Consider the following 144179-nt stretch of genomic DNA (forward strand, 5'->3'; position numbering starts at 1 on the left):
AGTCTGTTTCCATTTTGTTTGTTCATTTAATTTGTTCTTTAGATTCCACACATAAGAGAAATCATATGGTACTTGTCCTTCTCTGTCTGCTTAATTCACTCAGCATAACACCCTCCAGGTCCACCCATACTGCACTGAAGCATTATTTACAAAACCAAGACATGGAAGCAACCCAAGTGCCCACCAATAAACGAGTAGATAAAACCGTAGTGGTATTCCATATATACAATGGAATCTTACTCCACCATAAAAAAAGAATAGAGTGATCTTGATTGACCCATTCAAATCACAGGCTCACCCTACGTTCTGATCTCTGTGGATCAGGCCATGATTGGCAGCTAACTCTTGTGGCCTAGTGTCATGTGACTGGCCATCCCCGTCAGAGCCATATGGAATATGGGCAGGCCTATGTCTCATGAGAGAGAGAGGAGGCTGTTATTGAAAAAAGAGAAGGAAGGGCTCAAAGCAGAAAATATCTATCATATGTCCATGAACCTGCGTTTTGGGTCGAACCTGCCTTAAATTTCCAGAAGCATGTGTCCTTCTCCTTTTCCTTGATTTCCAAAACATTTAGTTCTCTTCCAAGTTTGTAGTTGCTCCCTATAATCTATATTAATATTATCTTCTTATAACCGATGTTAAAATACTGATGTGCAAACTGCCTAGTTCCTTATAGTTTGGTTAGTGGCAGTGATGATGATGAAAGTGATCACAGATACACTTACTGAGCACCTACAGCGTGGTTATGAATTTGGACCCTGAAGTCATAGAGCTGGTTTCAAACCGAAACTCACCACTTGTAAGTTGTGGGATATTGTCACTAAACTTCGGTGTCCTCATTTGTAATATGGTGGAAGGGATGACCACAGCATTTATCTAGAGCACTTTAGTGAGGTTTAATTAGAAATACGCCTATAAAGTGTTGGGCAAAATGCTTGATGCATACTAAATATACCAGAAATTGCAGCTACTATTGTATGTCCCAGCCACTGTTCCAGACACTACCTGTTCTCAACAACTGAGTAAAGGGGAAGGTATTGCCCCGATTTCTTTCACAGGTGAGAAATTAGAGGCTTGGGGAGAGTTGAATAATCTACTCAAACACTCATAGTTGGTCAGTGGCAGTCTGGGGTTTGGAAATATCTCTTAGATTCACAGCCCGAAGCATTTGATTACCAAAGGGTCTCTGTCACTTTTGAACAAAAGGTAGGTCATAATCTGGTAATGGATAAAACGTTTGAAATGGTCCTCCACCTGAATATCCAAGGAGCACAGTGGCCAAGATGGAGAATAGAAGTCTCTATAGTTCTGTTCACGGCTCTATTTCGATCTCAACATCCCTCTTCCCTCAGTGTTCCATTTATCATCTCACAATCTATGGGGTGGTTTCAGAACTGCCGCCTTGGTTTTGCTGCCCAAAGCTCCTGGGAAGCAACAAAGTTGCTTTCTGGTGTTGTTATCTCTTTAACACAGTGAGCATTTTGCAGGATGAGTGAATTGAGACTAGGGCCCATGCCAGAGGCCTGTGCTAAAGTAGCCTGTTATAAAGTGGCTTCTCCAGGCTGCCCAGCTGAGGGTAATGATGCTGTTGAAAATAATTTCTGTTTCGTGAAGGCCTGAGAATGGTCCAGGCTGCCTTTATCTTCCTTCTGTTGCTCCAACGTATGTCTAACTCCAGGATGTGTTCCCATCTGTGTTATTCTATTAACTGAAAAGGAAGGAATTAGCACATGAACTTGTCACATCTTGTGACCTGCTGCACACTGAGATGGGAGGTGGTGGCGGAATAAACAACATTCTTTCTCTGAGTGCCTTTCAGACTTGCTGAGGAAAATAGAGCAGTTCCGACTACATGAAACACACCAGCATCATCCCTAAAATCAGCCAGGGCCTCTCCAAGCTGCACCTATGGAGAGCTGAAGGGAAAAGGGGTGGCAGAACCTCAAAGGAAATTTCCCCTCTCTGCCAAGCTCCAGATGGAAGACCTTCCCACAGAAATGCTTGCTGGAGACGCTTTGCTGACACAGAGTGCTGCCAAGGAAAAGTGCCTCTGGTGGTGCTGCTCTTGCCCTTTCTCCCAGGAGAACACAGGCTCTGAAGGTGGCAGAGGACCTCAAAGGATGCCTTGGTGGAAGGGCCCTATGGGAGGGCCCTGCATTTAGAGTCTGGGGGAGGTTCTGCCTTCAAGCTGGTGATTGTGGCTGGTGGTTGTGGCTGGCTTCTTGCACATGGATTTTGAATGCGACATGACAACACATGAAGGTGTCTTTGATCCATGTTTCCTTTTTACAAGGCTTTTACAGGAATCCACGCTTCGCTAAGTGTTGGATACAGATTTAGAGCAAGAATCCACTTGGGTATAAAGTGTTCAAGGGAACTGGGCTCCATCTCGAGCTTTCCTGATGGTGTTGGTTTGTACCAGTTTGCCTTGGCAGAAACTCAGGAAATGAGAGAAAGAGAAAAAAATAGAAAAGAAAAAAATTCTTCTTTTTCAGTCCAGCTGAATTGTAGCCCCTGTAGTTGGCAGACACCAAGGGTCAGAACAAATCACAGGCTCTCTCTTGAAGGAGAGGAGGACAGAAGCCCCATCTCATGGGTGAGTTGGTCAAGGCTAAGACTAGGTTCTGTAGGCCCCAAAGAAGTTCTGCCCAGAAGAAGGGGATCTCTGCCAACTGGGACTGCCACCAAGAGGCACTGTCTACTTCCTACTTCCCATGTCCTCTCAGCAAAGGAACACTCTGCTACATGAAGACAAACACCGATTCCAGGATCTCACAGACCCAGCCTATGTCATGACCTCTAGAAATAATTTCCATCAGCAAGAATATAAAGGTTTTTTCCTTCTTGATTTCCTCTGTTTTTAGAATTTTATGGCACATAAAGGGAGCCACTGTTGAAGTAGTTCCAAGCCGGCTGTTCTCTCCCTCACCCCTCACTAATAAGTCATGAATCCGTAAGTCAGGGTTGAGGTCAAGGAATTTCATTTCCAATAAGCATCTGACCCATGGGACTGTGATTCAGATGATACAGGTAGTGTGTGGGCACCTCTTAGACACACTTTGCACTGTGGATTCCATCTAACCCTGAATCCTCAGGTAACATGCAATTCATCTAAACCCTCTGCACTCCAACTTGAACCCTGTTGAAAGGATATATGAGATCCCAACATTACTGATGACATGCAACAAGACAGAAGAGCATGCCAGTCACACTTCTACGCCCTTTTTGCATACAATGTCTCCAGTAATGAAGAGATTTCCTACGTGTTAGATAAGCAGGAATTCTAGCAAGATTAATTCAAAGAAAATTTTTATCAAACACACTTTTTATAAAACACTGTGATTGCCATTGGTAGTACACAGATGATGACAATGGATGATAGTCTAAAAGGAGTTACAGCCTTACAATAAACAAATATATTCAATTGAATATAATAGAGATAGTAGATAATATCTGTTAAGCCCTTACTATGACTCAGAGGCTATAAATATATTAAAGCATTTAATTGACCGCACAAAATAGGTACTACGATTATCTACATGTTACCGATGAGAAAACTGAAGCTCCCAGAGGCAGGCTAATTTGGTCACAAGTGTTCTACTGGTGACGCTGCTCATGATGCTCAACCAGAAGGTCCAGCTCCGGAGCGTGTGCCCTTTGAATGTTACTGCAGTCCTCCCGGGGAACTAGTGAGCACAAATAAATCTGACTGGGGCAGGAAGAGTGAATAATGACCAGTGTTTCACACACTTGCATATGCCTCGATTTAGTACTTGGTCTCCACATAGCCAAGACCCCATCTCTAATCGTCTTGCTTGAGCTCAACGTTTTCATGTCCCTTTCCTTTTAGACTTCCTGGTCAAGTACAAGACCTGGTTTTCTCTTTGAGAAGGAAAATAGAAGCTGCTAAATGAGGCCTGTCTCTGACCTAAAATGAATAGCTCATGGGCTGGCATGTCAGAAAACAACATGAACCTTCTTTCAACAGAGATAAGTTTCAAGTTACAAGTAAAATAAAATAAGCCCCCATTTATTTATTTATTTCATGTCTGTTTTGCCAACTGGCTCCTTGGGGGCAGAGACTAAGCCTCAGGTATCGCTCTAAACCACGGTATCTATTGCAATACCTTTAAATGCTTAATAAATATTGTTAGATGAATAAATGAATCCCTGCTTCCTCCCCTGTTTTCTGTACATTGGATGCTGTACATAATATTTACTAATTTTTTATACTGTTGATGTAACACCTACTATGTGCCAGGTATTTTCTAGGTTTTGTTGTTGACCAAGACAACTTACCTTTAAGAAGCTTATAGTTTAGGAAAGCCAAAGCATTTTTTTTTTTAAATCTTAGATCAAGTGTCTCCTCTGGTTGAAACTCTCCAATGTAAGAGTGACAGATGAGTTCCTACATGGCCTGCCAGAGTCTCCCTGACCTGGTCCGTGCTTTCCACCTCATGCCGCCTTCCTCGTTGTTGAATATCTACAAGCTGCACTGGCCTCTTCATCTCTCTCTGCCTTCAACTTGTTAAGCTCATCTCCCACTTTTAGCCTTTGCTTCTCCTGCTCTTCACCTGCCTGCATCCTTTGGTCATTCATTTCTCATCCTGAATGACTGGCTCTTAGAGATATTTTTCTAGATAATCCAACTAAAGGGGTCCCCTATTTTGTCATACCACCCTATGTCAGTTCTTTGTAGAGAGCTTTTAGTGATCTAATAACATATTCTTATTTAATTATTGGTTTATCTTCTGTTTCCCCTGTTAAATGTAATCTATAATAAAAGTCACACTTTCAGACTTGTTTGCCATTGTATTCCATTATAAGAGCAGGACCAGATACATTGTTGATGTTCAATAAATAAGAGATGAAGAACTGAATTATTGAATAAATAAACCTCCCATTGCGGTATTGGACACAGCCCTCCCTTCTCTTCCCATTCTACAGCAGGTTAAAGAAGTAAGTTTTGTTTGTTGGTTTTAATTTTAAAAAATCTATTTGATGCTTTCTAATCTATCCATCACTTTTTTGGTTTTGTTGCATTGTGTTCTGAGCCATTTGTTGAAGCACTGTTTATGTTGTTCAGAAACTAGAGGAACATTTTTTTATCAATAAAGATGGGATAAATAATTTCATTACCTCCACAAAATAAAGAACTCTATCATCATTAAAAGGCTTGTGTGTGCCTTTACATATTGATATGGAAAAGCTGTCATACCTGTGATTGATTAATAAATTTATAAAATAGTATCAATCAATGTATTGAAATTGTATGTGTACATTCTGAGAGATGTTTAGAAGAGTGTTAGTGGAAATTTCCTAAAGGTAATGGAATTTTAGGTAATTTAAAAATATTATTTATAATTTTTCTATAGATTAATGTTTGTAATGATTACACAATATTTCACCCATGGAAAGAACATTTTAAAAAGATTTTTGTTAAAAATAAAGGAAATTTAAAAAAACAATCAAATAAACAAAAAACAGAAACAAACAATAACATGAGTTATTGTGCTTAAAATCCTTTTATGGGTCCCTCTTACCCCTAGAATGAAGCTCTGAAGGCCCTCCTCCACACCGTCATCTTTTTGTCGAGGCACACATTATAGCAATGCACCCCATTAAGACTCTAAGTCCAGGCATGCCACTCATTCTGCCGTTCTCTAAGACCGCCATGGCTGGTCACATTCTCACTATTTTCACAGTAGTTCCCTTTGTTGACAACACCCTTCTGCACCTCACCTATCAGGGACACACCTATGCATCTTTAAGGAGTCAACTCTCCCACCTGTCATAGCACGAGGCACACTGTGGGCCTTTGTGGAGAGGATATGGAATGGCTACTGCTACCAAGGCATAAACTCCCTCCTGGAAGTCCCATCTAAATACAAGAAACAGACCTCAACACATGTATCTGCACCTTCTGTGGTTCAAGTTATCCAGCCTGTATTATAATTTTTTTTTCTGACGTATCTCCTTGGGAAAGGGAAACAAAAGAAAAAATTAAACAAATGGTACTATATCAAACTAAAAAGTTTTGCACAGCAAAGGAAACCATCAACAAAATGAAAAGACAACCCACTGAAAAGGAGGACATATTCACCAATACATCTGATAAGAACTTAATGTCCAAAGATTATAAAGAACTTATAAAACTCAACACCAAAACAAACAAAAAACCTAATCCAATTAAAAATGGGCAAAGGACCTAAATAGACACTTCTCCAAAGATATCATACAGATGGCCAATAGACATATGAAAAGATGCTCAATGTCACTAATCATCAGAGAGATGCACATTAAAACCACAATGAAATACCACCTCACACCTGTCAGAATGGCTATTATCAATAAATCAACAAACAATGAGTGCCGGAGAGGATGTGGACAAAGGGAAACCCTTCTGCACTGTTGGTGGGAATGCAGATGGGTATAGTTGCTGTGGAAAGTAGTATAGAGATACCTCAAAAAATTAAAAATGGCACTGCCTTATTACCCAGCGATTCCACTCCTGGGAATTTATTTGAAGAAACCCTAAACACTAATGAAACAATCATTGCAGCATTATTTACAATAGCCAAGATTTGAAAGTAGCCCTAGTGCCCATCAGTAGATGAGTGGATAAAACAGCTATGGGACATGTACACAATGGAATACTACTCAGCTGTAAAAATAAGAAGAAACTTTTACTCATGGACATGGACTACGGTGTGCTGATTAATGGGGGGAGGGGAGTGTAAGGGGATTAAATGGTAATGGGAAAAATACAATAAAGACTAAATTTTTAAAAAAAAAGAAAATTTTACCCTTGGCAACAGCATAGATGGACTCGGAGAGCATTAAGCTAAGTGAAATAAGACAATCAGAGAAAGACAAATACCATATGATTTCACTCGTATTTGGAATCTAATGAACAAGCTGAACTAACAAGCAAAATAGAGACAGAATCATAGAGAGCAGGCTGACAGCTATGGAGCAGGGGGTTGGTGAGCGGAGGGATTGAGCAAAAAAGAAGAACTCATGGACATGGACAACAGTGTGGTGATTGCTCGGCAGCTGGGTGGAGGTGGAAGAGGGGATGAGGGAGATAAATAGTAATAGAAAAAATACAGTGAAAAAATAAAGCAAAATTTTTTTCTCTGAAGCAAAGCCTTTTGAAAATACACCTTTGATAATACATCTCTTGGTGGGAGGCCCAGTGATGACATCCTGTTTCCATTTGACATTTTAATTAGTACCTTAGAAGTATATGAAGGTACAGTACAGTTTATTACTAGAAATTTAAAAATACAATCAGTAATCAATAATACAGAATGCTGTTTATTCAGTAGAATGCAGTATATAATCTCGTGGAACGCTGGACTCTAAATTCTCCTTTCACTTCTTTGGTTCCTTTGCAAACTGCTTTTCTTTTCTGCGTCTCCCTTGCCCTGTAAAATGGGCATGCTAATAGTATCTGCCCACAGTGCTATTTTTAGGATGTAATGAATTACTTGTAAAATGCTTGGTATAGTCTGAACATACATGCTCAGTCAAGCATCAAATGCAAAAATTAGCTACTGTTGTCACTACTTTCCACTCCAGGGACCATATCGCATTGGGAGGAGTAGAGGCCAGGTAAGACACTCAAAAGGTTGAAGCCCTCCTGAAAAAAACAATGAAATTTCCGTAGCAACCTCCCACGGACATATCTTATAAGATTAGCAAATCCTTTACCTGCTAATATTTACCTCTTCTTAGATTAAAATTTCCCTGTATTTTTTATCCTGACAGGGTCATTGCCACTCCCCCCGCCCCGCCCCCCATTAACACACTTCTGTAATTCTAGCTTAGCAAAAACCCCAGCTCCTAAAGGTGAGTGGTGGGCAGGTAAGCACTCAGTCCCAGAAAATGGATAAGGGGATGGGGGTGAAATCTCTATTCTGTCACATATAAAACATTGTCTTTTTCTACCCTCTTTTGGTCCACAATACCAACCACGAGGCGTCTGGCAATGTTCCCAGTCTAACAGGGTCCTACACTGGGAGCCCAAGATGTGTACATCCTGAGCATTCAGACGTGTCCGGGAATGCCTGGAGGATAAGCCAGGCTAGTGGGACATTAGCCAAGGAGCCTCATAGGTGGGATTCCAACCTATGCTTCTTTCCTCTATGTGGCCCATGGCCTTGTTACAGCAACTATACTAGTCTGTTGCAGGTCTTAATTTGCCTGTTGGTTCTTCCCTAAATGCTAAATTTCCTGAGGTCTTCAAGGATACCTACTTCATTAGCATTTATCCAGCACCCACCCAAATAGAGGGCCTGACCCATAGAGCACATGCAATCAATATGTATGGCATCAGTGAATGAGTAAATGAATGACAAAGAGCTAAAAGTTCACAAGTTTGACACAAGGAAAGTAGTTTTCTTTATAAAAGAGAGGTCATTTCTTTTTTTTAAAGTTTTTTTTATTATTTTTTTCCCCATTACTGAAGAACAGAAGTAAGGAGAAGCTGCGAACGTATTGTGGAAGATGTCAAAGAGGCGGACATCCCAGAAATGACTTGAGAACCCCATGTAACGAGAGATTAATCGGAATCCACATGTAGGGTCACTGGAGAACAGAGGGGATGTTTAATATTCCTTTTTAAGAGATATTAAAAGTACTAGCTCTGCTATGTACTTGCACTGTGGCCTTGGACATGAGACTCGGTTAATCCATCAGTAAAGTGGAAATGTTAACGGTATCCACCTTGAACATTATTGTAAGATTAAGTTACATAACGCGTGCAAAGTGTTCTGCACGGCTGACAATTTATAGTAAACATGAGGAGGAGGAAGAGGAAGAAGAGGATGATAATGATAGGAAGAGGAGAACATGGTGCAAAACTTATCTGAAATACTCCATTCTGACCAGGGTAGGAAAATCTTGAGTAGATTTATCCCAATTCTGGCATGTGGATAAGTAGCCAGAGAAGAGCTGTTTTGTAACTATACTTATAGCCAAAGGTATTTTAAGACTATGGTGACCATGACAAAAAAAACAGAATGATAATTTTGAAGACTTAGTCAGATGTACTCAACAAGCACCCATTGGACCATGAGCCAGTACTAGTCCTGATCTTAGAGCCCATTGGCCATTTGTGAGCAATGCAAAGGCACTGAGAGGACCCTGGACAACACAGCTGTGTACCCTCGTGTGTCACTTCTAGTGTGACTGATGTGAATGAGTTCCTCTAAAAGCCTGTGCGGGAGTTAAATCTTGGAAAGATGTTTAATAGGACAAGCAAGAAAAGGCAGGCTTCCTAGAGATTTCTGTAAAGGTCATTAAACTAATATTCCCAAGAGTTTACTTATGAAATAGGTACTTAGAGAGTCTACAAGTCTCTCGAGAGCTCATGCTTATTCATAGAGAAGGAGTTGGGCATCTTTCTAGGAAAGGCTGGGTACTAGCATGTGGGACCATATCTACAGAACTGAGCTCAGAATATCATCAGAGAAGTACGACCATATGGTAGGACAAAGTGGAGAAATAACTTCATGTTCTTATGGAAACCACATCCTAAAGACAATTAAAATTGGTCCTAGGAAGAGTTTACTGAACTTCAGAGAGGGAAAATCTGAAACATGGCTGGCCAGATGAGTATTCATCCTCTAGGTGTAATGTACAAGTTTGGTATATATTCTTATTATATTAATACAGCCTTATCTATCCCAATTTATTTAGTCTCTATGATAAGTCAAGTTGAGAGAAATATATATATATGTATTCCAAACAAAAATTTTCCTTTGCATTTCTAAGAGATTAATTTACATATTTATTTAATACACTGTTACTGAGAAGAGCAAAGTATATTATAGTTACTTCTTCATAATGGAATATAACCCCAAGTAAATTAACTCCTGTTCCATTTTTATATTTTTTCAACCTAAGATTCTACTCTATCTGATATTAATACTGACATATCTATGTTGTTCTTATTTGCATTTTCCTGATACACATTTTCCAAACACTTTATATGTTTAAACATTCTGAGACACTTAAAAAGCTGTATCTTCCAGGAGGTTCATTTTTGTTTCTCACCTGAACTGAGGGCTGTAAATACTGTAGTTTTACAATCATTTACATTTATTGTCCTAAGAGATAAATTTGTACTTCCTACCATGACCTTATTTTACGTTTTCTGTATTTCATGCTTTCCTACCATTTCCCATATTTCCTGTCTTTTGCTGGTTGAACTCTGCTTTGATTTCTTTAATCTCCTGCAGTAATTTGGGAGGAATCATCCTGTTTTTGTTTCTGCTTCATTTTGCAAAATAACACACTCGATCTGATATTCCTCTAATTATCAAGGTCAAGAAAAAACAATAGCTTTTGACTTTATCCTATTTCAACCGAGAAATTTAGCACATTTTATTTTTCACTCCTTCTCCCACTTCCCAGGAATTCTTGGGGTACTGTGTTGTTTTAGACAACGGTTATTATTGCTAAGGTATTTTATATTTCGAGTTATATTAAAATTTAGAAAACCCCTCCCTCTTGTATCTTTTAGGAAATTTCATGCCCTTGTGCTTATTAACTTCCACTTGACATGTTCTTGTTCAATTTTTAGTTTTCATTGTCTTTTCAGGGTCTTTTTATGTGGCGGTGGCAGTTCCTCCAGTGCTGATGTACCTGGGTGTCTGTTCCAGGCCCCTTTGCCTTCCCAAACTTAGTCTCTCTTTTTTTTTAGTTTTTTCTTTCTTTCTTTTTTTAAATTTGTATTGTTATTCAGTTACAGTTGTCTGCATTAGTCTCTTAAGTACTCTCAGGCACCTGGCCATCACCTCAGTTCTTGTAACTATTGAATCTCTGTTCTGAACAGATTTCTGCCCTGACATCGAGATTAACCCAGTAAGCATTATAACCAACTGCTTGATTGGGCATCTTCTTCCCGTTTTGAAGGAGTAGTCTCCTATAGGAAATAAAACCGTTTCGCTTTGCCCTAGCTCTTGGTGGTCTCGCCAACCTTTGTGATTGTCCAAGCAGCTCATTTCATGTTTAACAGCTCCCAGAAGATGAGGCTAGGCCAAGACTTGATCGACAGTGTCCCTGAGTGGGGGGCTCTCAGTCAGCAATTAGATTCACCCTAACTGGAGGCCAGACCCCCAGGGAGCAGCTTTTAAAGTCTGTGAACATGAGAAGTCCCCAGGGAGCACAGGTGTAAGCCCTGCTGGCCACCAGACCAGGCGGCGATCTGGTGGTGTTCCCTGAGCCACAGTCACAAAAATCAGGGCTCCAGACAAGTGAGAGAAGCTCCTGTCTGGGAGGTTGGGAGGTGCTGGTGAGAGGTAGTCAAAACGAGGCAGAGGGAGAGCAGGAACAAGACACCTACGGGCGGGGCGGGGGCGGTGAACCTGTGCCCCGCGGAGAAAAACAGAGAAAGAAAAAGAGAGATGGAAAAAAGTGAGAAAAAAGAACTCCGAAAAAGGCAACCAGCCTGCTTTAGCAAGATAGAGAAAAATCCTGAAAATGACTCTCCCAGCACTTCCATCCTGGAGATTATGCCCCCAGGCCTCTTCCCCCGATTCTAACGCAGTAAGATCAGCAAATGAATCCCAGCAGGTCCAGGTGCTTGTCCAACGCTGTTTCTGCCCTGGCCTGGAGGGGACTCAATCCCAAGCCAGCGAGACCTTTAAGAGCCGCCTCCCAGTTCCCACTGGCCTGTGGGTACCCTGGGAGCCAGCGCCATTGGTTTTTAAAGCCAGATGTTTTGGGGGGCTCATCTTGGGATTGCAGGTCTTAAATGTGGGGATTCAAACCCTTCACTCCCCCGGAAGGAGCACCAGCCAAGGAGCTCCAGCTCACCAGCTCCAGCCCCGCAGGGCGAGTCCCCTCCCCACTGAGGGTCAGTGCGGTTGGGATGGGGAAGGTCATGGCAAGATTGTCTCAGCCTCTCCTACCTGCTTCCACGTGGCTCCTATCCTGTTTGCCCGATGAGAAGGAGCTGCTCAGGCAGTAGCGGGGCCTTTTTCAGAGGAGCTGTTCCACCTGTAGGTGTGGAACTGGTGTGTCGCAGGGGGCGAGGTCTCCACCCCCCTCCGCCACCGCCGTCTTAACGGGTTCCCAGATGTCTTACATTTCAGAGATGCGCACAGCCTTTCTTTCGACAAGAACCCTTCCGGAAACACAGACTTTAACGTTACGTTACTCTTCACCTGAGCACGGGAGTGTGGGGTGGAGAAAGAGCCAGGAATGAGGACCTGTTATATGTCTGGTACCTGAGGCCCATTGTAACACTGGTCTAAGGTCTGTAGGCCTAAGGAACTGTTCCAACCTGTAGAGAACTTGTGTGAGTTTCTTTGAGCGAAACTGACCCAATTGCGGGGAAGCAAAACCCCAAGGGACTGAGAAAACGCTTTAGTTAATGGCAGTCTTATCACTTACACATCAGAATCAAAGGAGAAGATGTAAGGAGGTTAGATGAAATCCACTGGTGATAGATTAGGGAGGTGGGGGGAATCCGAGCAGGGAAATCTCTGAGACAGATAAAAAGTAAAATGGGTAGACACTGGTGGGTATGAGACAGTTAATAATTAACAATGAGGGCACACAGACATGGTGTCTGGGAGAACAATGCAACCATGAGGGGTTCTGTGGTCTCATGCTCTGGTGCAGGTTGTGCCCTGAGGGGTCTGGGAAAAGGGGGTTACTCTGACATTCCAAAGGCATAGTATAATAAGATACTACACAGGCCCAAGTAAGGTAAAGATTGACCTTTGTCGGGGAAGATACTGGCTTGGAACAGGACTACTTGTCATGACTCTTTAGGTCAGGAAGTGTTAATGGCAGACCACCCTATGTGGTGACTTCAGGTCTCTGAGTTTGGAAGGCCCTCCATGCAGGCCTCCCCTGAGCTTGTCAGGTTTAGTGTGTGGCCCCTTTTTTGTCCACAGGTCTTAGGTGGCCGGTTCTCAAAGCTGGAAAACTGAGTTCAGGCAGGCTTGGACACCTACCAGAGACTCTCGGTTTTAAACCCTTGAATGGTCTATTTTGCTCACATCACAATTACTGTATTTTTTTTTTCTTCTGATTCCATCCTGTTTGCTGTATTGTTTTTTCTGGCTCCATTTATCTTCGCGACATGATGTCCTTTCCCTAAAGAAGTAGATCTTGGCTTTCTCATTTAGACACCGCCCTTTGGGTTCTCTATGCCTTTCTGAAGCTATTTCCAGGTTTGAGTCAACTTAAAGAAACTATGAAGGAGGGATGTTTCCATCTCCTACAGTTGGTCAGGAGACCAGCTCTAGTCTTGGTGGGGATAAGGGCTGTCCTAGAGCCCAGTCCCTATGACTCTAGTGGAACAGTCTCTGGCCAGGACCTTGATCTTGAGGTGAATGGGACCAGCCATGGGGATGGTATCCTATGGGATTCTGCCTAAGAGATTCATTGACATTCAGAACTATTTTTCTTCTAGCTCTTCCTATTTTACTTAAGAAGGTGGGTGGAACCAGAGTAGTCCAGAGTTTTGTGAGAATGGGTTGCTGTTTGAAGTGCCCTGTGGAAGTTTCTGGTTTAGTATTAATCCGAGTGGGTTCTTCCACTGACTCTGTTTGCTCACCATCAGGTTTATTGTCTCTGACACTTGAGGCCAACCCAAAAGATGACAGCACATTCCCATTATCAAGCTAACAGAACCCTCGGGTTTCCACGTACAGGGAATGGAAGGGTGGGACTCTCCTCTACCTGCATTTTGGGTGGCACAGAACGCCCACATTCCTGTAGTCCTGCTTCTGCAGACCAAGGCAAACAGATTGTCCTTTGAATGTCTCAAAAGCTCTTTTTTTTCTTTTAATGCCAAATGCAATATTTGTTTGAAAAGACTACACCAGAAGTTTCCCAGCTGAGAAAACAGGCTTGTGAAAAATGGTCTCAGAAAATGAAATAAACCATGCAAAAGTTGCTCAGGGTGTGTTTGAAATGAACATCTGGATACGAACTGCTAAATTACCTCCTTCCTCCGCCTCCTTTTTCTCACAGCTGTTTGAAAGAGTCCTGAGGGCAGGGAAACAGGTCACTGGACCAAATTGCACCTTCTGCCCTGCTCCTAATCCCTTTTCCACCTAAGCAAGAAATCCAGCTCACATGTGGGTTCCATAAGTGGGCACAAATGCAAGAAAAAATTATCTTAATTCCTGTTGACTCTCTGCAGCAATACCAAAGGAAAATAAACTCTGAATTTAAAATTTTTTCAAACAAAACTTATGGTTCTAATAAAATATTCCTTTAAAGTTGACTTTTTTTTTATATATCAAGAACTGAACAAACCACTTATTTCTCTTCGTTTCTTAAGAAAGAAGGAATGAAGGATTATTACATCACACTTTCCCCAAAGTTCAGGAAATCCAGTTCCAGAGGCTCTGTCTTTTAACTTATAATTGAGAAACATGGACAGTTCCGTCTGTTCTTCCTGAACTTCCCCTTGCATCTGTGTATTACACATCCCCTCTGTAACCACCACTTCAACACACACATCTGAAGAAGGCATCTCCTGGTTAAGTACATTTGGAAAGAACAAGCTGACATTTTATAAATCTTCATGAGATTATCAGTGGCCACAACTAATGCAGAAAATATGAAATAATTGCCTCATATCAAAAGAACGTGTAGCCAAATCTTTGGGGAGACATGATAGATGTTTTCACATAAAAAGAGGCTGACTGGTCAATTTTGCTCTATCAGAGGCCAAAACGGGCCTGATGAGAAGAGGAGACTCAGTACTTAAATACGTTTTATCCTCTGTTTCAAGCCTCTGTCTCCTCTATTAGTCTCCCATATTTTCTAGGATAGGAAAAGAGCCTCGTCCCTCCTTGGATCCTGGTACTGTGCTATCCAAAGTACACAGTACGTCACGTGCTCATTGGATAGATGAATCGATGACTGATTGAATGCAATTCGTAGCACAGATTTTTCAATAGCAGGAGAAACTCTCTTGTGAAGAAAGGGCTGATCACATGCAAGGAAAGTTTGAGAAGTGCAGGGAGAAGATTTCTTATATTAGATGGACTCCAAGGCTCCCCCCATCTTTAGAAATCTGGAATTCTAAGTCCTCCTTCTAGATTGCTTGGGAGGAGATTCCCAGTCCTGTGCCAGGATTTTGTTAGAGATCCTTCTTCCTCACTCACCCTCCCCTCCCCGTTGCTATCCACATAGACATTCCACTAGTTCTTACTAAGACTACTGTAGAAACAGTCTTTGGACTTGAACCCTTTCTCAAAGCTGCAAGTCTCCAATCTATGTATGTCTTTCGAGCTGATTTTATGTTGTTTCTTTTTACTTCTGAGCTTTTATTCTGCTCCAAGCACTGTGGATAGCAATGGATATATGTATGCTAAGGAGCTATTGAACTGCCTGGGAGACAGAAATTGCCTGGCCCGGGCTCTCAGAGAAGGCTTCCTTGAAGAAGCAATGTCTGAGGTCAACAACACTAAAGTAGATGAAGAAAGTATCCAGGAAAAGGCATTCCAGTGTGAAAGAAAATCATGAACAAAATTATTACATTGAGATAACATAACAGAATGAGAGATATAAAAAGCTGTGGATGGAGAGGGGGATACAGGGAGAGAATTGTGTAATGGGAAGCAGAGAGCAGAAACCATGGTGGGAAGTCCATATAAGTCATGTTAAGGCCTTTGAACTTTATAACAGCAGTCCAGCCCAAATGGATTACCTGAGGACCCAGACTCACCATTTAGTCCTCAGGCCAATGCCATTTTCCAGGCTATTCCCTTTGCCAGGCATAGTCTTCTTCTAGTTTCTATCTCTTTAACATGTTCTCACCCTTCAGAAATAGCCCCTAATTCTTTCCTACGCCTTTGGTCATTCCTTTGAACGGGCACATGTCTCTCCATAGGCATTTGTACCCTCTCAGACCACACTTGTATTCTGCCTCGTATCTGTGCTCATTGAACTTGGACATTCCACCCTGGGCACTGTCAGATTCAGGACAGCAGAAACCATCACCTACTCCCTTTCCTGCTCCATTCAACTCTGTAAACATTCGGTGACGAGCTGTGCACACTGTCCTGCTCAAAACAGAGCATTAGTCAGGAGAAGCATGTCAGCTTTTCTGGGCTAGAGTTGGGACACTATCACTCGCTCAGTGTAGAATTTTGGGCAAGTTGCCTTGTCTCTTCCAATGTCATTTTCTTCACCTGCGAAATGATGATAGTGGCAATATCTATCATACAGGATTTCCACGAGTATTAAAAATAATAGTTGCACTTAACCAAATGCTCAGACATGTTAGTAGTTATTATAAAATCCTGAGGCAAGATTAGAGAGACTAAATTGTTAAGCCTGATTCACACTAATTTTTTTTCCTGCTAAGGTAAAATCTTGAGAGGATTTTGTATATCTTATATCTCACGCTAGTGTATTAGTCCTTAGCTATATTATATTAAGGAACCTTGGGAAAGAAACAAAGAAATAAAGAATTACCATAATTTTTTGAGATATAATTAACAGGTAACATTGTATCATTTTTAGATGTACAACATAATTGGTCTATATTTGTACATATTGCAAAATGATCACCACACTAACAGCTGTCACCAGTTAAAAGTTTTTTTCTTGTGATGAGAACTTTTAGGATCTACTTTCTTAGCAACGTGCAAGTATGTAACCCACTATTATTAACTATAGTCACCTACTGCCCTGTGACTTATTTACTTTATGACTGGAAGTTTGTACCTTTTGATGATCTCACTTATAGGTGGAATCTTAAAAGCAACAGCCTCGTAGATACAGAGACCATACATTTTTGGTTTTTGTGTTCTCACAGGGACATACATATATGCAAAAGTTGCACTGAAGGAACAAGCTGTATGGAATTTGGAAGCACTAATGCTTGAGGAATGGTTTGGAAGTTGTTCCTCCCTGAGGCCGTTCTGCGTCTTGCTCTGTAATCCCATCACCATCTGACAGTGGGCCTCCCTCAGGGCCTGTTTTGCCCCCAGTTAGATCGAGGCCCATCCCGTCTTTTTCTTTGTGCTTGTAACTAGGTGTGTAAGTTGCACAGTGACTGTGTAATTTATTGTCCAAACCAGGACACTTTGGGGAAGGAAAGCGTGCTCTGTTGAACGTAACACTGAGACCACAGATATAAACTGGACAGTCACTGGCAACTCAAGCTGCGTGGTCATCCAAGTGAGAACCAGCAATCTTGCTGATTTGGGTCACGCAGCACGCAGCATCTCTCAACTTCCTTCAGCTCTCCGCCAAAGAAGAGTACAGGCTATCACAGGCTCTTTCTGATCCAATTTGTTTTTAATTGTATCAGACCATTTTCAACTCAGTGTTGCACACAGGCTTCCTGGAAGGCCATGTCAATATATTGTGAAACATCTGGATCTTTGGGTATTAGGATGTTGGAACATAATGAGCACTTTTCATCCCAAATCTTTAGAGTCATGTAGATAAACTGATTGGTTTCGACTCAGGGAACTTAACTGCCAGCATCAATTAGCCAGGCTCCTTTAATATATTCCTTTTCTAACATAGTAGGCAACTTCAATAAATTATTATTTATAGAGTACTTATTAAAATGCTATGGGGAAATCATTCCTGGAAACCTCTCACTATATAACTGTAAATGATCAGGCCCTTGCTTGCTGATTGAGTGTTTGAGGATGGAAGTCAGATCACAGGATCACAGAGAGTCATGTCAGAAGGAAACCTCAGAAGGCACCCACGCCAACACCACTTTCGATCCCTGAACCCTGCTACAACACCACGGCCACCCAGGTCCCCAGGATGTATTTGATTTACCTGTGATGGAGGGACTCATTTCTGCCCACAGGACCCTCTTCCTTTGCTGGATGGCTTTGCCAGATGAAAACTGGTTCCTGGTTACAGGTGGAAATCTGTTTCCCAAGCATCCATGCGTTGAGCCCCATTCTCTGATATGAGCTCCTTTCCTGACAAAAGTAATCCCTTTTCATGCCTGTCTGCTCTCGCCTCATGTCAGGGAGTGAAGACCTGCATTGTCCAAGCAGTGAGAAACAAGCACAGCCCATGAAGTGACAGACAGCACAGCCAAGTGGTTTATCCCAGGGACAAGAGCCAACGTGCTTCAGTTTGAATTCTCACTTCACCCGTAATAAGGCAAGGCATTTCCCTGCAGGGTCTTACTTTTTCCATCTCTACAATGGGGAATGTTAGTAGAGATCTACTTCAGGCATTCTTGAAAGATTATAGGAGGCAGTGTATGTAAAGAGCTTGGGGTAGTGTCTCCTGGCACCTGATAAACCCTGCGTGCCTGTCTGTCAGCACATAGAATCCCAGCAGAGAGAGTCTGCAAATCATCCTGCAGCTGTCAGATCAGTGCTCAGTGGGTCAAACATTAGTATTGGGCACACTTGACCTTAGATGCGGCCTCCTCAAAACACCCCATCAGGCATTCCTAGTTCTTTGGATTGAATGCTGAATTCCTTTTTGGAAGAAATAAATCCCAGTAATTAAGAACCAGGGTCTAGGGAATCATAGTCAATACTAGATATACATTGATTAGATGGATTTTTTTAAACAGCAATGAAAGCAGAATTTTTGAGGGTTAAGAGAAGGATATTTTCTGAAAGGCCCTCAAAACTTTTAATGGGCAGGTAGATTAAGAACAATCTATATGAAGTAGGACTTTATGGGTCAGAATCTGGTCTCTTTCAGTTACCGGCTGCACACATTTGGGAAAGTTTCTTAATCTCTTCAGGTCCCATTTTCCACATCTATAAAATAGAGAAGAAATTTTTAAAAGTTCCTTCCTCATTAAGCTGCAATGATGTTTAAGTGAAAAAGCACATGTGGAGAGAGCAGAGTACTCATTAGGTATTGGTTCTAGATATCTCCGTTTAGCAAGTATCTTCTAATCTTACCCAGGTTTCAGAGTCCTGAGCATTGTCTCGGCCATGGTGCAACCTAAGGTTCCAGACAGTGGGATCAGTCAAGAAACCATTTCCTAACCTGGATGCACTTCGGGTTGATGGTGGCCCCGTTTGCTTTTCTGATGATTAAGACTGACTTGCATTTACAGAGCAGTGGAGCAGACAGGAGTCCCCAGTGGCAGAGCAAATAGGAGAGATGACAGCATACTGATTAGCCTGGGCTATGGCTTATGCCGGCATTGGAATTATCAGACAGTATCAGTCACTTAAGGATCTGTTCCAAGACTGGTGGAAGCGCTCTACCAGCAGCCTTGCATGGGAACCATCTGTGAACTTGTTAGAACTACAAAATCACTGGTCTTACCTTAGACCCACCGAATTAGTGAATAGTAACAAAATCCCCAGATCATGTGTGTGCACATTAAGATTGGGAAGCATTGCTCTTCATGAATATTAAAAGGAGTCTATACCCAGGTTCATGAAAATTTGTAGGAACAACCTTCTGTTTGCCACCCACCCAGCTGGGTTAATGCCTACATAAGGTTCGTACCCTTGAATCAAGGCCCTCAAAATTATCGGTTTCTCTCCATCTCTATACAATCCTGTACATCTGGTTTAGCCTATGTACCAATAAATGTCTTCTTTGAGTCGTTTTCTGGTTTGGAGTTTCTACCTGGTTCTTGGCCTTTGTTGAGAAATATCACCTGATATTTGGCTTAACAGGGGCCCAAGATCATTCTCTATTCAATTCACAGAAGCTATTCCATTTTCTCTCACTGGCTAATAACCCCTCCCAGGAGGGGTTATTAATAACCCAGGAGGATTTTCTCCTCCAGGGACCTGCTATCTTTAGGGAGTTAGGGAGCTTTGGAGCCTGAATTCAAATAGAAACAAAGAGAAGCCTGCCCTTGGGTAATATGTGCTGAAGGCTTTCACTGAATAAAAATCCCCATAGCAAAGTTAAAGAAGAGTTTGCCCCAATTTATCATTCAGCTTTACCTTGTCATCGATACAGGATGGAATCCTTGATTTCACTGGGTTTCAGACAGCTGGGGAGAAGTGGAGGAAGTTCAGTGAATTAAAACCTGGGGTGCAAGAGGCTGTTATGTCTACACACACAGTCACAGACACACATGTGCACACACATATTGAGCATTTAAGATTAAGCTGGACAGCGTAGATCCAAAGGAGGACAAAAACAGGTTATGTCTTCCCCTCTCCTCCCTGGCCCTTGTGGGAAGCTTACATCTTAAAGGGAGACAAATATGAATCAAATAACCACAAAATATATGTTATAACAGTGGTAAATGTTCATGAACAAGAGGTGTAAGTGCCATGAGAACATTAAAAAAAAGGAGATGGATCTTTCTGGAAGGTTTCTCTGAAGAACAACAAAACTAAGGGATGGGTAGGGTTAACCAGACCCAGGTGGGGATGACAAGAGAGGGGTGGCCCAGCTGCTGCTAAAGTCCTGTGACCGGGGGAATTAATACCCTTGGAGGAACTGAAACAAGCTGGAGTGAGTGGAGCCCGGAGAAGGGAGGAGGGGAAGGAGGAATGACAAGCTGAGGCTGGAGCGATGGTGGGAGTACTTTGGTCTTCATTCTAACAGCACTTGGAAGCAATGAAAGGCTTCTTGCAGGTGGCACAGGGACACATTTGTGCTCCTAAAAGAGCCGTCTTTCTGCCAACGTGGAGAACAGATTGGGGGGCGGGGGGTGGGGAGTTGGGAAGAGAGGATGTGAGAAGCAGACCAGGCAGGATTGCACTGTGTTCTCCAAGGTAGGGAACATTGTTGGGCAGGGGAGGGGAGTGCAGAGGGGAAATGGGCTATTCCAAGAGATAGTGAAGTGGTAAAAACGAAAGGACTCATTGCCGCCCAGCAGACAGGATCGAGGAAAGGAAGGTTCTGTCAAGGATGACATAGTTTGCAGAACTCCCTGGATGCTGCTCCCTGGACTGAAGCAGGGAGCACTGCACAAATAGCAGATTGGGAGGTGGGGTGTGATCTCGAGGTACATTTTGAACGTTTTGAGTTAGAAGCCTTCCCTGATGATGAGAGTACTAGGCTGGAGGAATATATTTTGCAATAATTATTTGAAAAGTAGAAATAACAAATGTTATCATTTATTGAATATTTACTTTGTGCCAACACTAGTTATGTATTATCTAATTTAACCCATAAAAGACTCTGAAAGTCTGATCATCCCCATGTTACAGATGAGGAAAAGGAGGCCCACAGCCAGCAAGTGGCCCAAGCTCCAAACCACTGTGTCACACTGCCCCCTGCTGAGCACCTACTAAGTGCAAGGCTCTTGGAAAGAAGTGTTTAAGGCTTTCCAAGGAGCTTGCAAGGTAAGTTCATGGATTTTTGTGTCTCCCACAGCAAAGCAAAGGTGGAGAAGCCACAAGGTGGGAATTTCTACTATTTGTCAGTTATACTTCCACTCGTCTGCAGGCTGCACCCAGCTCGTATTCACACACAAAAGTGCATGGCACACCTACCTGTGCACGACTTTCTCAAGTTTTCCTTCTAAACTTTTTCAACTAGGACATTCTTTTTTCTCTGTTGTTCCCCGGTTTTAGGTTGCTCACGGGCAGGTAGGTTAAAAGAAGAGGTTCATTGTGCATCCACCAGGCACCCCACTCCATCAGCCTTCAATTTCAAGGTCTCAGACACACGGGAGGGGAGGGGAGCATGGCACCGCTGCCCTTTTGAGGGGTAGACTAAGCTTCTCATGTGCTGTAAGCATCTCCCTCTATTACCTTTCTGGGCACATCTCTGGTGACTGCAGAGGGACACTCCAGAAACTAGCTATGAAGTGGGGACAGACTTAGCACAGCAGCTAATGAAACAAGAATATTTATACAAAATGATCCCTTCGAGCAGGTTCTACTTTTTCCAAGACACTGAACATAAACACAGAAGAATTTCACTGCTCCCGTTACCCAGAAGGGCTTGAAATTTGAAATGGGAAAAATTTTCCATAGTTCACATGGAATGGAACATACACATCAGAACTGAAAATGAATAATTCTCATACCCTCATTTCTTATTATTTTTGTGCCTCCTTTTATTTTTCTGTGTGTGTACAGAAAAATAAATACAGTTTCAAGGATCCACTTTGGATTTAACTAAAATTCAAATGTATTCATTGTCAAGTGTGTTTCTGCTGTTTGAAATAATGTTAATCTCTTAATTAAAAGACAGTATGAGACCAGTGTGAGTACTGATGGCAGCGAAGGTTATCACGAAGTGAGGAGTCGCGAACAACTGAGAATGTTGCTGTGTCTCACTCCTTTAGATACTATAAAACTTTTCCTCCTTGTACACAGTTACGCTTTTCACATGTTATAATAGTTCTTAAACTTGTGTCTCACAACATAAAAGAAATGGTATTTGGATTATCCACTGCTAGACAATTCAGAGCAATGCTGTTTTTGAGCAGATAATCAACACGGTCCTCAAAAGACGCCGAGAGGACTGGCCCTCAGCAAACAACTGAGAATATATAGGCCCAGCCCCAAAGAGGAGCGTATCATATGAACAGAGTTTTCCAGAAATATTATGATGATTTATTTTCACTCAAAGAGTAAAATACATTCATTATAAATCATCTGTCAGGGGTTAATAGAAAATTGTCCTGTTGGAAGGAAGGGGTGTGGGGAGGTATCTGTGAGCTGCTTTTCCCCACAGTTGCCTTGATGGCATCCCAAAGCAGAGTTCAGTATAACTCGTGCAACAAAAAATCCTACAGTTGCCCACACGTAGGTGTGTGTACAAGGATGGTAATTCTATCCAACCCAGACTCAAAGCAGTTCTAAGAGGTTCTGTATTTCTACTTGAGGCATTTCCTTTACCTGTGCCCTGGGCATCATTCATTTCTGTTTTTTTCAATAACTTGGACCTGTCTGTACTGTGGATCCTCTGGAATATCATCTGCTCAACTCTCTCCATTTTAAGGAAAAAAGCGTTTTTTATTTTACTCCTCCCTTAACTCTTTTGCTGTGTGCCCTCTTTAAATAGCAACCTTGTCTACACAACTGTGTTCATTTTCTAAAATTGTACTAACTTCTCCAAACATGCCTAATTTGGCTTTCACTCCTCTCACTCCAGGAAATAGTCTCTTTTCAATACCACGAGAGGCTACCATGTCACTAAATAAAATGGACACTTCCAGTCTATTTTTTCATTCATTCATTCATTCACTCATTCATTCATTCATTCATTAACGTGTTTATTGAATGCCTGCTATGTACCCAAGTTCTGTTCTAGGTACTGGGGATACAGCGGTGAACAAAACTGACAGGAGCCCCTGTTTGTTAGGAGTTTTCCATTCCAGGGAAGAGTCACAGGTAATAAATTTCAAAAGTGAAGTCCTATATTCTATCTCATTGAGGGATCACGAAACAGAGTTCAACTAACTCTGATGATGCCCTGTTTGGGATAATCTTGGCTTCTATAATCCTCCTTTTCCTTCTTTCTTTTTTTTCAAATTTTTATTGTTATTCAATTACAGTTGTCTGCATTTTCTCCCCATCCCTACCTCCTTTTCTGTGTCCCTCTCTGAATGCCTTTTTTGGGTGTGTGTCCTTTGTCATCTCTTTCTTCCTTTTATTCTTGGTTACTCACACTGCAGCCCCTGAGGCTTTTGCTTTAATTTGCTCTTCTTTGTATTCTTTTTTAAAAAATTTCTTTGGTCCTCATTTTTGGGTATTCTGTTTTGTTCCTAGGTAATTAAAAATGTATATTTTCCACTGTGTTAGCCACCACCAGATCCCAACGATGATAGAACTGACGAATCAAACCCAGAGAGAGGTTTGTTGCAAAGCTATAAGAGTTTGCTATAGTTACGACAAAATGCTTTTCATGGACCTCTGTGAGTTTCTAGGAATTACAGAATGTTCCAGGTGTGGAGGGAAACCAGTCAAAACCAGGCAGATTTTGATGTAAGCATCCCTGGTAAGCTGCCTGAAGAAATCTCAAGGAAAGAAACTGGATCTTCAGGAGCCCAATAATATGTTATGACTTACTTTCTGACATAAATGTTACTTTTTATACCCTAGTTTGTACTTGAAATTCTGTTTATTTTTTCTAAAAGGAGGTCCCTCAAATTGCATGATCTTTCTGTCTAGAATTCTCTTATAAGTTCTTCTCAGTGTCAAAGTCTTTTTAAATTTCCACCGATTCCATCACTAGTCCCTAATTCATACTCAAGAATTCCCTCCTTTCTACCTGGATTATTGTAATATCTGTCTAACCGGTCTTTTCAATCACAGTGAAGTTCTACTCTCTGTCAGCCAAATACACTCTTTGCAGTAGAGCCAGTGTGAATTTTTACAAACACAAATCACATCTCAGAACCCGTCAGCAGCTTTCCATTGTACTTAGAATTGAGGGCTTATATTAAATCCAATATTTTTAACACTGCACGCACATGCTACAGGATCACCATTTTTTGCTCCCATTTCCCACTCTGTGAACCAATAGGCTTTTTTCTTATTTCTTCCCTAAGAGTGCCCTCGGCTTGTCCACCAGGGTTGTGCTGCATGCTTCTTTTCACCGGTTGCACTTTTCTTACCACCGTTTACTCCTGGCTAACTCTTAAGGCCTTGGCTTACACATGTGTTACATCTAAAGCAGGATCAGGTTGCCACTGTCACAGGAAGCTGGACAAAGCCAAGGTAGAAAGACTGAAATAAACTGGTGCAGATGGCTGTGCATGTGTCACACCCCATTTCTTCTTCTTCCCAGACACGTTGCGCTGTGACTGAGTTCTCATCGGTGAAATGTGGTGGTTCAGGAATGGTCCCATGCAATCCTCCTCTTCCCCCTGTCTTCCGGCATGGTGCTGAGGTTCTCAGGTAGGACTCTGAGGCCCTGGAGCTGGAAGGAAGACTACCTTCTAAAGAACCACTTGACTTTTTGGCGAGCAAGGAATAAATGCCATTGGATTAAGCTTCTGACATGTGGGAGTTACTTGTGCTGCTGCTAGTAGTATTACTTAGGCTAAAACTTTATACATCAAATTAAGAAATAAGCACCTGTATTATCTGCTTAGCACTTCTTTGAAAGGGTATTGAAGAACTACAAATCAATAGGCAGCCTAGTCACCCATCACTCTAAATAATCTCAACTCTATTTTTTATTTTCCAAGATGTTCTCATGGGAGATTGTAAACTTAGTCCATGAGAGCTCAGTCGCTTAGAAGACTTTCTTCACCAACGCTTGGGTCAAGATGGTACTCTTGACATTTATCAAAGCTGTTTTGTCAAATAGCCATTTAAAGAAACACTTCTGCCTTGTTTTAACACTGTTATAAGGGCACTTTCCATTGGAGTTTATTATTTCTCTCTAGGAATCAATCAATCCCCTCCTTTTTGATAGACTTTTCTTTTAAGCCTGACCATCAAGAAGCTCAAATATATTAATCATAGCAACATCATTACTCTTTTTAAAAATTACTTATGAATTGATTTTAGAAAAAGAGAGGAAGACAGAAAGAGAGAGAGAGAGAGAGAAACATCAATTTGTTGTTCCACTTATTTCTGCATTCATTGGTTGATTCTTATACATGCCCTGACTGGGGATCAAACCCGCTACCTTGGCCTATTGGGATGACTCAAATGAACTGAGCTATCCAGCATGGGCACAACTACATTACTCTTAGGTTTAGCATAATTACTTAATTCCTCAAAGATTCTGAATCCTTATGATTATACATCTAATGCTCTTTCTTATAGGTCTTATGTTTTAGCCACCTCAAGTCCATTTGAAAATGTATTGTGCATAAGCAAATAGACCTTTTCTAATGCTTAGCAACAGTCTAGAACCAAATGTTCTCAAACATTTGTCAAATCTAGACCAGAAGCCATCTCCTAAGGGCCTCGACTGAAACCCTGAAATTTGTTTTATGGTCTTTCAGCCTTGGCTTTGGAAAAGCCATCAGGTTGCTAACTGCTTTAGGGATCATAATACCAACTTTGTTCCTAAAGAGAAGAAAAGGCTCTAAGAAAGAGAAACTTAATGCACAGAACGTGGAGTAAGAAAAGGCCCCCGAGAAGCTTTGCTGGCATGAGGCCCAAGCTCATGTTACCAGGAATATTTACATTAAAAATATATCTCCAGATTGACCAACAGCTCTGAGGTCAAGCTCAAAATCCTGCCTGGGAGTTCTTCAGTTTTATTACCGTTTGTCAGTTCGAGCTTTGGCTATGATTTCTCTGCCTTCTGAGGCATAAAGGCAAATAGAGCAGAGTGAGGGGGCTGGAAGCCACAGCTCTGATGGAGTGAGGTGGGGATGAGGGGGTTCTGAGTTGTTTCAGCAGAAAAAGTCTGGTTGAAGTCCTGGTGATCGAGACTTTTTCTCACACATAGCAGCCTCTTTAAAGAAAAGGAAGTGCCCACTAGGAGTTAAGTAGCATTGTATCTTGCCTTATCTTCTGAGATGTACTTCTGGAGACACTTATTTCGTCCATCCCCTTTCCCCACCCACTCGGAGCCCCTTGAGAGCCCTTGCCAGCTGTAGAAGTGAAGGAGGGAGAGATTTATGGAGTTTCCATTGAAATTATAGTGACTCAGCCTTAAATATTGTATCCTAAGCCTGACTAAACACCTGTCAGGAAAGCATGTAAAATGTAATTTCATTATTATTATTATGTTGTTTTAAAACAATTTACAGATTTATGTTCAAAGAAAAAAACAAGTGAATAAATATTTTAAATTTTATTCTCTCTCAGGAGCAACATCAGTCAAGGTAATTCTGTAAGACACCACATAGTACAGAAAAAAAGCTCATGGTCACACAGAATGAGGGTTCAGGAATGTCGTTACTATACATTAAATATAAATAAAACAGAAGCTCTCACTCACATTCCCAGTCCCAGTTCTGAACACCTTGGTGCAAACCACGCCTCATATTTTGCTTAGTGCCGTTCTCAGGCTTCTTAGTAGATTGCTTTTTCAGCCCAGTTGGCCACGGTTTGCAATTTGGACTAGACATTGGGCGCCAATCACCTTTCTATCTCTCAGTGTCGCATTCAGACCTGTTTTCCAGTTCACAGATTCTCTCTTCAGTTGTGCCTATTCTAGTATTTAATTTGTTCATTAAGGCTTTTTTTCTATTTATTTTCTTTACTCTTTTCTTGAATTATTACTTGGTTCTTTCAAAAATATGTTTCTTATACCTTTTATTATATCATTTAATCTTTAATCACATTTAACATAACTTTATTTTATAGACATTTCCAGATTGTCCTGTTTCCTTCGGTTCTTAGAGTTGTGTGTGTGTGTGTGTGTGTGTGTGTGTGTGTTATTGACTCACTGACTTTTTCTTATGGATTTTTAGTTGACTTCTGGTTCGGCTTCCCCTCTGGCCAGTCCCATAGGAGGAACACACCCCTTCTGGGTAGTAATAAGGAAAGAGAAAGAGATAGATGTACAGGCAGAAAACTTCCTAGATACTTCCAGTTCCAGGCTAATCTTTCATGGAAAACAAGGATTTTTTAAAATTTTATTACATCGTAATTCCTTCTGTTCAATTATGTGAATGAGTTGAATAGAGATAGACTGAGGATATGCAGCTTCATGATTAATTACCCATATCTTTTTGAACCAGTAAGATAAACAACAAATAAAAAGTACCTAGACCTCTTTTGAGTATATAGATTTAAGTTAATTCTTATAAACTGAAGTTATGATCTCATCCCTTTGCACCATAGGCTCTTCCCAAGTACATCCCCTAGGTGGCGCTCAACAGACTACAAGTGCCTCTTTCCATCATTCCCATGAGAAGGGAGGCTTATCCATCAGGAAGTGAGACATGTTGTGTTATAGTCTCTGTTGGTCCCTCTCTTACACTTGATTAAGCTTCAGGGGTGATCTCTGCTCATGCCACTCTTGCAGGTGCAGGAATAAATACATTAAGTAGTTCTGTTCATTTTGACTTTTTATCTTGAAGATTGGGCAGCCTCCAGTAACAACCCCATCTCCAAACATCAGGCAAGAATGAAATAATTTTTCAAGGTTACACAAGTGAGTAGATGAGCTAGAATTTGAACCTTGTCCTCTCTGATTCCAAAGTCAGTGTTTATTTTCTTGGCAGTTCACGTCAGAAGGGAGTGGACGCATATGCCTACTGGATAAGAGGCCTTCCCAAAAATGCATAATTAAGGAACGTTTGCTTTCATTCTATCCTAAAAGTTAGTATGAATTTTACATTATAATGTATAATATTTTTCATCAGTGTTAAAATGAAAATGAGATCGTTTCTAATTCTGAATTAAATTACCTAGTTTTAATTTTAATCCCTTTGTCTTTGTAGGTGTTTTTCTCCTTTTCATTGAGGCCTTGTCTAGTTGCCCATCAAGAATCCAGGCTCCCTCAGCTTAATAGTGTTGTTGTGGGAATGTAGCTACCCAATCAAGAACCTGATTTCTTGGCCTCCTTTGGGTAATACTGTAACAGCTGTGGACAGAGGCCCAGAACTTGGGGTACAGGCTGAGAAGCACCCAAATCCCCACTATCATGGCTAGGGGAAAGGGAAGGGAGCAGGGCCATTGGGAGTTACTTTGCATATCTAAAGAACTTAGCCAGTGTTTTTGTAATGCTAACAGCTGTGCCTGCTGGGAGCCAGGGAGATGTGCATGACTCTTACCCTTGATGCAGCCCGGAGGTGGTCCCCCAGTTGCTGCATCTGCAGGAAGGCAGTTCTACACAACAGGGCCAAGCCTTCCCAGACTAACAATGGCAGCAGAGAAAGGCAGAAGAGACCAGAGTGCAGGTGGGTGTAGCCGGTTGTGGGAGGAGTTGGAAATGGGGTTACGGAGGAAGACCCATGCCGGGATTTAAACCCCAGTGTGGGCAGCCATGCTCTCTTGACTATGCAGTTTGAAAGAATGCAGATGATCCCCACCAGCCTACTTGAGGAGGTGCCATGCAGTTTGGATTAAGAGTGGGAGCCTAGCCAAACATGGATGACTGGGAGAAGCTGGAATGTTAAAATGGGAATCTGCCCAGCTAAGCTACAGACTTCAATTTCTTTTCCTGGGAGATGGTACCTCTGACTGGCCTAGTTTGGCAAGGGGAGGAACGACTGTGCATGTTTATGGGTGTTTAGTTTTAAGGGACTTGGGACGTAAAACCAAATTCTACCATTATTCTCAACCTATATAACTTTTGAATAAATACTTCCTTGCCTTTCCATAAGACTCTGGCATTGGGAGTCGTGGTGTTTTTGGCAGCGGGCACTAGAACCCAGAGGAGTTCCTGTTACAATATGACTAAGTTACACTCGTTGGGATATGGGTAGAGTGATGTACACATTTATAAGCTTGACGTGTAAAAACCCTCCAGCTGAAATTTTCCTCTCTCCATCTGACACCTGGATGTGCTCAAGGAAACCTTAGAAATCATGTCTTAAAGATGGCTGAGCTTCCATCAATGAAGTCCTTCTCATGAAAGACACTCTACCCTCACTTTTGCCACCAACCAGATTTTATAAGAGCAATATATAAATGTTTGATATGTTGCAGCATTATGATTTCATATTTATCTCTTACAACAGCTGGCTTTACTTTACTGTAACTTGCCCCTTGTCCCAGCCCTTCTCCTGGTCTGGCCAGCTTGCCCCAAGCAAGCCCCAGCCTCTGCTCCAAGGAAAAATGCATGTCAGCGTTGCTCCCTGTACTCATTTCCCAGGCTGTCATGTACATCGCCACAAACCGGACGGCTTAAACAACAGAAATGCATTCCCTAACAGTTCTGGAGGCCAGAAGTTCAACCTCAGTTTCAATGGGACCAAATCAAGGTGTTTAGAGGGCCACACTCTCTCTGGAGGCTCTTATGAAGAATCTATTCCTCACCTTTTCTGGCTTCCAGTGGCTTGTAGCCTTGCCTGGCTTACAGCCTCATCACTCAAACCCTGCCTCCATCTTCACATTGCCCGCTCCTCTTTGTTTGCCAAGTCTCCTCTACTTCCCTCTTATAAAGACATGTGATTAGATTTAGGACCCATGGGGATAGTACAAAGTGTTTCCCCAAAGTTAGGATCCTTAACTTAATTATATGCAAAAACGCTTTTTCCTTATAATTAAAGGTTCCAGGCATGAGGACCTGATATTTTGGGGGGCTGTTATTCATCCTGCTCCACCACCAAAAATGGCTTGAGTTGAGATCCAGAGATAAAGACTATAGGAGGAAAGAGCTCTTAAAAGGTGGAGGATGATGCCCTGGCGGGGTGGATCCCTTGGGTGGAGCATCATCCCGGCTGCGGGTAAGATTCCCGGTCAAGGTGTGTATGGTAGGCAACTGATCAATGTTTCTCACATTGATGTTTCCATCTCTGTCTCCCCCTTTCTCTCTCTCTAAAATCAATAAACATATCCTTGGGTGATGATTTAAGAAAAATGGGGAGGAGGATGGTAAGTTGGGAGATACTAAGATCTTTCATTATCTTCTTTAATGGGGATAAGAAAATATTTTTGATACACACACCAGCACGCACACAAAGTGAGGCGAGGAGAGGGGCTCATGAATTCGGAGGGGAGTCTCAGGACACACAGGGAGCTGCGCATCACCTGGCTTGCACCCTGCAGCCGTGCAGACCACTGTCGCAGGGACGGCCTGCCTCTATTTCCTCCTTTTTACATCGTCAACAAATATTACTCAGAACTGACTGGGAAGCAGACAGTGCTCTATATGCTGGGCTACATCAATGGGGAAGATGAAAACAAAGGTCCTTTCCTTGTGGGGCTTACATTCCAGCAGGGATAGCCAGTTAACAGTTCGCTTAATAACTAAATTACGTATAAATAAAATCATTCCATGGGCCCAGTTTCCAATCTTCTGGCATTTCTCCTGTTTCCTGGACTCCCTAAAGATTAGAAGTAGAAACCAATAAATCACAGCTGGGCATTCTATCATCCTGGGTTGCACTCAGATCTTCTCTCAACAAATATTTTCAATTCCTTTTTATTGGGGATAGGGTTTTTAAACTTGTTTGTTTGTTTTTAGCACATAGTAGGTTGTTGCATGACTTCCTATTGATTTGCACCTTAGAAAGCACTTACCCAGGGCAAAAATGCACTTTGCCCAGACAGCGCCCACTGCACCACCTCGTATTTTACTATTTATATTTTTGTTCATCTTTCCTTTCATCACTCTATTTCCTCTGCACTCCCCCTTCTCTGTTTCTCCCATTTAAGCTCACACTGGGCTGTACAGGCAGCCAGGAGACAGTCAGACAACCCATCACGGCCCCACCGACACCCCAGCCACTCCTGTCTGGCCCTGCTCTCGGCACAGTCTGATGAAAAGATGTCAGTGCAGACAAGCGTTTAACCTCCTCACCTCTCCCCTTTGCCCTCTGCCTTGTCTGAGCAGCAGTGGGGGAAGGTGGGAGTGAGAGAAAAGATTAAATCAGGTGGTTGAAAGCTAATACCATCTCTAAGCAACCCTCAAAGTGAGCCCAGGAATTTAAGCTGTAATATTATCCCCCAGGAAAAGGAGCAAGAAGATGAGAAAGTCAGTGCCTTGCTGGGCTCAGTGTTGGGGTGCCCAGGCAAGGGTGGCGACAAGGAGGGGACAGCAGCCTGGCCTTAGCTGAGCTGCATCTGGGAGCAGAAAGAAAAGTGGGGCTCCCACAGCATCCATGTGGGAGCAATCAGGAACATGCCTGCCCAGGCTCCAGTGCTCTGGGGGGACATTCAGAACCTCCACACGAGTGCATGGAAAAGATATAGTTTGTTTTCTTCCCACCCTCACCCCCACTCCCACTAAGAAATGCTTCCCATTGTGTTTCCATGGGAGGCTTTTGTGGCTAATTTTGAAAAATGAAGTGAGCAGGTAAACTGGAGCTAATGGCCTCAACCCCAGGGCAGACATCTGGGGCGATGTTGACTTTGTTGCCAGAGAGCCAGCTGGCCTTTGCACCACTCCCCCCGGCAGCCCCACTCCCTGCAGGCCTCCAGAGGGGCTCCAGGTTCTAATAAACCAACTGCGGAGTCCCTGATGCTGTGGCTGCCACTGCCCAGGCCTCTTACTGAAGCTCCTTGAGTGTTTGTTTTAGGAATGAGCTTGCCCTAGGCACACCTCGAGAACGGCTTCTCCCTCATCCTGAGATGCAACAGCTTCCCAGCAGCCCTTCCTTTGCCAGGGAAAACGATTCTCCGATGCAAGGAGAGGGAGACTGCTGAACTTGTGACAGGAGCATCCCTCATGAGTTTGTCCTAATGACCACGATGGTAGGGAGAAAACTAACCTCCTCTACACCAGGTGCTGTGCAAGCAGGTGCTCTGCACACCCCGTCCTGACGATCACGGGACATGAGATCGTTGTTTCTCATTTTATCGATGGGAAAACTGCAGTTTAGTGCAGGTAACAGACCGAAAACCACAGCGACTAGTGCTGATGTCAGATGTAGGTGCAGGTATGATTATTTAGTGCCCGGCTTAACAGTGTTGTTCCTGAGGTGCTCGCCCAGATGCAGTCCCGGCTCTGCCGCTGACTTGCTGGGAACCCCAGGCGAGTAAAGTTAGCTCTCTGGGCCTTCCTTATTGCTCAATGTATTCAAGAAAAAGAGTAACAGTTTCTGCTTCTTGGATTGCTGTCCCCATACAACTAGGTGCTCGAAAGCTATTTGCCGTTGATACTGCAACTTCAGTGATCTTTCCACTGAACTGCAGTTGGTTTCCAGAGAGGAGAGAGATGTGTGGTATCTAAGCATACAGGAAAACCCAAAGACATGCTCAGATGGCCCAGCTTGGCTGCAGGTGCTCTGATTTAGATGGTCCCCATTGGGTGGGATGAAGTGGCTTTCTCCATTCCAAAGCAGGGTCTGCTTCCCACCACTGAGTGTGTGTGTGTGTGTGTGTGTGTGTGTGTAAGGCAGGATGAGGGGTGTCAGAGAAGGACTTGCCACACCTGGGCCAAGGAATGAGGTCTGGCTTCCCTACATCCCCCTGTGCTGGGGGCTAATCCATTTTTGGTGGCAGAAGGTCACCTCCCCAGAACTGGTGGGAATCAGCCCCATGAACAACTGGGATCTGTAAGGTCACCCGAGAGTGAAGCTCTACAGCTTCGTCCCCATCCTTTGCCTCGGTCTGGTGCCATGTAAAGAAAAGAGAAAGGAAAGTTGGTAGGACCCTTCTCCCTGCAAAATGGCCCTGATTTTTTATTGTTCCTTCATTCATTCATTCATTCATTCAACACATTTTCTCAGTATTCGCCACATACCAGGCATGGTACTAAGTGCTTCACAAGACCAGAGAGGGAAAAGGCATGTACAGTTACACATGGGTGTACATTTTCTCCATTAAAGTGCCCCTCCCACCCTTCACTGTAAGTCAGAAGTTCGGAGGGAGGCACAGAAGCCAGGATGCATGCACACACAAAACACAGAGTAGGGGGCATTCCGCTGATGGGGATCGCATTCACCGTTCCATGACAGCCACACACAAAACCCTTGTATCTGTTTGCATCCTTCCACTCCTGCCCATGTGCCCCCACCCCAGCACTCCACTGCTCTGCTTCCCCACACGGTCACATTCCCCTGACTCCACGTCTGAGTTTACAAGGAGGGACTGTCCAGCAGGGGTTCAGAGTGAGCCCCATACCTTCACAAAGAGCAAGTCTGCATTTCCTTCATGCAGAACATCAAACGGAATGCCTCCCCTGGGCCCCTGATATCCATGTTGCCACCTCATTAATGACTATCTGGGGCAAGGTTTTACGAGGTATCAGGGCAGATGGAACAGATACGGGAGAAAGACGTCTTCTAGGCTGAGTCACCACGGGGATAAAAGCAATGCTGACCTTTTTGTGTATCTTCCCAAGTCACGAGCATGAATTTACTGGGTTTTTACTCCATGCCCACCAGTTGCTCGCAAGTCTGGGAACACCCAGGAAAGCACAGTTGCTTTGCTGGAGGAGTTTGAAGGCTCAGCTTCAGAGCAAACTAGAAATGCATGGGAGGACTTGGTTCCAGACCTTCCTGCTCTCTCGGTGGCGGCAGTGGAAAATCACAGTGTCTCAGTATCCAGAAAGACAGTCATGGATACCTCCGTTTCCAGGTAGTGTTATCTGGTGGCTGTGGAGAGGGTACCTAGCACAAAGTGGATCCTCAATAAACAAATGCAATTGAAGAGATGACTCAAAAACTAAATGAATAAGAGACAGGAGGGAGGTAGCAGCTGCTACGTCCAGACAGTGGTGATGTGTGTAGCGCTGTCGGGAGAGAAGAGGTCTGGGGGCTGAGGCGATGCCCAGCAAAAGCTAAACTAAGTGCTTTAAGATTCTGCAAGGAAAAAAGGGCTTCAGACGTTTAACCATTGTAGGAAAACTGAGACACAAGCCCAGTCATCAGCGCTGGGTGCAAATGTCTGGTGTGATAAAAAATAATAATAATAATGGCCACAATATATTGAGCTCCTACTATATGTCAAGAACTTTCTAAATGCCTTACATTTACTTTTCTTAACCAGACACATAGACACTATATGTATTCCAAATTTGCAGAAAAATGAAAAAAGAAGACAGGTTCAAAACCTCTTCCACTCCCTTACTGCTGTGATTCAAATCCAAGTAGTCTGATTCTGGACTTGCATTCCTAAGACAACTCTTGAGGCAGAGGAATAACTCAATTGATTGGTGGGTGTCTGGGGCTCCTCCCACACAAAAGGGCAAGATCATGTCCAGACTCCAGCTCTGGGGGGGACTAAATCAGTCCTACAGGGTTGACTGAGGAACTGGAGGAGGTGTGACTGTGGGAAGCATCTTCCTTGAGTGGGCAGGGAACAAGCTGCGTCGGGCTGCAGGTGTAGACAATGGTGAACAGTGGTGCCCATGTCTTTGACCTTCTCTGTTCTTTATCCCGGGTCTCTAAATCGCCACTGTTACACACTCACAGAGCTTCTGATCTCAACTCCATGCTGGTGGATCCTGAATTTACATCTCCTCTCCTATTTCTCTTCCAGGCTTCCATCGCACATTCCAAAACGCTTCCTGGTCTGTGCCTCAGATGCCCAGCCAGCAGCTCAAAGTCGACTCAAAGCCATAACTAACGTCTTTCTTCCCAACTCAATCTGCTCCAATGTCTTTTCTTTCTTCTGTCTGCCCACGACATAGTCATTCTCTCAGTTTCCAGGTGTCCAAGCCTCGGAGCCTCCAGATCTGTCTCTTCCTTTCCACAACACGAAATCAGTTATGAACCCTTGCTAATTTTCCTCTTTTGACTTTTAAAAAATGAATTATAGTTAAAGAAAGTTGTGTTAATCTACCTCTGCAGCTACGTTTTCATCAGCACCGCCATTCCTGCCGCTCATCCCTGCATTCCATTGCTTCTGGCTTGAAATCCTGCATGGAGTCTAGGTTGATTTTTGCCTCCAGTTTTTCTCTCCTTGGTTCCATCCCCCACATGCTGCCAAACCAATCTCTCGAAAGTGCACTTCTGAACATGTCACTCCCCCGAGCAACAAGCTTCGACGGCTCCCCATTGTCTGCCAAATGTCCAGATTCCTAATCATGGCTTTTCACATCCACTTAGATCTGGTCTCAACTCAGTGCACATTTATTGAGTCCTACTTAGTCCTAGGCCCTGCGCTAGAGGTTGTCAATGAACCCAGGATGCTTCCTGCCCTTTGGGGGGAAAAAGAAGATAAGCTGGTCCCCAAATCTCTAGCCAGTGCTTCTTCCCACTCACACCCACAGCTGGAGGGGTGAAGTTGGGTTTTGCTGTTCTCTGGAACTCCTTAGCAGTTTTTTTGATTCTGTGTTCAGGAACTTCCCCACATTAATCTTCAACCAAACGTCTCCTGCTTTAATATTTCTCCATGAAGATGACCGTGAGTGTCCCCATCAAAGACGGATGCTCCTTAGTACTCACCTTTACACATCTGTCATGATGGGTTACGATCCTCTGTACATTACAGGCTGTAGCTACCTGTTATCACTCTCAAACCTTCATTCCCCAAACTGATGTGCAACAGGAAGCTCTTCCCCAGAGTGTGAATTTATGTGTGTTCTTAGAAGAAAAAGTCAGTGACCTCTGGTAGTGCTGGCATTCAACACAATATGACAGGTTGCTCTCCTGCATGCCTTTCAGAGAACTTACCAATTGTATTTCTGTACTAAGAATCTCCAAGAAAATTGTGTCATATGCAATATTTTTAAAACACATGAAAATATGAGATATTTTCCTCATATTTATTTTTTATAAAACCAATCCACATCTCCTAGACATAGCATATCAGAAAAACACAGTTCAGGAAACAGTGCCCATTACTCAGTAGGACCACTGAGTAATGGCGAGAACAGTAACCGTAAGAAAAAGGGTTGTTTTATGTGGATTTGCTCTGGGGTTGCCACTACACCAAGAGATTTTACATCCAGGTTTTTACTTAATTTTCACAAAAATCCAACGCATGGGTGCAAATCTTAACCCATTTTACAGATTTGGAAACAAAGGCTCAGAGCTGTTAACTAACATTCCCAAGGTCATTATCATCAAGGAAACAGTTAAAATACAACATGAAGCCGATCTCTCCTGGAGTCTGTACACTTGCAGGGAGGGAGCCTCTTTTTAAAACCTCTGCTTTCCCTTTACCCTCCACCCAAATCCATGATGGGCTGTGGCCCTTGAACACTTGGGGCTTTGGTTCTGCGGTCCAATTTTGCACTGGTGCTTTCATGCTCTGCGATAGAGAGAGTAGAAAGAACACCGCCACACAGCCTCTGGGCTCCAGAGACCTGAGTGTACGACCCCAAATCTGCCTCTAATTAACCACGTGTCATTAGGCAAAGAACTTTTTCCCTCTGGGGCCCAGTTTCCTCAGCTGTAAAATAACAGTGAGGTGGGACTCGTTGATATCTGAGGTCCTTTAACCTCGTTTGACCACGCTCTTCTCTTTGCCAAGTTTCTGTGATTAACAGAATTAGATGAGTCAAGCCCATTGTGTCTGACACCAAAGGAGCTGGAACTGTCCCTCCGAGGAATTGAGGACATGGCCGACTCACTGTGTGGACTCTGAGGCCACCTCAGTGACCCAAAGTCACTGCAGCGTGAGGAGCCGAAGCATTGCCTTTTACCAAATATGTTCTTCCAGTATTTTTGTTAATGTGCAACACCAAGTAAATTTAAAATCTTTATTTGGATGATAAAAAAAAGTATAAATCAATTATTAAATGAAACAACCCAGATGGGATACATTTCCTTTGCAATATACGTGTGATTAAAAATTGAGGAGAAAAATGTTTGTAGAAAATATGTTTTGTATTTCCGAACCAAGAGCTCTTGCAGAGTAGTGTGGGACTTCCGGAGCACCGACATGCAGCTTTTTTAGCCATCCTTCAGTGAACCATCAAACCCCAGTTGTCTTGGAGACCCACCTGCATCCTGGGATGTGTTCTCCATTGAGCAGCTAAAAGGGCTTGAAGTCTTCCAGGGCAACAAACTTCAACTGTAGTTCACCTCTTGGGAAACTTCATCCACACAAGATGTCTATCTCTTGACCCCAGAGCCTTACGTGGCACCAAGGAAAGAAATAAAGGAACAATCGAGGTTAATGGGAGTTTGGGGTTTTCCTGAAGCAAAGTACAGAATTTCAGAGATGGAAATTTTAGTCTCAAAATGATTCCCATTTAATTATTCCTATCCAGAGAATGAGAAATTAAGGGTTAGCCAAAGCAGCTTTAAGAGCTGGAGGAAGGAGGATAACTAAAAAGAAACCTTAAGATTCTCTTACTAATTAAAAAGCTCTGAGAATTGGACTCAAAAGACTTAGATTTTAATATGAGTTCTGCACTAGTTATGACAGTACTAATGCTGCCATTTTCATTATGAGACTAGCATTTACTGAGCACTTACTATGTGCAAAATCCTTAAATGGATCATTTTATTTACCTTGTTAACATGTATAGCATATTCCTTTGGTGCCTGACCCTGTCACCGTGGTTTACTTCAGAAGTCACCAGCTGACAGTCTCTTTCAATGCCAAAGGGAACACCCTGCCTCAGGGAACACCCTGTCTCTCTGCCACAGGGTGTCCTGTGGCCAAAGAAGAACCTTGGCCCACTGCACTGGACAGCCTGAAAAACCAAGGTGTTCATAGCTCTTAGACTAACCCCAAATATTCAGGGATAGAAATTGGTGCACCAATATCCTAATTCCCTTGACCCATAGCAAGACAATTCTGAGATGTATTCTACACATGTTCTCAGGGAGTCCCCGGTGCAATGGCATGTTCCGAGAACACTCAGCTATCCATGGAGTAGGGGGAACACCCATGAGTCAGTCTTTGGGGAGAAGCCTAGAAGGGTTTGAAGCACCCTGACCTGGTTACCACCCAAACTGGACATTCACAGAGCTAAGAACAGCCACTGCTCCAACTTGGTTGATGCTCCCTGTAGGGCTATGTGCCATAAAGATATCTTGGAGAAGAGCCTCGGGACCTCTGCCAAAGGATTAGCAAGGTTGGGGTTCGGTAAATGTTACCTTCAAGAACCACATTTTTGGTTTTCTCAAAAGGATTATAACCTAATATTTTCATTGTTTTGACAAATAGTATTCATTTCATCTTCTTATTATAAAACAAAACATGATTACTAAGGAAAATAACTATATATATAACTTCTCTATCCACAGATGAGTACTGGCAAGTAATGCTTTTTGAATGGATTTCCTTATTCATAAAATTGGGGATGATAAAAGAACATACTTCCTTGAGTTGTTATGAGAAATAAATGATTTAATGCTTGTATTTTGCTTAAATCAGTGCCTGACACAGAGTAAGTGATCAATAAAGATTAGCTACTATTATGATTTTCAAAATATTCCATACATTTTCCTGGTGCGATTTACATGACATCTCATTATGTCTTCAAACATGCACATGGAATCCATGTGAGGCGTTTACCAGTTTACCTGTGTTTACAACACAGTTGAATGAATAATCTCAGAATAAATTGTCTTTCTATTTCACAGCTAAGATATGGCAAAGCCAGGACCTAAACTCATGTGTGCCATCCTATAAATGTTTATGGTCCCATATCTTGAATCTCTGTGGCTTTCATATGTTTGTCATCCCTGTTCCTTCCTCATAACTTCTCTCTAGTTAATAATTAGTAGTAAAACCACTAAAAAATGACCAATATTCTTCTCATTCTTGGTCCAATACACAGGAGGACAGAGGCTCCAGTTCTGGGTCACTGGTGCCTGTGACCACAGGGGGCTTGCTTTAACAATTACCCACTCATTTGCCTTCTCAATTTATCTTCCATGGCACCATCTCTCAGCCTCTAAATATAGTCAAGAATTCCTCACAGTAAGAAGAAAACCTTCTCTTAATTTCTACATCTGATATTTTAGTTGGACTAGGCAACTAAAGAACTCCAAGATCTCAGTGGCTTGATACAAGAAAGCTTGCTTCTGGCTTGTATCAGAGTACAGTGGAGGTTTATGTGAAGGGTCTCTGCACCATGCAGTCATTCAGGCATCCAGGTTCCTTTCATCTCCTGGTTCTGCTCTGCTCAGCTCAGAGTCCCTGCCTTCCTCTCCATTCTGCTGCAGTGTGGAGGAAGATAAAATGGGTAACACTCAATGAACAGTTTTATGTCCCAGGACGGTATAAGTGATGCACATCACTTCTACTCACAGTGCATTGGGCAGTAATAACTACTTTGTGCCACTTCTGCAAGAAGGATGAGGTATGCAGTCAAGTTGAATGCCAAGGGGTAGAGGGAACCCAGACATTATGAGCATCAGCAGTCTCAGTCATAATGCTTCAAGCAACACCTCATCTCTTTAAATGCTTCCCCTTCTATCATTCTTGAAAAGAAAGTAAAAGTTACTAACTTCTGTACCACGTATTACATTTAACATACTCTCATCCTCCTTAACATTTTATATATTGTGGTAGCTCTACTGCCCTGATTTATTGCTCTCAAAGACAGCAACACCAACTCCATCTATGTCAAAATCTAGAGCCCAAAACAGAATCTGAAACACAGTACATGGGTACTTGACTTTTATTGAATGAGTGAACAAAATACTTAGCTTTGGTGATATTCAGTGTCTTTGTACAAAAAAGGCATTGGTCTCCTTATACATGTCCAGTATTTGCTTTAGATTCTGAGGGCCACTGACCTAGCCCTCCACAAGCAGATGCTGAGACACAATTTGTCATATGATGTTTTATTAGGGATGACGACTTTTGGAAGGGAGGAGCAAGAAGTAAGATTAGGTAGACGCAGAAGTCACCTGGTGGTGGAGGCCTGACCAAGACTTATCGACCATGTGGGAAGCTTTGGAGTATGTAAGATTTATCAGAGTTGTTCCACATTGGGCTTGATTATGTCATTGTCCTGTTCAAAAAGCCTCAGAATTTCCCTGATCCCTTCACGCAACAGTCTTTTTATCAAGAGTCAGAGGCAAGTTAAGAACCTCCCGCTTGTCACTATGGCAATATTCTACAAGGTCCCGGAATAAGGACTCTTTAATACCATCTGATCAATAAAAGATGTTCTCAGCTCCTCAGACCTATTATTCACACGAGCAACTTCTCTAAACTGGGAACTATTCATGTTTCATGATTTTCTTTGCAACTACAGACTTAGTAGGTGCCCAGTAGGTGCTTTGTAAATGTTTATTGATGAATAAATAAGTGAAGACTTGAATAAACAAATTGATAACATTCAATAATACGATTCCTCATCCTTCTACTCAAAGTGCTCCGCCACAATATTGTCACTCCCTTTCTCTGCCTACCGGCCATGACGTCATGATTTGTAATCTACAATCCAGCCGAACACAACGGCTGACTGTGCTCTGAAATGTCCATGTTCCAGGCATTTGCCCATGCCAGGCCCTCCCTTTCAAAGTCCTGGTTTTACACTTTTCCTTGTCATATTCACACCCATCCTATCATGTCATAGTTTTACAACTTTGTTATTGCTGATTTTTCACCAGATGTTAATTCTCCATCCCTGGAAATACTACAGCACAAAGATGTGTGCGCTTATCATATTCTTTCTGGTAACATGACTGTCACCACACAGGTAATGAGGCCCCATCTGCACATCGAACACGAGAATGCCAGTGTGACATCCCAGCGGAGGTCACCTGAGTTTCCATCTGAGCACAGACCCCGTGGGCTGCAGAGAAGATGATGCTGGTGATACTGGTGCTGATGCTGGTGATACTGGTGCTGCTGCTGCTGCTGCTGCTGATAGAGAATTCAATTCCCAGTTTTCAGTTATTCCTGAAGCCAGCTAAGTCTGCGCCTGACTTGAAGTTTGTTTCAGCCATTCTTTTATTACATGCTAGAATTCTACATAGAAAAATATATTCCACCTTTTGCCCGAGTAGTGTGAACTGGGTTTCTGTCATGTGAACACAAAAGAGCGTTCTGACTAATAACACTCAGACGGGACAATGTTGTTCCTCACATAGGCTTCTGAACAAACCTTAGCCAACCTCCATACTTCCCTCCCGCCTCCCTACCTCCCTTTTCCCTCCCTTCTCTCTCCCTTCGTCTTTCCCTCCCTCCTTTCCTTTCTTCGTCCCTCTTTCATCCCTGTATTCTTCTTCTTCTCTCTCTCTCCCCTCTCCTCTCCTCCCTATTCCCCCTCTTTCTTCTTTTGACATTTCTTAAGACTATTCTCAAAGCAATTCTGAGGTTTTGAGCAAACACTCTAGTACTAGAGCTTGGGACTCACTCTATTGCCAAGTTCCCTGTGAAAGGACTGTGGGAAACTAAAGGAACCATAACTTAGGTAAATGAGTCTAGGATCTGAATTCTAATTCTGCCCCTTGCTGTCTGTGTGACCTCAAAATATTAACCAACACCCTGTAAGTTCCAGTTTATTTTTTTAGAGGTTTGTACACTGTGAATATCCCACCCCCACAACAGGGCAGGGTTGGGACTAGGATGAGGCCAGTGGGGCACCTGGGGTGCCCCGTTTAAGGGGGGGCTTTCTCTTCACAGCCCTGACAGTGAGCACCTCTTTGCATGTTGTCCCCAGGAGCCCCTCTCACCTCATCTTAGTTCAGGCGGAACGACAGAATGAGTTTTTATGTATACAAAGGGTTCACGATAGGAACTGGTACATAGCAAGTGTTCCATGAACACTGGGTATAGTTGTTTTGTTTGGGGTTCTTTTGTAATTCCTATAACTGCCTTTGTTGGTATTATTATTACCACGACCATCTCTACTACCATCCCTACCGCTATCTCAGCCATTTCTGCTACCACCACTGTGAGGAGCAGTAATACATTGCTGCTCATTGGCTGTTATGATAACATTATTTTAACTTCTCTGCAGGGACAGTCTTTCCTATGCTTCAAGCTTTTTGGAACAAAATGGTAGCCAAACACATGCCCTGGAATGAGATAGCTTTAGAAGACAAAGAATAACCAGAGCAAAACTTGGAAGAGTTTTATTGGTGCAACAAGCACACAGAGCAGAGACTGAGCCCAGCTGACTTTTGGAAAGACGTTTTCTGGAAAGGGGATAAACTGGGAGACAAGTAACTCCCAAAAGGCAAAGTGACATGCCGGCGAAGTACTGGGGCTTTGGGTGCAAGAACTGGGCATCCAAAGAGGATTCACCTCTTTCTGACAGTGTGACCTTGGGCAAGTCAGTTCCTTTCTCTAAGATCCATTCTCATCTGTAATAACAGTCTCTAGTTCAGCTGGCTGTGTGTCAATGAAATAGGATGATGCCTGTGGCAAACCTACCACTACTAGCATATCTTAAGAGCACCACTTAAAGGAGCTAGCTTATCTTCCATTCTTTCTGTTTCTGTTGTTAATATTGTTGCAGTCCCTTGTCCCTTTTCTCCAATCCCCAGCCTAAGATCACCCTCTCCCGGCTAGCGCGGCATGGGAGATTATGAAACCGAAATCTCTTGTCTTTGATGAAGCACTGTTCCCTCCCAGGCAGGGCCAGCGGGTGACCTCTCCACCACCTTCCACCAGGCCCAACACGTCGCCGGCAGCCAGCAGCGCACGTTGGATTTTGGAACCCAAGCTCCTCAATTGAGAGAGAGCAGCACAGTCACTCTAGTATTTCCTCTTCTCAGCCTGTCCCAAGTCCTTCTCTCTCTGTTTTCTGGGACTCTAGCAGCCCTGTTCATTAGGTAGTTGACATCCTGATGATAACTTTCTACAGCTGCCCGTCTCCTTCTGAGTCAGGATGATGCAGTTTCCCACAGGCTTTCCATGCAAACTACGTGTTTACAACGGGCCCCTGGGGGAAGATGTCTTGACTCTGAGCTATAACTAAGATGTTCATGTATTTCCAGATTCAAATTGGGTAGAATGGAGGACTGCTGATGATCATTGGATAGGATTGGATGAGACGTGGGATGGGACTGTCTCTAACAAACAAGGGCGTATGGTTCCCCTGGCCATTAGACATAACCCCTTCCGCGGTTGCTTTGGGGAACACCTATTACAGTGTTTTGTAGTAGATACATAATTGGGCTCATTTCTTGAAAGATGTCCCAGACACTGAAGTCTATGTCATCAGAAGAAGCAGGCAGTGGCATATACTTAATGGAAGGGGGAAATGTGGTCTCAGAACCATTGCCTCTGAACTTTCAGTCTGGAATAGTCTTGCTCCTTGAGAGCAACAAAGGAGGTGGCTGCTCTAGCGGGAAGACGGTGCAACACCAGGCCTCTTGGCTGAAATTCCATGTACACGAGGGTGTTCCTTCCCTCCCACATTGCTTAGGGAACCCACACAGAGGAACATCTGGCCAGATGCAATCTACAAAACAGACTGTGAAACATATTAGCTCCCTCAGGCCAATGAGAGCCCACCTAGTGAATGAGCAAGAAAAGGCCCCACAGTGAATTCTGGAAGCTGAGATCCATCTCACGCAGGACCTGTCTTTCTGTAAAGCGTGAAGTCTAAGCCAACAATTTGTACTGAGGTCTGACAGCATCTGGGAAGCTGTCTTAGGAGTCAGGGCCATTAACATAAGGGATCAGTCAGGACCTGGAGCCACTGTCTGTCAGTTTGTCAGGACAGAGAGGAGCCAGGAGAATGGGGAAGTCCTGAATTGTCAACAGCAAAGCATCCACAAGGAGCTAGCCTTTACTCAGCCATTGTTATGTCTCCAAGTGCTAAGTGCTTCAGATGCAGAATTTCATTGGATTTTCACAGAAACCTGAAGGTCTGTGTTTCATTCCAATTTTGTGGTTCGGGCATGTGAGGCAGGAGAAGATACAAAACTTCTTCAAGGGCACAGAGCTGGAGAGTGTGGAGCCAGGCAGAACACTCAAGCCGGCCTGCCTCTCAAGCCTGTGTTTGTAGCCATGCTGGAAGTGTCCATTTTCTGCCTCAGACAGCTTCTCCAGCTTCCTGCCACAGCATGGAATCCTCTAGATTAGGGGAGACTTGAGGTTATGTCACCAGCTTTCTCATCGCTGAGAAAGTGCATTTACCTTTTCTTGGGTGACCATAAGTACTGCTTCAGGCTAAAGGTGAACACCTGACTGCAGAAAGGGCGCTTTCCTCACTGTTCATTGCTCAGGTGCGAAGGTGAAAAGGGGGAGGACAACAGAGGAGTCACACATAATTAACAATTTAAGAGGTTCCAAACTTCTGATTCCAGTCACTTCTGAACTCAGTTCTGGTCCTGTTTGCTGACTCCCATCCTGATGGACCCAAGCCCCCCAACTTGTGTGGGGTGTGTTTCTGGCAATGTTCACGGGATCCTGATGAAGAATATTGGATTCATAACCAGGGCTGTTGTGCAGGACAATAAGCCAGTGATTTCGGGGAAAGAGATCAGACTCGGGGAAGCTGACACAGGGCCAGCGCCTCGATTGCTTTCGAGCACAGAACATTGGAGAACAAACAGATGACTCAGACCTGAAGCCCGAGCTCTGAATCAACAACACCCACAAATAACCACCTGTCCATTTGGACTCCTCTCTCCCACTTAACTGCTGCATTGTCAACATCCTACTTTTCCTATCTCTTATTACCTCCCATTTACCCAAGCTGATGGAAAGCGAGTGAATGCTCAGAGGAGACTCCACTGGACACTTTCTCTCTGAACTTCTCCAGATTTACAAAGTGAATCGGGCCACAGGATTTGCTATTAGAATGGCCTGTATGAAATCCTTGCTGTGCCTTTTTCCACCTATGTACCTTGAAAATGATACTTTAACTCTCCAATCTCTAATCCTCCATTTCCTTATCTCTGTAACAGGGGTAATAACTGCACCTACCTCATAGAGGTATTTGGAAGGACTGCCCCTTTAGTTCAGTGAACTGACCATGAGGGATCCAGATGCACTGTAGTAAAAAATCACTGTCCCCATAACCTTTGATGCCTTTGGCACATCTTTCACAATCAATAACTTCCATCTACATTTCTTTCTCTAAATTATTGACCATGGCCATTCCAACAGGTGTGAAGTGTTAGCTCATTGTGGTTTTAATTTGCATTTCGCTGATGATTAGTGATGTTGAGCATCTTTTCATATGTCTATTGGCCATCTATCTGTATGTCTTCTTTGGAGAAGCGTCTATTCAGGTCTTTTGCCTATTTTTTAATTGGATTGTTGGGGGGGTTGGTGTTGAGTTTTATAAGTTCTTTATAATTTAGGAGATTGACCCCTTATCAGATACACAATTAGTGAATGTGTTCTCCCATTCAGCAGGTTACCTTTTCATTTTGTTGATGGTTTCCTTTGCTGTGCAAGACCTTTTTAGTTTGATGTAGTCCCATTTGTTTATATTTTCTTTTGTTTCCCTTGCTCGAGGAGATATATCGGAAAAAATGTTGCTACTAGAAATGTCCAAGATTTTACTACCTGTGTTTTCTTCTAGAATTTTTATGATTTCAAGTGTAACATGTAAGTCTTTAATCAATTTTGAGTTTATTCTTGTGTATGGTGTAAGAAGTTAGTCTAGTTTCTTTTTTTTTTTTTGCACATATCTGTACAATTTTTCAAACACCATTTATTGAATAAACTATCTTTACCCTACTGTGTGTTTTTGTCTCCTTTATCAAATATTAATTGATCATAAAGGTGTGGGTTTATTTCTGGGCTCTCTATTCAGTTCCATTGATCTATATGTCTGTTTTTATGCCAGTACCATGTTGTTTTGATTACTGTGGCCTTATAGTATAGTTTGATATCAACTGGCATGATTCCTCCAACTTTGTTCTTCTTACTCAAGATTGCTGTGGCTCTTTGGGGTCTTTTTTGGTTCCATATAAATTTTTGGAATATTTGTTTTAGTTCCGTGAAATATGCCATTGGTATCTTAATAGGAATTGCATTGAATATACAGATTGCTTTGGATGGTAAGGACATTTTAATGATATTAATTCTTCCTACCCATGAACACGGTATATGCTTCCACTTATTTGTATCTTCTTCAATTTCTTTCTTCAGTGTTTTTAATTTTCCAGGTACAGGTGCTTTACATCCTTGGTTAAATTTACTCCTAGGTATTTAATTTTATTTTTTTGATGTAACTGCAAATGAAATTATTTTCTTAGGTTCTCTTTCTGATAGCTCATTATTGGTGTATAAAAAATGCAACTAATATCTGGATATTCATTTTATATCCTGCTACTTTACTGAATTCATTTCTCAGTTTTAGTAGTGTTTTGATGGAATTTTTAGGGTTTTTGATATACAGCATCATGTCATCTGCAAATAATGACAGCTTTGCTTCTTCCTTTCCAATTTGGATGCCTTTTATTTCTTCTCCTTGTCTGATTGCTGTGGCTAAGACTTCCAGTGCTGAATAAGAGTTGTGAAAGCAGGCATCCCTGTCTTGTTCCTGATCCTAAGGAGAACACTTGTGGGTTTTGTCCATTGAGTATGACATTGGCAGTGGGTTTGTCACATGTAGCCTTTATTACATTGAGGTATGTTTCTTCTATTCCCACTTTGCTGAGATTTTTAATCATAAATGGGTGATGGATGGAATCAAATGTTTTTTTCTGCATCTTTTAATATGATCATGTGGTTTTCACCCTTCATTTTGTTTATGTGGTGTATTACATTTATTCATTTGCAGATATTGTACCAACCTTGCATCCGTGCCTCAGAATAAATCCCACTCGATCATAGTGCATGATCTTTTTCATGTATTACTGCACCCAGTTTGCTAATACTTTTGTGGTGGACTTTAGCATCTATGTTCATCAGGGATGTTGGCCTATAATTTTCTTGCTTTGTAGTGTCCTTTTCTGGTTTTGGAATTAGGATATTGTGGCCTCATAAAATGAGCTTTGGAGTCTTCCTTTCCCTTGAATTTTTTGTAATAGTTTGAGAAGGATAGGTGTTAGTTCTTATTTGAATGGTTGGTGAAATCCACCTGTGAAGCCATCTGGTCCAGAACTTTTGTTTGTTGGGAGTTTTTTGATTACTGCTTTAATTCAGACAGACAAGTGTTGATGAAGATGCAGAGAAAAGAGAACACTCATGCACTGTTGGTGGAAATGCAGATTGGTGTAGCCACTGTAGAAAACATTATGGAATTACCTCATACTGTTGGAAATAACCCATCAAGCGACATTTAAAAATTAAAAAATGGAACTGTCTTACCTGCCAGCAATTCCACTTCTGGGGACACATCTGAAGAAACAAAAAATACTAATTTGAAAGAATATGTGCACCCCTATGTTCATTATAGCACTATATACAATAGCTAAGATTCAGAAGCAGCCCAAGTGCTCGTTAGTAGATAAGTATATAAAAAGCTGTGGTACACCCATACAATGGAATACTACTCACCCATAGAAAAGAAGAAAATCTCACCTTTTGCAACAGAATGGATAGACCTGGAGAGTATTATACTAAGTGAAATAAGCCAGTCAGAGAAAGAGAAATACCATGTGATTTCAATTATATGTGGAATGTAATGAACAAAATAAACTAACAAACAAAATAGAAACAGACACATAGATACAGAGAACAGACTGACAGCTGTCAGAGAGGAAGGGCTTATGGGGCTAGACGAAAAAGTCGAAGGGATCAAACAAAGCAAAAAAAGATTCAATAGACATAGACAACAGTATGGTGGTTGCCAGAGGGAAAAGGGGTGGGGGAGGTAAAAGAGGGTAAAAGGGGAATAAATGGTGATGGAAGGAGACTTGACTTGGTGTGTTGAATACACAACACAATATAGAGATGTTATATAGTAGAAATGTAAAACTGAAACCTATATAATTTTATTAACCAATGTCACCCCAATAATGTTCAATAAATGTTTTTAAAGATTACATAGATTATCACATATGCAGATATGATGATGACTTCATTACTAAGGCTGATTGGTGATTAATTTTTTGATTGTGATCAATCACGCCTCAGGAATTGTAATAAAACATTCAGGGCAATCGGCAAGTTGCTAATAATGCAGTTTTCCTTCAAACCTTGTAAAGACCCCAAGCTAGTCAGAATAAGCTCTTTGCTGAAATCTTCATTTTGGAAAAAAATTATGTGAAGAATACAGTTTATAGGGTGGAAAAATCAATATAACTATGAAAATGATTAATTTTACTCATAAAAAATGCAGTATAAAAGGAGTAAAGATTTTAACCCATCCAAGTGACATTTAAACATTAATAATAATGCCTAATATGAAAGCGGGTTTCAAGGATTAGACCTACTAATAAACTCTGGTGCAATGGTTTTGAAGAGAACTTATCAAGTTTGTCCAAATTCAAATTTTACTTACTCTTTGACTCAACTACACCATTTCTAGGAATTTTTCCTAGAGAATTTTTATTCTATTTATCTATCTACCTATCCATCAATCTATCTACCTAGCTGTCTGTATATCACACATACATATAACATAAGGCTTTGTATTTTATCTTTGCTTATGATACTAAAGAAACTTGGAAACAAACACTGATGTGGAATTGTCCAATAAAGTGTGGGATATGCAGGGATGGGCAACCGTTTATAGTTACAATACAAATAAATAGTACAATAATTAGTAATAAATAATAGTACAAGAATGAACTCTGTGATTTGCTTTCTCACAACTGTAAGCCTACTGTTGCCCACCCTGTACACAGGACAAAGCCATGGTGGCAGTTTAAAGACACGCACAGTTGTCCAAGGTCTACTGAGTGAAAGAAGCAGCTGCAGGGTGACATGGAGTCAAACTTCATTATACTTCAGAATATCTGAAGGCTTTGTTAGAACACAGGTTGCTGGACCCACCTTAGAATTTCTGATTCAATTGATTGGGGCAAAACCTGACATTTCACATTTCTAACAAAGTTCTCAGGTGATGCTGATGCACTGGACTACGCTTTGGAATCCACCGATGCCGGGTATGATATACCATTGTATGTCTAAAGAAAATGGTAATGTTGGTTTGGGGCCATAGGACTGGGGAATGGAGGAGATTCTAGTTTTTACTTTATAATATTTACACTGTTTGAATTTGTACCACTAACATATATGACTCTAACCATATTGATAATAATTTTTATTTTTAAAAAATAACCCCTGTCAGTCACATAGTTTCTGAGGTTTAAGAGTCCAGGAGCAGCTTACCTGGGTGATTCTGGCTCTTAGTAAGATCTCAGTCAAGCAGTCAGTCAGCTGCAAGTACTGTCTTCTCAGACTTAGAACCAGGGCTGAAGAATCCACTTTCTGATTTACTTATGTAGCTGTTGGCAGAGGGCCTTAATCCCTCACCAAATAAGTCATGTAATCTTTAATTATGATCCACACTTCCAAGTACCTTGATAATGAGAATAGAATGTCTCATCACTAAGATAGAAGTATTTCTTATTCGTACAACCAATCTATTTTTTCATTATAAATTAATAAATTATCATTCCAGTAGCTAAGAAGAAAAGGAAGAACTAAAAATGAAAGAGAGAAGGAAAAAGAAAGAAGGCAGGTAGGAAAGGGAAAGAGGTATGGAGGAAAAAGGAATAAAGAATGGGAGCCAGGAATACAGAGGGAGGCGGGACCCTTGTTTTTGAGATCAGGACTCCTGCTACACTTCAGACAGTAGAATATCAGGTGATATATTAATGATTAATTCAGGATTGGAATTAATTCATTTCTAACATTCACTGAGCAGCTGTTAAGTCCTAGGCCTTACCTTGGGAGCTAGGGCAATGTAAAAGACAAGGGTCTACCCTCAATAACTCTCATGGAAGACTGACCTACAGGCAACAAGAACCAAGAAAGCAAGCAAAAAGTAGCCAGTGTTTATTTAGCACTGGTATGCTGTGTTACATAGCTTGCTTGCACGATTTCATTTAATTCTTACAATAGCTCTGTAAAGATGTACTTTGATTACTCCTGTTTTGTACAGGAAGAAGTGAGGTACCGTAGGTTAGGAATTGAGTTAAGCCTAGCGCTGCTTGCCCTCAGAGCCTGAGTGCTCAATCACATTAGCAGGAACCTCAGGTACTTACAATATAGCTTTGAGAAGAAGTCCTATGAGATTAAGTCCCTATTTTGAGATGAATGAGGGAGTGGGGAATGTATACAAAGAAAGAGGAGACTGATTCTTTCTAAGGGCATTAGAAAGAAGGACCTCTGGCATTGAAACTGGGTCTTTAAGGATGACTTGAGAGAAAAGAAGGTGAGGAATGTCTTCACCAGAAGGAAAACGTATTACAGAGGAAATCACAGGAGGCCATTATATAGTTGTGGGATTCTGATTGGTATATATTACACAGAGGGAAAGTAATAGAGGTGCATGAAGGGAGATTTGGGACGGGTGTGAAGGACTTTGTATGCCGAGCAAAGGGTTTGAACTATGCGCTATGGGAAGTGAAAACCAGTAAGTTCTTTAAACAGAACCAGTTACTAGGATTTATCTCTGAGATGATCCCTCTGGACCGAAGCTGGGGAATGATCACCGAGGAGAAATTACTGGCAGGGAGCTAAGCTGGGGGTGATGTCAATCATGAAGTTAGAGGTGAGGAAAACAAAGTTAGCTGGTTATTTTATAGATAATAAGAAGAATGGGCCAGGTTAGAGATACAATTGGATTCTGGCTATGGGCTGGAGAGGAAGGAGAAAGGGAAGAAAGACGTCCCTGTTATGTCTTGGCCAAGTGGAGTAAGATGGTGCCTTTCACTGAAGTTGGAGACCAGAAGGAGAGCCATGTGTGAGAAAGAAATTATCATTCATAAACCTAATTACACTAATAACAATAGTGAATATTATGGAGTGCTTACTATATAGCACACACTATGCGAAGTTTAGTACTTTACAAAATCTCTTTCATGTTTTATCCTAAAAACAAGATAGGCACTAATCTTGTCCTACTTTTGCAGAATGAGGAAACTGAGGCACAGAAGTTCATGTACTTACTTGTTCACATACCACTCGTAACTACTAAAGCCCCAATCCCCACTTTAAATCCTGTGCTTGTACCTTCACCACTATGTACCACAGATGTATTATTTCATCTTGGTTTGAACAAAAATCTCCTTGGAGGAAAGGGGTTAGGATGGCAGACTCAAGTTCCAAGGAGGTGTCTAGTTCCATTATATATTCTCTGCATAAAAGATGATGATGCTGTTCAGAGGTGACAGATCCAGTGTGGCCTGCTCTTAGTATAGAGTTGTCCTTCCCTCCCATCTCACACCAATAGTGAAGATGCATTTGCTCTAAACTATTAACGCTCTCCAGCTGGGTTGCTCTGGTGACCAATGGCATTTGCGAGGCAGCTGGCTAAGGTCAGGGGTCAGGCTCTAGCTATAGAAAACACACCCCGGGCCTTTGTCTCCTCAATAACTGAGCTGGTCTCACCAACTGAGAGGGCTAATTGCCCTGTCCCTTTGAAAGAGGACCCAGCATAGCTGGGAGTTAATAAAATGTATCTAGAACAGCAATTTTCAACCTTTTTCATCTCAAGTCAAACATAAACTAATTACTAAAACTCTGCAGCACACCAAAAATATATTTTTGCCAATGATTCACACACACACAAAAAATAGTAGTAATTACCCACGCTTTTTGCTCCAAAGTGACTTTTATAAAAATCAAGTGCCTATACTAGTATATAAGAATTTCTGGTGCCAAGAACTAACCAATCAGATGCAACCTTATTACGTGATGCGACCACTAAGATGCAGCTCCATTCTATATTTATGGTTCAGGACAGGGCTTTCACACCGGAGGGCTGTGGTTGTGCTGGCTGTGGTCATTTCTTTTTATTTGACAATCTGAGGGAAAAGAGATCAGTGCCCCTGACTAAATAGTCACGTATTGCATGTTTTAAAAATTCTTGTGGCACACCAGTTGAAAATTTCTGATCTAGAAGGTACCCATCAGAGTCACCAGTACGAACATGGGGACAGAGAGATCCTGAGTCCCAACCCAGACCTGATGAATCAGAAGCTCTTTAAGGGGATCCCAGGAATCTGCATTTTTTAAAGTCTAGTTTATTTTTATGAATGGGGTTCCAGCGTCCAAGCTGAGAGAAATGGAAGGAGAACAGGTGTACACCCTATCTCAAGTTTATCACTCTGGAGTGCTTGTAACTGACTAAACAGATGGTGATAATAGGGGCAGTGGCACAGGTGTAAAAAGGTGACTTCGTAGAAAAGAAGGAGCTGCTGATGCTGGATTCCCCCAAGACCTAAATGGCAAGTGCAGAGAGTACAGTAATGTTTACGTATGCAGGAGACACCTCTAACGGAGATGCGTTGCTGTACCTCAGGTTCCTGAGGAAGGACCCCATGTGATGGAGGCAGTGGTATCTGTAGCTCTTGGGGATTCTCTGGGAGCCCTGTGTTACAGCAAAAGAAGGTAGCAGCTCATGGCTGGCTCTGTTGGGTGGGAGTGCCACCCTTGACTCTGGACCACCCTATTTATTTCCCAAGCCGCAAAGGGCCATCTGTGCGGGTAACCGGTAGCAGAGACTGGCGTCCATTTAGTCTTTGCCCTGAGTTCCATAGGCAGGCAGCAAAGACGAAGCCCCAGCCTCAGGATCACTATCTCTCTGGAGACCATGTTTTCCCTTAACATTTTCGGATAGTGGGATTCATAGTTCTGTGATTGTCCCTTTCTAAGCTTGGGTTCATAGCAGGACTGGCAGGCTGGCTCCATTCTGGCCTCTCCAAAAGCATTAATCTTTGGTACTGTCTACCAAGAGGCTACATCCAGCATCTCTTTGAGGCCTTTCTATGTGCTGCTGGTAACTTCTTCTGCAGGGACCAGACTGGAAACTCAGCTCTTATCCTGAGGTATGTTCCTTGCCCTGGAATCTGAGCAGATGGTGGTGGGCATGACCAACAGGACGTGGCAGAAGTGGTACAGAGCCAGGGTCCAGGCCCAGGCTGTAAGAAGCCAGCAGCTTCCACTTCCTATCTCCAGATGCACTCCCTCTCGGATCCCTGAACAATTAATTACACCAGGAGTTTCATACTTGCTGGAAAGACCCCTGGAGAGTCCCTAAGAAAACAGGAAAAGGGGAGAGGAGCTCAGGTGAGCCTGGGCAGCTTGCTAAGAGAACCTGTCTTCTCCAGACGTATGAGCAAAGAAAGCCATCTTGAATTTTCAGACCAAGCCACTCATGGGCTGAATACCACATACAGATCCCAGGCAATGCCACCAGGGGCCGAAGAGTAGCCCCACTGAGCCCTGTTTGAATTCCTGACCCACGGAATCATGAGGTGTAAGTCAGTTGTTGTTTAAACCCACTAAGTTTTGGGGTACTTTGTTAGGCAGTGATAGACGACTGGAACAGGGTCTCAAAAATGGACACCCTCCTGAAAGGGTGGCTGGTTACATTCCTATGAACAGTATCTCAAGAGCTACAATGTTGACCACACTTCACCAGACAGACAGAGTCAGCGCCTTCTGGGAGCAAAGAGTCCATCAGCATCCTTGTTATGAAAACGATCCTATACACACAAGAGACCAAATGGAGCCACCTAGTCCATAAAACTGCCCTTTCAACACACACATCTCCTTCCTTCTCAGCAGGGCATGAGCCTTTAAGGAAAAGCTGTCAAACACTTTACTTAAAAGAGTTATCCCGATTTAAAAGGTTTTCTGTTGAAATGGGGTCAAAATAAAGGAAAGTCCCTGGGAGTCCAAGAGGGGTGACTTGGAAAAGTGTGATATAAAGCAGCGACTTCATTACGATGACTCAGCTGACTTGATCCCATCCTCTGGAGTAGACTGGGTCTGGGGGAATGGACCCCAGGATCCCGTCCCTGCAGGTAGAGAAGAGTTCAGTCAGAACCGTTATTACTAAACCCAGCCTGCAGCACCAATGGCTCCCAGGAAAAAAGTGCTCGTGATTTTTCAGCCCAAACTTTTCCCCTTCCTCTCTCTCCCTCTCCCTCTCCCCTGTTCTTGTTAGAGAAGCCAGGAGCACCCAGACCCCCTGAAACCTCAGCCCCAGAAAAAGACAAAGACAAACCCCCCGTCGTCATGTCCAGGGAAAACCAGGTCTCTACACGCACAAAGGAAGTGCCCAGGCAAGGGCCCTGCTAAGATTACAGGCTGTTAATAAGGAGAGACAGAAGCCAGGAGGCTTGATGTACAACTCGACAAGCAGAGGTTAAGGGGAGAGCCGGGGCAGGCTCATTTGCAAACTTGGTCCTGTTTCATTAAGTGAGAGCAGAGACAGCCTGTCTCAGTCCAGCAGAGAAGGACCCCATTATCCACGTAGGGAGCAAGAGATAAGAATCTTTTAATAATTGCTGGGAATTTTTTTTATTATGATGTGGAATGCCAATTTAGGCCTCTCCTCACAGGCTGGATACAAACAGCCTCTTTGGGAGTTAAAACCGCTCCCCCCTGGCCGTGGTCATTAAGGACAAAGAAGAGAGAGACGGATGTTTGCTCTGGAGAAAGGCCACTACTCAGGGGGCCCCCCCAGTGGCCTCCAGGAGCCAGGTCTCCACCAGACAGCTCCTGGCCTGGCTGTCCCGTTTCTGGAACCTTCCCAGAGCCCTCAGAGGCTGGCTGCTGAGGCTTGTCGTCCTGGGTACCCCGTTTCCTTCCCTCCCATTAGCTGATCCTGAAGGTCATGGAGACACTCCGAGCATCGGCGGAGGGCTGAGCTGTTACTGCCTTTCACGTGTCAGAGATGGAAGTACCAGGATTTAAACAGAAACTTTCCATCGCTACTGGAGAGAGACAATGAATACCTCCTGTTTGCAGCAGTAAGGTTGTAAAGATAAGTACGATGAACACTTGACAAGTTTATTACGTTTTACCTAGACACCTTTGCCTGCCAGAAATTGGGCTTTCTTTGTTTAAAAGTGAGTTTAGGAAGAGGGTAGGTGTTACAGACACTCTGGAATTCATCTGATGCATTTTCCTTCATGTAATCTGAGGGACGGAAAGAGAATTCAAAAGGAAATGACTTTTCTTCTGGGTGTGATTCCAACGTCATGATTTGGGGTGTATCCAGATTTATAGTCCTGCTATCTGGGCGCCTGCTATCCAAAAATGCTGTGCAGGCCCATCGGAGCCCTGTGTCCTCAGGCAGCATTTCCTCTGGCAGTGGAGGCCGCTTACCCTCAAAGGCCGAGAAGAAGGCAGATCAAGGCCTAACAAGGCCTGCAAGCGCTGATCCTCTGGCCCTGGGCTGTGCTGGGGGCTCCCTTTGATCCTGCACAGCTGGGCTTTTAGCCCAACCCTCCAAAGGATTCCCACAAGTGGGCCCTTAATTCTTTCCACCAGCCTCTTTCCCTGGCTCCGCCCTCACTCCGCAGGCCCCTTCCCTTTTCTCTCCCCCTCTCTTCCTATGTCAGGCCCCCAAGGGTAGATGCTGAATGACAGTGATGGTGGGTTTTAAGTCCCAGGTGTCAGGAGCAATGAGGCGTCTTCAACTCAGACGGGCCTCCCGTTTGCGTCTCCACAAGCAAGGGCACCATGCCCAGGGCCGGAGGCTCAGGGAGCTGCAGAAGCGCTCGCTCAGCGCCTGCTCCTTGGCTGGGTTTCAGAGAGGCCTGAGGAAGCACGGGGTGTTGCTTGTTCCCTGGTGGAATCTGTGCTGACAGCTCGAAGACTTCGGAGGGTCCCTGGTGCACAAGTCAACGGCAGCTCCCCGGCAGACCTGGCCGAGCAAGTAGCATGGTGGCCTCAATCACCTCCCCTCTGCTGCACTTCTGATGTTGCTCCAGAGCAACAACTGTATTGTTATTAACACTAATAATTATCTAACAATCACAAGCGCTGGGGGCAATGGAATGTGTTGTTAAGAGCAGGAAGCCCCAGGGTTTGCTGCTTCCTAGCAGTAACCTTGGAGCAGTTGTTTACAAGTGTGAGCCTCAGTTTGCTTATCTGTAAAGGTGGGATAACCACAGCCCTGCCCTGTGTTGAGATTCAAAGTGTCCCAGAGGCAAAGCTGGCTGGGACCTGGACAAGTGCAGGCAATAAGGTGGGGCAGGATGCAGGGTAGGAAAGGATGGAGCTGGGTGTATGTAGCTTTTTACGCCTGTGGAACTCGAGTTCAGACTCTGCTTCCACCGCCTCTCAGCTAACCCCTGAGTGTCAGTTTACTTACCTAGGAAATGGGAATAATGACGCTCCCCAAGACGGTTGAGAGTACTGGGAGAGCTGTGAAATCTCCCGTGGGGAGCATGGGGGGCCAGTCCGGTCTGCACCAAGGAGAGAAGACGGGAGGGCAGTGCAGGATGAAAGTGCTCAGACTTAGCTTTCAAAGACCCTTAATCGTTGGCCTCCTTCTAACGTCATGCCCCGAAATTCTCTCTGGCACGGATTGTACTGCTCTGGCTGGTCTCTCCGTGCGCACACACCAGATGATACACACTTCCAAAACTGAGGAGCTTATTTCTTCAGTCTGAAATGTGCATCTTTCTCCTTTTCACCAACCGTTACTGTATCCCTCCTGATGTCACCTCCTCCGAGAGACTTCCCTGACTGCCTCTGAGCCATGCTGCGCCATCCCAAGAGATCAAGATTTCATAGGAGGTAGAATGCCTCTCTTTCTAAGTTGTTAAAAAAAAAAGTGGTGACCCTCCTGCTGGGGAAGCTGCTCTGGTTCATTAAAGGCCTGAGACAGACGCCCTGGTTACTGTCGTTTGGCTTCGGAGTTAGCATCTGAATCCTTTTCTGTCTTCGGTGTCTTTGAACCAAAGACACTCTCCAGTGGTGTTTTCTCAACTTCCATGAAACCTGAGATAAAATAGAATGCTGTGATAGAAGAGACTTAAATCACGTAGTTAGAGATTGAGGAGGAGAGCAAGGGAGCACTTTTCCTGGCTCACTTGATACGCATGCGCACTGTGGTATTAAAAAAGAGTACGTTTCAGAGACCACCTTGCCTCTGTCCTGATATCACACACCCTCACACAGACACGAGCTCCTGAACTCTGCGGCTGCTCAGCCAGTCTTCTGACTCCCTGTGCCTGCAACCCGCCTTTCTGCCTCCCTCAAATGCCCCGCTTCTTCTCTTATAGAACACTTCCTCCAGGAAGGCTGCCCACAACCACTCTATTTAAATTTGTGCAACCCCCATTATCTTTTCTCCCTGAGTCCTCTTAAGTTCTTTGATACTACTTGAAACAATGTAAAATTATTTTATGTTTATATTATTTACTTGGTTATTTTTTGGTCTCTCATTGTATGAATAATATGGTCTTAAGAGCCTTCTTCTTGTTTACCACCATAGCCCAGTGCCCGGGACAGGGTCTGGCATATTCCATGTTAATGAGTGTTTGTTGAATGAATACGTGAAGGTCCGAAGGATCTCTGAGTGGAATAGGGACCAGGACTTTTGATTTGAAGAGCTTCCTAAGGCAAAGGAATCCATACTCTGTCCCTGGATCCTTGGTGACATCATCCCTTTTGTTCCCTTTGCCCTCACCCCCTTCTTTCAACCACAAATAATTGCCCCTAAGTCAAAGCCAGGGCAAAATTAAGGCTCTATGATGATTGTCAATTAGTAAAGATTAGCTTGGTGTCTGAAAGCTCTATGCAGGGAAAGAAAGGACCTGACCTGGATGGTGAGCTTGGTTAAGTATGATTCGGAGTTCTAAACAAAGTACTGGGCTACGTCACATCAGTGCCCCAACGCTTTGTTTTCATGTTAAGTGCTTTGAACTACCAGCATCCCAGAGCGGCAAGTCTGTAAACTCCGTTGGAGGCTGACACTCTGCAGACTCTGCTGCAGTTGCCTCCCTTACGTCCTCCCCAATCACTGCAAATCCAGCCTTGGAGCTGGTCATAGACAAGCCAATGGACTAACATATCCCACAACGACAGGTGTGTTTCTGTAGTGGCCGAGAGCTCCTGTGTTAAATTGGACGGAGTGGACTTTTAAGTCTGACGTCCACACCACAAGTGACCGGTCAGACCTTGGGCAATTCAATTAATCTCTCTAAGTAAGCCTCAGTTTGGCATCCGCAAATTAGGAATAAAAGTACCTCCTTTGTGGGTTTATGTGAAGAGTAAGCAAGTCAATGATTGAGAAAAAAAAACCTTGCTAATATTATTATAATGTGTTTTGGGATTTTCCCCACTGCGGTTGCAGCTCACTGGGTCATTTTACCCTCTGTTCATCAGATTTGCCCAAATCTCCCAGGACACCGCATCCAACAATACCAGTTGCCCAGTGACCACAATATAAACTAGCCCCTACCCTCAAAGAGCTGATGAACGAGTGTAAGAGAACACCACACACAGAATATTGGAAAACAACTTGCAAAATGAGAAATAAAGGTGTGAAAATATCTGAGCTACCTGTAGGTATGAGCAATCACATAGCCTGGGCTACTCATGGAAAGCTTCGTGGAGAAAGTGACTCTTGAGCTGGATGCTGGGTCATGGAAATGACAGAAGAGAGGGCGTGTGTGAAGGCACAGACGTATATGAGGGGCCAGCAGCCTTCCAGGGAACTGAGGACTCAGGCTGGACTGCAGAGCATCTCAGGGTGGAGTGGTGGCAGGTGCAAGGTGAGTTGCACAGACTTGGTTGTAATTTCTTCAGTGGCTTTGGAGAGTCAGAGAAGTCAGGTTTGGGGGAGCATTTGCCCAGGTTTGCATTGGAAACAGGGCAAGAATGACAGCAGGTAGCACATAGAGGAGGCTGGAGCATTCACCCATTCCAGGGAAAATAAGGACACCTCTCACCAGGGAATTCAGGGCAGAGGGAGAAAGGCTGGAGGAACATTTGGAAGTCTGGATGCAAAGACTTAGTAAACTCACTGCATAGCAGACATCTGCTCATCAGAGGCTTCTCGGAGCAACAACCAAGCTTAGTGAAGCTCATCAGAGTGGACCTGTGCTTCTATCCCTGTCAGCTGTTTGTCAGCCCCAGGAGGAGCTAGGAAGCTGGGACAAACCCTTCCCGTTGCAGCAACACTTGGAAGACAGGGCCAGCTTATGACTTGAACTATGAGTTCCAAGGATGTTGGCAGCTCAGACTGAAGGGACTGTCCACAGCCTGCCAGACCATCTTCCCAGAGAATATTGTCTTTGGAATATGTCCATTCCCACCTTTTCCCTGTGCTCATTAATTTGGCCATGACATCTCCTTTGAGGTGGGGATAGTGAAGCCTCAGAACTCAGCAGTTACAGGAACTGCCCAGCACCGGAAACAACCTCTCCCTGCTGACCTCTCCCTGGAGCTCTGGGCCACCTGCAGGTCAGCCCGGCCATCCGGAGGGTCAGGGAGCAGCGAGGAGAATGGGCAGGAAGGAGATCTATAGATAAGGAGACCAGGTGGCTTTGCATTTGGGCCCAAGCCTACCAGCACATTCTGCACTTTGGAATGTGTGTCTCCAGTCATTGGCGCCAATACACAGGGACTGGTGATGTTCCCAAGGCTGGGCTGATTCTCTGAAGATCCAGCAGCACTGGCGCCGAAAGGAGGGGGCACAGCATGCTCTCAGGGGAGGACAGAAGGATGGAAAGGGGTGCTGCACATGCCACAGGGGCAAAGGAGAGAGAGACAAGTAAGGGAGAGTTAGTAAGAATGAAGTAAGGATAGATAACATTCACTGTGGTCTTACCTGGTAACAGACAATGTACCAGTGACAACCGAATGAGGCAGGACTATTACCATCCTCATCGCCTTTGCCCTGGATAACCGCGGGGAGCTTGTAAGAGGTCCCCACTTTAACCTCCTGTAACTGGCCACAGCTGCCTCTCAGACTGAAAATCACATTGTGGAGATGCCCTTTTCAGCTACCCTGATGACTTCCCATCTTCTTTGGAATAATATCTGAAGTCCTTGCCATGGTTGCCAAGGCCACCTACCTGCTCTGGCTTTGACCCCTCTCTTGCTTGCTCACCACCGCAGTCCTTCTCACCACCCTAATTCTCCTCATGTCAAAAGCCTCAGGCCCTTTGCACGTGTGTTTCCTCTGTTTGGAACGTTGTGTAGCTTTGTCTCTCACATTGCTCGTGTCTCTGCTCCAATGTCTGCTCCTCAGGCAGGCTGTCTCAGGCTGCTCTCGCTGAAGGAGCGCTCCCCAGGACCGTGTGCTGCCTCATCGTATTTTATCTCTTCTTCGTAACACGCACCACCCGACACATCCCGTGTTCTTTTGTCTACTCTTGACCATCTGCCTCCCCAACTAAAACATTAAGTTCCCTAAAGGCAGAGGTTTGTTGTTGTCATTGTTCTCCATTGTGTTCTGGGCACTAAAATCAGTGGCTGGCTCCTAGAGGGTGCACAATAATTGCTTCCTGAATATAAGAATGAGTGGAGAGATTATTATGGTCCAGGCTAAATGCTGGTAAGCTATTAAATAGCTCCCTCGCCTCGTGATGCAAGTTTCATTGTTACTCCTATTTTACAACGGAGGAAATGGAAGTTTTCAGACGTTGGATAACTTGCACGGGGTAGCACAGCTAGTCAGCAGCAGAGCAGGGGTTGGCACCCAGACAGCCCGATTCTGATCCACAAGGGGAGGTGATCTATGCAAAACACCTGGGAAAAAGAGATGAATGAAGGCCTCCTACCCCTGTATAACCCAGGGAAGGGAGAGTTTCATACCAGGTATTTGTGGTCTGGGCTGTGCACAGAGTGAATCCCTTTGGGAAAATCATAAAAATGCTGCTGCCCCGTAACCCAGGGAAGGCAGGAGCTGCAGGAAGCATTGCCAGAAAAGAGAGATGGTAGCTTCTCCGTGTAATCTCAGCCCTGCATCCCTGCCTCACCTGGGAGCTCAGCCCCACCTCAGCCTCAAAGGCAACACTAGCATAAAGCAAATGATAACTTCACAACTTGGCAGTGGGCATTGGGTCTGCATTAGTTTCGATGCCACTGAAATCTCGCGACTGCGTCTGGTGCTGCCCTGGGGAGACCCTCACTTTTTGTCCATGCTCAGCATCCGTGGTTTTCCAGAACTAATCCAGCCCAGCCCCGGCCAATGGCAGTGCCAAGACACCTTTTTATTTCTATGAACTGGCACCTTTTGTTTGCTTCCAGATTTCTCAATACCAACTTGCTACCTGACCTTTTTAAAGGCTACCTGGTTGTAGCTTCCCAGATGCCCTGTTGTCCCACTCTTTACCTCATGCCCTGTGACCTCCTTCTTCGGGTATTTCTAATTTCTTCTGTCTCTGGATTCCATCCAACACACAGACCCTGATGCTGCCTCAGTCCCCATTTTGATATTTTAATAGAAATTCAAAAACCAATATTTAGATACTGGAAATGTGGTGCCATTAACAGAAATTGCAGAGCCCAAGATATGGAGGAGTGGGTTACTAAGGAGGGGCTAATTTAAATTTTAAATTATTTGCACACTTCGAGCGAGCACATATATCTTGGTATTGATTGAAGCTCTTTGGAAGCTATTTACGTTTTCAGCACACCTATAAGGCTGAGATTTATGCTGCATTTGGTGTTTAACTAGCCTCTTAATGCATCCTGTCGAGCCATCGTATTGGTGGGGGTATTGTAAATTTCAGCCTTGGCAATGAATTGATTTGCTTAGTGGAGTTGAATTTAGGCCATTAAAATAAATAAATAAAATGAATAAGAGGGACTTCCAGGCCCTCATGTTATATTAAAATCAACCAAAGGCAAAGAGACACAACCTCTAGAGTTGTGATTAGGTATTATGTGCCAGACTCGGGGCGTGGAAGATTCCTTTCGATATAACCTCACACAGACAATAGCAGCAGTGTGGAATTAAGGGAGAGACCAGGGTTCAGCGTGTGTACAGGCTGATTTGAAGTTAACAAGACCTTCATTCACACCCTGACTTTCCTACACACCCATAGCTGGATCTTCTTTTTCCCCAGTTTCCAAGACAGTGGCCTGGTCCAGAGATTAGACAGAGTTCTAGACTTCCAGGGATCTCGTTCCACTGTAGTTAACCTTGTCACATTCTGAGACGTGCCGAGCCCTTGAGTTGGAACAAGAGAATAGCTCTCACCACCTAGGCCTTGTTTTACTGACTTCAGAATCACAGGGGGTCTTGGTTATGTCAACATACTAGTGAATCTAATGGTTTCAGTGTGTCTCAGGCTACCAGGATCCAAGCTGCTTGGAACAGAGGCCAGATAGTTTCCAAAACATTCACTCCAGATAAAAGGCTTCATTTGTGTTCTAGAAATAGGTTTTTAAAGAGTCCTGAAAATAGCAGACGGTTTACAGCCTGTTGCTGTCCTCCTGGTTCTCTGGAAAAACCCCCAGCATTTTCCTTTGCAGTGGGTACAGAAATGTTGATCATCTGAGCTGGCTCCAGTCCTGGTGGCCTCCGAAGCAGATCTGTGGGAATGAAAACACCAGCAGCCCTGCCTCTCCCCTAAGCTGGGTCAGGCAAGGTCCTCATCCCTCTCTTTCAGCCTGGGTCTCCTGATTAGCCATTTCAGAATTTCCCAAGGGAGCACAAAAGCACAATTCCCTCTTTACACGCCATGGGCCACTGTCTCTGAGAATGCCCTGCCCTGAAATGAGAAGAAAACTTGGCTTATCCATGCTTTTAATGTCTCCCCTTCTAATATGAGTTGGGTACTCAGGGATCCCAGAAGTTATATATTTTTGAAAATGTAGCAATCATGGAAAAGCAGAGGATGAAAGGAGAGAACATAAACAGGTGTTCATAATCCCTTTATTTTTTTTCAGGGGAGAAATACTCATTGGACATCTTGTCAATGGGGTGAGTGGGTCTCTGGCAGGTAGACAGAAGGCCCTGGTGATTCCCTCTAGCTAGAATTTAGGATGCTGGGGGCGCAGGATGTGAGGTTAGCAGAAGTGTTTGGGAGGAAACTATGAAGCCCAGTTAAGGAGATTGGACATTATTCTGTAGGACACTGGCTTATAATAAAAGGATTTGGAGCAAAAAAGTGCTGTATACAACTTATATATTAGATTTTGCTGGTGACATCTTTGGGTAGATTGGCACAGGTGAACTTCGAGGCACAGGGGTTAATTAAGGGACAATTGCTCTGGGTGAGAGGTGATGGGGCCCTGAAATGATGAGCAAATTGTGATGCCATTTACACATGAGATGACCTAAGAAGTCATTTCCTGCAGTTTATAATCACTCCATTACCACACTAAACACACACACACACACCCTTGCCTCACACCATGCTGCCACACCAGAGCGACTTTGCTCGTTCGTTTCTGAAATATCTTTTTAAAAAATTCACATTAAAAGCAATAGACATCTCCATGATACTCTTCAATTTTTCTTAGAATATGATCTCTCCAGATCCTGGAAATACTGCTCACTCCACAGTTTTCTAGCCTCCCTCACTTCAGCCCACTGTGAAGGTTTAGCTTCCCTTTTCTGCAAGTACGTGTGCCGAGCAGGGGGAAAGTTGCCACAAGCCTCGTTTATGAAACTTGGGCCCTCTTCAAAGCAGTAATACTGTTTCAGTAAAATGCCTATGCAAGAGCTCGCCCCATGGTAGAAATCCATTTAAACAGGCTCTGGTTTATTTACTGTAACCAGAGCAGAGTGTACTGGAGCTGGGATAATTAAGCTTTAATCCTTCCACACTTTGGGGAGCAGAACATCTGGACTGAAGAACTTCAAAATGGGATGAGTGAGCTAGACTGGGGCAGCTGGCCTTGGCTCAGTTCTGAGGAGGGGCAAACGTGTTTCTGAGTTGCACAGTGACATTGAACTACACAGGCTGTGGAGTGACCCAATCCAAATGCCAATTACTCCAGGTTTCACCTGCCATTATGCCCTCATCTCAATTCAGGACACTGGGGTCCAGCTCGGGCCAGTAGAATAGCCTACTCCCTTGGAGGCTTCTAGGTGTTCTTCATAGGCTGATGAAGGGAAGAGCCGATGTTGGAAAAGCACTGAGCATTTTTTCGTGTGTGCCTGGAACTGTGCTCTAAAATTAAAAATAAAATTGAGCTCTAGGTTCCATACCAAGTCCAGTCTTCCAAATAGGGATGAAATGAAATTTGTTCCCAGCCTACTCTTCACACCCATTTCCTACCAGTGCCTCTGATGCTATCATCAGCTCCCTAGTTACTCACAAATAGCAACAATTTTTGAAGAAAACAAGACTTGCTGTCCTTTGTACATGCTGTTCCCTCAGCCCTTCCCTGCATCATTCAAATAAGTGTTTAGATCTCTCCCAAGCATTTTTTTCCAAGTGACTCTCCCAGAAAGAATTATGTCTTCCCCTCTCTGCTCACTGTGATTTCTACTCATTGATTTATGGATTCATTCATTCAATCCACAGATATTTATCCATGTGTTTCATTGCACCACACACACAGTCCTAGATGCCAGAGTTACAGCAGTGGACCAAGTGTCGTTTCTGCCCTCGTGGAGATTACATTCTAGAGAGAAAGAAAATGGCGGGAAAGTACAATATTTCATCAGAGCAGAGAGAAAATGAAGGATAAGGCGAACAGAGCATGAGAGCGGGTGTCATTTTATATAGAACGGTCGGAGGAGATGTCTATGACAGAGTGACTTTTGAGTAGACTTGAGGAATGTCAGGAAATAGGTTTTGCAGATACTGGCAGCAAGAGTTTAAGGGCAGAAGGAACAGCAAGTGCAAAGGCCCTGAACCAGCACTGTGAGTGGCATATTCCAAAAAAAAAGTCACTCTTATCTCTTGTTTCTAACATTCATGTATGTAATGGTCATATAATGTACCACCCTGCTGGAATTTTCCATTGCTTCTCCCCTAGAATGTGGCCCCCGGAGATCAGGGATTATATTGTATTCATATCCATATCCCCAGGGCCCAACACTGCCCTTGGAATATAGTCAATGCTTATTATAAACACTTATCAAAAGAAAGAATAAGTAATCTCATCAATCCTCATAACAATCACATGAAAGGATATACCGTTACAGGTTGATAAACGAGGGAACAGACCAGAGAGATTGAGTAATGTTCATGTTTACACAGCTAATTAATAAGCAGTGTCTAGATTCTGACCTATGTCTGTAAGGCCCCGAGCAAAAGTACTTTTCAGCAGTCTTACCTGTGGAGTCAGAACGGGTCCTCCTGGAAGCCCAGGGCCAGGTGACTGCGAGGTGGAATGAGTGTGGCATCGTCCCTGAACTGAGCTGACTGCCCACCTACATGCCCACCTTTCTGACGACCTTCCATTGCGTCCTTGGGAGAAACAAATGCTGCATTTGTGGCATTCGGTTTGCTCTGCAGCCCATGAGAGTGTGGTGTGAGCGGAGCAGAGCTTGGGCAGAAAGCAACTTGAGTTGGGTCCATCTCCATGGCTGGGTGATGGAAGGAAGAAGAAAACACTATGAAATCCTGTAGTAGAGGAAAGGGCGCCAAGCAGAATAGAGTAGAGGGAGGGAGAGCAGAGTAGAGGGTGCCAAGAATAGAACAGGTCCAGGGAGGGAGGATGGAGAGATTCTCTGTGAACATGCTTGACTCCAACCAGCAGGGCTGTCCCTGGGGCCCAGGCTGGAAGTGAGAAAGAGGGAACAATGGCACCACTCCTGGGCTGGGCAGGTGACAGGGCTGGACTTCTGGGAGCAGGGGCAGTTGGGCAGTGGCTGCTCTGTCTGCAGTGGGCAGGTGTGGGCACCAGCAGGCACAGGGTGCTCTGCAGTCTGGTGGGAGGCCCAGGCCCCTGGCTCTGGTGGCTTTACCCTGGGCCTGGATGTTTGCCTTGGCAGCCCTGGAGCGTTAGCCTTGGCCTCGGCATGATTCCCCAATGGCCAGAAAACCAGGCCAGCACACCTGAAAGTCATTAGCTTGGGTCCCATTTTGTTCTCATATTTCCAAGCAGTGACCTGCAGCCATGTGTGACGGGGCAGGCACTTTATCAACTTGCTTTCCCCAGCCCACCCCACCCACTTACCGTCCCCTCTCCATCAGTCCCTGCCCAAGACCCACCAATCCCCCAAATCCAGAGCTGACAAGGGCCCTTTTCTTCCCTCTTTAATAAATATTTATAAGATGTGAGTATTATTTTTATAACCCATTTAAGTCAGTCTTCATCACTTTTCCATTAGTGAGGACTCGGGCCCAGTACAGTCAAGTGACTTGCCCAGAATCACACAGCTAATCAAGTACAGAGTCTGGGCAGGAGCCGAGGCCTGTGTGACTCAGACTGCCGAAGGGCAGGCATCACACAACCGTGTGCTGGGCCCAGCCCCTCTAGCCAGTCTGCCCTGCTGCTTCCCATCCGGGACATCTGAGCCCATCTTTTCTCCTAATGGTGACCCAATGCTCAATTTGCCCACCAGCACTTCACCTAAAAACGAATTCTCTTTCGGTGTCCTTGATGCCACCTGGGCATCTTATTAATTTTACCTTCTTTTAAAAGCATTTCCTCTAGAGATAGAGTTTTCTAGCTTATGTCTGTATTTCTCTAAGCAGTGGTTCTCATTCAGGGACGTTTTGCCCCCTAGGGGACGTTTGGCAGTATCTGGAGACACTGGAGCAGGAGGGCAGTTCCTGGTGTCTGTCTAGTGGGTCAGGGGTTCTGTTACACCTCCTGTAATGCACAAGACAGCCCTCCACAATGAAAAATAACTCAGCCGTTAGGTCAATAACAGCAAGGTTGAGAAACTACTCTAAAACCATCAACATATGTACATAAAGACACTTCATTCAGACTATTATAATTATAGAAGTAAATCCTTAAGACAGCACAATGAAACATCGATGTGGCATGTTCTGCCCAGCTTCTACCAGCTCCTTGCAGCTTCCCATGTGTATCTCTTCCCCACCCCATATTCAAAGACAATGCTAGTAGCTTGAAATTGGCCACCGTGGGGATATTTACACCATGGAAATTGGCAAAAAAACAATTGGGTTTTTTTTTTCCCCCTCTGGAGAGCTTGTTGATCAGCACACCATCCAGAACTTTCTATGTGACATGGACTGTACATTGTCTTTTTTAAATCTTCACAGCACTATGATATCCAGTATCATTATCCTGATTTCATATTTGGAAATAAGGCATAGGGCGTTAAAGCAACCTGTACAAAATGTCATTTTTAAGTGGCGGGGACAGGTGTTGGAACCAGGCAGCCACACTCCAGAGCCTGCACTGTGAGCACCACCCCGCCTGGCCACGCGTCAATTAGCAACGACTCTAGGGCACCGTGCACTCCTGAGTCGGTCAGTTTGAGATTGAAATGGGGAATTTACATTAAGTGAATCATTTTACAACGTCATTTTACAAATTTGATGTTTTTATAATGACAGGCTTTGTATGAAGTACTCTCTTTGATGTGAAGGTATACTTTTTTAAGTGAATAAAGATTAAACAAACTCACTGAAGACTTCTTAAAATCCTGAAAGTAGTTCTTCTTTATTACTTAAATATCACCCTTTCAGTATTGTTCCTTAAATGTCACCTAATGGATATTTTAGAATTGCTACCCAATTACCTCCCCAGGGGCACATGCTACCCCCTCCTTCCTGATTTTCTCCATAACACAAATTCTTATAAATGTCTATTTTTTCCACTTGAACTCCTCCAACACCTAGAACAGCAGGTGGTACATAATACACTCAAAAAAAAATGTTGAATGAATAAATAAATGACAAACACAGAGGCTTCCCCAAGAATAGAAAATAATCCCATCACTCATGAAAAGTTTCCACGTTTGATACATATTTATGAGAAATGCAAAGTAAGGTGGGATGTGCCTTTTGACAAATTTGTTAAACATCTTTCCAATAACCAAAAATGGAAAAAATAAATTGGACACCTAAAACAATTAAGCTGGTTGAGCTGAACGGATGCTGCTCTTTTGAAATAGATGGAGTTTCTCCCCTGAGTCACCCTAGAGCACTGAGCATTTGCTTCCATGGTCTTCGGGGGGCGGGGGGGAACTTGGAGCCCAGAGAACATCCAGCCTTAGGTATTAAATTAAAATGTACAAAATGATCAATGCTAAGCCTTGCAGGAGGCCATTCTATTAAAGAGGGTCATTATCGTCCCGAGTCACTCACAGAAACAAATGTTCTCTTAGGAAAGAGCATGGTCTTGGTTAGTTCTTCAGCCTGCCTGGTGTTAGGCAAATGTGGGGAGTAGCAATCAAAAATACAGGTCATCTAGTTAAATCTGAAGTTCAGAACATATATTTATATAGACTAAAAAGGCAGTTGTTGTTTACTGTTCATCTGCAATTCAAATCTAACTGGATAGTCTACACTTTATCTGGAAACCCTCATGGAGAGCTCAGGCTAGACTTGAGCGTTGCCTGGTTACTGCCAGGGACTGTCACACAGAGTGCTGAGGAGGCAAGGGTGGACACTGGGGACCGGAAGCGGGTCCAGGACACAATCAGTCAACAACTCTGGGCACAGGCAGTCCTCCCTTCTGCTCCAAAGAACCACAATATTTGAAAATCAGACAGCCCCATTCCTGGAATTCATCTAAAGCTCTTGTTTTTGTTGCTGGGTTTTGTTTTCGTTTCCACCTGCATCCAGTGATTTCCTTCTCAATAAGAGTTGTTCTAAGGTGTGGCTGATGCACAGAATACAAATGACACTCTTAAAACTGCAGATTTTCCAGGTCTCACCTAATAAATGATTAGACCTGAGAGTCTGTTTTGAAAAATCTTTCAGGGAAGATTTTGATGATTAGGTATAGAAAGTTATGTGTTCGAGGCCTGTGTCTGAATACCTCAGTTCTCCCAGAGACTCTACACCGTCACAGAATCTTGGAACTCAGTTTCACGGGGACAGAGATCAAGGCTGGAATGAAACTGGGCCACCCATGCAATGGGAGCAAGATTGGGGGGCACAGGGCTCAGGATGCTGTGGAAGAAAGAATCAAAAGCCAGTGCATAAAGGTTCATACAACAGCAGGTTGTGGGGAAAACAGGCCTAGATCATGCTAGGGAAACTGGGATGATGTGAGAGGGGGATCTAAGATGAAGTAAGGTGGCTGCTGCCATGAGGAACCTGGTTCACAAGCCCAAAGTCCACAGAGCAAAGCAATTGGCAAGAAGGAGGAGGTGCCCTGGGCTGGTTGGCAGCCCAAAATCAAGTGGTCCAAAAAAATCAACCCAACTCTCTAAGCTGAGTACCTTTCTTATGTAAAATGAAAATTCATTAATTTTTTCATTCATTTATGGAACAGGAGTGTACACCAAGGTATAAAATATGTAAGCTACCTGCCTTGACAAAGCTTACAGGCTATCAGGGAAGGCAAACAGTAAGCAAGGAAAAGGGAACCAATATTTGTTACTATAACTAGTTATAGCTAGTTATTGCTAGTATCTCTAGTTAATGCTATAACGGGAATGAATAGTTATAGTAGAGGATGCTGTCAATAAATTAGACGCACACACACACTGAACCATGGAAGTATGGATGTGAAGGATGAGGATGAGGAGGGTGAAACCAGGAAGTAAATCACATGCCAGGAATTTCAACAGAGAGAAGTTAATGTAGGGAATTAGTTTCCGGGTACAAGAAAAGCTAAAACGGCAAAGCAAAGATGAGACAATCCAGAGATTAGCAAGTGTAGAAAGCCACTGTTTCATCGAGGTCTGGAGGGGCAAAGAAGGCAGGAGTTTTGCAGGGGCTCTGGAGCCCTGTGGAAGCTGGAACAGTGGCGGGCCTGCTGGGATTATTAAGGGATAGGCTGTCCGGGAGCCAGAGCCACAGCAGAAACAAAACTGCTGCCCAAGATGCCACCCCAGCTCGTGTGAGGGACACATTACCCGGGCTTTTCCCTGTGCTGTCTCCTGCCAAGTCCTTCCCTCGACGGCGCATAGACAGCAGCTGGCAGTCAATGGAGCCCGGCCACGGAATTCCTGTAATAATACAAAGCAGCTCGAGAGAAGGGTAGGGACTGCGCCTGAGTGCAGACAGACAAATGACCTGCACAGGCAGCAGGTGATAGATTGGAGAGGTGAGACAGTGATGGTGCCAGTCTCGTTGGGCTGTATAATGGTACAAAAGAGCCTGTGTGAACTGCTTAGCACAGTGCATGGTGCGTGGTATGCACTCAATTTATATTAGTCTGAAGACCTATTATTGACTCCAGGAAGTTCCAGCAACTGTATTTGTGCATGGGGCTGGGATATCAGGCTGGGAATGATGTGAAGCCCAAGAAAGGCATGCATAAGAGCAAGTTAAGGACCCAGACTTCAGAGAGAGTTGTGGTGCCAGATGAACGGGATAGGGACTAGAAGAGGGACTTAGCAGGTGCCTAGTTTCATTACAGGTCCCACAGGATAGACTGTCTTTGACACTGAAGCTGAGCAGAGACTATAACATTCAGGACTTCCTGGATGTCCTGATGAGGTGAGCATAATGGAACTATCACATAGAAAAGTGTTTCCCCCATACAAGGAATTAGGCTACCAGGTTTCCTATAGACTAATGCAAACTAACATATCACTGGATAGATGCACTTGGTACATAATATAGGGTGCTGCTGGTTATACACAAGGCACACTCAAAAAAGGGTGAGCTGGAGATAGATTAATGGAAGCACTATTCACAGAGGTGTGGACTGAGGGTTGGTGAGACGTCCAGCTACAAGGGAAGCCAAGAGGAGGGAGCTGACGCCGGTCCACCGTGGGACAACAGCTGCCGAAGAGAAGTCATATGAGGCTAATGTCAGAACTGCAGTGAGGCAGAGTGAGTAGGTGTCCATACATACTCTATACCCCCATTCACCAATCTTCTTCTGCTTTCACATTTCTTGCTAAGAGTCTCTTTTTTGGCTGAGTTCAACAAAAAAACAAGAGGTCAAAGGAGTGTGTATAATGCAGTCCTCAGGTGTCAGCCTCGGGGCACACAGGACCCCCAGGGGCAGGCAGTGGACCAGGGGTCAGGACAGTGGCAAACAGAGGAACACACAGGAGAAGTCTCAGACTCTGATCACGTCAACATAGTTGCTCCGCGCTCCAGGCTCTGCAGCCCAAATCCTGACCCAGGTGTCACTGATGAGTGTCGCCTGAAGACCTTCCTGGTGTGGACCTAGGACAGAGATCTGTGTGGAGTCCACAAAGGAAGAATGTAGTCCCGAGGGAACCTCTTACCACGGTGTGATGGAGCCAGCCTGCACGAGGTCATCAGGGCGGGCTGTTAAACTTTCAACATTTCACGTGCCAGTTGTTAGACATAGCCATTATTTAAAAAAAAATTAATTAATAAACTCACAATTAAATAAGTTGCATAAAAAACAAAGGGAATAAATACTCAAAATTCACTGCTTTCCAATTCTTTACTAATTTTACTACTGTTGATGCTTGTGAGGTTATTCACATCTATTGTATTCATGCAGTGGAAATACTGTATAAGTGTGAGCTTCTATCCATTTACTCCCAGTGTCCACATTCAGTGGCTTCACGTTGCTAGTGTGAAGTTGGCCATAGTGGGAGCACAGACACCTTGGGATTTCGCATGTGCTACAGGTCAAGGTTTGCTCATTTATTTTCTTCTGAGACAGCCAGTTGTTGAACATTTACCAGCGCAATGCTGAAGCCTCCCCTCCCCACTGAATCTTGACTAGATGGGAACAATGAAGAAGAAAAAATAATGATGTTGCAAATTTTTAAATGCTCTTACCTTTTTGTTGAACAGAATCACTTAAGGGAAACACAGGCACTACTTCCTGAAACGTTGGCTTTCTTTTTACTTGCCGAAAAAATTTTTAAAAAAAGACACAGGGGTGTCCAACCTCTTGGCGTCTCTGTGCCACACTGGAGGAAAAGTTGTCTTGGGCCACACATTACATGCATTGCAACACATAATCACACACACAAAAAATCTCATGTTTTAAGTAAATTTACAACTTTGTGTTGGGCCACATTCACAGCCATGCTGGGCTGCATGTGGCCTGTGACTAGCAGGTTGGACACCCTTAGAAAAAAACATCCTTTTTCCTGCTAAGACATCAGTTAAAACAGGCTTGAGCCTGACATACCCGGCACTAAGAGTAAATTGGAGAGGGGACAAGAGAGTATGGAAAGATGAGAACTAGGGTTAGGCAGTATCTGGGGTTTATTATACAACTTGTTGGTACATACATAGAAAATACGTACTTCTAAAAGATTTACATACATGAGCAACAGATCTTTATGTATCCGTATCTCCCTTTTATCAGAAGATTGTACTGGGAAAGAGTAAGCTTAGAAGTTAGGCCTGGATTTGAATTTCTTAGCAATGCGATATTGGAGAAAGTTTCTCGTTGTTTCCTTGTCCACAAGTTGGAGATAATAATATACACCTCATAAAGACAAGGGGAAATACCGAGCGCTGACATATATGAAAGAAACTGGCACAATTCACTCATTAACTGACTCACTTAGAGGATATTATCTCACTCTGATGAAAGAACATACTGAAAAAATGAATCCATCTGCCCTCCGGAGATCACGGGTTCACGGGGAGGCATACATTAGCCAGTGCGCCTAAATTTCACCTTGATACCGATGAACCTGCCTGAGGAGTATGTGTGTCAATTACAACACACTGAAGAATCAGGACACAGGAGGGTCCGAGTTGTCTTCCTCTGCTCCATCTTTCGCTCCTGCAGCAGACAGTATCAGTCAGTGCCTGTCCTGAGTTGTCGGGCCACAGCGCTTCGATTTGCTTGGAATATGTACCAGTGTCCAGAAATCTGCTTTTCTCCAGAGTGGAGGAAGGCGGCAGTGCCCTCCTGCAGGCAGACAGGAAGTGCTAGAAAAAACTCCCCTGGGCCCCCCTACCCCCGAGGTGGGATCCTCTGTGTCTTTCGGAGTCTGCCAGCGTTTCCTCAGTGGAACTGACTCCAGGTGCCCACAGTGTGGTATGCTGGCACACCTTTTTCTGGCTGCTGTCCTTTTTCTCACTTCTCCGTCCCCCTACAGGTGTTTTCTGCACCTCCCAAATAAACTACAGTTGACCCTTGAACGACACAGGTATGAACTGCTTGGGTCCACTTATACACGGAGTTTCTTCAATTACCCATGCAGTTCCAACCGCGTTGCTCAAGGGTCAACTGGCGTTAGGAATCCGCGTACGTGGAGAGCCAACGTAAATCATACGCGCTTCTTCGAAGGCGCGGGCGGTTCGCGTTCCTAAGGCCCACACTGTTCGAGGGTCAACTGTACATGCCCCCAATTCTTGGACTCAGGTCTGGAAAGCTTTGCCCCCTCCAATGGGATGTCCCGGCCAGAGTCCTGGGGGCTGACCAGTGGGCTCTGAGCACTCCTCAGGAGAAGGCGGCGCGGATACTTAGCTCATCTGTCAGAATCCGGGGCCTCTTATTCCCAGAGCCAGCAGAAAAGCAGCACGCTGCACACAAGGGAAGCACATTTCGACTCAGAGCACTCACACAAACTCGCAGTTTTTAGGAGAAAAACAACACAGATTTGTCAACGTCTGTCACCTCCTTTGGGCAGCTGCAGCTTTTTAAGAGCCAAGGGGTCCCCAGTGGATGGGGCTCACAACCAGCGCAGAAGGAATGATTGACTCCCAGAGCTTTGCTGAAATTGACTGCTAATGTTGGAATGGTACTTAGCTGGATGCATTTCCTGTGCACGGGGGCTGCTGTGGGTGTGCTGGGGGCAGGGAGAAGGGATTCCCAATGAAGGAAGTTTCTATGCAAACACTGCAGCCCGTACAGATCAGGTTTCAGCTTAGCTTTGCTAATTCCCCTTGCGTTCCACCGCCCCCTCCCAAACATTTAAACTTAGATAGCTATATAAGTTCAAATGTTCTTTTATAGAGTGAAATAAACAGCTTTTATAGCCTGAAAGCAGCGGGCTTAGAGATCAACCGTTCCCCACTGAAGCAGGCATGTTTAAGCTGAAGAAATAGATAGCATTCTCGTCCTTATTGTTAGCTATATTTTCCCCCCAAACTAATAGGAGGTAGTCTGTAAATTAGTTCCTTCTACGTTACCAGGGAAAGAAGTTAATGCAGCCTCCCAGCATTTTGCTACAAGGCTGCCCCCGTCTGGCTCCCACCACTATGTGATTTGTGGAGAAATTAAGCATGTTTAAGAAAGAGCAGCTCAAAATGGGGGCAAGTCAAGGTCAAGGTCCCAGCTGCTAGTCACTAGCCACCCTCTAGTTACCACTGCTAGCTTCTCAACACATCTTACACTTTTCTCCAAAGGCCAAAATACATAACTGAGTTTAGGGTGAACTTTGGCAACCCTTGGTTCCAAACTACTCATGATGAGTGGGTAAGGTTGAAAGGCAGAGGAGCCTGAGGGAGACAGAGCAAATGGGCCCCATACCATTTTTCTGCTAGCGCTGGCCTTTCTATTCCAGGAATAATTGGAGCACCCTGTGTTTCGGGTTCATCCTTCTTTTGGGGATTAAGAAGCAACTGGAATATTCAGGCAGGAGACTACCTAGCAGAGACCCATGCTGGATACACCAAGGAACCTAAGTCTTATTTGCACCTAAGTAGCCAATCCTGATCTATTCGGTTTCTGAATACCCGTGTTAATACCAAGCATACTGCAGGCACATCACAGCCCTCTTGCTATTCCCAGTGCCTTGACTGATCCCTCCCTTTTCACCAGCTTTTATAATAAAATGTTGCAACCTCAGAAAGCATCCCCTCACAACAACCCACCCCACCCAGTCTCCTCTACAGCCATACTCCTTACCATTCTCTGGCATTCATTCATTCACTTCACAGCCACGAGGCATCTTGTCATAGTTGCAAAAGTTAATTTCCTTCAGGCAACTGAGTCCCTATTCCAGCTCCTCAGCCTGCATGTCCTTTCTTTCTTTGCATCTTTAGAACCTATACAATACTGTAACTATATTAGTTTAGCAGGGCTGCCGTAACAATGCCGCAAATTGGGTGGCTTAAACAACAGAAATGTATTCTCTCACAGTTCTGGAGGCAGGGCTGTTCCTTCCAAAGGTTAAAGAAGAATCTGATCCCTGCCTTTCCCGGAGTTTTAGTGGGTTGCTGGCCATCGGTGGCATTCTTTGGCTTTTGGAAACGCCACCCCATCTCTACTTCATCTTCATACGGCATTCTCCCGGTGTGCATGTCTCTGTCCAAATTTCCCCTTTCTATAAGAACAGCAGTCCCGTTGGATGAGAGCCCACCCTAATAACCTCCTCTTAACTGATTATACCTGCAATGACGCTGTTTCCAAATCGGTTACATTCTGAGGCCCAGACAGTTAGAAATTCAACATGTGAATTTGGGGGGTGGAGGGCGGGGCACATTACTCAATGCCCTTAACAATACCCATTCCGTAAGTCAGTACAACAGAGCCGAGAGCTTCCTCTGCCTCCCTGGGCACACATTTAATTTTTTTCATGCCCATACCGTAGCGATGATCTCACTCAACTTCAATTCTTTGTTTCACCACCTCCCGCACTGGTCTGCACATTGCACAAAATCGTAACCCCATTTATTCCCTTTGGCCCATGGACGCCAGCGAAGGTTTCTTGAATAAATAATAACCCATTCAGAACTGCCTCCTGTTTGCTGAGGCCTAGAGGGGAAGCATGAAGAGCAAAGTCAGAGGGATCCCTAGAGCCACTTTTACAGAGAGGCTAGAAGGGAGGAGCGAGTTCCCTGGGCTCGCAGATCACTTCTTCTCCTGGCTTTTCCCCTGATAAAGTCACCATCCGCCCACTCATTACTTCTGCTGCTTCGGATTTATTTGTATTACTTTTTAAAATTCCCAACCTCCCTTCCCCTCCGCTGCCCCCAAGACACTTACCGCATGTGCCCCTGACGTGCGCTGAGCCGCAGCAGCTATTGTCATGGGGTTGAAGGAGGTGCAGAAAACTGGAAGTTTATCGAAGTCTTCCTAATACAATTCACAGGCTGTCAGCGGTTGTTTATGCCTTCAGAGTAATCCCGGGATTTATATTTATTTTATTCTGATGATATAATAAGATGTATAATTGCTTTTGAGAGTCTGGAATTGCTTTTGTAGAAATATGGGGCCTGAGTCATGAACCCTAATGCCTTGCTGCCAGCAGGCTTTTGTCCTGCTGGGGAGGGCAGTTCGTGCCTCTTCTGGTTCAGAAGGGCAGCTTTCACACCCCGGTGAGTCAATAAAAATGGAGAGACTGTGCGATCTTGATCTTGCAACAGGCTTTCTGGGGAGCTCTTAGTTGGGGTTCCATGTACTAGCTTCTCCCAGTTCATGCTAAAGAAGAAGCCAGGGCCCCCGTGTTTGTCCTGGGTGACCCTGCTTCTTGGTCTTACCTGAAAATCTCATGGACAGGTACCCGACTCAGGTGGAGCCAATCAGCTTCACTCTTGAGAATATGAACTAAGCCTCATAAATGGGCTGTGAGATTGGAATTGGCTCTTGATCAATAAAGTCATATAAGGCTCGAGCCTTATCTGGCATATGGTTGCTACCACACACCATACGCCAATCACAGTTATGGAGAAAAGGAAACCTGCAGTCTGACAAAGGAAGTGGCCTGAACCGAGGACAGTATAGTCTGCGTGCAGGGAAGAGCAAAGATACAGAGCTAGGACTGACAAGTATTTAATATCCAGGTGGCCTAATGACACACTTCCCTTTAATGTGCCACTTTGGGAGGGCGTCAATTTGTCACAGCAGTGCTGTCCACGATAAAGATTGCTTGGTTTGGAAGCTTCAGCCAGACAGAAAGAGCATAGAACTATTCTGATTTAGAGTTCACAGCAGAGATAACTTTGGTGGTCTATCGATATATTAGTTACCTATGTGGCATAACAAACTACCCTAAAACTTGCATTTCAAACAACAAACACTTGTTATCTCACATAGTTTCCATGAGTTCAGAATCCAGGAGCAGCTTTGCTGGGTGGTTCTGGCTCCCAAAGTAACAATTGGGCTATTGGGTTATTGGCCAAGTTTGCCTCTATCTGAAGACTTGGCTGGGCTGGAAAATTCACTTCCAAGGTACCCACTTACCTGCCTGGTAAGTTAGTGCTGGTTATCGGGAGGAGGCCCCAGCCCCTTGCCACACGGGTCTCTCCATAAGGCTGGTCGAGCATCCTTGTGGATGGCAGTTGGCTTTGCCACAGCTAGTGAGCCAAGAGACAGCAAAGTAGAAACAATATTTTATGAACTACCCATGGAAAGACCACTTTAATTTTGACAACATTCCTTTGGTTACATAAGTCAGCCCTATGCTGTGGAGAGAGGACTACACAAGGCCAAGAAAACCAGGAGGAAGAGATCATGGAAGGTCATCTCAGACTCTAGAGCCTGCATATGACAGTCTGTGATGGAGAAAGCACTAATCTAATTTGTAAGAGAGAGCAAAGCGAGGCAGCATCTTTCTCTAAGCCTTTACCCAGATGTGACCCACCTACAGACACCTGTCTATCTGCCAGAGAGACACACCTTGTCTCCATGTGTTCATGTCGTTCTCGAGTTTTCAATGCGATTCCTTCCCTCTATTCCTTGAATGTCCTACTCATACCCATCCTTCGTGGCCCTATTCACATGCTCCCTCTTCTCTATTTGGCTCTCCCTGGACAAAATACATTGCGCCCATTGCGGTTTTTCATGGTACTCTCTGAACAGCTCTCTGATTGCATTTATTCTATTTTGTGGCTGTGTCTGGAAATAGGAACTGGGCTAACTATTGAAGAAAGGAAATAAAGTAGGGATTGGTTACATGGTGTTGGCAGATCTGAGTGGCCAACAGGCACGGTCTGAACCCCGACGAACCCTCAACTGGCATGTGAATCCCTGGCCTTGAGTTGCAGCCTCTTGTTTAATCTCAAGACTCCCCGAGAACAGCCAGCCCCAGCTCAGACAGGACGATCTGCTCAACGCTGACATGAGCAATGCTCGGTAATTCCAAACCAGCACTGGGAACATCTTAGACTATGTGTTGTTTCCCCACGCCTTCAAATTACTAAATTGTTCTCATCTGTCACTTCATGGTGAATGAATCCGGAGTGATTCCCTGGAAAGGCTGAACTGGAGCCTATGTGATATTGGGCTGGTGGCCACAGGTCTCCCCTTGCCTTCTTCACTCAGCCTCGCAGAAGGAAAAATTGATCAGAACATTCTCCTCCAGGGAATAAGGGAAGAAATGCGTTGGGTAGCGGTGTGTGTGTGTGTGTGTGTGTCCCTCATAAAGGAGAAGCCTCTACGAGGCCCTGGGGACCAGATGACATGGTTCTGGTGAAGATGTATAATATTTAATAAAGTCTTAATGCAACTTTTTATTGGCTTCTCTCCATCCCTGAGAATTAATCCTATTAATTGCCATTTACTGCTGCTTATATGCACCAGCCACCATGGTAACCTCTTTATACATATAATTTTACTTCAAACATATAATATCTTGTAAGGGAGGTGTCATCGTTACTGTTCCCATTTTACATGTGGATAAACTGAGGCTCACAGAGGTGAAACGGCGTGCTCAGAGTAAACAGTGGTGGCAAGATCAAGTCAAGGCCTACACCCTAAACAGAACACTGTATTGCCTCAGTACAGAGGCCCCAGAATATTCTTGACTCTTCAGTTCTGTCATTGGCTCACCTCTTAAATGACAAGATAAGAGTGCACGGTTCTTAACACCCATAACACATCAATAAGTCAGTCAGCTACCACCTCCCTAAGGGCAGAGAGGTATGGGCAAAGCCACCATTCACCCCAGTTTACCCAGTTAAGTCTAGTTGTCTCAATATTCCAGTGGGTTGAGAATTTATCCCACTCCCTATTATTCTTAAAGCCCCAGTTTAGATGACACATCATATGATCACTCTCTGTAGAGGCCCTGTTGGCTGCAGTGCCTGGAACCCAGTAACTTCCTGCCAAATATCCGTTGAATCGAAAGACATTTAGTTCTCTGGGGAGCACCGTGATGCCCAGGCTGAGGTGGTACCACCTACACACAGTCTCTACCTCTTGGAGGAGGCAAGTGAGGTCCTCACAACCAGAAACGCCCCCCAATTCAATGCTCCCTGCCTCAGTGCCCTGACACTCCCTCCTTTAGGAACAGCAGTGGAGCGGAAGTTCAAGTGCCCATGGTTTAACCTGACGCCTCTGAGCCTGCGGGACCCACACCTTTCCCCCTGGGTCCCTGGCACCGCGATGTAGCCTGCTGTCTTTTCCTCCCACTTTCCTTCTTTCCTTTCACTCTCTGCACACGTGCCCTCTTCCCTCCCCTGGGTCTGGTCACTAATAATGCTCACTTTTAATGAAAAGCTCCAGCTCTGTGGGAACCACACTGCGAAGGAATGTCGGCATCTGCCAGGCCTGGGTCATGCCGGTGTCAGGGGCCTCAGCCTCTCTGTGGTCACTGTTGGCCAGGGTTAAAAGGCGTTAGTCAGTCCCAGCCACACCCCCATCCCTGGGGGCCCACACCTTTGATCCTTTGCAGGCCTCTCTGCGTGACCACATCCCGGCTCTTGTAAGCTGTAAACTGCCACGTCTGCCCTCTTTGGATGCCAGTGGTATTTGTGCTTCTCTTCCTTCCATTTCACATTGGAAGACGATCTACATGCTGGCCGAGATGCCTGGACACTTCTTCCTAAAGACCTCAGCCTGGCCGGCCCTTTCTCACACTTCCTATCTCAACTGACAAGCCATCCATTCCGGAAGGCCTGCCATGACCACTCTCCATCGAAGCACCTCCAAAGCACACAGTTTAATTCAAGTTAAATCACTCTGTTTAACTTATTGTTTGTGTCTCCACTGGAATATAAGGCCCCCAGGCCAGGCCCAATGACTGACTTTCTAGCACTGTCTCCCCAGGTCTGGCATGGGCTGGACCACCCAAGGTGAGATAGGATATATTTGTTTTGCACTGTGCTCTACCCCCCAGGACTGTGGCTATTCATATTCCTCCAAAAAGAGCCACTTTGCACTTGGTTGGAGAGTGATTCAACTGTCTGTATTTTCTGTCTGACATCTTCTTAACTTATGAATTCTCTAAAGTTGAGGATTATAGCTCATGTTTGTAAGCGGTTATTGATTATCTTAAGGTAGGTTGTTGATTGTGGTAACTGGTGGGGATTGGATAAAAGTAGGGTTATGGGAATTACTGTTTTTTGAGGGCCACTCTGTGCCATGAACTGGGCAAGGAACATCACGAACATCACTGTAACTGTCCTGGACTGTTCAGGCTGTTACAACAAAGTGATGTAAACTGGGTGGCTTTTAAACAACAGAAATGTAGTTTTCACAGTTCTGGAGGTCGGGAAGTCCAAGGTCAACGTGCTGGCAGATTTTGTGTCTAGTGAGAGCCTACTTTTCGGTTTGTAGGTGGTGCCTTCTCATGTGTCTTTCTGTGGTAGAAGGGGGTAGAAAGTTCTGTAGGATCCTGTATAAGGTCACGGATCCTGTATAAGATCACTATTCCTGTTTACGAAGGGTCCACCTCATGACCTACTCACCTCCCTAATTCCTCACCTCCTAGTACCATCACCTGGGGGGTTAGCTGTTAACATATGAATTTTGACGGGACACAACTATTTAATCTATAGAAACAACAAATGAAATATATGGGAAATTGCTTTGCTAACAGTGATTTGATATGCGGAAAGCTGTCTAGAAATGCCAATTTCCATGGTTTGGTATTCCCTGCAGCATTAATTGACCATATCTTGCTTTTCATGGTTACAATTAAGATAAACCTGAACTCAAACAAGCTCGAACGATAAGGGGAATTCAATGGCTCATGTAATGAAACACTTCACAGTTCACTCAGGTGCAGTGAGATCCAAGATTTGAATATTAGAAGAAAGACTGGGCTTCTGTCTAGTTATTTCTTGTCTGTGCTTATTCATTTTGGGCCACATTTTCTGCAACGCTCTCTTCTAGGTCTGAAGGGAGCTACCAACAGCTTCTGAGGCTTATACCCTTCCTCTTTTACTTCCAGTATGTGTGTGCATGTGTGGGAGCAGGGGAGGCTTCTTATTTCACCCTCTCAAGAAAGAGATCATCTTCTCCTTGAAACCTCAGGAAATACTTATCACAAGTTCTCAAAGTAGGCTTTCAATGGCACCAATTGAAATTCATGTGAAGTACATAAGGAAGAATATGAACAGAAATGTATGTACGAGGATGTATATTTTAACATAGTTTATTATAGGAAAACATTTCTTTCTTTTCACTTTGTTTGTTTGTTTATCTAGTTATTTATTACTGATCATGCTATTGCAGTTGTCCCATTTTTTCCTCCCTTTTATCCCCCTCCACCCTGCACTCCCCCTCCCTCCAGCATTCCCCCACTTAGTTCATGCCCATGGGCCGCACATATAAGTTCTTTGGCTTCTCCATTTCCTATACCATTCTTAACCTCCCCCTGTTTATTTTGTACCTAGCTATTATGCTTCTTATTCCCTGTACCTTTTTCCTCATTCTTCCCCTTCCCCCTTAAAACATTCCTATAAGAGGAAATTAATCTAATGTTTGGTAACAGGTAAAATTAAGTCAGGGATATCTATACAGTATAATATTGTTCAGTCAACTACAGCTGATATTGTTGATAAGTATCAATTGACATAGAAGGATAGACACTGTACAGTTTAAAAACATATAAGCATGGCTTAAAATATTTTATACAACATCAATTTTGCTAAAATGTAGTAAATTCATATATTTAAATTATATGCATAAATTTCCATTTATAAAATAAATCTCACATAGTCTTATGATAAAAGAGCTGCGGCTCCCACATGCAAACACCAGGGTGTTTATTGGCTTTCAGTAGTTATGTCTAAGTGGTAAAAGCGTGGACTTTCTTTTTCATTATTTTGTGTATTTGTATTGTCTTTCTTTCAACCATTTGTTCATTCTTGTTTTCTTTCATTCTTTCTTTTAAATATTAAATGTATAGTAGGAATGAAGATATCCAAGTTTATCTAAGTTATTAGTTATTAGACTTAAACGCAGCGAATGTGATGGTCAGGTGAGGAGAGTTTGGATGAGGAGGAGGGAGAAAATAGATGGAGAAATGAGGAGTGGAATGAGAGCCCCGGAGGCCTGGGGTCAGGCAACGGGGCCAGGGCTGAACAGTAGTCACAGGAGCTCTGATTGACCATGCAGGAGCAGGGGGTGGAGCACACGAGGGTGGAGCTTACTAAAGTCTTTGAGAACATTAAATGAGTGGAAAACTTTTTCTGCGAAGTGGAGATGATAGTCATTTCCCATTTTCAAGAGTTTTTGTAAGGATCCAACCCTATGCTGCTTGCATGCTTTAATCAGACCTGAGGGCTCACTAGTGTCCACTGGCCTGAAATTCTGAGGGCTCTCTTGGGAGTGATTAAGGGGTCCAGGGTGGAAGCCCTCTGTAGAGGAAGGTCCCTGCCAAACAGGGGCTTACTTCTTCACCCATGCCCCACCGCAGGCTCTCACATAATAAGGCCCAGCTTGGTTCTGAGCAGGTGACAAGTGCTAACACTCACACACACTCACACACACACTGAGCACAGTGAAGGCATGTGATGAAGACCTCATGGCTATTAGGGAGCAGGACAAGGTTTTAAATGACTCAGTGCTTTAACCACTGTAACTCCATGTTGTGTGCCTAGAGCAAAATGAGACGGGACAGGTGGATGGAAGACAGACACGAGGTTTAGGTAGGAGGAAAGATCATGAAGCTCTGCACTGCGTGGGTGACAGGCAATATCGAGGGGACATTTTTTTAAAAGGATCAATCCCTGCCATATAACCCACCAAACATTTGTCTGATCCCTTCTATAGCAAGGAACAGGGCCCTAGGGTGTTAAGCAGAATAAGCAACTCTCGCCTCTGTTTCCAAGGAGTTAATGAGGAGAAGCAGTTTCCAGCAGCCAAGTTCACTCCAATAATCAAAGAAGATTCTGTTTAAAGAATATTTTCTCTGTCATAAATTCACCAATGATTCTGTCTTTCTAGCTTAGAAATGTGGGACTTGACCTTGCCAGGAGGGAGAGGTGCCCCTCCAGGCCTGAGATACCACTGAAGGCAGGGCCTGGCCTGCCCAAAGAAACTTTCCTCCATAGAAGCCGTAGACGTGAATCCTGGGGTCCGAGGGTCCCCAGCCCAGATGTCTATTCTTGTCACATTCCCCTGGGTGCTGAAGGATTCTTCACTCTGTGAATTTACCCGCAGTATAGGCCATTCTGCCTCGCTGCTGCCAGAAGGCTGGCTTCCAGTCTGGGACAAGAAGGGTGGGACTTGTTTTAGGGGATGTTAAGAAAAAGTTGGTTGGTTGTATGTGCGAAACCTCCCCTATGTCCCGGTCAACTATGTCTTAGAAATTACTGACACTTGCGCTTCTACATTCGTGTTTAGTGTATTCCTAAAAAATGTGTACAGAATTCAAATATTTAGCAATTGAGTAATTGACTTCCATATCCTGGGTTTCCCCAAAGTCAAAGCATATTCTAAAACTCCAAATACTTTTTAATGTTCCCAATATTTCATACACACTCATATTTGAACATCATGGCGAGCCAATGAGGAGCATCTAATTAGAGGTAATGACAATTGCTAATGTTCATATAACACTGACTGTGCTCTGGGCTTGGTCTGTGTCTTTCAGGTGTTTGATGGCCTTACACGACAAAGCTGTGGGCTATCACTACCACCATGGTAATTTCTATGTTGTCTATTTGGGGATGAGAGCACAGAAAGTGTGATTGTCCATCAGCTCATAGCTGGCAATGAGCAGCACTAGGATTCAAACCCAAGCATACAGGCTCTAAAATGTATTCGTTTAACCCTGCTTCCTCTGTTTAAATAGTCAGCTCTTTCCGAGATCCACAATTGCCCCCCTTACCTCAACCGTATCGCATGTAGTAGGAAAGTCTCATTCTTCAACACTAGCATCGGTGGTTGGATTTGCCTGTTTTCTATTTATTTTGAAAAAATATTATGAGCAAACTGCAATAAAAAAACTATTTTCCAAATGTGTTTTAGTAGCAGAATTCAATCTTTCAAATAAAATTTTACTCTGAATCCCAAGATAAATAAAAAGAGGAGCTCTTCCAGCTGAAGTGAGAGGGGAGGTGGCGGCCCTGGGAGGATGAGGAGTTGCAGGAGGAAGAGGAGGTGAGGATCTCGGCAGCTGCTGGAACCCTCGGCGACACCTAAATTTCCTCCCAGGGAAACGGTGGGTCAAGAATTCCATAATAGTCTCAAAAATAGTAAACAAAAACAAAATTAGCAGAATGATTGGCTAGCAGGCAGCACCAGATACAGCCATTTTGCAACCGGTTTTTGTAGGTAATTCGAAGTGACCCAGATCCGACTGGAAAATAGCATTGTATGGTATCACTGTATAATGTGAGAAAAGATGAATTATTAAAACTTCGAATGCAGTCCGTCAACCCAAGGACCATGCCCACTGTAGGATATAAAGAACAATTTTGCATCAAAATTCCCCAGGCCTCAAGTCTTCAAATAAAAAGCATTTAGTCCTTAAAGGAATATTCCCAGAATGGGATGTTATTTGCTTAGCCAGGTGTGGACACCCCCTTGACCTCCCTGTGGTGATCCAGGCTGGAAAAATCTGTGCTTTCGAACCTGACGGACTGCCCATCCCGACCCAGCTTTTCTGTGTCAATATTGTTTTTAGCTTTTGATTTCCTTCAATTCAAAAATGAATACATGTACGTGGTAAAAAAAAAAAAGTAATTAAAACAAAAACTTCAAATGGCAAAGAGCATCATGAAAGTAAATTTTCTTCCCATACTTCAATGCCAGATGTAACCGCTACAGTTGTTTATCCTTCCCCAAATTTTCTTTGTGAGACCGACGTGCGTGTCCTTTGCGTCTTATTCGATACACTCTCCTAAATCACGTCGTTGTTTTCCTTTGCTTGTTCTTCATTTTTACTTGCAAACAGGGTGTGTGCAGTTTGAAGAGACTCACCTCATTCTCTGTAAAGACTGGGCACTTTCCCACATACTGAAGACAATTACTCAACTAGTTTCCTTCGACGGGTATTTAGGTTGCTACTCATACTTCATTATTGGAAGTGAAGCTCCCATAAGCCTCCTCGATGTTTTGTGACAGGCAGGTTTAGGATAAATTCCTGAACATATAATTGTTGGAGCAAAGTTTACGTGCATTTAAAAACTGGCTATTTGTTGGCCAATTTCCCTTCAATTTACATGCCAAAAAGTTTATGAGGAGACCGCTTCCCTGTGCCCCCCACCCAGCACTGAGCACCATCAATTCCAAATGACCACACTTCAGGTGAGAAAGGAGAATTTTCAGAGCTGGGGGGCGGCTGCGTTTCTGCAGAGACACTGTGTTTGTCAGTAGGACGCCGACTGTTTAGTGAACAACCCTAGATGTAGACTTCCTGCAGGAGTTCTCTGGGGTCTTCGAGAATGCAGAGCCCAACTCAGGGTCAGTTGTGGACTTATCATGGTCAGCCCGTGCTGCCCGGCAGGTACCTGGGCCTGTCTCTGTGGTCCACATCATTAACACATGGCGTGAGATCTTCCAAACCTCAGAGGGAGAGTCTGAATCAGCCAGGATGCCGATTGGCCTCTGAAGCGAGATTCTAAGGTTGGTGAAGCCTGTGAGCCAAAATCAGCATCCTATATCCAGACCCTGGACACAGTGCACGAGAGTTAAGGGACCAAGCTGGAATGACCCCAAGCACTTGTGGGCAGGCCTGCTCTTCAAGCAGGTACGGAAGTCAGACCTACAAGACCAAGGCAGACCCACTTCCAAGGCTTAGGCTTACATGGCCACGGTTTTTAATTATAAAGTGCGTGCCTTAGAGATCATTTTCAAAGAACGACTTTAATACAAAGCCTATGGGTCAATGGCCAAACTAAGTGTGTCCATGTTATCAAGGAGAGACCTTCTGTCTGGTTCCTCTCCCAAACTCAACATTCATGGAGACTGAATTAACGAGATCTGACTCTGCAGAACTCTGAACTCACAGGACAGAAAAATCAGCAGGGGTTTAGGGTGAGGGGCAGAATTCACCCCGGGGTTAATTTAAGAAGCTCTCTGTGGACTCACATTAAAAATAAGATTTAATTTGCTGGGGCAGCTGTGGTGCAGGGAACAAACCAGGACTCGGTTTCCTGGCAGAGCTGCCATTTATGGGCTTCGAGACCTGGGAATAATAATACCCACCTCACAGGTGTTAATGTGAGCACTGATGAGGTATGTGAAACAGATGATGCACGTGAGGGCTTTGCGAGGCTGGAGGGCTGCAACCAATGTGCAAGCTTGTCTTTCCACGGCAGCCCTGGGGAAAAGGCGGGTCACCCACACGGGTCTTGGAGGAAAGCAAGTAACACGCACGGACCCCCCCAGTTTCATCTCAGCCGGGAGTGTGGAAGTGCCAGCCCTGCTTCCAAGGTGTGTTTGGATTCCTGTGAGCATGGACTGCTCAGTTACCCCATGGCATTCTTTATGTTCTTCATTTCTGCTCCTGCTTCATTCCTGCGGCTCCTGGTGCCCTCACGTCAAGGGGCAAGTGGGTGCTTCTCCTCCATGAGCCCTTGGAAAGTGACTTTTTTCTTTGTCTGGTCCTGGAGCATGCTGGTCTGCAGCTGCGTATCTCCTTGTGCCAATATTACCCCTTGGAAAGGAAATGTCCTTGTTCTGGTTACCTATGGCTGCATAAAAAACTCACCCCCCGCAAACTTAGCTACTTAAGCAATGACGTTTATTTCACTCAATCTGCAGTTTGGGCAGGGCTCGGTAGACAGGTCATCTCAGTTTCACTCAGCATCAAAGACAGGCGACTGGAATCGTGTGGAAGCTGGTTCACGCCCATCTGCAACAATTAATGCTGACAATTACATGGAAACGTAGCTGGGGCTGGAGTTGGAAAGCCTCAGTGTGGCCCTTACGTGTACTTGCAGCTGTTGGTTTTCTCATGGTCCGGTGTGTGAGCTCCACGGGCAGGGATGCATGTACTGGGGGGGGGGGAGGGAGAGTGGGGTCAGGGGCAGGGAGAGAAAGGGAGAGAGAGAGAAAACTGTATTACCTATTATGACCTAGCTGCAGAAGCCACACAGTGTCACTGCAGTGTATAATATATATTTATTAGAACCAAGACACTTCTACACCTGGTGCATAATCAAGGGGAAGGGAATTAGATTTGGTGGTAAGAGTGTCAAGAATTTACAGACATAGTCTAAAACCACCACACCCTTACGCCCAACCCCATGAGCATTACATTCTGCAACATGGGCTAAAAACCTGCTTTGCCTGGCATTAGCAGGTTCAGAGACTTTATTATGATTTATTAATGAAACACCTCTTACCATTTTATTGGCAGTGTTTGTTTGCCCTGGGACTCAGACATAAGTCTCTTGGTGCTAGATTGGAAAATGACTCTCTTTTGCATTCAGAGCCACACTTTTACTTTGTAACCAAAGGCTTGTTTGTGGACCATATTGTTAACTCCTCTTGTGTAACAAACCATCCTAGGACTCGCAAGTCTGTAGAGTGGCTGGAGTTCAGCTGGACAAGGTTGGGCTTGGCTGGAGAAACTTGGCTGGGGCAGCTCTGCTCTCCCTCTCAACCTTTTCTGGAACCAGGGGCATGTTTCACCTACGGCGCTGGTAGAGACTTATCAGGGTGAGGGGAAACAAGTGAGGCCTCATAGGTCCCAGCCTCCGAGTCACCCACACTCACTTCCACCCATTGGCCAGAGCAAACCCCATGGTCAAATCCAAAGTCAAAGTTCAGGGAAATGTACTCCATCTATGATGAGGTCAGGGCGCATGTAGGGATACAGAGAAGCATGGAGAATAGGGGCTATAATGCAATCTAACCCATAAATCAGTTTTTTCCATGTTGACTTTCTCTTGTCAACATCTTATCCCCGCCTCCTACCTCCGTGACAATTATGGTGCACAGAATCCAGCATGCTTATGGATGATCTTAAACTTGTTTCAGAACTTTTCTCAGTGCTGTGCTCCACAGGCAGTTGGTTGGGTCTGGAAAATGAAACGAACCACACTTGAAGCAAGTTCTACCCCAAGCGTCTCCTGTGTCCCCCCCCAATCCAAAGCCCTGATCCCAACTATGCAAAACTCTCCAGGCCTGAGTAGGCTTGCCAAGGTTGTAAGGTAGGAACAGCAGAGGCTGCTCACACAAAGGTGAGAGAATTACCACTGGATTCACACACATCATTTTTTTTTTGTCTGTCTGTTATTTCTAGAATTAGGGAAGTTAAACTGGTGTAATTTTGCACACAAACCATGAATAAGGAAACCTTGTCTTGAGCTCTATGCTATGTCTGTTCTCAAACAGGAGGTCTCTTAAGACCACCTTTTCTCATGTATGGGAGGGGTCAAATTCTGGTTAGGAAGGAATGACTGACATGCCAGGAGAAAGACTGTGGCTCTATGTCACACACGCACAGGGCACACACATTTGCACACGTGGGGAGATATCTAGAATCGGACACTCAGAGGTGATGACCATTACTGGAACCAGACGTTTCTGTAAGAGATACGAGTGGTAAGGACTCTAGGACACAGTCCCTCGTTCTTTTTTCTGATTTTATTGCCATTTGGAGGGTATTATACGCTAATACACACACTCCTATGTTATTTTATATATATATATATATATATTTAATGAGCAATGTATCTTCTATATATTTAACGAGCAATGTATTTTCTATATACTTAACGAGCAATGTATTTTCTATGTGTTGTTACCTTTCAGAAGTAAACAGTTTTCTCAGATGCATACAGAGCATCTTAAAAGATCAACGAAAACACAGTTAAGTGGGAGATACCCCTCTGGGGGTCCCTCCCCTCCTCTCTGGGCCCAGACATCCCATGTCTCCCCAGCCACAGGGCCAGCAGAAGTGAACAGGACAGGGTTGGTGTAAGGGGCCCACACTAGTGAAGGCAAGAGGCAGAGCTTATCAGGGAGGAGGGAAGCAGGGTTTTGTGTCTGTAGCCAGCAGAAGTTGAGGGCAAGGATGCTTCACAAGAAAGGAAAGCACACCCTATGCCGGAATCTGTTACCACAGGTGACAATGACCCACGTGGATTATTGCGTTGGCCGTGGAGCTACGTAGCTTCCAGGTGTTTAGGCAAGCTTGCTTTGTTTTGGCCTCTCCTACCCGTGGAGGAACCGACCCAGTGCACCTGCCTCAGCACATGACCGTCATCTTTCAGGAGAGCATTGTTACCTTCTAAAGGAAGGCCAGCGTTTTAGAATTGAAACCTCCCTTGGAAAATTAACAATATTCCTAGGTTTGAAAAGTACCCCCTACCCTTTCCAGGGCAGATGAGGTGACCCATTCAGATGGTGGGGGAAGGGTGCATTGGGCTGGTTCCTATCATAAAAGACTTAATGAAGAAGTCTCTAAAAAACATCAACCAACCCAGCTCAAGTGCTAATTGGTTTGCAGTTCCCCTAATTAGTTTGTTATCTGCCTGGACAGCTCAGTGGCTGGCTGGAAGCCCAGACCCTGCGCAGCCAAATTCACAGCTCCCGGAATGTGGAAGTGCAGCAGCCGTGACAGTTCCACACCTCGTCCACACGTGGGCATGCCCACCTTCTTGCTAAGATGATCGCAGGTTCTCACAGTGATGCTAACAACCTCATTAGGTTGTTTGGTGTAAAGAGAAAGCAAGAGCTGTTCCAACTTCGCTCTAACACTTTCTGAAGAGACTACAGAGCTGCTCAGACCTGTTCATCATTAAGCAACGGCTGCAGCTATGGTTCAAAAGCACCTAGGTGGCTGGGGGCTCCCCACACTCTGTTCCATCAAAGACTGGAGACAGTGTGCCACAAGCTATTAGCCCATTTGGGTTAAGGACCACCTTCTCTCTCCTTCACTGCTATTCTCTAGTTGGCATAGAGTTCTAGGCTTTTAAGCTCGGGTGATATAATGGTCCTTTCTGAAGGGAAAAAAATGCATTTATATCCAGTGTTGATAAAATTTTAGTCGTAGCATAGCTTCAATGTATACAAACAATGCTCTGTGTTAATTGTGTATCCCCATGGATCATATACAACTGTAATACAAAACACATTCACAGCTTGAATAAAAAAACAATACCCATTACATTTGAGGGAAACTATTAATTCAATGTGGCATCTTGTGCTTTGTTCCTGAAACGAAATTGCCGTTTGAAATTTGAACGCAATGCCTTTCTACAGTATCCTTTCTGTCCTGCAAGCTAAATGCCGCAAGGCACCGTGTGATGATTCAGCGTCCATCCCCGCTCCCAGGATTTGCCCGCTTGAGCTGTTACTAAAGCTCTGCTCATACAAATGGGTTGGGGACATTAATTGAATTAATTGACCTTCACCTGGAATGGACGCCTTACTCGTGCAGGAAGACCTTCTCTCATTTTGGGGGGTGGGGGCAGGGGTGCGGGGGACACAGTGAAGGCACGGGGAAGTAGACACCTAGCTGCATCAGGTTGCACAGCATCATCTCTGTGACCCAGAATCTGTCTGCATCGATGCTGTTTTCTATTATTGTCAAAATATTAAAGACCCTGTTGGTCAAATGATTAACTCTCATTGTGGAAAACGGCCTACCTGCCTTCTCTTTTTCCCAGGAGGCTCCTTTATGCTGCATGCAAACTGGCCCCCGACAGTCCTCTGGATACCCCTAAATCACAGGTGTCAAAGACAAGGCCCGCGGGCCAAATCCGGCCCTGCACCTTGTTTTATTGGACCTGGCGCCTTGTTTCTACCCAGCGGCAGCGCCGAGCTCCTCGCCCCTAGTTAAGGAGTAGTTACATGTACACAGTCCTGAAATGATATTCGGCCCTTCGAAGGCAACTGCGAGGCTGGTGTGGCCCCCAGTGAAAATGAGTTTGACACCCCTGTACTAAATACTGGAGTGAGTGCATCTCAGACTAAAGTTACAATTCCTGCTACACTGGGGCAACGATAGTCTTTGCAAGATTTCTTTTTCAAACCAAAGCTTTGCAAAGCCCTGTGGTTTTCTAGCATAGCCTAGGATAGGCTACACTTACCAAGAAAAAGATCCTTTGAGACTTTCGAGATGTCAAAACCTGCCAACATATGCCTGAAGAACAAGGCAGCTGGTGTCAGCATTTTCTTCAACGTACAGAAATATCTGGAGACATTTACCCGGAAGCTGGGCGTTTGCCCCGGGGTTATTTGTTTATCTTGGGTGTTTGTCCAGGCAGGGCCAGGGTGAGGCAAGGGAGGCCCTCACCTCGGGTGTAATATTTGAGAGGGTGCCAAGAAACTCAGTAATCAAGATACTATTAATTTAATGCACTATCTTTTTGGAAAATCAAAAATAATCCAAAAATAGAGGAGGAACAAAATAATAAAGACCATTGCCCTGTTGAGCCATCCTGAGCCTGAGCAAAGGGAAATGGGTGTCCCTGTACACATTTTTAGTGTATTTTAATAATGGTTAATTTTTATTTCAGAACATTAAAGTAGTTGGGAATATATTGAAAATTGAAATATAAGTATATTTAAACTGACATCATTTTTGGTCTAATTATTTTATTTATACCAAAATAAAATCTATGATCATTTTACTTCAGCTTAAGTTCATTAAAAATTGTTTAAGATTGTCACTTGGTGAAGAGAAATTGTCAACGTGATACCCACTCAATTGAAAATGGGAAAAGCCGTGAAGTATATTTTGAAAATATTGTTGGTGGGTTTCCTTTCACTAAAGCCAGAGCACACACATTTCCTTCTGCCTCAGGGTCCAATAGGACTCGCCACCCTGGGCAAGGCAGAGGGTGGGCTTTCTGAAGACTAATTCATGCCCGGAACAGAATGAAATGATTATTAAATGTTCATTGTTGTCCCTGTTATCACAATCCCTTCTCTTGAGCTCCAAAGTGGCACCAGGACTTCCGACGGACTGTGCCGAATGCAGTTCTAGGGACTGCGAGGAAAATGGAGAAAGCAGGCTGGATGGTAGTCAGAGTTTCTCAGAAGAGTTTCTGAGGGCTGCTCCCAACTCCTGATGTTGCCTTCCACTTTGTGCTATCTCCATGGCAACCTCTGCAGTGACGTCCTGCACTCTTCCCCTGCTTCCAGATTTTGCCCCACTCAACCACGTGGGCAGAGGAAAACCCACACCCTATATGGAAGAGATGGAGATGGAGATAACATGGTGTTACAGAAGGTTTGGGTTGGACACCAGACAGCTTTCCAACTTCTCTAACCCTACGCTCACCCTTGTGCAAGTGGGGATATTAAAACTTACTTCTTAGAAGTGTTTTGTGAATAATGACCTGATTTTTATAGGGTGTCTGAAGCAGTACCCAGCACATACTGTGCTAAGAATAAATGTTTATTAATGCAAGAAGAAGGAAGGAAGCGATGTGTATTAGTTTTCTATTGCTGCATCACAATTACCACAAACTTTAAAGGCTTAAAATAAGACATCTTATCTCACAGTTCTGTAAGTTTGGAAGTCCAGGGGTGGCTCGGCTGGTTTCTCTGCTGAGCATCTCACAGGTTTGAAGTTAACGTGTCAGCTGGGCTGAGATCTTATCTGGAAACTCTGGGAATGAAACCACTTCCAACTTATTTCAGGCTAGTTCCATACTAGGTTCTCTCTTTTTCACTTATTCTTTATAACAACATCGTACGTTAAGGCTTCCTTTGCATAGGTAAACTCTCCAACCATTGAACAATGTCCTCAAAGTTCAAGGTTAGTAAGTCTAATTGGTAAATCCAAATTTTTGTTTGAAAATAAGTGCAAATCAGACAGCAGTGGAAGGCTTGATCTCTTTCTTAGGAAATAATGTGGTCATTGGCAAGTTTATCCGGGACAACTGTCCACCATATTAACCCTGCTTCCATATTGCCACTTGTCTTCTCTCAACCCTCTGGTGATCTCAGTTCTTAGAATTTATGCCCAATAGGGTATAAAGTGTCCTGAGTCCTTCCAGCAATGTAGAAAGGACCATACCGGGCAGATGCCAGGCTGTTCACCCTGCCTAGTTTAGACCTGGGCTGCTGTGATGAGCATGAGTCTCTGATGCCAACTGAAAGTTGTCTTTTTGCAAATAACTTTATTTTCTAGCCTTCCAGTTTGGAAGCTATAGTTATGGTGCCTAAATATTGGAAATTCAGGGATATACCAAAGTTTTGGGGGCAAATGTTCTGAAAAAACCTGAGTGCGTGTTCATTGGAAAACGTGCTCTACTCCAAACTTGATAGGAGCCCCACTTGATCTTTCTGTGACTATAGAGGCATATTCTTGGTCCCCATTTAGTTGGGCATCCTGTGAGACTGTGGGACTATACTTTTGTCCCTGGCCTCTAAGGAAGGACCAAGAAATAATAATTCAGGAAGATGTCTCCTACCAAGGGTTTTCACTTAAAGGTAAAATTGATGAGTAGTACAGCCATCAATATTGTGGGTCCCTGTATTCTACCTTGGACCACTTAATATAATCTGTGCTCAAAATTAAGTTTGGTATGAAATTGGGGGTCTCTTTAACCTATTTACTTGTTTAACCTTTTGGTCTCTGTTTTATTCTTGTTTTTAGTGGAAATTCTTTTTGAGAAATTCTAACCTCCTTGGGAGAACCGAAGGGGAAATGGATTTTTTTTTTCCCTATTAAGTCAGGATAGACAGGGAAGCAATGTGACCCTAGATCATTAACTTGGGAGTTCTGGCTGTCCTTGGGAGAGGGCCAGTGGCCCAGAAGAGAAGCCAGATGGGGTCAGAGACCTCAGACTGACAGATGTGGCAGTGAAGGGTTCCAGGAAGAGAGATCAGAGGCTGGCCAGGAACAAGAGCCACTTGCCCAGATGCAAAACCCCAGAGGGGTGAAGGTAAAGACTTGGGCAGTGTTTTTTGGCTGAGTCATGGGAGAAACTGGTTAGCAGCTAGGGTCAAGTTTAGGACAACAAAACACTGCCCCAGGCACTTAAGAAAACAGAGGAAGAGCAGGGAAGGAAGTGCTGGTAGGACCCTGAGAAGTTAATTGTATCATCTACAAAGTGACTTTATATAACCCCTCTTGTGGTCCCACCAGGTATGTGGACATGAGACAATGTTTGTCAAAGGAAAATGGGGCAACATCAAGATCAATGCCACTGTATATGAATCAGGGAGAAACGACGAAGCAGGAAGCTGAAGGGCAGAGAGATTAAGTAGGAACTGTCTGTAAAGATTGCCTGCTCTTCCTCATTTGTGTCATCGCAACGCCAAGTTTCATTTGGGTCATTTGCTGACCCACAAGCAAAAGAGAGGGCCCGGTGTGACTCAGTCCCCTACCTCTGGGAGAGCCACCCCCCACTTAAGACAGGAGAGGAGGGAAGATGTCACCCTGAAACTTTTACTCAGCTTATGAAAGGGGTCTTGGACCAGTTTATTTATTCTGACAACTCTTGCAAAATGCCTTTATCCACACTTAAGTTTTGAAACACCCACTTAAATTGCAGTCCATTTAAAGTTTATTGAACAGCACATCCAATTAGGTCGGCAGAATTTCTTCTTTAAAACAATGTTCTTGCTTCAAATGTTTTAATGATAACACCAAGTAAGTAACCAACTGAAACAACACATACAAAATGATGCCTTCCTTGGACCAGACTGAACGAGGCAAAGAGGCCACGGGCGAACAAGATGTGCTGGAATTCCAATTAGTACATATGGAAGAAAAGATGGGATTAGAAATCACCCCTTAGCAACCACCCTAATAGTCATTGTTTCAGGCAAGGATCATTAATGCATGCTAAAAATCAGTGGATAAAAGTACTATGAGAACCAAAATATTTACATAGTCCCAAAGTATTTCCCCACGAGATACTCCTTATTTACAAAAAGAATAATAGAGACTTTACAGTGGAGAAGCCTGGCAGACACCACTTAAACAGAGCAATTAAAGTAAACATCACACACACACACAGAGAAACGGGACAAACAGCATCATGTGCCTCGTGATATGATGCGCTGAGAAGGACATAACGTCTCTTCTGTGATTTTCCTGCCAAAATTGCATGGCCTGAATCTAATTATCAGGAAACCTCAGACAAACCCAAATTAAGGGACAGTCTACCACATAACTAATCCATGCTATTCCAGTATGTCAAGATTACAAAAGACAAAGAAACACTAAGGGACTATTCCAAATTAAAGGAGAACAAAGACACAGCACAGATTAAAGGAACATCACAACGGAATGTGACAGTGTGATCCCGGAGTAGATTCCTAGACCAGTCCCTGGACCAGTGAGGGACTTTGTATGAGGTCCACAGATTTAGGTAATAGTATCGAGTCACCGGTAATTTCCTGATTTTGATAATGTACTATGTAAAAAAAAATGTCTTTGACCTCAGGAAATTCACACTGAAGTATTTTGAGGTGTAGGGGTATCGTGTGCAGCATTTACTCAAATATTTCAGAATAAATTGTGTGTAGACAAATAGGTAGGTAGGTAGGTAGGTAGATAGATGGAATGATAAGCAAATGATGAAAACTTTAATCATGTCTAGAGAATCTAGGTGGTAATACAGAAATTCTTTGTACACATTTTGAAACTTTTCTCTAAGCTTGAAATTATTCCAGATGCAATTGAAAAATAAAGGTAAACGTTTAAAAAGGAAGACACAGTCTCTGCCATCAAGTACCTTCTGGCCCCACAGAGGCAGACAGGCAAGTGACCCTAAAGAGACAGACGTGGGTCAGAAAACTGCAGGGTGTGATAAGAGCAAAGGCAATGAGATGTCATTTCTGGAAATAAAAAGAGAACAGACACTTTCCAGAAAAGATGTTAAGTGTGAGTTAGGCAAACTCGTTGCCTTCCTAGACCTTAAGGAAAATATTTAGGTTTATCATTTTGAAAAGTCAAGTCAGTTGCTGCATGAAGATATAAGGAAAGTCTTTGGTTCATAGATCACTCTCTCCAAAAGCTCGTCCATTCATCCACCTAGTAACTTACTCAGTCATTCATCCGTAGCTTCCCCAGACTGTGAACACCAATGAAGTCATTCTGCTGTTTGTACCCGTTACAGCAACACTGAGCTCCTTCTCTGCTAACCAAAATCCAAGTATTTTTAAGAGCTTCCCCTCTAAGTTTCACAGCATACTATAGTATTAGGTTTTCCTGGATGAAACATCATCTTTATTTACTTTTTTCTAACAAATCCAGAAATGTACCCACTCCTCTCTAGGAAGAGAGATTTGGGTACCTGCTAGGTATTGAAGAAAAGGCCTAATGTAAATGAAGAAAAATGTTTCAAGAACTTCCACTGGGAGCACTGAGGTAAGGGAATATTAGTACCCCTGAGTATCAGGGGAGCAATGGGTGTTCAGAAATCAAGGGAGGAGAGATGTTTTGGGAGCTGACAAAAGCACTTTTCAAAGTGATGGTACCTGAGCAGGAATAGGAAGCTTCTGGCAAGCTTGAGCCACTAAGAGCAGGAGAATTTAGAATATGTCTTCTTATCTTCAGTCTCCTAATGCTGTCTTACTTTTTCCAGAATCATTGGCTTTGACTGAGTTAGTAAATTAATTAACTTCTGTATTCACAACCTAGATAACCTGACAAACAAGATTTAGAATCAAAACAGAATTAGACACTTCCTGATTTTCAATGACCTAGCTGTAGTCAGTTCCAAGATCAGAAACTCATGTTTATCACGAAGAACTTCCACAAACATTCATACATGACTAATATGATCAAGGACTCATGCTCATGGGTGTTGCCATGTGGCATGGCATGAATGTTTACCCAGTTCCTAAGAAAATATTTTTGTTTACTCATTCAGTATCCATTTGCTACTCAATACAAATTCTTGAATGCCTATTAAAAACCAGAGGCCATGTTCTTCTACAAAAAAAGGTCAGTTGCAGGCTTGTTGACGTACCATCAAGATTGAGGAGAGGCTGCACTGAGAGTCAGGAGGTCAATTTGGTCTTCAGTTATGCCACTGTGTACCCACATGTCCTTGGATAAATGGTGTCTCTTGTCTGGTCCTGGGTTAGCCCATCTGTAAACTGAGGGTGCTTTCTCAACCTCGCCAGTACTTGACAGCACTATCGTGCCAATGGTCCACCGGAAGCTTCCCAGAATATGACAGACTGGAGAACTTATTCAGGAGAAATTAAACTACAGAGGGAAAAAGATGAATGCTCTCACAAGATTACCCAGTGCAGGTAAGAGTATGGTTTCTCCAAAGATTCTCACGCAGTGGAGTATAAGAAAGATAAGCTTTTGGAGAAGAGAGAACCCCATCATGTTAGAGAGAAGGGAAGATCTTCTCAGATGAGAGAGTGGTTGTCTGTTCAGATACCTGGGTGAGACAGATACAGATAGAAGTGAGGGCTGGAAATGAAACAGGCTGGAGTTTGCTTGCAATGGATGCAACTAAGCTTAAAAAGTTTTACAAGGTAAACTCTACCTCTTTCTTATAAAGGAAATTTTTGTTGACTTGGGGAAAAGACTGAGGGATGACTTGTAAAGGGTTTCCCAGGTCTAAGATGCTCACCAAGCAGCTATGTTGTTAATATTGGATTCACTGTTCCAGAGAGAGAAGTGTTTTCCTTAAAGACACTTAGAATGTTTAGACACTTGATCTGTCTCCTTTTCCAAATGTGACAAGATTTAGAGTTATTGCTTCATGAATGAACTGGGAAACACCCTGAGATGCTGTTTATTTCTTAACTGCTTCGCTGTAAGCTCTTGTTTTAAATTCTAAACAGCTTAATAAAAAACTTTCCAACAATTTCAGCATTTTCTAAATTTGAGAGGCCATCTTTATAGCTTTTGGAAGAAAGTCCAGGAGTATTGTCACTAAGAAATTTCAGGCAAAAACCTAATTTTAACAGAGGAAATAATAACAACCCAAGTGATGTAGTTTAAAATCCCCTAACTACTCACTGTGCATGTGACTAACACCCCATTACCTCACCCAGCTGACTCAGAAAGACGTGTGTGTCCTACACAGGAGGTCCATCGAAATGTTTACCTCAGCTACTTTGCCTTTGGTCAATGGAGAAACTTACCAGCTCATCTAATACATTGAACCCAAGACTGTGGACATTGCGGGGCTCATGTAGTTTTGGTCCAGGAGGGTGGAGGAGGCAAGAAAGAACCTAGAAGAAGTCTCTCACAGGTGGCTTTTCACTCTTGAAAACTAGGTTCTTGACAAACAGTCTTGGACTCCAGTGAAGGGTTGCTCAACACCTATGGCAAAATCACTCCCTCCTCATAACCGCCCAAGATAGACATTATGATTTTCATTTCCTTAAGAAGCTGGGGGTCCATCCATGTTGCTGCAAATGGTAGTGTTTCTTCTTATGGCTGAGTAGTATTCGATAGTATATATGTATTGCAACTTCTTTGTCTAATCCTCTATCAAAACACACTTTGGTTGTCTCCATGTCTTGGCCACAGCGAATAATGCTGCAGTGAACATGGGGGTGAGAATATTATGCTAAGCAAAGTCAGTCATTCAGAAAAATAACTAAAAACCATATGATTTCACTCACATGTGGGATATGAAACCGAAACTCATAGACACAGACAACAGTATAGTGGTTACCAGAAGGGAAGGGGTAGGGTAATAAAGGGTAAAGGGGGCCAAATATATGGTGACAGAAGATGATTTGACTTTGGGTGTTGAGCACACAATGTAATATACAGATCATGTGTCATAGAAATGTACACTTGAAACCTATATGATTTTATTAATCAATGTCACCCCAATAAATTGAATTTAAAAAGAAGATGAAGTATAGTGGGGGTGAAGTGACTTGCCTTAAGATTTACAATGTGCTGGGATTTGAACCCAGGTCTGACTCCAAAGTTCTTTCTAGAGAGCCAAGCTCCCGTCCCTTGAAGAGTGGCTGTTCTCTGCCTGGGCTCAAGACGATCCCTGCTCCTCTCCCGTGGCTTTGGCAATTGTCCCATCTCCTTTCTTTGCAAGCTGAAGTTTCGGCATCTATTCACGCTTTCTTGGCCCTGTAAATATGTCACATGCAGAAAGCAGAAATGCAAGTAAGCTTTCAATGGCTGATCTTGGCAACAGACCCATCACAGAATCAGCCCAAAAGCTGTTCCTGTGCAAATTAACAGCTGAAGCAGACAACCCAACAAGGGTTGACCAGTGTGCTCACTGAGAAGGATCTTGATTTTTCAGTAGATTTCTCCTTCCTCTTTCAAATGTCATTACTGGTACAGAATGAAATGGGGGCATAAAGGTTTGTGTTGTGATTAGAACTTGGCAGGGCTTGAATTTCTTGAGTTAAATATTTAGATGTCTCAGACTTCTCCTGTATCAGAGTGGATGGTTGTTTTCCTCTGGTTTAAAGGACATAGCAAGCACCTGGCAATAATGTATACCTTTATAGGGAGATTGCTCTACCCCTTTCCTATTCACAGGAGACAGTACAGGTGTATCATGATTGAAACTTCTGCTGAATCAGCAGCCACAGTTTCCGCTGTCCCAAATGTATGAGTCAAAGCCCCCAAAATCCAGGAGTAAGTCCTCCACACCTTCCTCTCTCTCATCTGCCCCCATCAAAGCCCACCCAATACATATGAAGCCCTGTGAATTTTACTCCCCTTTTTTGACTTCCCCTACTCTTCTCCATTTTTATGGCCACCATCCTATTCCCCATCACCTGCATCTCTACACTGGTCTCCCACACAGTAATTTCCCACATGGTCTCTTTGCCTTCCTGCTGCTCCTACAACGATCCATTCACCACCCAGCAGCCAGAGCACCCTTCTCACTTTGCTCTTAATGTTGACATTTTGCTTATTCCGCACTGATCACAAGATGAAAATGGAAACTTGGTAACAGGGCCTGTCTGGACCCACAAGGCGCATCATCCCCTGCCTTCCCTTCCAACTCGTGGCCCTCTGCACCACTCCTCTGCACTCCCTGGGCTCCACGAACACTGCCCAGCAAACTCTCTCCTGCCTCCAGGCCCATACACAAGCTCTTCCCTGTGCCAGGGGTAACTACTGCCCACTTTGATGAGTTCTCAGCTCCCATTCCACTTCCTCAGAAAACTTCCTCCCCCTGGCCCCGCAGACAAGGCCCCATTCCTGGTTCTGCTTGCCCTTTGTGCTGTGAATCTCTCCATCGTCGCAGCTACAACAGTTGTAGTATTCGTATTTTGTGTGATTATTTCTTTCACTTTTGTCTCCCTGGTTAGAAAGTTAGTTGGTAGGATTAGGAACTGTGTCTGGTTTCTTCTAACCATTGAACTTCCAGCACTGTGGAAAATTGTGAGATGTCTTACAAAATTAAGATCTTTGAGACGGTTTTGCATTTTTGCTTGATGCAAGGAGGAAGAACTTCGAAAATGTTATTAGCTTAACATCGCTGTTCTTCACAAACGCAGTGAAGTCTTAGTCAATGGTTTAATAAATACGAGATAACTGAGCCTGCTTCAACTCTTAGGACGGACAGTATGTAAGTGAATAAATATAGTTCTCTACAAGAAACACTTCAACAAATGTAATTTTCAATAACCCACATTTAAGTCTGAAGGTTACAAGTCAATAATATTTGTGGATATATTTAAAACAAACCTCTCAATGTTTTAGGAAAGCTCTTTGTACTTTATAGTAAATTCCTATAAAAAAACATAACATTACAGTGACAAGATATAGAGCGAGTATGGGCTTAACTTCAAATGCAAGTCTGGTAACTGATATGTAAACATTCTTTACTCTTTCTCCTTATCTTTTTAAAAACATTGAAAGGCTGACCCAGTGTGTTGCATTCTCAAAAATATTAACCACCTCTTCACAGAAAGTTCCTTCATCACACACCACTTAAACGGGTGGCCTATGGGTTTCAACTATACTTTTGATACATTTTGAATCAAATAATTTGGTGTTTTAATCATGTATATCCACAGGACCTAACGTGGTGCTGGCTAGTTAGTCAGGGATGCATATAAACACATATAATGAATAAATGATTGACTCACCTATAAAGTGGTCTGGGTGAGACAGATGAGGCAGGTGCCTAAATAGGTAGCCAGAGCTCTCCTCTGCGGCAGAGTTTCTCAGCACCCGCGCTATTGACATTCAGGGCTAGCTAATTCTCTTTCTTGCGGGGGCTGTCCTGTGCATTGTGGGCTGTGTGTCAGCTTCCCTGGCCTCCATTCACCCCACACGACTAGCACCCTGCACCCCAGTGGCGGCCATCAAAAAGTCTCTAGACATCGCTGAATTGAGAACCATCTGTTTACAAAGACGACATGTATTCACTCAGGCGCATGCAATCTCTTCCTCGACTAGACTTACAATATGAAAATCAACTTTCTATGAGCCATAGCTCAGCCAAACATGGTTTATAATAATTATATGAACAATACTCACACAAAATTACCAACCTTCAGAAGAATAAGAGAGCAGGATGTGTTTGTGATTTGGCCTCTTGACCCAGTGGAACTTTCAGAGGCTTTGGAATCAGACAGGTATGCATTTGCAGCCTGAGGCTACCTACACAGGAGCTGTGTGATACAGGGCAACTGACTCACCCAAAGCCACAGCTCCCTCGTCTATCAAATGGAGAGAAAAACAGCAGGGTGGTTCTAAAGGGTATATAAGCCAATACACGTGAAGCACTTATAGTATCTGATGCAAAATAAGGGCTTAATATACCAGTTGTTGTTGTCAATGGTACTGTTGATACCACTGCCTGCTACCTCCACCTTCCCTTCACTGTCGCAGCATGCTCCACCCCACTCAAAGCTGACTTCACCGCCTCACCCCACTCAAGGCCAACTTCAGCGCTCCACCCCTTCCCAGTCTCTGCCTCTGACTCCTAAGGCCATAATGTTTATGCTTTCTGGAACATTTTACATGACGTTCCTGAGATTTAAAGATAAGGCTATGCGATAACACCCACTTGGGGCCCTGGATGACTCCCCTCCACCGCCACTATTGTCTTGCTTCTGTCATTGGCATGCCTTCTCTTGTTCAGAGGTCTTACTGTAACAGGTATCCTTGGTCTTGGCCCACGGTGCTGCAATTTAGCAGTTGGCAGCAGGCTGCGAATGTCATTGAGCCAAGTGTTTTCTTCCCCCAAACACTGCACAGCCAGGCTCCTTGGTCACTGCTGCTTGCGTGGAGGTGTAGGCAGGAAGAGAGCCCATAGAAGAAGCTCAGGATGCCTCAGATGGGTGAAGACAGTGTTCTCTAACAGAGGTTCTCAGTGGATGGGGAGATGGGACTGCAGAGGCAGGTAACTTAATCAGGCCGCCCAAGCAAGGAATTCTGTCACCTGGATACAGTTTCTGTGCTTCTGTAGCTGTGAGTAGAGAGAGCTCTGCCAGCACCCACCCCCTACCCTGGCCCCCATTAAAATGCCTCACAGCGGTGAAGGAAGCCTCTGTGATGAAAAAACCATAGCACCTGTGTGCACTTCCAGGTGCCAGCCTGTAATGGCAGCCACATCCCCGTCAAAATCTGAGACCTCTGCAAGCAATATGCTAAATCCACTTAGATTGCTTCATCTCTGATTTTCCACTTTGTCTGTTTAGCAAGAAGGGCTGTCGTGTTAATCACTGATTTTCTAAATCAAAGTTGAGCTTACAGAGGAGTCCCATTAATTTCTTTTTCTCTCATGTGCTCCGTGCTCTGAGCCTGCTTTCATTTGGAATCCACTAATTCGTAATTTGTGAGTGTGCAACAGGGGCAGGGTTTAGAATTTACTTCGGGGACAGTGAGAAAAGCTTTTTGGGAAATTGATATTTTAGTAGGCGTGTTTAAATAAATAATGTATCAACTGTTCTCATTCTGCTAAAGATGCTATTTACATATAATAAATAAGAAATGACCCTTATCTATTCATGAAAGAAGGCTATGGAACAGGGCTGTCCGACAGAAATATATTGTAAGCCACATATGTAACTTTAAATGTTATGGTAACCACAGTTAAGAAGTGAAAATAGCAGGAGAAATTAATGTTAATAATGTAGTTTATTTAACCCAATATATGCAAAATATTATCATGTCAACATAAATCATTATAAAAATATTAATGACATCCTTGATATTTCTCATTCTGTCTTTGAAATTGGTGTGAATTTTACACCTATAGCACATTTCAATTCAGACTAGCAATATTTCAAGGGCTCATTAGCTTCATGTCACTAGTAGCTACCATATTGGACACCACAGTGCCCTAGAAGGTTCCATTCCTTTTCTCGTCTTCTTCTTTCTGCTCTTCCTCTCCTTCTTGCTTTATGAGGTATCAGTATTATAAGTTTTTTGGTTGCTCTTAGTCATCTGTTTACAGAGTAACGTATATTCATTTGGGTGCGTGCATTCTTTTCCTTCTCTAGAATCCTCAGTCCATATTTTCCAACTCCCAATTGCAAGGCCAGGGTCTGTAAAATTCAAGGAAAGCAAAGGGAAAATAAGACTGAATTTTTAAACTTAAGTAAATCTTGAAAACTCTGGAACATGCAGTCAATTGTTATAGGGCCTTTGGGGTTTAGCAGAAGTTTAAGCTCTACCACAGTAAGTTCATACGAAACTGAGTATGGACAGCCTGAAATTTTAGCCTGGTTGGGTTTACACTTCAGGGACCACATTCACATAGGTTCTTCCCAAGCAGAGCCATCTGCATTGGCCCAGCTGACCAGACCATGACATGCTGGGAATGAGAAGATGTGTGGGCACCAAGAAACCAAGCGACACAAAGCAGCTTAATTTTCTCCCCTGATGGTGATGAATATATTTAATTCAAGAAATAGACTTTTTGAGGCTGATTCAAACTGCAACTTTCTTATGACCACTGTATAGATGTAATTAAACCACAGAACATAAAAATTGCCAGAGGAAAGCTCAGATTACCAAGATACGGTTATGGGCAATTGTGAGCAATAATGAGGAAGATTTGTGTACACTAATAGGTTAAGATGTTCATGATGTCAACAGATAAGGAAACAATAGGTCATTATACATTACATGATCCTTGGTGAAATGTGTATTTGAAAATGAAGAAAAGCTATATAGATATAGACCTATAAATGAAGACATAGATACATTTGTAAAGCCAGGAAGATGAGGCACAACCAATTGCCAGAGTGGTACCATGGAGGGATGAAAATGGATGAGTAGGTGAGCACATTTACTTTTAACTTTGGATAAATTTTAGTAGTGCAGCTGGTTGGTTATTTCCCTCTTGTGTGATTTTTAGAATTATTAATATTATAAATCAACATTAGTAGTAATGGCAACAGAGTAATAGTGCTCTGAGAATAAGTCAGTTCTGTTCAAAGTTAAGTGACAGGAACTCTAGCTTTGAAAACATCTACGCATTCACAGGGCTTTTTGGAAAAGACAGTAATACTGGGGAAAAATAGAAGTGAGCAGGGAAAGAGGGAGACCAAATATGAGATGGATTGACCGCATATAAAAAGCTATAGGCATGAGTCTACAGGAGCTGAGCAGGGCTGTAAAGAACAGGACATTGTGGACATCACTCATTCATTGGGTCACGAGCAGTCAGAACCAACTCAATGGCATCTAACGGGCACCTCTGTGACCTTGCCTTGACTTTGACCCATTCTAAATTGACCTCCAACCCCAGCTAATTCAGCTACAATAAACTGGTAATAATTAACATGTACTGATCATTCAGTAAGAGTTTGACTTCCCTTTATTGATGTATCTTAACATTCTCATGGGGAAGGTATTATAATTCCATTTTACAGGTGAATAAACCAAGGACAAGAAAGAATTAGTCATGCAGTCAAAGTCACACAGCTGGCCAGCACGAAACCAGAATGTGGTTTGGCACGTCAGTGATGGCAATCCCCCTGACTCTGGTGTTTTCACGCCATCCAAGGGCCTGTGAGAAGCAGTGGATGTTGAAAGTTCCCCACAAAGGTCACCTGAAGTAGGTAAGACATGTTTCATTTTGGGGGAAAATGTGTCTGCTTGAGCTCACCCCTGGGTGGGTGGTCTCCAGAGTTGACAATCTACCAACATGGCCCATAAAATCAGGGTGTCAACTTGCTGAAATGCAAGCCAGAAAGAATAGGGTGCCAAGGGAGGGCAGATATGGGGGTTTTCAGCACATTGTCACCATTCGAATAACTGCAAGTTTTGTTTTAAAGAAGATTTGAGCTACAGAATATGTCACCACCAACGGGCTAAGTTTTAATGATCTAGCTTTAATTGTGGAAGCAAATCTCCTGCTTGAGCGAAGTGTGAAATCCATGGACAAATTGAGTACATTATCTTAAGTGTTGCATGTCAACCATCCGTGTTTTCTCTGTGAACTGCTTGTTTAACACTGACTTTGGGTGAATTTTAAAAATTACTATCACTATTATACCCACAGGGCTTCAAATTACAGACAACCTCAAACACCACCAAAGGCAATGGCTGGTGATGACAAATTATTAAAGTCTCTCGGTTTTTTTTTTTTTTTACTAATTTTATAAATGTTATCTCCATAAGCATCACCAGCCATCATGTGTCAACCTGTATATGCTTTGGTGTAATGTGTCTTGTCCAGGCTCTCACTCAGATATGTTTTGAAAAATTTACAAACCTATGCAGCGGTGGCCAGAGAGAAATGAATGGACAGAGGACAGAGAATTTTTTAGGGCAGTGAAAATATTCTGTGTGATATTATAATAGATACATGTCATTATACATTTGTCCAAACCCACAGAATGTACAACACTAAGAGTAAACCCCAAGATATACTATGAACTTCAGGTGATTATGTGTTAATGTCAGTTCAACCTTGGTCAATAAATAAATAAATAATAAAGGACCATTCTGATGAGACATGTTGATAATGGGAGAGGCTGTGCATGTGTTGGGGCAGGAGGCATTTGGGAAACCTGTTTTTGTTATAAAACAGAGATTTCCTTCTTGATTTTGTTACTAACCTAAAACTGCTCTAAAAATAAAGTCTTAGAAAAACTACTATGCAGCTAACAATTTTAAAAGATTACCTCCAAACATTTTCTCTTACCCTGTAAGATTCAAATACTTAGAAAGAGTTACACCAAGCCGGCCAACTTAATACCATTACCATCACCCTCTCAAAGCACCCTTCCCTACTCCAGGTTAATTATAAGCCAAATCTAACCCTCAGGCTTGGAAAACTCTCTATTGAAGCAGGATTTTGCGGGGAGAGAAGAAGGGTGAATAATGGGTGGTTTGTAAGTAAGTTTCTTGTATAAATCACTTGAGTTTAAGCACCATGGTTTGCCTATAATTACTTCACAACCCCTTAATTGCTTCTTGATAAGCCCCAGATATTTTGATTTGACTGTACGTTGCTTCCTCGATGTCTTTGAACACAACATGTGGATGCATCTGAAATGTACCGGTTCTTTGATTTTGTTTAAGCATGCCACTTTCTTCTTTGTGCCTCTCTTTTGTCATCTGTAAAATGCGAATACTAACCGATATTCTGCACAGTTGCTGAAACAGTTACAGAAGATGGTGTACGTCATGTGTGTGGCACAGATCAAGCATGGCTTCTTTGTTCTACCAAGATGTGCTTCAGAAGAATGGAAATTGATGCAAGAAGGAAGCAGTAGAAGCGATGTTTAGAAAGTGGTAAACATAACAGTAAATCTTTTAAAAATTGCTTTCAAATGTAATAATTGTAATAAGAATGTCTTATTTAGGGGATAGTAGACAATGGGAGAAAGTTAATAAACTGGAAACCAGTAACATAGAAGATAGAGAATGGAAAGACCTAAGTTAAAGCATTTCGTAGATTCTTTTTCTTTTTTATGAAATTTATCAGGGTGGCATTGGTAATAGTGTCATACAGGTTTCAAGTGTACATTACTGTGATACCTGGTCTGGATATAGTATTGTGCACCTACCACCCATGGCCAAATCATCTTCCGTCACCATGTATTTGGCCCCATTTATCCTCTACCACTGCCCACCCCCTTCCTCTGGTAACCATCATATTGTTATTTGACTGTGACTCTAAGTTTCAGTTTTGTATCCCATATATGAGTGAAATCATATGGTTCTTAGCTTTTTCTGACTTATTTTACTTAGCATAATATCTCAAGGTTTGTCCACATTGTTGCAACCTGCTAAGAAAGGAAATAGGTGGGCTGCCTTGGGACTTCATTAAGATAACATGCTTGTTAAAAACATTACGGGTAAGAAGGAGAATAATTGGCATAATATACCTTCCAAACAGTAGAGAAAAAAAGAGGGAAAAAAACACCTCAAGATGCAAAACCGGCTACTACAACCCAAGAGAAAACAGGAAATGGGATGAGGGCAAGGACTCACAAAGAAAATGCTTGGTATATAGAAAACACAGTACTCATAGGTTCAAATCTACCAGAATGATAGAAATGTAAAATTCATAAACTACACACCAATAAGCAATGTATGTAGTAAATCTTAGCAATACTATTAAATGGTCAGAAAGAATCAATAATTGGGGTATATCAGTTGCCTTTGGTTTGGAGAGGGGATTGGTCAGAGAGAATAAAAGCGTGAAGGAATAAAGCAACTAGAAAGAATTCTATTGGCCAGTTACATGTGCATGTGGAAGTAGAGGACGCCCATCATTTTTTGTTGATACTTTCAAGTTTATGAGAGAACCCAGCATTCCCATGGGACAGAATTTTAGCCCTGCCTTTGAGTAAAGTTCAGACCCATGCACATATGTCTGACAAATTGCTTAGAACCTGCTCTTGGCTAACTGTAAATACCCTACTTGAAGGTACCGATAATTGCAAACAGAGAAAACCCTTGAAAGAGAATTGCCACTTTTCCTAGGGGCCTCCAAGGAGTTAAAAGCCTCCAGACATTTCAGAAATTAAATCCCTATCCGAAGACTATGAGGCTGCACCCGCTCTTATGCGTAGAACTCATGGCCCTCTTCCCTTGAGGCCCCGCTGTGGACTGCCCCAGACGGTGAGATGCTTCTCTCTTTTATGTCAGAAACATTTGTTTTCTTTCTGCTTCCATTACTGCTTCCTGAAATCTATTTCCCAATATCTCACCCACCATTTCTATCTCCTGTGGACCACACCACATCTCTGATAGCTGACAATTATTGGTGTGTTGTCTTTAGTCAGTGTCCCCTCTTCCCTCTGTGATGTCCCCCCAAAAATGCTTCTCTCTGATTGGAGGAGTCAGTTACATATTCAAATGCCTTCAGGGGCCAGGCAGACAGAATAACTGAATGAGGCAGCCTGCGTGTGCAGGGGGTGGGAGGTGGGCCTCTCTGATAGTTAAATTCAAGGCAGACTTTTATCTTCAGAGAATATGCTATAAAAGAAACAGGGATAGTGCAGGGGTTTCCAGGTGAAACTGATCATCAAGATGGTTGAGACTTCCCAAGAGAATATACCTAACCAACCCCTTTCAAGTTATCCTGAGTATATTCCAGGAGTGGAGTTGGTGGGTCATGTGGCAAATCCATGCGTAGCATTTTGTGGACCTGGAAGACTGTTTTCCAAAGCAGCTGCACCATGTTTTATTTCTACCAGCGGTGTGAAAGGGTTCCATTTTCTCTACATTCTCGCCAACACCTGTTATTGTCTGTCTTTTTGACTATAGCCAGCCTAATGGGTGTGAGTTGATGCCTCACTGTGGCTCTGATTTGAATTTCCCTGATGACTCATGATGCTGAGAATTTTTCCATGTGCTTCATGGCTAATGTAAATTTTTAATATTGGATATGGATGGTTTTGACCAAAAAGAATAGTCCTCTCTTCAGGGGGCCCCACATGTCTCCCCGGGGGTACGACACTCATCCAGGCTGTGAGACTCACTAGTTACTCATTTCCACACTTCTGGGGTGGAGAGATCAGATCCCCAAGAAAGGGGCAGAAAGCCAGAGATTTATGCTTCTGTCTTTCTTTTCTCCCTCTCAGTGCAGCTGGGTGTCTCCTGGAGCAAATTCCCTCAGACAAATGCTCCACCAGACCATCAGCTCAGGAGGACAAATGGGGAGCCTGCTGTTAAGAGTTTAAGCCAAACCACCCAGAGCTTCCTGTGCCAGGTGAGCGTGAATAGGGGCCGAAGTCACCCATTACTAACTCCTCACCCGTGACTGCCTGAGAGGTAGTTCTCAGGCTTTAACCATGAAACCTGTTTCCTTTCTTCCCTCCAAAGCACAGCCCAGAGAGACATGATAAAAATCACTTGGCAAATGGAAAATATTTATTTTGTGCTTATTCTAAGAAATGTGATCCATCAAAAAATCAGCTGACAAGTCCTTTCATTTCCAAGGACAGTGTCCACACACTCCAGGCTGCCTCTGGAGCTGGAATCAGACGAAGCCAAGCCAGAGGCCAGTGAGGGCCACACAGATGTCTTCGTGGTGATGGCACAGCACAGACCTGAGGCACTGTCCTCACAGTCAGACTGCCTGGGCTTCAGCCCAGCCCCCTCATTCACTGGCTGTGAAAATTGAGCAAGTTGCTTAACTATCTCTCATCCTGCTGTGAGACAATAATAATAGTCCCTTTTTTCATAAGACTGTTTTGAGAATTAAATAAGGCAATCATTACTTGGTTCTTAGCCAAGAGCTAAGATTGGAACATACAATCAATAAAGAAAAATTAGATATTAACATGCTTTAACTGTCAACTCTGAAAGAGAAGGACCTTCCATTTCTCAAATCTTCTAAAGTTTATCAAACTTGATTTCTCATTAACATGGAAATTATTAGGAAGACAAGTACAGGAAATCTGGAAGGCAACGTAGGTTATTCAATGTACTTAGTTTTAACCAAGTTACATAACTCATGAGTTAACTAATTCATACTTGGTAATCTGAAGGACTTGGTGAAATCCATGTATGATTTTTAAAACCCTGGCTGCACAACGATGGGATTGGGGTGGTGGATCTAAGTCACAGTGACATCAACTATGGAAAGGAGTTAGAGTCTTTGCAGGTGCCGTGTTCAATGAGCTGCGCAGAGACTGCACGCTGCTCTGGCCTGCCAGTGCCTTCGTCCAGGTAGGGCTGACTCTGCTGTACATTTCCTTGTTAGTTCACAACCAGAACGAAAATGAAGCCAAACTTCTAGGAGTCCCATTTTTTACAAACTGGAGAGTAAAACCAAGTTGTTAAAGTGTCAGGAAAGCATGCTAAAAATGAAGCCAGGAGTAGCAGAAAGCAATTAGTTTGGAAACAGAAAGTGAAAAGAAATATGGTAACGAATCTGACTCGATTAGTTTTCTATTTCTGCTGTGACAAATTACCACCAATTAGTGGCTTAAAGCAACATAAATTTCTGTGTTAGAATTCTGGAGGGTAGAAGGCTGAAATGTGTGCAGTAGGGTTGACATCGAAGTTTTGGCAAGGATGCATTCCTTCTGGAGCTGTAGGGGAGAATTCGTACCTGGTCTTTTCCAGCTGCTCGAGGCTGCCTGGCTCCTTGGTTCATGGTCCCCTTCCAGCACTCACATCCCTGCACCCTCAGCCTCTCGCCTCCCTCTCAAAGAGACCCTGCTGATTTCCCTGGGGTCACCCAAATAATCCAGGATAATCTTCCATCTCCACATCGTTTACACAATCCCATCTTCAAAACTCCTTTTGTCATGTAAAATAACAAGTTCCCAAGTCCCAGGGATTAGGATGGGGACATCTTTACAGGACCATTAATAGGCAATCTATAGTCTCCCATCTGAAAGATTAGTATGTCAAAGACAGATGAGGACAGAACTAATACATGTGGGAAGCAATGGCAAGGTGGCAGAAATTGGCTCCAAACAGAAGAATCTCAGTAATGGTAAGAGAGAAGTTAAGATGGTAGGAGTTTTTGTGGAGGGTGTGGGCTGTTCTTTACTGGGATTCAGTCCCTCTTCTAGGCATTCCCCTTCTCAACCCTTGTTGGAGGGTTAGATTACAAGACTTCTGAGAGCCTTTCCAATTCAGTGTGTCCTAATCTCTGGGAATGCCTTGACTCGAGTAATGAGGATTGGAAAGGTGTATCAGTCAGGATAGGTGAGGCTATGTTGGAGTAACAAACAGCCCCAACAATCTCAGTGGCTTCAGTCAACATACCCATTTTGGGACTACAGGGGACCCTGATCATTGTAATGCCCCAGGGACCAATAGAGCCACAACCATCTCAAATGCAGCTAGCCCCTGAGCCAGCAGGAAAGAGAGCTCTGGAGGGTCTGGAAAGAACAGTTAATACTCTAGCCCAGAGGTGGCACACATCACTTACACTAGAACTCCTCAGCCAGAAAAGTTCCAACTAGCCAAAAGGAAGAAAAGGACCAGAAATATTGGTGAACAGAAATGGCTGAAGCAGTAAACAAGCCATTTTCCCCTCCTTGTAATTCATTGGTTTTAGCCATAGATTGGATCCCTTTTGACCTATAAAGGGTTCCTTTAAACAAAGCTACTGTATATACTTTTATTCTGGGCTCACTGAGGAGACAGATTGCCTTAAGCATGTTCTTCTTCATTGATTTTTTAGCTCCATGGTTAGGATTTCACTTTCAAAAGATTAATAGTAAAATGATGATAATAATAATGAAAATTACAATGAACACTTTTTGAAAATTCACAATGTGCTAAACATTGTACTGAGGACTTTTCACACCTATTTTCCTGGATCTTAGGCGCAGAGGCACGAGCAAATCATGCTTCTCATTTTAGAGCGGACGTCTATCACCAGACTTAGGCCATGCCCGTCTCCTGGTGCATTTTATTCACGCCTGCATTCTCACTCCTCATTTTAGCAATCACAAGGCCTTTTATGTGATACCTGGTCTTCTGTGTATCTTTGCAAAATGTAGTGTGGTTGTTACGGAGCCATTTTGAATTGTATATAAGTTATAGTACTATAAATTTGGTTCATTTCTTTCTTATATTCAGCATCATTTTCCAAGATCTTGCCATGTTTGTAAGTACACATTTCACAGTCTGTGGTTTGTGGAGCCACATAGACTGTGTCCACTATATTTTACTTTTCCCTCGGTGATGAAAATCTCAGGTTTCTATAATAGTTCCCTGATGCTTTAAAGTAGGGGTAGACAAACCTTTTCAACAAAGATCCAGAGAGTAAATATTTTGGGCTGTGTGGGCCCAAAGATCTTAGTCACAAATATTCAACCCTGCTGTTGTAGCATAAGAACAAACGCAGATTGGTAAAGGGCTGTGACCAGATTGGGCCCATGGACCATAGTTTGCCAAGCTTTGCTTCAAACAAGGCCATGATGAACATCCTCTATTTGTGGTCGAATGGACGTGTGCCATATTTTTTCTCAGCAACACTGTGTAAACAGGAGTGAGATTGTACCGTCAGAGGGTATAACAACATCATTAGACTAAGGGTTTCTGGGGCTTTGTTCTGAATGATTAGCAGACTGTATCATCAGTCCATACATTAGTTTACAGACACAAAATGTGTTTAACTGCATCCCTCTCAACATTACTTACCTACCTTGGTTTTTGTCAATATGATGGGGTAAAGGGATAGCTCATTGCTTCTTTCTTTATTCCTACCGCTCTGCTTAGGAATGAATTTCGGGATTCCTTCCGTGTCTTTATTAGTCATTAGCACTGCCTCTTCTGTAGCTCGTCTGTCTGTGCCTTTTACCTTTCTCCTCTGTTTCTCGATGATTTGTGAGGATTTCTTATATCTTCTAGGTACCAGGCCTTTTCTAGTTTTAATATTTGCAAGTAATCCCCCCCAATCTGTTAACTGGCTGTTAACTATGTCTCTGGTGTTTGATTATCAGGATTTCTTAACCCCAAAGATACATGATTTGTGCTTTTTGAGACTAGTTAAAGAGATTGGTCTACACCCCTGGGTGACAGTAATAGCATTTTCTTTGAACCTTAGAGTTTTACCTTTTACACCTTGGCCTTTAACCTATTTGGAGACCCTTTTGGTTATGGTGAAAGGATCCCCCTGGTAATCCGTGTAGGGCCAGGCTTTTCAACACTGTCAGTCAAAACTGATGGATAAAACTTTATCCACTGACTCCCCTCATCATCTTCACGATGTACCAACTGCTCAAGTATGCGTGTGTCTGCCTGAGAACTTCCTTTTCTTTCCACTGATGTTTCTATCACATTGTTTTTATTTCTATAGTTTTGCGATATATTTTAATATTTCGTGCAGCATATCTCTCTTCTTTGCTCTTCTTTTCCAAAATTTGCTTAGCTTTATAGGACCTTTACATTTCCATATGCATTCTTATGCATTTTCCCAGTCCCTAGAATGTTAAAAACACCCAACCAGAATTTTTAGTGTGATGACATTTAATTCAGAGTTTAATTTAAAGATAATTGGTAGCTTTACAACATTAAGATATCTCATTCGTAAGCATAGAATATTTCTCAAATTATCAGATCATTTCTTATATCCTGTAATAGAATTTTTAGCATTTTCTGCGTAAGTTTTATGTATCTTTTGTTAATCTAATTCACAGATACTGTGGAATTCTTCCAGCTATTTGACTCCTCTTTCCTTCTTTTCTTCCTTTAGTTGATTTTTGCTCGTACAGAGAAATTCTATTGTTTTTGTGGTTTGAGTCTGCTTTTTCATATTGTAACCCTCACAAACAACCTTATGAGAGGAGTACTATTACCCTGTTTTAGAGGTGAAGAAGTTAAGAAACTAGCCCAAGGTCATTCAGCTGATAAAGTGTGACATGCGTGTACAATGCTAAGCAGCACTTCCAGTCCCAGGGAATTTGGCTTGTGGAGAAGGGGACGTAGTGACAGCACATTTAAAACTCCCTGGCACAGGATGAAGTGCTCAACTTACGAAATGGAAACTCCCCTTGCAATATTATTCTTTGACTATTCCTCTACTGACGCCTGCTGACTCCCAGGGACATGGCTTAGGCAAGGCATGTGGTCCGTGGCCCAGCTAATAACAGTGCAAAGAGGAAAAAGAAACAGCTTCTTTTCCCAACGGGCAGTTCTAACACATCCCTCCACCAAGTTAAAATCGGCCCTGTCAAGGCAGTGAGATGATCTGAATAGGGCTTCCCCAGACTCCCTGGTCGGGCTGGCACCTCCTGTCATTTTCCTTGTCATTTTTACTGAAGCCCAGCCCCAGCCCCCACATTTGCTCCCGCTTGGAAGTCTCCTGTCTGGAGCCAGTGAGGTTTGTCTGCTTTCTTGGGCTTGGCTAATAAATTGGGATCGTGGGGTCAGGCAGCATGGGACCTGGCACCCAGGGAGCCCTGACACCGATTTTATTAGATTTCTCTGTGCAGGGCCCAGATGCCATCCCACAGAGAGCCCACAATCACTCAGTAACCAAGATTTTGTCGTCTCCGGTTTGACAAGGTCATTTTTTACTAGAGGAGGAAAAATCCCACATTAATTATACAAGCAAACTGGGGCCAAGGCCGTTAGAGCTGCCCCCTCTTCTGTAAGGAAGGGAAGGAGGGGAGGATGGCTTTCTTGGTGACTGGTGAGTAAAGTGGAAGAGAGGAGGGAAATGTATGTGGAATTTGGACTTCTTAGACTCTCCATCTCTGAAATGCGGGTGTGCTGTCTAATTCGGGGTAGTCTTTAGACAGTCTGCTCACCTAAAATTACTGCGAGAAGACTGAACGAGAGAACATGCCTGACCAGGGTCTCATTCATTCATTTGTTCATTCATTCAACACACTTTCACAAAGCCCTGTTCAGTGCCAAACACACAGCCAGGTATTGAGAAGAAAAACACGGTGGCTTCATAGCGGTTCTCTCAGTAGCACATAAGGGCTCGTTCTTGGTACCCCAGGATCACAGCCCACCTATCCAGGCCTGGAAAGTCAAGGTGAGCATACCATCACTCTTCATCTGGAAGTTATGAAACACTTGCACCCTTCCTGGTAGACCTCCACGGCACATGTAAAGATGCAAAACCGTTATGCCATCGTACCATGTTAGATTGGATTGTTGTTTGATTGAACGAGCGGGAGTAACTATGAACTCAAAACCTAAATTCTTTTTTGGCTCGTAAATGTGGAAGAACACGTGGAGACTCTTATTTCAGGGCTGGCAATGCTTTTTCCAGAAGTTACAAAGATTCGATCAATCGATGAACATTTACATGTTTGTTGGCGTGCATCCCTTGTCTACATGTCCCCATTCACTGTCATACTCCATGCCCTGACTCATAATTGGGCACAGTCCTTCATCCCCCATCATTACCTTTTCTCTACTGAGTTGTCTATTCTGAAGTCCCTGGCAAGCCATGGTTTCCTGTGTACAGATGCTCCAGTAGCTGTGACCTTTGCACATTGGGTATCTTCTACCCCCTGAAAGAGTTCTCTTGACTAACTCACCTCATGCCTTTTCAACAAAAGAAGTTTTGTTCTTCTTCCTGCATCTTTTTTCCACTCACACCCTAAACCTCTCATGCTAGACCCACCGTGCCACCATGCCCTCTACAATAATCTACAAAGAACTTGATACAGAGCAGCAAAATAGCCTCTGGCAGAAAACACACATTTCCCCTGGCATCTGCTAAAGAAGAAAAAGAAGAAGAAGAAGAAGGAGGAGGAGGAGGAGGAGGAGGAGGAGGAGGAGGAGGGAGGGGGGAGGGGGGAGGGGGAAGAGGGGGAGGGGGGGGGAGGAGGGGGAGGAGAAAGAAAAAAAGGTGTTCAGAACATCAGTGTGATACCATGACACTAGGACATGGGTCCGTCCCCCAATTCTGCCACTTCTGAATTGGGCGGCAATCAGCAAGTAACTTCCTCTCTCTCAACATTTTAATCCTTCTCTGGAAAATACAGATAACAATAAAACCTCTCATAGGGGGCAGTGAGTCTTATGTCAGATGACCCATGTAAAACTATTGACGACTTGTCATCAATAGTACTGTTACTCTGGTCCTGGCTGATGTGGCTCTGTTGGTAGGGAGTTGTCCCATAAACCAAAAGGCTGTGGGTTTGATCCCCAGTCAGGGCACATGCCTAGGTTGCCACAGGTTTGGTCCTGGTTGGGGTGCATACAGGAGGAAACCAGTTGATGTTTCTCTCTCACATTGATGATCCTTCCTCTCTCTTTCTCACTCCCTTCCTCTCTCTAGAATCATTAAAAGAAAAAAAAAGAAAAGAAAAACAATAGCACTGCTACTCTGGGAAGCCTTCTTTCTGTCTCACTTTCAGCAGATAATTCGAGTACTTGTGTTTTGCAAAAATATCAAGATCGTCTGGTCTGAATGCAGTGTCTTCCCTTCCTTTCCTTCTAAATGTTACTGGAGGTACATTTTCCTCACTGTCTCATAATCCCTCTGGATTTTCCACTTTTTCCCCTTCTTCTTGCCTTCTAAGATGGACAAACTCTTATAAGGCATTTCCTAATCAACTCCCTGTCAACTTCTCCAGGGTCATTTGGAACTCTTTTCCATGAACCCTCCAGGATAGCCACTACTCACCATTTCTCAAGCCTGGAACATTTCCTCCTTTCTCCCATGTTTCTCTTAGTTCTACCTTTCAGTCAACTCCAATCCTTCCAAAATGACACAGTCTGCTGAACTGCCTTGTATTAATTATTGCTGTGTAACAAATGACAGCAAACATAGTGACTTAAACCAATGCACATGTATCATCTCACAGTTTCTGTGGGTCAGGAATCGGGGCACAGCTTAAGAAGGGTCCTTGGCATCACAGCATCTCAAAGTATAATTGGAAATATCCTCCAGGGTTGAGGTCTCATGTGGAGGCTGGGCCAGGACAAGACCAAGTCCAATCTCATATAATTTGTAATAAAAGTCAGCACAAGTGCTGGATACATATGAACCAACGAATCATCTGGGAAAACATTTACAGAGCAGGAAGACCAATGAGGGGGACGTGGTAATTGTCCAGGTAACAGAGGGTCTGAGGAAAACATTAGGCCACCACCATCAACAACAAAAAAATCTGTCTCTGCCTCAGTTTCCTCTTTTGAATGTGAGAATAAAAATTGAGCCTACCAGATAGGATTATTAGAGGGATTAAATGTAATAGTTTTAAAGTGTTTAGGATAAGGCAAAAAAAGAAAAAAAGGAGTAAGTTTCTGGAGGTGTTAGCTATTTCATTATTGTCATTTGCCTGCTCTGGCTCACATCCTGTTGTTATTCTGCTCTTCCATGGTTTTTCCTGGCTCAGAAACACAGCAAGCATCTCTTCCCTGCTGACTGGCCCCCACCCCCAACAAGGCCATGCTGATGGGCTGGCCTGTCTGCTCAAGTCTGTGCTTCTGATGTGGGTCCACAGGAGCAGAGTAGAGCTTCCCCATCCTGGTCATCACCTCCAAGCTGAGCTCAGCGCTGGGCTCTGAGGGTGAGTGACTGACTCCCCGGTCGGCACTTTTATTGTGGTTTCTCTGATGGGTTCAGGATGGCTGGGCCTTTGCTACCTACCCCCATCCCCAAGTGAATTTCCAGTCTTGCCAGAGGCTGAAAGGAGAGTGACTTAGTCATTAGCTCCTCTGGCAACAGCCCCTGGCAGCCATTCAAGGCAGCTTGGAAAACAGGGCAACAAGTGACTGCAATATGGATTTCAAAAGCCTTGCAGACAAGAAAAGGAAATGAAAACCAGAAAAAGCAGGGATGGTAATGTCTGAACCTGGAGGCACATCTACACATCACTGGACACCGCAGACAACGTGCCCAAGGCCTTCAGGGTGAGGCGCATGGGAGGTCAGTGCCAGCCAAGGAGCTGAGCTCAGTGACAATGCTGAGGCCCAGGGACTCTCTTGCAAGATAAAGGGGGTTGTGGGCCACAATCGTATTTTTCAAGTTGACTCTCAGATTTGGGAGCTCCTAAGAAGGATCCCTATATAAAATGAGATGATGATGTTTATAGTTTGAACATGGAAATGCTCCATTCCTGCTTGGGGACCCCATGCTCTGCCTTGAATTGCCCTTAGAGCTGGAGGGGGGCGTCCCCCATCTCTTTGCATTTGTATATCCACTCCAGGGAAGGGCTCTGGTTGGTTCTGTGAACAATTGCCCATCCTGTGGATTAATGACAACTGTAACCACAGTCCCCTGACATTAACAGTCCCACTAAGAAGAGTAAAAAAGGGGAAAAGATGGTTCCACATAGGGGATTCTAGACTAAAAACAAACAAACAAAATAAAAATATGATGATTACAGCAAATGTAATATCAAAAACAAACTAAGATGACAGTATAACATTTCAAGGTACTGAAAGGAAAAAACTGGCAACTACAGAATTCGATAATCAGTAAAAATGTTTTTTCAAACATAAAGGCAAAATAAAGATTTTTTCAGACATATAAATATTGAAAGTATTTATCACCTGAAGATGGTGAGGTTACACTATAAGAAATCATAAAAGAGATACTTCAGGCAGAAGACAAGTGATACCAGATGGAAATATGCATGTAAACCAGTGTTTCTTAACTGTTTTTCAGTATCATCCCCCTACAGAGGCTTTTAGATGTTATTTTCCCTAATTTCCACCTCATAAAAATGTATACAACAGACACACTGTGTATCTGTTTTTGTACAGTATGTATATCTGTGCTTTCTGGATTGAAATGCCATACCTCCCTCCCAGGGACGAACTTCACCCACTTAGGGGTGGTATCATCTCCATTGACATAATACCTGAGGTATCACTTTTCTATTGCTACTACTAAAAAAATAGTCACCACAAACTTCCTGGCCTAAAACAACACAGATTTGTTAACTTAGAGTTCTGGCAGTCAGAACTCTGATACGGGTCTCACTAGGCTAAAACCAAGATGTCAGCAGGGCTGTGTTCTTTTCTGAAACTTCAAGAGGAGAACATTTCCTGGCCTTTTCCAGCTTCTAGAGGTCACTCACATTCCTTAGCTTATGAACTCCTCTTTCTTCTTCAAGTCTATAACGTTACAACCTCCTGACCATTCTTTTATAGTCTATCTCCCACTGGCCTCAGCCTCTGAATTCTTACAGGAAAGATTCCTAACTTACAGAGGACCATGTAATTAAGACAGATCCATCTGAATAATCCAAAATAATGTCCTCATCTTAAAGGTCCTTAATCTTGATCGCATATGCAAAGTCTTTTTGCTAAAACATAGTCTCAGGTTCTGAGAATTAGGACATGGGTGCCTTTGGAGGAAGGGGGCGCCATTATTCTGCCCATCACATGTGGTTGAACAAAGACATGAATAGCACAAGGAATAGCAACTGTATGGGCCACGTAAGATTTTATGCTGATTATTTAAGTCCTGAAAATATAAATAATTATTACAATAATAAGTATGCACCCTGACTGGGCAGCTCAGCTGGTTATAGTATCGTCCTGATATGCCAAAGTTGTGGCTTTGATCTGTGGTCAGAGCACACACAAGATTTATAAGAATAAACATAAGTGGAACAACAAATCAATGTTTCTCTCTCTCTCCCTCCTTATCTCCCTCTCTCTCTCTCTCCTTTCCTCTCTCTGTCTCTCAAATCAATCAATAAAATTAATAATAATAATAACTATGCAATGCATAGTTTATAACTTATCTATAAGTACAAATATAACAATAGCACAGTGTCAGAGGGATGTAAGTATACTATTTTAGGGGTCTTATAATACACATGAAGTATATAATATTACTGGAAGGTAGATTGTGATAGAACAACAATGTGTAGTATAAACCTAAAGCAATATGAAAATAAAACAAAAAATAGATTTGCAGTTAATAACTAAAAGAAACAAAATGAAATTGTAAAGAGTACTCAGTTATCTAAAAGGAAAGCAGAAAAATAAAAACCAATGAGATAAGACAGAGAGAAAACAAAGAAAAAGATAAGAAATCTTTCTATATTAATAGACACCACGAATGTATAGATGATTTATACACACTAACTAAAAGGTTGAGCTTGTCAGATTGATGCAAAAGTAAGACATAGGAAACTCAATATTCTCATTGACTTGGGCCTAGGTCACATCTTGCATCCTTACATTGGAGTGGGAGCCCCGGAGAACACAGGCTTCGAGGGGAGAGGGCATAGTTCTCCAGGAGATAATCTTGGTAGGATTTCTATGAGAAGAGTACATGGACCCTGGGAAGAAAAGTCAACCGATGTTCTCAATGGCTCCTCCTAATGTAGAAAATAATATTCCTCTTTTCCTATTTTTTCCAGTGGAGGGCAACTTTGAATTAACTCTTCTCCTGATCAATGTAAGAGGCTTTGAGAAAAGAAATTATCTTCCACTCTTCCACTCTTTTCCCTGGATCTTTCTATCTCACTAGACTGTCATTTGTGTTTGTCAGTAAGCCTGGCTACCTTAAGCATAAAAAACTTATCTAATTTGACCAAACACAGCCTATGAACTGCTCAAAAAGTGTAATATCTTCAAATCTCTCTCCTCTAGACTGCAACTGCACACACTACACTATGTACACTATGTATCCATCCTCCCATTCACTAGTTCCTTCACTCATCTGTGACCAAGCTCCAATGTCACCACCTCTACGAAACCTTACATGATCCTTCCATGCAGTGGTGGCCACATCTTCCTTCATGTTCCTGCAACATGGTTGAAATCCCATGGTCCATTTTTTTCTTTCTCTCTCTCCTCCCACAATAATGAACTATTTACTATACAGAAAAACTGTATCATTATAGTGCCTAGTGTCTAGCAGGAATCTTAGTATATCATAGACTCTCAATAAATACTTTCTGGACTAATCAATAAAGAGATGAATGAATGAATACCCATGTACAATGGCAATGTCCCATTCTCCCTACTTACCTCTATCTCCAAGAAGGCCAGCAGGTTTCATCTTTATTGCCTGCTATGAATAACGCATAGTGGTTCTCTGGAGCTTTGTCTTCCTAAGGACTATGATGTTATGCCTGAGCTCAATAGAAAGAGTGCCATGATAGATTAGTGATGTCTGGCACTGTCGCTGGAGTGGTGAGAAATAACACACATGTTAAACCTCTTCAGATGCTGCCTTTTACTATATCCTTTGGCCAGTTTCATCTGTTGACCAGCTTACTGGTCACATTCCAGTGCCGAATCCAGCAGGGCCCAGTCTAGCCATAGAGATTTTAGTCAGGGAATAGCCAGGATCATCAATAAACTAAAGCCTATCAGGTCAATTTTCTTGTAAATTGCTGATGAGAAAAAAAGGTGCCGAGGTCACTGATCCTGTCATCACTGATCAATCAATCCAGCCCCCAAACCCAGAGTCCAGCTGAGTCCCCACTGACTCCTCCAAGGGTTACCAGGGCCCAGCAGACAAAGACAAATACAGCTGGACCCTCACATGTTCCTCCCTGCTTCTATACCCCCAGCCTATTTTTATTTTCATGCAAATAACAGGGCATAAACCACTTCCTGTGAATACCAGCCCCTGCTCAAATTTTTCTTCCTGGGAGGGAAATAGTTGCTGACATCCAGCTGAACAGTCCTCTGCTTAATATGGTCCCATCTCACGGAGCCAAGCAGAGCTCCAAATGCATCGAAGCCTTCCCAGTGTAGGCCCTGTCAGAGCATCTTCCAGAGCCAAGAGCAGACATGCTGCAGATGTCTCCTCCCTTCACCACACAGCATCTCCCTCTTTCCCCTCATCCTCTTGCTTCTCACTTTCCTTAAGTCTTACCCGACCTCCAGGTGATGAGAAGATGTATACCTTTGCAGCCTCCCTGACCAGCCTTCCCAGGGAACAGTTTGAGGTGCCCATTTCTGCACACAGTCCACACACCAGTGGAATTGCTGGCACATATTTCATTTCTGGAGGATATAAAGGAGGAGTGTGGATACTCAACCTGTGTGCTTCTCACCACTCTGGCTTTCTTGGGTCTCTATTTCCCTCTTGACTGCTACAGTGGGTATTTCCCAAGAGAGTATATGTCCTTGCTGTTGATGGCCCCATAGTTCAGTCATTTTTGGGCCAAGCACCATCTATTTCAGTGGTGGTGGGCTACACCTGGCCAAGCACCCCTGTAATGTAAGCACCCTGGCAATGGTCACCATGGGCCCGCCTAGCTGACACCAAGGACATCCCCTCCAGACAGCTTGTTTTATTCTGACACTTAGGTGTGCATTTCTCATTTTCAACTTATATACACAGGAAGGAAGAGAGAGAGGGTGTAATAACAAAGGCTCAGATGACCCTGGAGCCCTGCACTCGCTCTACCACGAGGAACTCCAGGTCACTGAAGGACAAGAAGGCCTCATTTTCTTCCTGCTATTAGGAATGGGACTTCCCTGTAAAGCGCTATGAACTGATTCCTGTGAAATTTTGCACTCCTTAGAAACAAACTTCTCCTTTGTTGACAGAATGAAAAAAATAGGTGTCATTTTCCAGAAAGAGGAGTTTCCTGAGCTTCACATATTGCCACACCCACGAAGGATTTAACTGAAGTTCCGAAGAGCAGACCAAGACCGAAACTCTGTTGGCAGAGAGTCCAGCACATCAAAAGTGTTTAATAAATGCTTGTTCTATGATTGGGTAAATGTATTAATGAATGGATTGATTTGTGCCTGCAAGTGTCTACAATCTATGCTTGTATCTGTCCTATCTCTATCTCTTTGGACTGGATTTGTGTGTGGATACACACACACATACACACACACACACACTGCCCAAAGCTGATTAAATGAGTCTTGGATCTAATTGCACAATCTCCCTGGTCTTTCCTTGACTGCCCCTGTCCTACTCTCTCTGTTCAACTCAGATTTTCCACATCCTGATCCCTTGGCACACTGTTTGTGCTTCTTCTTTTCCCAAAATATACCTACTCAGATATATACTTTTCCCAGATGTATCTACCAGCACTGGGGGAACGTGAGCATAGCACACTGGGCATTCAGGAGGAAAAATGTCAGGCTTTTGTAAATGTGTGTGTGTGTGTGTGGAGGGCGGGGGGTCATGCAGACCAGCTCTTACACTCGGCATGCTGGACCATTCCCGATTTACTCACTATTTTACATCCACAGCTGGAGTCACTGATATTTCCTCCTGAGGCTCTGAAGCATTTAATCCGGAGCCAATTCCAACAAAGGGTACCATGCATCAGATTTGTTAACCATTCCACTACATACTGAGAAGAGAATCAGTAGGAGTTCTGGGGCAGAGCTCTGCAAAGCAGAGGCCTTAATATAGAAACATTAGAGGAAGCAAATTTGCCTTTGAAGTGAGAATACTGGGTTCAAATCCTGATCCTACCGTTTACTAAATGCTTTATCTTGGGCAAACTATAAACCTCTGTTGAACCCAGTCTTTTTATCTGGAAAATAATAGTAATAATAATACCAACTTCAAGGGGATGCTATGAACATTGAATTAGATTATCTGTACAAGCACTTAGCATACTGCCTGACATATAATTCATGCAGTAGTCGGGCAAGGGAATTTATTAGTTATCCACTTAGTTCAGGAGTAAAAACTCAAAACAATTTCTCATAAGAGTATCAAGTAGAATCCAGACATCTTACCCACGTTCCTGACAAATGGCTGAGATGAAAATGCTAGGACTAGACTGTTCTAGAAGAGAGAATGGTAAAGTAAGAGCTCAAATTCCAGACTTTTTTAGTAGACACAGAACTTTCTAGAGCAAAATGTAAATATTGGCACATTAAAAATCAAATAGACTAAATATGAGGATTAGATCCTGAAACCATAGTGGGAAAACTAGTGAAATCTAAATAGAGATTCTAGAGTTCAGTTAATAGTGATTTCTTGAAGTCAGTTTCTTAGTTCTGACCAGTGTACCATGGTTATGTAAGATGTTAATGTTAGGGGAAGCTGAATAAAAGATATACAGGGACTCTCCTTTATTAGCTTTTAAATGTTTCTATGAATCTAAAGTTATTCTAAAATTAAAAATGTTACTAAAAAAATCAAATAGATCCCTTTGGCCTTTGAAGAACTTTCCACAATGGACTCATTGAGGCTTGAACCCATGTCTTTAGTTTTTACTTCCCAGGTGATACCTGGAGGGGAGGCAGGCCTGAGTTCTACCCCCTCCCTGGATGAAGCCAGCATCAAAATCACTTGTGCTCCTCTTGGCTGGTTTTTCTCATTTCTCCAGATCTAGCTGGCAGGGGAGCAGCCTGTTCCAGGCCAGCGCCTGGTCACCAGCTTAGCTTAATCTGAGAGAAAGATGAGGTGTCAAAAGGGAAAGAGTGGCCAACATTTGGTTTTCCTGAGCTCATTTTTCTCAGAAAAGTCAATGAATGTCTTATGACTATGCACACCCTCCCCCCCAAACACATTGTCCCTTTGGACAACGTTCCTGGCTGTAGCTATGGAATCATAGTGACTTCTTGAAAACCCTGATATAGGTCTCTGGATCTGTAGCCCTGGGGGATGACTAAGATGAGAGGTAAAGAGGGCAAAGCAGCATTTTATTGAGCAATTACTCTGATTCAAGAATGGTTTTAAGAGTTTTACATACTTATTTGAAGTCTCATCCCTTGAAATGAAGAAAGTAGGGGACTTGCTCAAAGCCACATCAATAAATGTAAGGAGCCATATAGAGGTAGAGCCACAAAAAATTTCCAGTTCCTCTTGGCTTCCCACAAATACACACACACATGCACGTGGGCCTACAAACATCTTCCCCAAAGGTCAAACCATCTGACTTCACTAAACATGTGCTGGGAAATTGTGCTAAGTGCTTGGCATGCATTTAATTCTAACAACACTTACTTGTTATTAACCTTCCTTTACAGAAGAGGGACATAGAGCCTAAAGAGATTTAGTAACTTATTCAATGTTACATAGGTGGCAGAGCTAGAATACATACTCAACCAATATGATCCCAGAGCCTAAAATTTTAATCACTTCATCACTCAAGAACTATTTGTTGAATGAATGAATGAATGAATGAATGAACAACTTTGCTAGAGGAGCGCATAGTGGTCTTAATGACACTGTGCCCAGGATCTTATCTCTAGAACGTGTGTGATAACTTCAAACCCCACTAGAGAGAGAGGTGGCAGCTGTGAATCTTTCTAGTCTTGGTGGATTTGGGGGGATACTGAGGAAGGCACCAGAAAAAAGAAAGGACTTTCACCCCATTGACACTATTTTAAAATGAGCTGAACAGTGATAACAGCTATAATCTGACTACACCTCACTTTCTAGAATAGAAATAGTGGAAAGAATAAGGGGAGGAGTTGGAAATTCCCCATCTCCTTGTTTTGCATTCCTACCATGTGGTTCTCACCAGGTGAGGTCTGGAAAGGACAGAAATCTGTTCCATGAGGAAGGCTCCAGAGTATCTTGAGAGACATGGTAGGATGGATACAGAATGCAGGCTGGGTAGCAGCAAGGTATCTTAGCAGATGACTGAGCTGAGCATTATCTCCTGCAGGTCCCCCTTTCATTTCCACTGAAGTGGACAGTCCCAGCAAGACTAGTTAATGTCCTGCTCCACTGCTTACCTTTCCTCTTCTCTCCTTTCTCTTGAGGACTTGAATGGTATTTAATGTGTGATAAGGAAAAAACCCCCACCCAAAATGTTTTAATTGATAGAGAGAACAGAAGATGTAAGGGAAAACTCATTTCCACCTATCACTAGCTGGGGTAAGATATTCAGCCCCCTGGGCCTCTTCCCTTATCTAAGAAATGGGATAATCGTCCCTAACTCACATGGTTACTGTGAGGATTAGACATCAGCTATCCAGAGTCCCCAGCACTTGCATGACAGAGTAAGATGCCCTATACAACTTGTTTTCATGTTTTTATCTTTATGGTCATCATTGTCTATTTTATAAAACATGTTTACTTCAGCAGAGTCTCCTAGCCACATGCCACCCAAACACAAGGACTGAGGCCACATGTCTCAGAAACCCTGATACCACCCAGGCAGATGAAAGCTCGAGCCATAATTGGGCTTATCATCAGAGTGGAGAGATGAGAGCATTCAGCTGGGCTGCAAAAAGAAATAGTGTGTCTAAGCTGGCAGAAGGAGGCCTTTCAGAGCCTCTGAGTCCATTCCCTGATCCAGTCAGCTAGAGGGGGGAATGCCATCCCAGATTCAGTTGGTCTGAAGAGATGGTCTTTGTTATCGATAGTCAGATTGTCAGTGAAATTCAACCTGAGCTCTAGACACGGATGGACTGATTATCAAGAACACACACTACCAAAAAACACAAAAATAAATTAAACCTTACCTTTTGTAGGTATTACCTTTGACTTTTTTTTTTTTTTTTTTTTACCCTTCTGCTTGGTCTAACTCTAATGGATTCAATTTAAAACTAGGACAAAACAGTGTATTAAAATCAAAGAAGTTGTCCCAGGAGTCCAGGTGGAGTGGAAAAGGCTGGAAAGAATCTAGTCCCTCTCAATGATGGGTACCTCCTGGCAAGGACTAGGACTGTGGTCAGTGAGATGAGGACCCCGATCATCCTTGTCCGTACTGGATATGTGACAAGGATTCGGGTCGGGGAATACTCTCCTAGTGAGGTTCTTGGCAGAAGGATGGGTGGTTCTTGGATGTCAGGGCAGCAGTTTTGTGAAAAAGCAGAATGGAGAAAGCTGTATGATGACGATGGTAAATAATAATAATAATAATAATAATAATAATAATAATAATATCACCACCACAAACAACAATAGTATCGAATTTCTAGATAGAGCTTTAACACCAGGCAGAGGGAAGAAGGAAGGAAGTAAAGAGAAAGAAAAGGAAGAGATGGCGATCTCACAGCTAGTAAGTCTCAGAGTAAATAAGGCTAGTAAGGCTCCCTGGTACATTCCCCCAGGCTGGCACTGGAGGTGAGTGTGGCATGCGGCATGAGGCTGGACTTGGGATTGTCTCCACAAAGTCAGGATCCCACTCCATGGAGGGACGGCCTGATTTACTCTGGAGTTTTGTTCTCTTGACCTGTTTTTGACAGAATTGGGTTCTTTCTTCCTTCTTTTGGTCCTCCTTGCAGTAATTCTCATCTGACTTGTTTTTCTGTCTTTGCATCTTCTTTCTTCTTAAGCTGGAAGTGTTTTTTCTCTCTTTTGTGGCAGTTGTTTCTAATAAATCTTCACTTGTTTTCTTTAAGTTCTTCAGTTATTTTAAGTTTCCTCTTCCACAACCCTCTGTCTGCATTTCTGCTTTCCATCTGGGCCACTTGGTCTTCTCCATTTCTGGAACGAAGACAAAGGAAGGTATTAGACAGAAATATACAGAGCCTGGCCTGCTCCTGGGAGCAGAGAGGCAAGACAAGGGATTAAATCACATATGCTGATCTTTCCAGAACTTTTATTATATCTGAGGTCAACTAGTAACAAAGATGGAGACATTTTGACTGGCCACTAGGACAATCAAATTCCTAGATTGTATAAAGGCAGTCTAGTTATACACTGAGTGGGACCTTCAGTGTGAGTGTTTCTGTGTGCGCCTGTCAGTCAGGATCACAGTCGAGAGCAGAGGGCACACTCAAATTGGACAACTTAATAAGAGTTTAATAAAAGGATTCTTTGCAAGGGTGTACGAAGCCTGTAGAGACACCACTAGGGGCAGTGCAGTGTCCTGTGTCCTGTGTCCTGTGTCCTGGGGATAGCAAGAGCAGAGCCCTTTTACCACCTGGAGTCCTGAAGGGATGAGGATGGGGAGAAATTGGAAAGGACCGTATCACAGCAACTGCCATCTTGGCCAATGGATGCAGCAAGCCTTGGTACTCATAGGACGGGAGATGGCTGAAAGGAGCTTTCACCCCACTCTCATTCTTCCCAACTGTTTGCTGGATCTCCCCATTTGCTGCCCCTAATCAGAAGCCAGAAGAGAATCCACTGAGGCTGTCAATATTGGTCAGACTTCTGGGTCACAGACCAGGCTGAGAAAGGGTAGAGAATAGGCCTGGAGAGGCAAGTGCAAGTTATTCAGGAGAGTGAACGTACATGTGCGTATGTTTCTGTGCTCACATCTACATGCACATATGCACATAAGTGTGTGCTAGGCTGTCATTAGGGACTACTCTGTGCCCTGTTTGGACATTGTAGGTTACTGAGTATCTTGTTTTCCTCTGATTCTAATTACTGAGTGCTTAAAGAGTAGTAAGAATACTGGGAAGTAAGAATGTCCTCTGGGACATATGTGTAGAAACTATCTTCAGAAAACAAAATGGCAAAATGTTTCAATCTAAAACTGAGATATGTCAAAAGGAAAAACCTGTTCTTGTTTCTAAAGGACTCATTCCAGGAGAAAGAAAAGTCTAATGAAGGTGAATGCTTTTATTTGAAAAGGTACATGCCAACGACCTAACCTGAGCAGGTGGGAATAGAACCTTATTCTAATGATGGGACATTAGGGGAGAAGGGGATTTATCTGGGAGCTTTAGGTGAGAGTGAAATCAAGAACTGAATTGAGTCAAGAGCACAATAGGGGCCCACAGAGGAATTCCGAAAGTGATGCCAAGTTGGTAAGTTACACAGAATAGGTATTTAATAGCACATTACACAATCTCTTTAACATGGCACATTGTCCATATCCTCAGTATTTCACTGTTTCTTTGGGGGGCGTGTTGCTGGAATGCTTCTCTCTATCATTGAGTCGTAAAAGTCTTGTCGACCACCATATCTTCAGCCTCGGCAGTGGTCTGCTGGACAAATAACCACTAGTATCTCTCCATTTCAAGGACTTTCCATGGGAATGGGGTTTGTCTATGAGTTCTACTGAGTTGAGCTAACAAAGGTTTCACTTCAACCAGCTGCTCCACACGGTCCAGGTCATGAATTTACTTTCACACCCGAGAAAAGTCCATCTCCTCCTTTAGTTCTAAATTACTCCTCTGCCTTTGTTCCACCTACACCCTCTTTTGAATTCAGGCTTCAGACTGACAGCTCCATGTATGTTGCCATTTTTTAGAGTCACAGTTTCCTTTTTGTCATCTTCTTCAGAGAATTTACTTCTTTAATTCCTTTTTCTAAGGAGTTGCAGGTGCCCAAGAAAGGAAAAAGAGCTATAAACATGCATTTGGTATTATAATCACCATTTTATAAAGGAATAAGCAGATTATCACAAAAATGATATGACTTATCCCAGGTCTCGTGCGGAGTCAGCAGCAGTTCCGAAATTTGAACCACAATGAGGGTCTGACAAAGCCTGCGCCCTGCCCAGTCTACCAAAAACACAGGGGCCCCACTTCGCCCCAAATCCTTCTGTGACTGTGTCAGTTTGAAAGGACCGAATGTGAAAAAAGGGCACAACTGTCTTTCCTCAGCAAACCCTGTTTCCATTAGCACTTAATTTAGATTTAATAAAATGCTTAATGAATCTTAATTAAACCCAAATTGAAATTAAAAATGGTTTAACAAGGTTTAATAGTGATGTGAGAGATCACACAATTCCACTTCAATAAATATTTTCCTAATAACAAATAACATTTCATTAATGAGGAAAAATGTTGCCATTAAGTCTAAATTAAATCAAATTATCCATAATTTACTGGCATAGTTAACAGTTAATATGTTAATGAAAAATATGTAAAGTTTTTTTTCCCCATTGCTTGTTACAAATGACACCAGCTAAGAGAATTTCAAAAGACACAGAGTTGAATGGAACAGGAAGATTGTCGGAAGCTAATGGAACCGCCTCTGAGATTCTGTCTCATCTAATGAGGGAGCCAATGAGGCCAGGACAAGAGAACACATGGGGTCTTCCGCCAGTTCCATCTGAACTCCCACCACTGTCACAACCATAAAATGAGGTACTTACAGGGGTGGGTGAAAAGACTGTGAACCTAGGGGAGCCCTGGCTCAAGAAAAATGTGGGGAGAAAATTCAGTCTCCTATATAAAGTGGCTGATAACAGACGTAATAAAGAAAAACTGGGGATGCTTGGTATGAGAGGGGAAAGAGGGTCAAACGCGCTAGCCTGCTATGTGTGTGTGTGTGTTGTATTTTTTATTTCTTCATGACTGAACTTGACACAGACATTATGAAAGAGATTGGTTGGAGCCTGTTCTAGAACAAGACATATATAGACCTGGAATAGGGGGTCAAGTTCTACAGCAGGAGACAGGTTTCCAGCAAAGATGATCAGGTTTTAAGGAAAGGACAATGGGTTTCAGAATCGCACCCTGGTTTGTGTTGTATCCTGCAATGCCGGTGTGAAGGGCAGCGAGAAGGGAATGTGAGCTAAATTGTATAATTTTTTGCAATAATCTAAGGAGTGTCAGAGATACATGTTCCCAACTCATATTTCTGAAATCCAAGAAGTAGCCCCTACTTCCTAAGACTCCTGACCTCCAAACATTCCAGAATAGAAAACAGGAAGGGTCCCATACCTCTCTCCACCAGCCACGGGATATTTCCAAGAGTGGCTCTGACCGATACCGTAGCTGTGAGTCGCATGGGGATAACGAGCCCTTGAAGTGTGGCTACTCCTAACTGAGACGTGCTTTGTGCATCAAGTTTACACTGAATTTCAAAGACTTAGGGAGAGAATGTAACTATTTCAGTAACAATCGTTTTCTATCATTATATTAATACTTATTTTATGTTGATTATCTTAAAATCGCAATAGTTTAGATATATTGGTTAATTAAAATATATTTGTAAAAGTAATTTCTGCTTCTTTTTATTTTATTCCATGTGGCTCCTAGAAAATTTTAAACTATGCAGTGGCTCACATCCTGCTTCTATTAAGCAGACTTGATCCAGATGGATCTACCTTAAACAAAGCAAAGGGCAGATTTCATTCCCTTTTGTATTATCATTAATACACATACTTTCATGCATGCAGTCATTTATTCAACATACATTTTGACTCTGTGCTAGGTATTGGAGATACAGTGATAAAACTAGTAGGCCAGTGCCACGTAGCTTAAGCACACCCATGCACACATTCGTGCACCTACACAACACCACATGCTCATGTATATTCAAATGTGCACACATGGACACAGATGGACCCACAGCACACAAACATGCACACATATAAAAAAATGCCAGTGCTGGCAAACATGAATTAAAAGCCACCATCAGGCTCTGGGAAGCAAACACTCTTTAACTTAGGAGACTTCAGCTCTTCAGAGAGTTTCACTACTGCAGCAGTCAGCCAGGGGCAATCGCGACTCTGAATTTCCGGGAGGAGAATCAGGAAATAGAAGGGTAACCTCTCTCTATGACTTTGTCAAAGCTAATAGATCCAGGTTCCACGTGAGAAGACCAAATTGGCAAGTTCAAATCTGTGTCATTATGGCTAAACACACCAGGAAAGGCCAGCAGAGGTAGGCTGGTAGTAGTTTTGTTTTTGAGGAAGCTTTTCTCAGGCCTTAACTTCCTGGGGAAAGAGAAAAGCTTATTCTGAGGCCTGAAGACAGAGATAAATCAGCTCAGCCCAAAGGCACTGGTTGGGTTGGTGTTGGAACAATCTGGTATGATCTCATTCAAATAACTTCCTGGCTCACCCCTCAGGTTGTTGGCCTGGAGGGTAGGGGAGAGGAAGGAAGTACATAGACAGGACCAGACAGAACTCAGAAGCCATACAAGTTGCTTTAATTAAAAAATGTAATATAAATTAACTACAGGAAGAAATACTGGAAAAAACACAAATATGTGGAGACTAAACAACATGCTACTGAACAACCAGGAACAAAAGAAGAAATAAAAAACTATCTTGAGACAAATGAAAATGAAAACATACCTTTTAAGAATGTATTGAGTGCAGTAAAAGCAGTTTTAAGAGGGAAGTTCATAGCTATGCAGGCCTATCTCAAGAAACAAGAAAAATCCCAAATAGACAATCTAACTTTACACCTAAAGGAACTAGAGAAGAACAAGCAAAATGCAAAGTAAACAAAAGGAAGGAAATAATTAAGATCAGAGCAGAAATAAGTGAAATAGCAATTAAAGAAAACAATAGAGAAGGTCAAAGAACTAAGAGCTGGCTCTTTGCAAAAAATGAACAGAATTGACAAACCCTTAGCCAGATTCATCAACAACAACAAAAAAGAGAGAGAACCTAAATAAATAAAGTCATAAATGAATGAGGAGAAGTTACAACGGACACCACAGAAATGCAAAGAATCATTAAAGAACACATAAACAAATTTACACCAACAAATTCAACAATCTAGAAGAAATGGATAAAGAACTGCATGTTGAATGATGGGGAACAAAGAGAATACCCAGTGGCATATGAAAATAGCAATTACAGAAAATAGCTACCACCTCTCGGGTTGCAGGAGCAAAGCAAAGAGATTTGAGGTATGAAAACATAAACTCGCAGGAGGGTAACCCTGGAGCTAAAACTCAAGACAGCTGAGGAGAGTCCCCAGCCAGCCATGCTGATTGGAGGGAGACTGTCTCAGCTGGCTTGGGCTGCCATAACAAAATACTGTAGCGTCGGTGGCTTAAATAACAGAGATTTATCTTATCACAGTTCTGGAAGTTGGAAAATTCTGAGATCAAGTTACCAGTAAGGTTTAGTTCTTAATGAGGGCTCTCTTTCTGGCTTGCAGACAGCTGCCTTCTCGCTGTTCCTCATATGGCTGGGGGAGAGAGAGAGCTCTTGTGTCTTTACCTCTTCTTATGAGGACACCAGCCCTATTGGATTAGAGTTCCTCCTTTGTGACGTCATTTAACCTTTATCACCTCCTTACAGGCTCTATCTCTAACTATAGTTATATCAGGAGTTAGGGCTTCAACATATAAAATTTTGGGAGGGGGGATACATACATTCAGTTCAAAACAGGGCTTACAACACTAATTCTACAAATGACATTAAAAAATTCTGACAACTGGATTCAGCTGTTGAGATAGGAAAGAATTTCTGCTCTCAGGATGCAGCACTGTTTAGGACAGAGCTGAGAGCAACAGGAAGCAAAAAGAAACTTCATCTTGCAGTCTCTCTGGCACACCCCCTACTGCCAGAGCCTAGCACAGGGAGAGGCGGTAAGCAAAAATGTGGTTTACAGAACCCCAGCTCCAGCAACAACACAAAACACAAAGAATCCAAGTGTGGGTTTGTGAGCTACTTAAGGCAGTAGCTTAATAACCAGCACAGTAGCATTTAACAGCACAAAGGACGATGAAGAAATCAGCTGAACACCATCTCCAAAAGTTTACTGTGCCCAATTTCATTTACAGGCAACAACAACAACAAAAACCCCACCAGAAACTAAATCTTTGGTCAGATATGTTTAGGAAATCTTCATGTTACCCCACTGTTGGGAATTCGTAAAGGTGCTTTAGAAGACCAAGGCCTTCGATATTTACCGCAGTAGAGACCTGCAGTTGCTTTTAACCCCGAGTTCCCCAAGTAGCGTTGACCACAGATTTTTATTTGCCTGTTTCTTTACAGAACACCTACTAATTTTCAAAGCAATTTCCCAAACATTTTCTGCAAAACTTTTAGAACCAGCATGCTGGTGATGCTGTGGACATTAAGATCCCAAGACATATGATTAACTGTGGGCCATAATAGTGGCTCATATTTGAACAGGCTGTGTTACAGAGCAGGCAGGGGGTGGTTCACGATAAATTATTACAGAAAGGATTCCCCTTTCTGTCTCTGGAGGTTCCTCCCCCCCACGCCCACCTGCTAGGTTCGCAATGCCCGCTGCCAGAGGAAAGTCGTCTCTCAATGCCAGAGACTGGTGAAAAGGAAAGAAATTATTTATTTAAAAGTTACATAGACTTAGAGTAATGGCTTCATGACTTCAATAAGATACTAAAGTCCTCTAGAATATCCACAGATGCACAGTCCTTCCCCCTCCCTGTGCCCAGTCCGGGGTACCGTGTCTCAGGAAAAGAAGTAGAAGTCCGTGATTCAGGCTCCCAGCACCATCAGCTGTGTGGCTGCTGCAATCTCCAGTTAATCCAAAGCCATGCGGCACCTTCTCATGGCCCACCAGCAAGAGTCCTCCCCTTTTCTTCCCGGCAAAGTCTCTCCTGCTGCCTAAGCCGTGTGGCAAAAAGAAGCACTCCAAAACCTCGTGGTCCTCTTCCTTTCCCTTCAGAACTGCATGGTCCTCTCCTCACTTCACCAAAGCTGCCTGATCCTCTCCCTTCTCCTCCAGAACCTTGTGGTCCTCTCTTTCCCTTCATCAGAACCGCGTGGACCTCTATCTATCTACTTGCTTCAGAACCTCATGGTTCTCTCTCTCTATGGCTGCTGCGCCTAGGTTTAAATCCCAGTGCCCAGCTTCCTTTGCAGCCCCATTACTGACTCCTCCTACAGTCAGCTACACCTGCCAGCATCCCTGTAATCTTCCAGCTTTACTGGGCTGCCATAGTAAGTCTGGGCAGGTGTGGCCCCATGGCATGGAGCCAATCATCTCCACACTCTCACGCAGGCCCTGTAACCAGGGGGAGTTGCTTCCCAGACCCATCTTGGGTGGAATTCGCTCCCATCTCCCTAGCTCCAGCATGGCCACAGCTATTTAACATATCTATGAAACCAGTTAAAGGTTATAGATATGTTAAATGACATGCCAGGGGTTAGCTGCAAAGCTCTTGCTACCCAAAACAGCTCTGAATGGCCCTGTTCCATGTGTCCCCTCCCCCCTGGCTCAGGCTTGTGGGGGTGAGGACATCCTATATATATTTTTCTAATATTTCCTGGACACTTTGAGTTCTGGACCCCATTACAAATCCCTTCTTGGGGCCCTCCTCTTGGCTGCACCCTGCTTCAGCTGCACTTTTTCTCAATTGCTTCAGTCTAATGACTGCTAAAGCTGGGCCTGTGGGCAGGCATCCCCTATCAAAGGGGACCCAAGAGTTGGAAAATTTTAGTTTAAGGTAAATAGTTATAAGCCTAGTAAGTAATGCACATGTTAATGCTTTTGTTTCAGAAATTACAGATAAGGTTCCTCCTGGCTCCTGGGAGAAACAGTTGGCCTCCTGGGGCACTGCTGAAGATTACCGCCTGGGGACAAGTGGCGGGCATCCGGGCCATTGTATTCTAGGGAGAGACAGACCACCACCCAGGGCTAACTGCCCAGGGCAAGAATACTGCAGTTTTTTAGTCTAATTTTCCCTGAATTTCAAAACCCCTCAGCACACCTTGTTTATTCCTAGTTATAAAAAATGTTGGCCTGGAAAGAAAATATGACGGGTTTTGGGGGTGTGTGAAACTGCCGTCTTCTCAGATGGCCGGCCATCTGAATAAAGCACCCATGAAGATTCAATCCCTGTCTCCACTTATTGGGTTTGGCAAGTGCCAGGCAGCATGAGCTCTGGTGTCTTTTCGGGTTTCAGCATGATCTTCCTAATTTCATTAGGGTTTCCTGTAACACAGAAGCTACGTTTTTCTTTCCTCTTCACTATTGTATTCCCAGTACCCATCACAACACATAGGATGTGATAAATATCCCATAATATGTGCTGTAGGTTACCAGGTAGAAGGAGAGGAGTTGACAAATCAGCCAAACAAATTGGCAATGAAACCTATGTAGCAATAAACATGGAGTGTGGCAAGGAAGAAGCCCAGGGCTGCTCTGTGGAGATGCCATGAAAGCTACTGTGTAATGTAAAATTCTCTGGTAGCTCCATTTAAAAAGTAAGAGGAAAGAGATGGAATGAATTTTAATACCATAGGTTATGTAACCTGGTATATCCAATATATTATCCTTTCATTGATAATATTAAAAATTAATAATCCTTTAGTCGTTATATATTAAAATTAAATTAGTAATTTTAAAATGCATTAGTAATCAATATAAAGATATTAATATAATACTTTGCATTCTCTTTTATGTCAAATTTTTTAAATTTGGTGTGTATTTTACTTTTAGAGAACGTCTGAGTTTGGACTGGCCCCACTTCAAGTGTTCAAAGTCTACATGTGGCCGCCTTGTTGACCTAGTGTCTTCTAGAGAAGAACACGAAATTCAGGGACATGGGGCAAACCCTCAAATTCATAGGTAAATACTGAGCCAGAATTCATTGCTAGTTGCAGTTATTGAATATTGTGAGGAAATCTGGTTTAACTAGCATTGTTCACGTGGAAGTTCATAGTGCACGTGAAACATGTTAAGTGACCAAAAAGGAAATTTTAAAGTTAATGAGGAGCCATTTCACTGCAGAGGGTTCTACTGGAAAGGCTAGGGACCTTTTCAGACTCAAAAAATATTAAAATAAAAGTTTTAGAGCAAATAAAGACTGGGAAGTAGCATCATAATTAGAATTTCTCTTCTCTCAAAGCCAGTAACGGCCATTGGCATTGGATGTCTAGGGTGGGACTTTTGGTGTCTCAGCATTTATGCGTAGTTCTGAGGATGGGTACCAACCTGCCTTACTTATTGGTGAATCCCAGTGTTTAGGAAAGTGCCAATACCTTAGTGGATGCTCCCCAAATATTTGTGGAATGAATACAATGAAAGAAAGGAGAGCTGACAGGAAAAGCACACAGTTTTCCTGAGAGCTCAGCATAGAGAGGTAAAGCCAGAAAGGAAAATCCATGTGAGGGAGGGGTTCCCAACACCTCTCTCCACATCTTTGTACCTTAACTGGGTATTGTTTTGGCAGAACATAAATTTGGTATTTTTAAAAAGGATTTTAACTCTACATTTAAACCTAAAGTACTTACCTTCTGGAGTAGGGGAAACGCATCTGTTCTGGTTCACGTATGAAAACCTAACATGTCTGCAAAGGGTTTTTCGTTTGTCAGGGCAAAGTCCTTAGGGGTACACATCTCTAAGACATTTGTGACTGTGACAGTAGTTCTGTTTATCCTGCCTCTCAGGAGGTAGAAACAGTTTGACGTTTGCAGTACAAAGAACCCTCTTCTCAAGGCTGAATGGCCCTGGATGGTTCTCTGTCCTTCAGCACAAATGGTTTTTGTAGGGGCCATCAGCTCTGTGTTAAGGAGGTGGACAGAGTTGGCAGTGTGGGGATTGCCTGTGGAGCGAGGGAAGGGCTGGGCAGAGGAGGGCAAGGGGGAAAGAAGTGGGACAACTGTAATAGAATAACAATTAAAAAATAATGAAAGAGATGGGTACCAGCTTGTGAAAGCTCTCTTGCCCTAGATAAACAACCCTGTGTCTCGGAGCCCTTCTGAAAGGGAAACCAAATTACTCTAAAAAGGCATTTCTGTAAACTATCAATCTGTAGAAATACTAGATATTTTCTCTATCTACATAACATGTCTTTTATAGCGGGGGGGGGGGGGGGGGGTGGGGGGGTGGAGACTGAAGGTGCTCCAGCCTGCGCTTTGCTATCTATTAATAGTTTTTCTGTTGGAGAGCAGTGAGGAGACAGAGTTTAATATTAAACAAATACTAATAAGTATTTCAGCTGTCGGGGTATTGTGCGCTGAAGACATCTGTATTTTTAATTAGCCCTTTCATAAATGCGATTATGAAATGTCATGTGATCACCCTCGAAGCCAACACCTGGGACTTTGAAAGGACGGCCACTCAGTGTCCCAGAGCCTGCATGGGGCGCAGGGAAGTCCTGGCAACTGCATTAACAGCGTTATCAAGAGGACTCCAGATCCAAATGATTTTCCTGTCTGCAAATTAAATAATAATATGAAAACAAAATCCACCAGGTCCAACAGGAAAGCACAAATATAACAGTGAGAATTTCCTGTCATGGGAACCTTTCAAATCCCAGTTATCAAGCAGCCTGTTGCAGGGATCCTCCTGGTTTTTCCAGAATGAAGAGTGCAAGGATCTGCTGGAATCCGAATCTGACCCTTAGGAGAAAGTGGAGGGGCATCAACCTTGACTCTGTTGAAGGCCATTTTGGAGTCTCTAGCTTCTAAATTCTCCTAGAGAGAGCTTTATACCCAGTGGTTAACATAATTAAATAGTTCTTGGTTTTTGCCCTAGGGATATGTCAGGAGAAATTACACATTTTAGTTTTGCGTATATGAAGGGCAATGACTATAGAATTCCAAGTCCTCCCATTCGCTGGGGTCTGCATTGTCTCTCAGCCCTCCTCTCTTTGGTCACGGCTGGTCAAAGCCCACTGTCCTAAGCTCACAGGCCAGCGACTGCACATTCAATTAGCTTTTTGCAAGTCATGCCAACTGGATGGAAGAGAGAGAAGCATGACCTAGAAATAGCTTTTGCTGATCTCAAATCCACTTGGTTCACTGTGACTTTGGCGACAAAGGCTTAATGCTGATTGCCTTCAGTCTATTCTTTGTCTTGAATGAGTGTTGTTTTTGTTTTTTCTTTTTTTGCCAGACCTTGTCCATTATATTTCTTCTTAATGGTGATTAATAGAGAAAAGTCTATGCGAACTGACATTGGGTGAAGGTACCTTTTCTTATCACCTTCCCATGTCAGGGTGTGTCACTTGTTGTCAATGCCATCAAATTTCCCCTTAATAGTTTTGGGAAATGTTGCTATAGGTGATCAAACCCCATCAAAGACTATGAATAACTTATCTACCTCCCCATATGAATTATGGGATGTATTTGAAATTGAAGTTTTAAAAGCACAATGGGAGGTGTGCTTCCAAGAACTGTTGTGTTAATTCTCAACAAACTTATTTAGGTAAAAAAAAAAAAAAGTTTGAATATATGGTGGCTTAAGTGAACTTTTACAAAACCTGCACAAGGATAAAGCCCAAAATTTACGCTGCAAACTCTACTTATTATCTGCCAAATACAGTACATTTTGGAAAAGTTGTAAGAGATCTTTGGTGACTTTCAAGTGATCCCTTACTCAAAACCTGGTGGTGTACTTAAGAAAATAAGTGCAAGAAATTCTGAGAGGCTTATAAATGTCCCCAAATTCAGAGGGATGCTGATGGAGATGTGGGAAGGGGGTTAGAAAGTCAGAGGGCTTTGAGGTCTTTGCCCAGTCTGAGACATCCTCTTGGCTTCACGTCCCCCAGAAAAAGTGGTTCCTGCTCACCTGAGTTAGGACAGCAGAATAGTACCTGAGAAGTGACACCTATGTGCTGGAGCCAGACCCCCCAAAAGTGAGAGGTCCTGTCAAGGTTCTCCTTTATTAACTTTCATGCAATCAGCACCCTTCTTTCGCATAGACACCAAAGGCAGGGTTGCCAGGTAGAATCTGGGCTGTAGGATACAGCTTGTATTGAGGGGCAAAATAAGACTTTGTGCATCTTTGGTCCAAATCTAAGCATCACCTTAGCCAATCAGCCCCCGAGAGGAAACCCCCGTGTTATTATGTAGAAGAATTGAAAGAAGAAAAGGACCTGGAGAGATGAAAAAGGACACAAGAGAGATGAAAGATCAGTGCACCTAGCATGCTTTTGCTTACTCACAGGAGCCAGAATGTGCAAAAGATAAATAAATAAAAGGCTTCTGAGCATCCTGACTTATAACTAGTAAGTCACCTTTCCCATCCATAAAGCGTGGTCCCATGTATCAAATTCATGACTCCTTAGTACTATAGTAGAGCTTGTAAGGAGGGCATGGCCAGAGGTGTAGCAACAAGAAAAGTAATGTTTCCTCTCTTATCCTTAGATGTAGTGATGTCAGGGGAGGAGCCCGAAAATCCCCATGCCCCTCTCCAAATAATGCAAAAACATTTGTTAAAGGAAACAGTTCAGGTTGTTTCCTATGAAGTGGTAAATATTTTATTTTTTATTGTTGCATAAAGGTTCTTTATATGGTAAAGCTATCATCTGACACAAGGACTTGCATATTTTAATTTTATTAACGGTTGTTTATTAATGGTTGTTCAATTGTTTAATATACTCGTGAAATCGAATCTATTTGTTCTCTTTTGGTTTCCACCTTTTGTGTCGTCCTTAGGGAGATTGGTCTTACATTGACCCTGTTCATCCACATGGTTTTCTAGAACATTTTTAGAGAGTTTTAGGAGTCTGAGAATCTGAAAAGTCATTCAAGGTCACAAGTAAGGAACAGAGTTAGAATTAGGACACAAGTCTGCATTAGGGCAAATCTCGGGCTTCTTGTGTTATATTATGCTGTTGCTTATTCACAATCAAGAGATTCATTCATTCACTCACTCATCTTTCCATTTGGAATAAAATTTCTTCTTCAGAGGCCCCTCCCTTCCTTTTATGTGACATGTTTAGGTTAGGTTAACCTGATTTAACATAAGCTTAACTATAAGAGCAAATGTGGCCCTGGCTGGTGTGGCTCAGTGGATTAAGCACTGGCCTGTGAACCAAAGAGTCGCCAGTTTGATTCCCAGTCAGGGCACATGCCTGGGTTTCAGGCCAGGTCCCCAGTTGTGGGTATACAAGAGGCAACCACACATTGATGTTTCTCTCCTTCTCTTTCTCTCTCCTTGCCCTTCTCTCTTAAAATATATAAATAAAACCTTTAAAAAAGAGAGTAAATGTGTTTTATGAGGGGTGGTGCATATATTTCATAAAATGAAAACTTCATGCTTTCAGTTAATGTTTCTACTCTGTCTTTACTCAAAATTCCGTTTTTGATGAGAACACCAGCATTTCTCTTTTTAGGTAACAGAAGAGATGTAATGTGAAATACAGATACTCCTTAAAACTGAAGGCTACTGATACAGCTTCCAGCCTGTTTTACATATGATCACATTAGAAGCAACACACCAATTCCATTTAGAATGCATGTTCTTTCAGGATGGCATCATAAACAATTATTTACTCATGTATGCTGACATATTTTTCTCACAATAACAAAAAGAAGTAAATGAATGACAAAACACACGTTTGTTGGAGATACAGCCATTCAGTAGCCACCTCCAGAACAATACGGTAGTGGAATCACCATTTAGTATTACCTACGGAGAGGAGGGTCTTTTTTCACTTTGTACTTATGTGGATACATATATATAAGGCCTTTACTTAGGAAGCAGTAAGTGATAGAGATTAAGATTATTCATTCAAAGCCTATGGAAAATCATCCCCCAAAGTGATAAGAACATGGCTGGTGCCACAATTATGAATTTTTAATAAGAATCAATTCCAAAAACTGCAGGGAGAAAGAGAATGTGAGAGCTATTGAAGCAAAAGAGGAAGAAAGGGGACCAAATTAGAATAGATCTAGAAAGAGTATAGTTTTAGTTCAAATCTGCTATGGAATAAATAATACAGTCTTTTAACATGAATATTTTGTGTTACATTAATAACCTCCTTTTATGTTGAATTTTTCTCATACCTTCTCTCTTTGAAATGAATTGAGAGAGTTATATAAAGGATAACTTCAATGCTTGTACATAGAAGTCTCTGGGCATAAAACCACAGGAAGCTGGCCCCTATTTCAGAATCCTGGGATGGCTAGAAACCTGAGTGAGCATGTCATTCAAGCATTTTAGATTTTAGCTCTGATCAGTGCACCATTCTCATTAATTATGGGAGTGCAGAGATTACATTTTGGCTTGATCAGAAAGGGAATTACTGTTGATTAGCAATGTCTGCTACAGGCCTAGATATCACGAGTGATACTATGTATGCTATAATATCACTCATGATCTGACACCTCTGATTCAGTCCAAACCTGTCCCGGTGCAGATGTAGAAACGAGGACTCCAAGATTGCTATGTAACTTGCCCCAGCTCTCATAAGAGAAAAACCATGACGAGGACCTTGCCTCCTGCTTACATAGTAACAGGTTTATAAGTGGGTCTCAGACCTCCTGCTCCTCAGTCCTATACCTTTTCCATTCCTCCCCACTTGTCTTTCCTTTTCAAAAATGGCTACTAAATTCGCTCTTATTTCTTCTGATAAAAACACATGCTGATTTCATAATGTAAATCGACTAAAAATAATTCAACCAAACTTTGCCATAAAGCAAAGATCATCTGAAGGTGCTTGTCTTAAAACGAAAGAACTGAAAATTATGTCCCACTCTGAATAGCTCCCATTTTGAAAGTGGGGCATGGGGGCAGATAAAGGACAAAAGTCATCTCCATAGCCCGCAATAGGCGGTATTGATTTAGCAGGGCCAAGATCATGTCGATGTTATATATGGCCATGAACCGGACTGGCGCACAGCAGATAGTGTTGTTCAATAGTAATAAATAATAATTATGTACCGGGATTCTCTCACGGATGCTCCATTCTCCTGCCTTCACTAATAATCAGAATCTGATTCTTCCAGAGACCTCCCTTTGCGCTAATTCTAACAAGGCAGTAATTCATTCCGGGGCCATGGAAAGTACATACATCTCTCCTAAAAGTGCCTTCCACCCAGGCCCATAAGATGATCATAAGTTTAATTTAAGGTCGTGACAGCGTCCTGGTCTCGGGTCCTCTTCGTTCCTCCTGCCCTGGAACCCGATGTCTGGCGTATCCAGGGACAGGCTTCCATGGCTATGGTTCTGGTGTTGTATCTCACCAGGAGAAAAAGATTCTCCGCAGACTTTACTCATGGACTTTGTGTAGAGGCTTAAATCACCATCCAGGTTTCATATTTTCACTGAAGGACAACAGTTCCAAGTCCTCTCAAAATATTGAACGTAATTGTAACAGCCACAGAAAAACTAAATGAGGACGTTTCAGTTAAAACTCTTCCTGGCGGGCCGGCACCCCAGTGATTAACAACCCAGGTCATTACACCTGAAAGCTGAGGACTGCTGAGTTTCACAAGGAATCGCAAATATAACCTTCCTGCAGCAGATCACAGCTTCATCAGATGTACGCCTAAAACCTCAACTGTCATCATAAATGCAACCTTTCATGTGGAGAAAAATAAGTTATTGTGTCAGAGGACCTAGCGTTGCATCCTGTCTATGGTTTTGCAAGATTTATGAATTATAAGTCATTTCTTTTTCCTCACCTATAAAGGAGGATAATAATAGCTAGCTCACAAGAGTGGTATGAATAAAATAAGAATAAAAACACTTAAGGAAATTATAACTAGGTCTCATATAGAAATGCGGGGTTGTTTTTAATTATTTGGACTGCATGTGAACTGCAGTGATGGCCATATAATTGGTAATTGTTTAAAATAAGGTATCAGCATGACATTACAAAATGTACTATTGTCTTCCAAAACGCAGACTTGGAAACGGAACTTTCACATCGTCCCTCTTTCCTAGATCATACAAACACCTGAAGCAACACAAAGCTAAAATCCAGAAGATGTGGTTGTTCAGTGGAGACGTATCCTTTGCCAGTCTGAAAATGCTTCCCCTGCGGGAATATCCGCTTTCACGGGAGACCAGTACAGTTGTCTCGTCTAACTTCAAAATCATCATTCACCACTGAAGAAAAAGCCTCGCCCATGTGAGGCTAGCTAGCTGCAGAGTACTTCGAAGCTCAACCCTGGGATGAGAGGGGGGAGCTACGAGGAGAGGGACGCAGGCAGGAGACAGAGAATCAGCAGATCAATAGAACCACTTCAGGGTAACCGCTGCAGCTGCAGGGGAGGAGCAGGGCTGTGCTACAGGCTCGCTCCATCACTGCCAGGAAGGGCCCATTGGCAGGAACAAAGGGCTTCATCAGTTCTGTCAGGCCCAAGACATTGATCGGCAGCTGCAACTGCTGGACACCACTCCTTGGGCCAGACCACCTGCCAGCTACTCTCTGGCTTTGCCCTGTGCCAGCCTCTCCCATAGAAGAATGTGGGCCGTGGTACAGGGAACACTGGGAAGTCAGGGCCGGGCCACAGAGGGAGGAACCGATGTCTCAGCCTGCAAGGCCAGGGAGTATAACAAAGGGCAGGATTGATGGGTGTCCACCCACAGGAAAGAGCGCCCCACGTCAGCCAATGGCTGCAAACTACTCCCCCAGTCGGCCTTCGACAGAGCGACTTTTTCAAAGTGGAAAAATTGACTGGTTCGTCCTTCAGTCTTTGTTCTTTCCCAAGTCCCTCTGAGGAGTGCGTGCCAGAAAGGAAACCCAGCTCCATCCAGCATGGAAAAGGGAGAAAGGGCAAAGCCAGAGGCCTGACAGCTCCACACGCTGGAGAAAATGCCAACTGGGCAGCAAAGTGACAGCGTCTTAGGATAAACTGGACTAAATCAATAGCTAACAGTTCTGGATCACATGCTATGAACCAGGCATGGAGATTCGATACTGTCATAATCAGCACAATTTTATAAATGAATAAACGAAGCCTACAGCGTGATGTAATTTTTTTTTCTGAGGTCACATTAATTCCTAAGTGGCAGAGTTGGATTTCAAAATGAATCAAGTCTGTCCAACATCATAGCTTGTGCTCCACACCATCATCTCATACCAGTTATAGCAGGTTTGGGCACTTGGCAAATACCACAGTAACAATGTGTTTTCAATGAATCCTCCCTCCTGTATTTGTCAGGGTTCTCCAGAGGAACAGAACCAATACAAAAGTTAGATAGATAGATAGATAGATATAGACTCACATGATTATAGAGACCGGGAAATCTGATGACTTGTTGTCTGCTAACGGGTGGCCCAG

The sequence above is a fragment of the Desmodus rotundus genome, chromosome 6, assembly GCF_022682495.2.
Source record: "Desmodus rotundus isolate HL8 chromosome 6, HLdesRot8A.1, whole genome shotgun sequence".
Taxonomy (NCBI): domain Eukaryota; kingdom Metazoa; phylum Chordata; class Mammalia; order Chiroptera; family Phyllostomidae; genus Desmodus; species Desmodus rotundus.